At 34.6% G+C, this 137,556-nt stretch overlaps 7 protein-coding genes and 1 pseudogene across 13 annotated transcripts; 4 read left to right on the plus strand and 4 right to left on the minus strand.

The window, feature by feature from the left end:
• Window positions 1-350: 350 nt before the first annotated feature.
• Window positions 351-3,321, minus strand: LOC132615571 (uncharacterized). Of its 2 annotated transcripts, XM_060330179.1 has the most exons (3): window positions 2,523-3,321; window positions 1,356-1,484; window positions 351-853 (listed from the first exon to the last, which is right to left on the minus strand). In XM_060330179.1, the coding sequence occupies exons 1-2, from the start codon at window positions 2,961-2,963 to the stop codon at window positions 1,398-1,400; spliced, it is 528 nt and encodes a 175-aa protein (XP_060186162.1). In that variant the 5' UTR covers window positions 2,964-3,321; the 3' UTR covers window positions 351-853; window positions 1,356-1,397. The 2 variants fall into 2 exon arrangements, with proteins under 2 accessions (XP_060186162.1, XP_060186161.1); XM_060330178.1 differs by lacking the exon at window positions 351-853 and having other exon boundaries at window positions 1,199-1,484; window positions 2,523-3,320.
• Window positions 3,322-7,575: 4,254 nt separating this feature from the next.
• LOC132613171 (heat shock protein 21, chloroplastic-like) lies at window positions 7,576-17,931 on the minus strand (annotated as a pseudogene).
• Window positions 17,932-23,828: 5,897 nt separating this feature from the next.
• On the plus strand, window positions 23,829-32,087 carry LOC132613579 (isopentenyl phosphate kinase). Of its 3 annotated transcripts, none has more exons than XM_060327646.1 (12): window positions 23,829-24,049; window positions 25,192-25,422; window positions 26,220-26,317; window positions 26,732-26,774; window positions 27,656-27,717; window positions 27,846-27,902; window positions 30,355-30,423; window positions 30,534-30,611; window positions 30,877-30,943; window positions 31,057-31,110; window positions 31,503-31,606; window positions 31,724-32,087. In XM_060327646.1, exons 1-12 carry the CDS (start codon window positions 23,995-23,997, stop codon window positions 31,817-31,819), a joined length of 1,014 nt encoding a protein of 337 aa, XP_060183629.1. In that variant the 5' UTR covers window positions 23,829-23,994; the 3' UTR covers window positions 31,820-32,087. The 3 variants fall into 3 exon arrangements, with proteins under 3 accessions (XP_060183629.1, XP_060183630.1, XP_060183631.1); XM_060327647.1 differs by having other exon boundaries at window positions 23,830-24,049; window positions 30,388-30,423; XM_060327648.1 differs by having other exon boundaries at window positions 23,859-24,049; window positions 25,187-25,422.
• Window positions 32,088-32,732: 645 nt separating this feature from the next.
• On the minus strand, window positions 32,733-36,137 carry LOC132613580 (eukaryotic translation initiation factor 5A-2). Its single transcript, XM_060327649.1, has 5 exons — window positions 35,675-36,137; window positions 34,122-34,244; window positions 33,975-34,031; window positions 33,810-33,884; window positions 32,733-33,116 (listed from the first exon to the last, which is right to left on the minus strand). The coding sequence occupies exons 1-5, from the start codon at window positions 35,795-35,797 to the stop codon at window positions 33,015-33,017; spliced, it is 480 nt and encodes a 159-aa protein (XP_060183632.1). The 5' UTR covers window positions 35,798-36,137; the 3' UTR covers window positions 32,733-33,014.
• A 7,282-nt stretch (window positions 36,138-43,419) lies between these two features.
• LOC132613172 (uncharacterized) lies at window positions 43,420-43,860 on the plus strand. The gene has a single exon (XM_060327220.1). It carries the CDS (start codon window positions 43,420-43,422, stop codon window positions 43,858-43,860), a length of 441 nt encoding a protein of 146 aa, XP_060183203.1.
• A 24,888-nt stretch (window positions 43,861-68,748) lies between these two features.
• Window positions 68,749-74,627, plus strand: LOC132614023 (uncharacterized). The gene is made up of 4 exons (XM_060328360.1): window positions 68,749-69,031; window positions 70,761-70,993; window positions 71,175-71,910; window positions 72,343-74,627. The coding sequence occupies exons 2-4, from the start codon at window positions 70,763-70,765 to the stop codon at window positions 74,340-74,342; spliced, it is 2,967 nt and encodes a 988-aa protein (XP_060184343.1). The 5' UTR covers window positions 68,749-69,031; window positions 70,761-70,762; the 3' UTR covers window positions 74,343-74,627.
• On the plus strand, window positions 74,430-85,058 carry LOC132613173 (pentatricopeptide repeat-containing protein At2g03380, mitochondrial-like). The gene is given in 3 exon segments (XM_060327221.1): window positions 74,430-74,574; window positions 81,624-82,121; window positions 82,124-85,058. Coding segments are annotated over 3 exon segments (2,112 nt in total). The 3' UTR covers window positions 83,593-85,058.
• LOC132615475 (uncharacterized) lies at window positions 84,785-106,635 on the minus strand. Of its 4 annotated transcripts, none has more exons than XM_060330081.1 (15): window positions 106,403-106,635; window positions 104,414-104,838; window positions 103,167-103,244; window positions 102,890-102,945; window positions 101,951-102,070; window positions 101,762-101,832; window positions 101,460-101,553; window positions 101,122-101,328; window positions 87,405-87,656; window positions 87,049-87,157; window positions 86,837-86,904; window positions 86,132-86,201; window positions 85,940-86,014; window positions 85,760-85,851; window positions 84,785-85,245 (listed from the first exon to the last, which is right to left on the minus strand). In XM_060330081.1, exons 2-15 carry the CDS (start codon window positions 104,714-104,716, stop codon window positions 85,170-85,172), a joined length of 1,671 nt encoding a protein of 556 aa, XP_060186064.1. In that variant the 5' UTR covers window positions 104,717-104,838; window positions 106,403-106,635; the 3' UTR covers window positions 84,785-85,169. The 4 variants fall into 4 exon arrangements, with proteins under 4 accessions (XP_060186064.1, XP_060186065.1, XP_060186066.1 ...); XM_060330082.1 differs by having other exon boundaries at window positions 106,296-106,635; XM_060330083.1 differs by lacking the exon at window positions 106,403-106,635 and adding an exon at window positions 106,010-106,111.
• Window positions 106,636-137,556: the final 30,921 nt, after the last annotated feature.

Here is a 137,556-nt window from a genome sequence, read left to right on the forward strand (position 1 = left end):
ATCAAATAGAGTTGTAAATACTCTGCAAGTTTCTGAATCTTACATGAGCAACCCTCCATGTACAAAATGGAAATCACAGGATATTGACCGGTCGAACAGAAGAGGAACTAACACAAATTCAACTAAACTCATTGCTTTCAGTTTGATGCGCAAGCATATATGCAAAATGAGTTATATTGTTTTGTATGTGTCTATAGATTAGTCTTTTTCTAAGCCCACATACCATAAATATAGATTCGCAAGTCAACAAGAGTAACTTGACAAACAGGTTCTTAATTATCAGAAATAAAAACCTTGTAAATGGTTCAAAAACCTCTAAATCTTGTAAGAGTGATTCACACATAAAAAACCTTAAAATTTTAGTTGAGAAATTGCTCATTAGTCACTCTTGGATTCCAACCATATATAATTTACTAAGTTCAGAATGCATCAGGATTCAGGAAAGGAACCTTATAACAGAAAGAATCTGAAAACAGACACTGCGTGCAACACTTGAGAGGTGGAGCAAATAAAGGGCAAATATAGGCATTACAAGAATGATCTAACATTCAAGCTACTATTCCTGAAGATCTTACAAACAAACTGTCGACATCCTTCCCCATATTTGAAATGGTCTCTCCAATGTAGCTAGTAAACTGTCAACTCGCGCACAACTATACATTTCTGTGGACAATCGTGCACGACTCAAGTAATGTTTCTGCCAACTGCTCACAATTGTGCGCTTCTGCAGGTAATTGTGCACAACTCAGGTAATATTTCTGCCAACTGCTGCTGCGGGCAATTGTGCACAACTCAGGTAATATTTCTGCCAACTGAGCATAATTGTGTGCCTTTGTGCACAATTCTCAGCATACTGCAGTGCAGAATATGAAACTTGTTTAAGTGATTCAATTGGACGATGACAAAATGTTTAGATTCATATAGCAGTCAGTGTTATACAATCGTATACTTGCACTCCAAGTTCAATCCTTATTTAGCTCATAAAGCAACACATCATCTACTGGCAAAAAACCTACTGAATCAAGAAATTAAAGTCTAGTAGAGTCACTCTTGTTCAACCAATTCCAGTATTTGGTGGACTGGGAAAAGGGTTTCGGAAATGCATCATATATCGTTATATGTCTGGCAAGTGAACCACAAATATGCTCATATTACTTCTTTTAAACACCAGCAAATAGAAAGTAAAAGAAGGCAAGGATTGCAATGAAAAACACTCAATAAAGTACATATTCCATACCAAATACTGATAAAAACCTCATGTTTCTCCGTACAGTATGTATCCTGGTTTCTACTTTATACTTTTGATTTGTAGATTTCAAATTTAACACACAAAGAAGAGAAAGCTCCGTGTATACCCTCGGAGGTTGTCCAGCAAACAATTAATGGCTAGTGATCTATTAGCCTACTCGAAGAACTGGAACATTTCGTTGTGCTACTAGGGAGTCATTCATCTGGCTAATTTGGAGTGATAACTGGTCAATTTTCTGCAAGAAAGAATCGTTCGTTAGACTGATGAATCAAAATATAGCATGCACATGACCAAAAAAAAATACCGAATTAATGTTCTCAACTTTATGTAGAGCATGCCTTAAAGTTTTCAAGAAATTGTTGTACAATAGATCTTTGCAGGTTCATAAATAAGATATGTGTTTCTTATAAGAAATCGTATTCCCTGTTAGGCATATCAAGGTTTTACAAATGGGCCAAAGGATGATTATTGCTTTAGTTCATGCTATAAACTTCATTTGTCAAGGCACTATGTTACAGAGCAAACAGAGGTTACACTCTAGAATTATTCCTTAAAGTTTCATAATTTCTGAAGCACTTATAGGATAGATAGTGTAACCAATCTTGATGAAATATTATCATTTTGACTGTTAAGGTAGAACATCAAACGTGCAGCATCAAGAATTGAATGAGCGAGTTTAACTTCTGTACTAACAGTGTAAGAGAATTTTCTACATTATCAAGTCACTTAAAAGACAATTGCAAGTAACCATCCACAAAAGAGGAATTAGTAACAAATAAGACATACTACCAACACTAATTCTTTTGAAATTGTCAGTTTATATAAGTGTTAAAAGTAGGGCAAAAGATGATTGTTACTTTGGTGCTTGTACAACTCAATTCATACTATAAACTTCATATGTCAGGGCACTTCATTACAGAGCAAACAGAGATTACACTATAATTATTCCTTCAAATTTCATCTTTTCTGAAGCACTTATAGGATAGATAATAATGTAACCTATCCAGAGGAAATCTTATGACTAGGAAATGGTAAGAACCTGAGACCTGCGTCATCAAGAATTGAGTGTGGGAGTTTAACTGCCTATTTACCAACGGTGTAAACAAATTACTATTCACAATCATGTCACTTGAAAAGTAACTAAAAGTAACAGTCCAAAAGAGAGGAATTAGTAACTTGGAAGATAAGGTATATTATCCATCACAACACGTTAAAATACACTGATAGTATAAATTGAACTTTTTTACTTTATCAGTGCATATAAGTTGAATACCTGATCTTTTTCTTGGATAAGAAGCATAAGTTTCTTAGAAGTATCAATCTGTCTTTGCCTCCTCCATTTTTCCTGTATCATCCAATAAAACAAGGAAACCAAAAGCACTGCCAATATTCTACTTCTATTAGCAGTGAAACGAGCAGCATAATTTCTGATCTTGGAAGCAAACTTAACAATCCAAGAACTTAATTCTCTTAAATTCTTCTTGATGAACCACTTATTTCCTTCACTTTTCTCATGAATCCCATCATTATTATTATCAGTACCCTCAGTCAATGGCAAAGTAGTAATTTCTGTAGCAGCTATTTGAGTATCATTAATTGGTAAGTCTTCTTTGGAAAATTGAGTATCATTATTATTGACTGTAGGTGAAGATGGAGATGGAGATGGGATTTGCTGCCATTCACTGAAGCTTTCTGAAATATCCTCATCTGCCATACTTTTTTATTTTGTGGGGAATTGAGTGACTAATAAAAATTGTGGAAGTTTAAGCTAGCTGTAGTATAGTTGTGGGCGTTTTGTTTCATAAAAAAAAATCTAGTCTTGGATATTGGTTGAACTTTCTATTTGTGATGAAAATTGAATGACTAACGAAATTGTGGAAGTTTAGCTATAGTATAGGAGTGGGTATTTCTGTCTTCATTTGTTTCATAAAAAAAATCTAGTTTTGGATATTGGTTGAATTGGGTTAGGGATATTTTGCTATAGAAACATCCAACAGAGGTTGGCAACTTGCTTACATGTCTGGACCAATAACTTTAATTTTACATTTGGCATTCGATATTTGAGATTTGTTGTCCTGACTGACTTGAATTTGCGTCAATTGGCCCAATTAGAGTAAGATAAAGTATTCCCTACGCAAACAAACCTTTTACTGTTAGGACTTGAATCCGAGATTTCTAACAAAATATAGATGAATCTCCACCACACACCTAGGTGATCCCCATGACAAATAACTTGCTGGTGGCTGTATGTGTTACTTTCACTTGGGGGACCAACAAAAATAGATAAAACAGCTGCCCTACACTTCAAGCCTAGAAATACTGATTGATATGCAGTCAAGTTAAGTTTTTCCAGTGTTTCTTAAAGGTGAGAGTTACAATACTGTTATACTTTTTAGAGGGAATTTTCTCATAATGGTTACTTAACTTGTTGAACTTTATTTATTAAAAACATTTTTAAAAAAAAATTCGTATCAATAAAAACTACTCCTTAAGGCACACACGCTACAAAGCCTCTGGAATACAAAGTTTAAGTATTAAATGCTTCTTTTAATGTATAACTAGTGAAATAGGCCGCGCTTCACGCGGTTATAAACTCCATTAGTAAACTTATATTAATTGACGCTGTTGTAAATATATTCAAGATAGAATAGATTAAAATTTTCAGTCATATGATAATTAATTTTATATGTTTAATTAAATTATACTTACAAATATTTATGTTAGAAGTATAACTTAGTTGAACTTTATTTCTTATTAGAATATCTATAATATGATAAAACAGAAAAAGAATGTGCACATATGCCAGCATAATTTTAATACAAAAATATAGATCTCTTAGTGTACTTATTACTTCCTTTGCCCCCAATTTATGTGGTACAATTGAAATTTCGAGATTTAAACTTCTAAACTATGACTGGAAATTCTATCATACAAGCTTTAAGTTTTTTTAAATAAAACTTATATATTTAAAAACTACATAAAAAGTAATATAAATCACAATAATTAACAACTTAAACAATCTAAAAGACATATAAATAATGAAGTTTAAGTGGCGGAAGCCGTTAATTAATTGTGAGCTTGCTTACAACTTCGTGGATATTACTATGGTAAGAAACCGGGAGAATGACCAATCGTTATAGAGTAAGATGAAAAGATATAATTAAGAGGTGTAATTAACAGAATTAAGAGAGTGATTTTTAGATTTTTGAATATATACCAAATTAATTTAAAATGAGGAGAAAATATTTTTAAAAGGAGAAAAAAATGGCCTTCTAGACCATGGAGATGTATCACATCACCTTGTATATGTCATAGTTATTTCAAATATGCACCATTTTCTTGGACACTTTTTTATTTGTATAAATCTCTTCAGTGTTTCGCTTTAGTGGAAGAATCACTTATTTTCTCAAATTTCTCTTTCTTAATTCTTCAAACAAAAATACACAAGCTAATAAAGTTGCTTACGTACTTTCAAAAGTTTGAATCCTTTGGATCTTTCACCCTCAAACACCTAATATTAGATTTTGCTACTTTTATAGCAAATTAATTTAAAATGAGAGGAAAATCCTAAAAAGGAGAAAAAAAAAATGAATGGTCTTCTAGCCCTTGGAGAAGAATCACTTATTTACTCAAATTTCTCTTTCTTAGTTCTTCAAACAAAAATACACATGCTAATTAAGTTACTCACGTAGTTTTAAAAGTTTGAATCCTTTGGATATTCCCTCAAACACCTAATATCAGATTTTGCTACTTTTATAGCAAATTAATTTAAAATGAGGGGAAAATCCTTAAAAGGAGAAAAAAAAATGGAATGATCTTCTAGCCTTTGGAGAAGTGTCACATCACCTTGTAAATGTCATAGTTATTTCAAATATGCACCATCTTCTTGGACACTTTTTTATTTATCTAAATCTCTTCAGAGTTTCGTTTTATTGGAAGAATCACTTATTTGCTCAAATTTCTCTTCCTCACTTCTTCAAACAGAAATACACATGCTAAGTTAATTACGTACTTTCAAAAGTTTGAATCATTTGGATCTTTCACCCTCAAACACCTAATATTATATTTTGCTACTTTTATGTGACCCAAATATTAAAGGGAAAAGAAAACATAAAAATATGTTGCAATAGTGTAAGAAACCATACCTTGATTGATATTGTGGTTTGTTGGCTTGATATTGAGAGCGATTTCTTTAGCATCAAGCCTCCTAATGATAAAACGTCATGAACGATATTCATTTGTTTTGAATCTATTTAAATAGAAAAACATCACGTCTATTAGATAATGATGCTGCTCCAATATAAATAAAAATAACAATAAAAGAAGAATACTAAAAGAAATCGAAAGATTAATAAGAATACCGAATTCATCATAAATAGAGCAATATGTTGTTATAGAAAAACTACCAAATTAATTACTTGAATGAAGTTTGTAACCAGAAGAAAAGAATTGATAGGAAAAGATCATTATTATTGCAATAGAATTAACTTGCCTCTAAAAAGTACTCCATTCCTTTGGGTGACCAGTTTCATAGTTGAGATATCAATGAAAGAGGAGATATACATTTTCTCGTTATGGCAACGCTGGATGAGAACCAATCTTTACTTTTGAGTATGAAATTGTGGGAAAACACAAATGATATATGGATATATTATCTGACGTTAAAACTTCAGAGGATTGTTGTAAAATTATATACATTTACTAGGGACATTAAATGGAAAAGGGGAAAAGCTGGATTCGTATTAGACTACTTGGTACGGTTATAGAGGAAGATGAAAACGTATAAGTATGTAAGAGGTGTAATTAAGAGAATTAAATGGCTTTTAGATTTAAAATATATAGCAAATACATTTTAAAATGAGGGGAACTCCAAAAAAAGGAGAAAAAAGATAAATGTTTTTCTAAGTCATAGAAAGGTGCCACATCACCTTGTCTATACTTAGCTTTATATTATATATAGATATAAATTGTGGAACAAATACATATTCAACTATATAAGACACCCATTTTATGATGCACCTATCTTTGGTAAATTTGACATCATGAGCAGCGAAAGCGTTAAAATTAAATAAGACAGATCTAAAATCACATTGCAGGAAGTTATATAAAAAGACGTATGATCCCTTGAAATTCATGCATACTTATCTAAAAATAGGGGCATAATCAAAGAAAAAGATCTACATGATCGATATAATCAGTTCAAATTATGCTTTTTCATGTTAGTATGTTTTTTTAATCCTATAATTAATCATATCAGAAATTTGTACATTTTCTATGAATCTTTTTAATCATATCAGAGATTTTTATGTCAATAAAAATCGAACTTTTAGTACTTTTATTTTATTTATTACATTATTTTAGCGTACTGTTTATTTGGGATGAGCTTATATGAATGACATTATTGGTGAAAAATTAGTATATTTGATACGAACTTGAAGTGAGTTGTTACTTTCGTCCTAATAACTAAAGTCCAGCCTAACTTAAAGTGACATTTGATGATTACATGCTAATTATTTGGTTTCGGAAAAGCTTTCCAGAAACTTTTCTAAACCAAAAACCATATACTACCAAATTGATGTTATAAGTGTAACCCTACCATATACTGCAGGAATAACCAAAAACCATATACTACTAAGTCCCCGTTTGGACATGATTTAAAATCATGATTTGAAATCATAATTTAAAATTTAATTTTAAACTATGATTTCAAACCATATTTAAACATACAATTTAAATATTTTAAGTTATATTTTCTCATATAGATATAAAAACTTCATAAATTGTGAAAACTATCAAAACATTCTCAATTCTTATACAATCTTACCAAATTATAATTTATAACAAAATTAATACACTACTAGAAGACTTTTCTAAAAAATGCAACATTAATTAATCAAATTTTACTTCAATAAAATCGAAAATTTAACATGAATAATAATGTAATTACTATTTAATATAATCTTTCCACATAAATTAAACGTTGGTAAATAATAAAAATTGGTGAAAGTTAATAAATTGATAAATGATTAATGGAGATAATTGTTAAAAATATTTACCAACTTATAAATTTTTTTACAAAATATTAACTTATGAGTTAAATTTTATATTTTTAAAAAAATTAAACCATAATTTCAAACTCAAACTATGCTTTTGTAAATGATTTGGGTTCAAACCATAATTTCAAACTAAGTTTTAAACCACGATTGAAGATTGATGGTCAAACACTTCAAATCATGATTTTAAAATTGATGGCCAAACGCCTACTAAGTATAATAATAGTTTTATAAAATCCTAACATCAGTTCCATAACAAGCAATAAAACAGGATTGTAAAAGACAGAAACAGCAAAAATATTACTATTAAATGACAACCATTAATCTCTTGATCATTACAACTGCAAGTATAACACTCACAACCACAAACCATTACACAGACACACAAAATTCAACTAAAAAGACATCAGAAAACAAACATTATTAACCAGAAATGTCAATAGCCTTCACATCAGGCTTCTTCTCTTCTTCTTTCGGAACAGTCACAGTGAGCACACCATTCTCCATTGCAGCCTTAATTTCCCCCATTTTAACATTCTCAGGCAACCTAAATCTCCTTAAAAACTTACCACTACTCCTCTCCATACGGTGCCATTGATCGTTCTTCTCCTCTTTCTCTCTGCTCCTCTCACCGCTTATCTGTAAAACTCGTCCTTCTTCAACTTCAACTTTCACTTCCTCTTTCTTGATCCCTGGAACGTCCACTTTGAAGATGTGGGCTTGTGAGGTCTCTTTCCAATCGATTCTTGCATTTGCAAAAGCAGAGGTTTCACGAGCAGACGACGGGACATTGGCGATTGGGAAGCCCTCGAATGGATCCCATACGTCTAGTGAAAATGGGTCGAAAATGTTGCTCCTGCGACCACCAAAAAAGCTAGGAATCAGAGACATTTTTGGTTGAAGAAAACTGAGGATGTATGAAGTTTGAAATTTTTGCTTTAGATTGTAGTGTTGGATTTTTGCTTGATGACTTGCTGGTGATGAACGAGAGAATGTAGCGGTGATTATTTATAGGGTAAGAACCAAGAAAGTTGTTGCAATTCTAGTGTAATCTAGGATGTTCTTTCTAGTGTAATCTAGGATGTTCTTCAGCTAATTTTTGTTAGTAACTGAGGAGTGAGGAGGTCTCTACAATATTCTACAAAATTCTTTAACATAATCTTAACGCTTTTTTTTTTCTTCCTAAAAACAATAATAATAATCCTAACACTTTTGAAATTATCTCGAACACACTCAAAAGGTACTCCACGGTTTTTTCCTTTTTAGTCTGTTTCAAAAGGATTAATATTTTTTTATATTTAAAAATAATTTAATTTTATGAGATGATTTATAATCACATAAATATTTAAAATTTATTTTGAACAATATATTTTAATTTTTTTTATTTATTTCTTAAACTTTATATCAAGTCAAATTAAAATAATCTTTTTAAAAAAGAGCGAGCAATAGGAACATGAAATACATAAATTCAGGAGGCATTTCGACTATATGGAATTTTCGAAAAAGAAAATATATGTAACTTTTAGATTATACGCTGTAAAATTTTCAAATAAAATATGTCCAAATAACAATTATAACCTCAAAAAAAATTAAAATAATTTGTTTTCGAGTTTCGATCAAATCTATATGCAAATACCTAGTTAATTCTCATGTAAACCTTTTTGCAATAATACAATGGATAACCTCCTCAACTTCGGCATCAATTTACACTTGGACATTTCAATTCACATTTGTACTGATCAAATCAATTTTAATTTTTAGGGGTGTTTGGTATGTAGGAAATTTTTGTTGAAAAATAATTTTTAAGTTTTGTATGTTTGATTGGTCAAAATTTTTAAAATTATTTTGTCTAAGAAAATAAATTCTTCAAAATGAGAAAATGATTTCCCTAGTGGAAGTAGAAAAAGCAAATTTCACAAGTTGATTGTGTCCTCTTCGCCCTCCCCGTGACCTCCATCCCCATCACCCCACTCCCTACCTCTCCACACTCATCTATCATTGTATTTGTCTAGATTTTGAGTGTGTTCAGTATGTAAGTAAAAAATATTATCTTAAAAGTATTTAGATATAATCTAGAAAATAATATGAGATGTGAGGATCGGGGATAGAAGTGTGAGGTGGTGGGAATGGGGCTACGGGGGTGGATTAAAGATCAGGTGTGTTGAAGGATTGGAAGATACAGTTAATGTGGAATATCACTTGTGAAACTTATTATGTCTACTTACACTAGTAAAACTATTTCTGTTATTTTTAAGAATCTTATTTTCTTAAAGGATTTTTTTTTTAAATTTTGATCAATTGAACATGAAAAATTAGAAAATGTTTTCAGAAAAAAAAGAATGCATTGAATAATTATCTTCGTCAAAACACCAATTATTGGAAAGTGGAGTTGTTATCTTCGTTTTGAAGAGGAGTAATAAGACCAATTTTCCAATCCACCGTTGGGGAAATATTGAACATAAATTAAGATTGCCACTTGTCTCTCTCTTCACTCTTGTCTCCCTAACATAACAACAACACACAATCCTGCAAAAGCCAAGCCATCTTCCAAATTTTCCAATATAGAAACCCATCCATAAAACAAACACACCAATCTCTCTCATCCTGTTTCCTTTCCGATCCATCATCATCATCATCAATCCTTTAATCATATATCCAATGTCCAGTTATCCACATACCCTTAACCTGTGGGGAATACTTTCCCAATCAAAACGCATAATCAATGCTCACTCTCGTCATTTCTTAGCCCTTTCTGTTTCCTTCCTTTTACCTCTCTCTTTCTCCTTAATCATCTTCCCCACCCTTCAACAATCCACTCTCTTCCACCCCTCCAATCCCAACCTCTCCTTATCCTTCCTCTCATTTCACCCCACCCACTCCAACCTTAATTTCCACCCACACCCAACTCGCCTCTCCTCCTCTTATGACCCGACCCGACCCGACACCGAATCATCCAATCATTTCCACCCAACTCACCTCTCCTCCTCATATGACCCGATCAGGAATCTGCCCCGACCCGACGCCCAGTTCCTTCTTGTTCTCTTTCTATACACCCTTTTTGCTGTTGTTTTATCCATTTTGGGTTTCTCTACGATCGCCTACAGCACATTCCATGGGTTTTACGGTAGACCCGTGAAGCTTATTTCGTCCGTAAAGTCTGTTCTTTACTCTTTCTTGCCCTTAGTAGCCACCCTTATGGTTTCCGGACTCATCCGTGCTTTAGTCGTTTTACTATTCGGCTCATTCCCAGCGATTTTGGTGCACTGTCTTGAGTTTCTTGGGTTTGAAGTGGACTACGATTCCAACTGGTTTATGGGTTTGCTTGTTTTGTTAGGCGTAGCGGTTTTATTGGTTTTTATATGGTTACAGGTTAATTGGTCGTTAGCGTATGTGATTGTGATCGTGGAATCGAAATGGGGTTACGAACCGTTGCGCAGAAGCGCGTATTTGGTGAATGGGATGAGATGGGTAGCGCTATCGGTGTTGTTGTTTTTCGGGGTTTTGATAGGGTTGTTAGTGGGTGGTTGTTCGAGTTTTTTGGTGACTGTAGGAGCTGCTAGTTCGGGTTTGTGGTGGGCGAGTTTTGGTGTGATTTTGCAAATGGTGGTGAGTTCCGGTTTTGCGACTCTATTGATGCTTCAGAGTATTGCGTCGAGCGTTGTGTTGTATATGTATTGCAAGGCGTTGCACGGGGAGCTAGCGTTGGAGATTGCGGAGGAGTTTGCTCGTGAGTATGTTTACTTGCCTTATGACAATGAGAAGGTTCCTCATGTTGTGTGTGTTGTTCAAGGTTGAAAATTAACAGGATAAGGTTAGTGGGTTTTTTCAAGATGCAGCCTTTACTTTGTATTTTGTAGAAGTTTGGTTTTAATGTTATGGTGGTTAGGAAATCATGTGAAGATGTGTTATAAATATGGATTGTGCATCTCTATATGTAATAAGTTTGTTGAAGCTGGTACTGATTTTGAGGCTTAGATCTTTCTTCTAGCTATTGTGTATGTACTGTAAAAATAACTTCCACCTTTTCTTCAATAAAAACTTAGTTGACCGATCTTCAGTTAATGCTCCATGATGTACTCTTAAAATTGTGTTGGTATCTTTATTACTTTGAAGAAGCTTAGCATATTTTTTCCATGCTTGAAGATCAATGATGTATTTGTCTATTTGTAGTAGTTCAATAGCAGAAGCAAAATTTTAAGTGCATTACATTGACTTTAAATGCTTCTTATGCTTATATATATCTCAGATAAGTGCATGCATTTTAATGGTTTGCTCTTACTCCAAGTTAACTATTCGGAAAATGCAAGCCAATGGATGATTTATACTCCCCCCCAACCCTCTTCCCCCGGAAAGTTAGAATTGCACGAGTTTAGAGATATAGTGCATCTATAATAACGTGTCTTAATGAGCTTCAAGGGTTTGAATCTCTTTATTGTATTTTTCTTTATAAGAACGAGCTTCAAACCCTATGTGGTGAGGAGGAGTACCAGAAAGTTGAATTGTTCTTTTAGTACATCCGGGGAAAAGAAATAATCACAGATGAGGAGGATGGACTAGGTGTGAGAAAATTAAAATGTGTAAAGTTTCCTAATAATGCTCTGGAGGTTAGTCATGAGAATGTAGTTCTCTGGAGAAATGTTATGAAAGAAAAGTATGGTATAGATGAAGAAGTTTGGTGTACAAAAGATTTAACATGTTGTGGTGTGGGAGTACGGAAAACATTAGGGAAGTGAGGATTGAGTTGTATCCTAATATTGGAGATGGAAGAACAACAAGATTCCAGACCATCTCAAAAAAAAAAAAAAAAAAAAAGAACAGCAAGATTTCAGAGTGTTGTTTGGCTGGCCATATTCCTCCAAAAGAGCAATTTGAGGATATGTAAACTTTTGCTGATTGCCATGAAACAATTGTGGCACATGGTTATGCAGGAAATAGTGGTGCAGTTGGGAATATGATCTGTTCATTTTTGGAGTTTCTACTAAATCAATGAAAGAGACTCTAGCAAGTTGGAGAGTTGTCCAAATCATATTGGCTGCAATCCCAGCTTGCATCATATGGCTGGGTCAGAAAAAAAGATACTCGAGATGTTTCGAGCAAGGTTGGAATCTATGTTTCTCCTAAAACGTGTGTATGAAAACTTTAGCTATAGGTGCAAACACGAAAATGATACTGAACTAGATGTGATGATAAGAGTTTCTCAGCACCCACCTGGCTAAATGTAAATCTGAATACTACGTGCATAATGTTGATTTTTGTCAACAGTATATCCATCAACAAAAGAGTTGGTAAATAGTAGAAGACCATTAATGAAATTTGCGGCTAAGTTGCTCAGACTCGGGTGCGGGTATCCGATACGGGTACGGATCTGGGTGTCGGGTTCGGCTAACTCTAAATCTTAAGATTCGGGGGTGCGGATCCTGGTATGGATATGGCTGCGGGGATTCAGCTAAGAAAATTCAAAATTATAAAAACAGAGCAATAAGTTCGAACTCAGAACACGACCCCTTGAATTCTTGGTTTCTTGCCCACCACCAAATTAAGTTATATTGAGCCTGCTATTTAGAATTCATTTGAGAAGGAACTTGCTGGATTAGTAATAAGAAGTAAAGCACCCCTTGCATTTCCTCCAATGGGAATGATGAAGACTTGAAGACACCTTGATTCACATAGACTTTCTGTTCTTTTGTACATACAAAGGAAATAAACGGATTTCCTTTAATACTGTCATTTGTGTTAATTAGTTACCATGAAAGGACTACGTCAGAATCCCTGATAAGTATATTTCATACTTTGAATTTGGGGCGAACATATTATTCATCCTTATTTTTAACTTGCTTCTTCAAAATTTATTTATAGTGATTCATTTTTCTTTCCAATCAACACTCAATGGCATGGCTTAAACAGTAAGAAATCCTCTAATTTGGGTAATTATTAATATTACTTATCCGAAGAAAAAAAAAATGGTACGACTTAAAAAGTGATCCAATAGTAATATTTGTTATTTTTGAACATTGAATGTTGGGCTAAGTTCTCTTTAACTGTACTACTGATATGACCTAAAGAAGATTGTTTAAGAGAACTGCATTTTCACATGGTTAGCCAGTTGTTTTTTCCCCTTTACCATCATATACTAGATATCATTTATCACTTACTAATTGGTTAATGAACAAACTTAAGTTGGGAATTGGTATTTGCACTTTTAGTTGCTTCTCTGAGATATTGGCATACTTCAGATTATGAATTTGTCTACAGATCAGTGGGGTGCAAATTGAAATTACTCTTCAGGGTTAAGGAATTGTGAGCTCTCATGGAATAAAATATGACCTTGTTTGAATGAACAAGCTGAAAACAGACTGCTAGATGTCCTGTCCTTTCTGCGGCATTTTTTGCTTGGGCACATATTGGTCATTGTTTGCATTACCCTTAATCATGAATTATATCTAACATTACAAGATGTTTAGTCATTTACAATTCATGAAGAGCAAAAATAGATGAGCCTGGTAGCAAGTTATTTGTTCTCAGTTGAAATATGAGATGCATCATAAATGCAAGTTGAGAAACTATCAAGGCTCATTCACCACGTTCTTATCATTCGCTCGCAATTTTTTGATTGGAGAATTTGTTTGTTGCATTGTACAGTTTTCCTACCTGTTTGTTGATTGGAATTATTTTATTAGTTTCAAACGATTATTAGTGTATCTTACAAGGGGCTTAATGGATGGCTATGTGGCTTTATTCCCTCATAGTTATGGCCAAGTGTTTAGGACACTGTAAAGAAATGGACCTAACTTAACTCCAGCTAGTTGATGAGAAGAGTTGTCCAAATCCATATAATGAGACCATCGATTTGGGCAATCCTCCCCTCATGAGCTAGCTTCTTGAGTTAAACTCAAGATCCATATAAGGAGACCACCATTTCATTACTCACCCATGTGAGACTCTTCAACAAGTTCTTTACAAGTGGATGAACACTTGTCTTTCTTCTGGACTATCTTCACATGTATAAACAGCCAAAAATTTAGCCATTTGGATCATCAAATTCCAAGTTTCCAATTGAAGCATTACTTCTCTTTCTTAGCAATCATTAAACTACCTTTTCTTTGCAATCATTAGTTATTATTCCTTCAGTAGCTAGCCACTTAAAATATAGAATAATCTTTGTTCTACTTCAATAAATTCCTTCTCTTATTATTAAGACTTGCTGCTGTATAATTAATTTAGTTGACTCGTGCATCTTTTTTCATAGAGGTAAAGCTTGTTTGATTTTGTGGAAATATTTCACATTGTTGAATAGTTTATTCGATGTCCTAAAAGTTAGCATTGGCGAACTTCTTAACTAAAACTTACCAAAAAGCCTTTGCTTCCTTGCTACTACCATACATCAAACAATTCGTTAGAAATAGCCTGTAGTATAGTATGACGACATACCTTGTTGGCGTATTGCCACAATTCCTGTATTTTGTCATCCACGTCTGCACCAGATTGTGGATGCAACAATGCGCGTGCTACACCATGAGAATTTGTTATTATTAATAGTATTACTTATCCAAAGAAAAAAAAAAAAAAGGCATTACCCAGAAAGTGATCCAATAGTAATATTTGTTATGTTTGACCTTTGAAAGTTCTCTCCTTGTAAGAAATCTTCTGTATTTGGTTAAGATTTTTTTAACGTATTATTGATATAACTTTAAAAAGTCTGCCTAAGAGAACTGCATTTTCGCCAGGTTGGCCAGTTCTTTTCTCTGTCACAATCCAATAGTATTCAGATACTAGGTATGATTTTTCACTTCTAGTTGGTTAATAAACAAACTTAAGTTGGGAATTGGTATTGACACCGCTACTAATTGAGTTGCTTCTTAGAGATATTGACATACTTCAGATTTTGAATTTGTCTAGTGAACGTTTTGGGGTGAAAATATTCTTAAAGGGTAAGGAATTGTGAGCTCTCATGGAAATAATTATGGCTTTGTTTGAATGAACAAGCTGAAAACAGACTGCATTTTTAGCTCGGGCACAAATTGGTCACTGTTGGCATTACTCTTAATCATGAATTGTATCTAGAATTACAAAATATTTATTCATTTACAATCCATGAAGAGCCAAAATAGATGTGCATGGTAGCAAATTATTTGTTCTCGGTTGAACTATGAGGTGCATCATAAATGCAAGTTGAGAAACTATCAGGGCTCGTTCACCACGCTCTTATCATTCGCTCCCAATATTTTTTTTTTAAAAAAAAAAACTGTTTGTTGCATTGTACAGTTTTCCTATCTGTTTGTTGTTTGGAATTATTTATATAAGTAGCTTCAAAAGATTATTAGTGTATTTTACAAGTGACTTGACGGATGGCTGTAGGAGACCGTCCATCTCATTAATCACTGATGTGGGACTCTTCAACAACTCATCTCACGTCCAGGGCTGATACTAGAGCGTGGGCAATTTAATATGGGGCTCAACATCGAGTGAGATGGTCCTAATCTGATACCATGTAAAGAATAGATCTTGAGCCTAACTCAACTCCAAAAGCTAGCTCACGAAGGAAGGATTTTTCAAGGCCGTATAAGAGACCATCCATTCCTTTTTCATTTCATGTGAGACTCCTCAATGCCCCCATCTCACACCCAGAGTTGGACATCTGGACCATTGACAATTTAATATGGGAACAGATGATTGGTCTCCTTATTTGGACTTGGACAATCATTCGTTCATGAGCTAGCTTTTAGGATTGAGTTAGACCTATGATCCATCTAAGGAGACCACCAATCTCATTAATACTAATATGGGACTCTTTAACAAGTTCTTTACAAGTGAACGAACACTTGGGTTTTCTTCTAGACCATCTTCACACGTATAAATAGCCAAATATTTTACCATTCTGATAATCAAATTTCAAGTTTCCAACCGAAGCATTACTTCTCTTTCTTGGCAATCATTAAGCTACCTTTTGTTAGCAATCATTAGTAATTATTAACTTTAGTTGCTGGCTACTTGAAATATAGAATAAATCTTTGTTCTACTTCAATAATTTCCTCTTTTATTATTATGACTTGCTGTTGTATTATTAATTTTGTTGATTCCCACATCTTCTTTCATAAAGGTAAGCTTGTTTAATTTTGGGAAAATATTTCACATTATTGAAATAGTTTATTTGATTGTGCTAAAATTATAACAATTATGAACTTCTTAATTAAACTTGCCAAATAACTTTTGCTTACTCGAATCTATAAAAATCTGAAAAATTATTAGAAATAGTCTATGATATAATATGACGACGTACTTGGTTGACGTATTTTCACAATTCCTGTATTTTATGTATGTGCACCTGTTGGGAATAAAATAGAACCGCAAAAATAATATTCACGGCATTAGTGATAAACGCGGAACACTAAGTTATGGTTAAATCAGCAAGAATAAAAATGCAGCAATAATGACACCAAGATTTTTTCGTGGAAACCCTTCTGAATAAGGGAAAAATCGCAGCCAAGAGGAGCAGCTGATATCACTATAGTAAGGAATTTTTCACTGTGTAGTCACGAGTATAAATACTCCAAAGACCACTACACGCTCAAAAAGAAAAACACTCTTTTGATTTTTCCCACCTCACTATAATATCGTTCACACTCTATTTTTCTTCACAAACTATTTTCTTATACAGTCTATGATATACCTCACTCTGCTCTCACTCAGATGTATTGTCTGAGATTTTTCGGTGTATTTGGAATGAACCATAAGCTGCCTATTTATAGGATTGAATTGCTCCTCCTTATGTCATCAATGACATCACTTTTATGCAAAAGTCTTCACTTGCAGTCTGAATATATCTTTGGACAATCAACCAAATCTGCACATCATTGAAAAACTCATACCAAAGGAAGAAAAACAACTTCCTGTAAATCGGGCTGGACCCCACAAATCTCCCCCTCCAGACCCATTCACCTGAAGGAGGCTACACCGGGCTTCTAGTTTAAGTGCATCCCGACAAGTTCCTTGCATAGCTCGAACTTGTCTTTTGGTACCACCTTGGTCAGCATATCCGAAGGATTCTCAAATGTAGGAATCTTTTTGACCTGCACAGATCCGTCCTCTATCTTTTCCCGATTCCAGTGATATCACACATGTATATGCTTTGTTCTTGCATGGTACATGGAGTTCTTGCTCAAGTCTATCACTCTGACTGTTACAATAGACAACATACTCCATCTGTTGCAATCCAAGTTCTTGAAGAAATCTCTTGAGCCATATCATCTCTTTGCCAGCTTCAGTAGCCACAATATACTCCGCTTCAGTTGTAGACATTGAGACACACTTCTGCAACTTCGACTGCCATGATATAGCTCCCCCTGAAAAAGTAAACAAATATCCAGTAGTGAATTTTCTGTTATCGAGGTCACCTGCCATATCAGAATCAGTATAGCCCTTCAAGATTGGATTTGATCCTCCAAAACATAAGCATTCAGCTGAGCTTCCTTTTAGATACCTGAGTATCCACTTCACAGCTTCCCAATGCTCTTTTCCTGGATTTTCAAGGAATCTGCTAACAACACCGACTGCATGAGCAATATCCTGTCTAGTGCATACTATTACATACATCAAACTTCCGACGACAGAGGAATAAGGAATCTTAGCCATTCTCTTTTTTCCTCCATTGTTGTAGGACACATCTTTTTGCTTAATTTCAGATGACCAGGAAAAGGTGTGCTAACCCACTTAGCACTCTTCATATTGAAGCGCTCTAGTACACGTTCTATGTACTTTTTCTGTGACAAATAAATCTTCCTTTCATCTTTTGAACGAGTAATTCTCATGCCCAAAATCTGCTTAGCTTGACCCAATTCTTTCATTGCAAAAGACTTACTCAATTGTTTCTTCAACTAGTCAATCTTGGAAGCATTCTTGCCTACAATCAACATATCATCCACATATAGCAGGAGGATGATAAAGTCATAATCAGACAATCTTTGTACAAACACACAGTGATTTGAAGAAGTCTTCTTGTAGCCTTGCTCCCCCATAACAGACTCAAACTTCTTGTACCACAGTCTGGGAGCTTGCTTCAATCCATATAGACTCTTCTTAAGTTTGCATACAAGATTTTTTTTTACCTTTTGCCTTGAAGCCCTCAGGTTGTTCCATATAAATCTCCTCTTCTAAGTCACCGTGAAGAAAAGCAGTCTTCATATCCATTTGCTCAATTTCCAAATCAAGACTAGCAGTCAAACCAAGAACTGTCCGAATGGAGGACATTTTCACGACAGGAGAAAATATTTCGTCAAAGTCAATACCTTTCCTTTGACCAATCCCTTAACAACCAACCTAGCTTTGTATCTGGGCTTCAAGCTGTGTTCTTCGGCTTTAACTTTGAACACCCACTTGTTCTTCAAAGCTCTCATGCCCTTAGGCAATTTCACCAACTCATAAGTATGATTCTCATGCAGAGATTTTATCTCATATTGCATGGCTTCAATCCATTGATTCTTGTGCTCATCTTCCATGGCCTTCTCATAACATTCAAGTTCTCCCCCATCAGTGAGTAATACATACTCATTAGGTGAATAACGGGAAGGAGGAACATATTGTCTAGTAGACCTTCTAAGTGGAATATCTGACTCATCCACGACTTCATGAGTAGGCGCATCTACCTCATCAATAGCAGCATCATTATCATCATCAACATGCTGATCTGGAACATGATTCTGGGCATCACCATCGTTATCGAGCCCACCAACGTCATCAACATTTGTATGGGGGCCTTGATCAAGATTAACTAAACCTTTAGAACTTGAAGATTTTATCTTCTCCGCTTTGTTAATATCTTCAATGGTTTGATCCTCCACGAAGATAACATCACGGCTTCTCACGACCTTATTCTCAATTGGATCATATAGCCTGTAACAAAACTCATCAAGGCCATAACCAATGAAGATGCACTGCCTTGTCTTGGCAGTTAATTTTGACCTCTCATCTTTAGGCACATGTACAAAAGCTTTGCAACCAAACACTTTGAAGTGGTCATAGGAAACATCCTTGCCATACCAAACTCTGTTTGGAACATCACTTTGTAAAGCACCGCAGGGGATAGATTAATAACATGTGCAGCGGTCAACAAAGCCTCACCCCAAAAGGAATTCGGCAACTTTGCTTCAGAAAGCAAACATTTGACTCTTTCCATCAAGGTCATGTTCATCCTCTCTGCCAAACCATTAAGTTGAGGAGTCTTAGGAGGAGTCTTCTGGTGTCTAATATCCTATTGCTTGCAGTATTCGTCAAACGGTCCACAGTATTCACCACCGTTATCAGTACGAATACACTTCAGCTTCTTTCATGTTTCTCTTTCAACTGAAGCCTGAAACTGCTTAAAGACACCCAACACTTGGTCTTTAGTCTTTAGGACGTAGACCCAAAGTTTCCTTGAGCAATCATCAATAAAAGTAGCAAAATAAAGTGCACCGCCTAAGGTCCTTGTTTTCATTGGACCACATAAATCTGAATGCACCAATTCAAGCAACTCTGTCTTTCTTGAAGGAGGATAAGATTTGAAAGAAACTCTATTTTGTTTTCCAGCCAAGCAGTGCTCACACTTTTCTAATTTAGCACTTTTGAAATTTGACAATAATTTCTTTTTGGCCAGAACATTTAGTCCTTTCTCGCTAATGTGGCTAAGCCTCTTATGCCATAATGTTGTAGAGCTATTGCTCTCAACTGCATTCACCATATCAACACATGTAGAGGCCGTAGTCCAGTATAGACCACGAGCCACAATCATGGAACCTTTAGTAAGCTTCCACTTTCCAGCACCATTGGTACTGACATATCCCTCATCATCCAAAACACCAACAGAGATCAAGTGCAAACGAACATCGGGTGCATGCTTTACATTGTTTAAAACTAGTTTAGTTCCAATACTAGTTTCCAGACAAATCGTTCTAACACCAGCCACCCTAGATACAGTCGCATTACCCATACTCAAAGTTCCAAAGTCACCCGGAGTATAGGATGAGAAAAATTCCTTCCTTGATATCACATGAGATGCGGCACCACTGTCCACAACCCAGCTTGACTCATCACAGGCAATATTTATCAGATCCGCATCAAGGACAGTAACAAGATCTTCTATAGTGACGGTGGCCACACGATTACCATCTTCTTTCTTTTCCTCCTTATCTCTATTCTCCTTTTTCAAAATTCGGCAGAACTTCTTTGTGTGCCCTTTTTTCCCGCAATGATAGCACTCAATATCTTTAAGTCTGCTTCTGGATTTGCTTCTATGATGTTCTCTATTTTGAGAACCACGATTCTTGCTTCTCCCCCTAGTGTCAATCACCAAGACATCTGATGAGGAGGAACCTTGAGATTTTCTTCTCATCTCTTCATTTAAAAGACTGCTATTGGCAAGATCCATAGAGATCACACCATCCGGAGCAGAATTTGATAATGAAGTTCTAATAATTTCCCAAGAATCTGGTAGGGAACCAAGTAGAAACAAGCCTTGAATTTCTTCATCAAAATTAATGCCCATAACAGATAACTGGTTCATGATCCCCTGAAAAATATTCAGATGATCTGTCATTGCGAAACCATTGTGGTATTTTAAACCCAACATCTGCTTTATCAAAAACATCTTGTTGTTTCCAGTTTTTCGAGCATACAAACTTTCAAGATGCTCCCATAGGGTCCGAGCATGTGTCTCCCCAGAAATATGGTTCAGCACATTATAGTCAACCCACTATCTAATAAAGTTGCAAACCTGCCTGTGTAACAAATTCCACTCTTCATCTGATTTATTATCAAGCTTTTTAATGGAAAAGACAGGTTGATGAAACTTGACATAGAGCAAATCTTCCATTTTGCCCTTCCAAATGGCATAATTTACTCCACTCACAGTAACCATTCTACTAGTGTTGACTTCCATCGTTTATCACAAATACAAATACTATTTATTAGGAGACCAAAGTAATTCTTTTCTGATGTGGAAGTTCAGACTATGCTGCAACCACAGAGCATACTCAGACAGAACCTTGACTCTGATACCACTTGTTGGGAATAAAATAGAACCGCAAAAATAATATTCACGGTATTAGTGATAAACGCAGAACACTAAGTTATGGTTAAATCAACAAGAATAAAAATGCAGCAATAATGACACCAAGATTTTACGTGGAAACCCTTCTGAATAAGGGAAAAACCACGGCTAAGAGAAGCAACTGATATCACTATAGTAAGGAGTTTTTCACTGTGTAGTCACGAGTATAAATACTCCAAAGACCACTACACATTCAAAAAGAAAAACACAACATTCTACTAGTGTTGGCTTCCATCGTTTATCACAAATACAAATACTATTTATTAGGAGACCAAAATAATTCTTTTCTGATGTGGAAGTTCAGACTATGCTGCAACCACAACATACTCAGATAGAACCTTGGCTCTGATACCACTTGTTGAATGAATTGCTCCTCCTTATGTCATCAATGACATCACTTTTATGCAAAAGTCTTCACTTGCAGTCTGGAGGGGGATATTTGTGGGGTCCAGCCCCATTTACAGGAAGTTGTTTTTCTTCCTTTGGTATGAGTTTTTCAATGGTGTGCAGATTTGGTTGATTGGCCAAAGATATATTCAGACTGCAAGTGAAGACTTCTGCATAAAAGTGATGTCATTGTTGACATAAGGAGGAACAATTCATTCCTATAAATAGGCAGCTTATGGTTCATTCCAAATACACCGAAAAATCTCAGACAATACATCTGAGTGAAAGCAGAGTGAGGTATACCATAGATTGTATAAGAAAATAGTCTGTGAAGAAATTTAGAGTGTGAGCGATATTGTAGTGAGGTGGGAAAAATCAAAAGAGTGTTTTTCTTTTTGAGTGTGTCATTATTGCTGCATTTTTATTCTTGGTGATTTAACCATAACTTAGTGTTCCGCGTTTATCACTAATACCGTGAATTTTATTTTTGCGGTTCTATTTTATTCCCAACAGCACCACCATGAACATCAAGCAGTGAGAAAACACATTCTTGTCACCGTTTGAAATTTTCAATAGCAAAAATTTTAATATTTGACATGTCAGAAAATGACTTGGCATATGGTAGGACAATTGGAACAGAAATGGCGTGGGCAACACCAACATTAACAGTATCAGGAATGAAAACCTCGTTGAACAGCAGAATTATGGGAGTCGAAATATGATTGATGAAGTCTCTAACTTACATTAAAAATTATTGGTTCATAGAAATTTATATTCCACCAGTAATTTCATGGGATAAATTTTATCGATCTAAGTTTGGTTCATAATCCAAAAAATACCAAAGCTTTGGGCAATTTGCACGATTGCCTTCAAAGGCTCTGGTCTTTAATTTTTGTCATTCACTTAAAAAGGTAGCCGAAAATATTCTGAGGTTCTGGGTCTGGAACCCCGCTCAGTAAAAAAAATAAAATCGCAAGGCCTAAGTTCATATGAAACTAGGCCTATTCAATATATAGTTATATAGAAATTATGTCGGACACAACAAAGGTTTCTATGAAACTACATAAAACCTATGCCTATAGGCATAGTTGCGAAATTAAGGCAGAATTTTATTTCCACGAATCTTTGTCGGATAAGGCATAGGTTCTATGTAACTTCGTCCGAACATGAACCTATGCCTTGCAAAATTATAATTATTTTCGACTCTGCTGGGGATCGAAGCCAGAATCTTTGGTACAAAATGAATACTTTAGCCCATAAATTTTCATTAAATGAGAAGTAGGACAAAAATTAAATACCAGCAAATTGACGGTCAAAAATTGAAGACCGTATGAAGGAAATCCACGCAATTTTTTGCATTTGGACCATGCAAATCCAGTATGGTTAGCTTTGGAACTCGGTTTTAAAAAAGGACAAAGTTGTGAATTTTTTGTTCCTTTTTAGTTTTGGGCGTTCCGCCCAAATTTAACAATTTTTTTTGTGAAGGCTATAGATATTGCATAGATTTTCAATGAAAAATTATGTGCTTTCACATATAGGATAGCTATGAAAATTCCACTTGGTGAAAATGCAATCTTGTACTCCTCCATTCCTTTTAAGTGATTTTCTACCCGTTTAAATGAGCTCTAAAATAAGTATTTTTTAAAAAAAATTGGTAAAGTATTAAAAAAATTTAAATTACCTTTATTTAAAAAACACAATTTTTTTTTTAAAAAGAGTCTATGGAGCAGGGCAACAGGAGGGTTCTTTTTATAACACTTAATAAATGTTTGAAATTTGTGAGGTAATATAAATGGTAAATATTTATGTGACTATAAATAATTTTATTAAGTGTTAGAACAAAAATTTAAAATTAAATTAATTTTCTAAATAAAAAGGTAATTCCCTCTATCTCAATTTAATGACATATCGGAGAGTCAAGCTTCTTTATTGCGCATTCCATACATATAAGGTTTTTAAAAATAATTTATATATTTAGAAATTACATAAAAAATACTCTTATAAGTCACAAATTGATAATTTTTTCTTGTAAATCATGTATAAATTGGGACGAGGAGTATACATTTTTTTTAAAGGATCAAAAAGATTAAAACAAGAGAACATCACCCTCGGAAGAAAAAGGAAATTGGCATTTAATTTGGGTTTCCTTATTTTCAGCTACCTCGTACTCAAACTCAACAAAACACTGTTTGGGTAGAACTAAAAGGAGAGATTATTAACCAAAAATGGAGCAGAACAAAAATTCTCCAACCAAACGTGTCCGCTGCATAGTCAAACTCGGTTAGCTAATCCTTTTTTTACTGTTCAATCTCGTGATTCACTCAAAATATCTTTTTTGTTTATTTTTCAGTTTGTTCCAGTTTCTTTTTTTTTTTTTACTGTTTGTCTATATTTGATCTGATATCTGTTGATTTGATTGAAAAATCTTAAATTTAGAATTCCCAGATTTTTTTTTTTTGTTTTGAACAATACTAGAGATAGTGATCTGGTATCTTGAGCATTTGCTAATTACTTGAATGTGGGTCTAATGGGATGATATGTAAGCCTAAATTGCCCCATGAGAAATCTTGTCAAAATATGTGCAAAAATACATTCTTCTTTGTTTGATATGTTATGTATAAAGAAAAAAAAAAGTTACCGAGATATTAAACTTAGTAAGAATTGGCGGGTTGGGTTATAACCCGCTTTTTAGCCATTTTAACAACCCATTCTGCCAAGTAACTTTTGACCTGTCCATTTATTACCCATTTTAACCCATCCAAATTCAGTCCGACTAGCCCATTTGACACCCCTATTTCTATTTGGCACTAATTTTGTGATATATTTAACTATAAAAAAGAAGGAAAAAAGGAACTCCATTTAATTGCAAAACATGGTCAATCCCAAGCATGGATTAAGAGGATTATATCAGGTTGACAGCCAGTGTAAAATAGTCAAGCTAGATGAATCCTTTGACTTAACAAAGGATACTCCTAGACGAGTTCAACTAGTTTATGATCGATGAGAGTTGATTTCTCAGATCGTAACTCAACTAATAGTTATTATTTCAGAAAGTCACTTTCTTTGTTGAAGGAAAATTGGAATCAAGAAGAAAGGTGATTTTCTGAGATAATAACTATTAATTGAGTGACCATCTGAGAGATCAACCTGATCGATGCATAGTTGATTGATTGACTTTACCAATAGAAAAAAAATAAAAATAAGAATATGCTGGTCAGTGTAATAGAACTTAATAATTAGAATGGAGCAGGTGCTTTCTTCTGAGTTTGTATTTAACTATGTAGGTTACTCTTATCAATGTATAAAGTGTATGGGTAGTGACATCAAGTTGGTGTAAATAAGGGGATAGAAAATTTCCCTACTTATTAGCATGTCTTCTTTTTGAGATTTTGGATGCATTATTTGTTTACTGTTTAGTTCAGGAGGTGCAGCCATCACGTGTAAAAATAAATTGGAGACTATAGATGAGGAGAATCTTAAGGAAGTTTCAACCCATCTTCGTCAAGCATTTCTTCCGGATTCTACTTCTGCAAATGTTCTTGGAATGGATTGGAGCAAAAGGCCGGGACAGTCTGAAGCTCCAAGTTTCATTGATGATTTCGGTGATCAACCAGTTGCGGATTCAGAAAGTTTTATTGCTGTTCATGGAGCAGGTTGAGTTCATGGAGCAGGTTAAGTTTGAAGGGGAGCCTTGGCGTAACTGGTAAAGTTGCTGTCATGTGACCAGGAGGTCACGGGTTCGAGCCGTGGAAACAGCCTCTTGCAGAAATGTAAGGTAAGGCTGCGTACAATAGACCCTTGTGGTCCGGCCCTTCCCCGGACCCTGCGCATAGCGGGAGCTTAGTGCACCGGGCTGCCCTTTTTTTTTTTTTTTTTCATGGAGCAGGTTGATACTAATTGTGTGTTTAGTCATTAGCAGGATTTGCAAGGTTCATTAGCCATAGCAAAACTCTTTGAATTATGAAATTAATAGACATAAATCGATCCATTATTGCTGCTCTAGAAGGACAATTTAGTTTTTAGATTGTGTTTGGTATGAAGGAAAATGTTTTTACTGGAAAATAAGTGATTTTCTGGCGTTTGGTATAAGTAGAAAATATTATCCCCAAAACATTTCATATATAATATACACAAGGGGGGGGGGGGGGGTAAAAGTTTGGGGGTGGTGGAGTTAGGGTGGGGGTAGGGGTAAGATGTATTGGAGGGTGATGGAAGAGACAATCAATACAGAATGACACCTATGGAACTTGTTTTCCCTACTTCCATTAGCGAAGTCATTTTCCTCATTTTTAAGGAACTTGTTTTCCTAGAGAAAATGTTTTCTAAACATTTTGACCAACCAAAGGTGAAAAAATTAGAAAACATTTTCTAGAAGATATTTTCCTCCATACCAAACACACCCTTAGTTTCAAATAACTTGTCCCTTTGACATTGTCGTCATTGTCTTCAGGTTCCTTTGGACACTTTCAAGCTAGCAAGTCAGGGGTTCATAAGGGTGGACTAAGCCGACCTCTTGTCAAGGCTGGCTTTGTTGCTACAAGAATTTCAGTAAGATCCATCCCTCACCTTTCTGTTTTCAAGCAATATCTTCGTTCCACCTGACACATATTTTCAACTCTATTATGTAGCTGATATTTTGTCTTTATTCCTTTTCTACCTTCTGCTTGTAACTTAGTACTAGCAGTGTCGTTGTTGAAACCAGGGAAATATTTGCTTCCCCCTGATTTCTTTCGCATTTCTACTTTCCATGGTTTTTTTCATTTGGTCACAACATGACAGGAAATATTCATGCATGCATCGTAGTTCTCCTCTTGTTTTGGGTGTATTTCCAGGATCTTATGCAGGCTAAACTTTGATGTTTGATTTCTTGACTTCTTTGTTTCTATGCGATGGTCTCCTTTTATGTTTTTGCTTTGACTTTCAGGTGATATGTGACAGAATACTCATTTTTCTTTATTGCAGGTCACATCCCTCAATCTTGAAATCGTGAGAGCCCTAGCAAGAGGTACTCATAACAATTTCATTTCCATACCACTAGCCTCTAAGCTTGTCTGAAATAGATCTTATTGTGATTTAGGGTTTGTTCGGTTCAATCTTCCATATTTGGATGATCAAAATAATTTGGAAAACACTTTCTCTAGGAAAACAAGTTCCTTAAAATGAAGAAAATGACCTTCCAAGTTCATTGTCTCCTCCCCGTCCCCAACGCCCCCCAACCCCCACACCTTGACCATCTCACCTCCAAACTCCTACTTCCCATCCCATCTCACCCCCATAGTGTTTTCCTAGATTACATATAAATGCTGGACAATATTTGTTTGCTTACATACCAAACACTAGAAAATAAGTAAGAAACTCGCTTGTTTCCCAAGAAAACATTTTCTAGGAAAACATTTTTCGTTCATAACAAACACATCCTTATGTAACTGGTAGCATAATATGTAACATTTTCACATCTGCACTCCGTTTACCTTCATTGGGTCTCACTTTGGGCAGGGTTGGGATTTGAAATGAATTTGGATATTTAGGTGCCGAGAATCTCTCTCGTAGCCCAACTGCTTTACTGCATGATAAGAAATAGGACTTGAAAAGACACTGTGAAGGCCATAGGCAATTATCATATCAGATTGGAGGGGCTATGATGCTCTGTGGAAGATGTTACGCGGGCCTAAATTGGTTTGGTATTTGCTTTTAAGTTGTCACATAAAGCTAACATCCTAATTAATCAGTCATGATATTGATCTCAATAGTACTTGACAGCTGTCCATCCAATCAAGGGCATTACTTGATTTCGCACTTCACAGATTACTAAGCTATTCTCTAGATCACAATTTTATATCCGTCTCTTACCCGTGGATCCCTAACAAATGGTTTTTGTTGTTGCAGAGGGTATTCCTTCCATCGGAATGTCTCCATTCTCATGTGGTTGGTCAACATGTCAAAGAAATGTTAGAAGGCGAATTGAAGATCATTTTTATTAAATGGATATATTGCTCTATTTTTAAGCTCTTTTGAGAAAACAAAATTGTTCCTTGCTGTGAAATTGTTTGAAATTTGACAACTTGTGCTTTTGCAGATGACGGAGGCTGACATTTCAATGGTCACTAAAGCTATAGATACTGGTTTTGTACCTGTAAGTTAAACTCTTTCTTAGCCTGAAACTCTCATAATTTTTCGCACATAAATACCTCCTTAGGACCTAGGCACTGCAATTATTTTTCAGGTTTGTTTTTATGTGAAACAGAGACTTCCAGACCATATTCTTACTTCTGCCCTTATATCTTCCCTGTCCATTTTCTTAGCCAAGCATATCATTAGGAATGTGCATTGTGTAGGTAGGTTTCTCATGATGTTTAGACTTTTCATGTCATGGAGGTGCTTTCTATCAGCTCTATTTGATGGGCATTTATAAGCTTGATGTTCAACGTGAATGTCCAGAAGAATGTTATAACTAGTGCAAAATTTCATGATCATATGGTTTTTGACAGACACCTAACGCTCAAAATATCCTGTACAAGAACTAGGAGAAAAGGAAAAAGTTCTACTACTCAAAGACTCTTTCTAGTTTTAATTTCTACTAATTGACAAATGAGTACTGGGCGACGGCGAAGGAATTAAACGTGAAGATTCAAAACTGGGATTGACAAAAATTCTCGCAGCCCCTTCTACTTCAAAAGGGCATCAGACACTCCTTTTCATTGGATTGCTCTGGGCTTAAAATTTTGTGACTCGCAATCCCTCCTTATCTAAACCGAAGGTTTGCCATGTAACAAATGTGATAAAATCTGTGCATCCAATCCAAATCTTCAATATAATGGATGGAGTAGCCTGGGACAATGATAAAGCTTTTCTGGAACTCCTATCAAGGAATTCTCTGGGCATAAAACTTTGTGACTCGTAATCCCTTTTCGCACGTTTAATCCAATTGTAGGGTTTATATATATACATATATGTGTGTGTGTGTGTGTATATACATATGTGTATATGCGTATATGTGTGTTTGTGTGTGTGTGTGTATACATACATGTGGATATATATATATACACACACACACACACACACACACACACACATACATATATGTGTGTATATATATATGTATGTATATTATACTTCTAGAAACTTGAGTTTTAAGGTGGCTTGTAGGTTGAAGAGTGAGTATAGGGCAAAGAGATTAGGCTCAACAACTTGATAAATGGATCTGGAAGATCGAAGCAAGAACCCACGAGTTGAGGAAAGATCCTAGAGTAGAGCTTGTGGCTCGTTAAGTCTGAGTAGACTGAGCAAAGTTCAAAGTGACAGATTAAGGTAGAGACAATATACAATTAGACTAGAAGTAGAGAGAAAACTGTTGCAAAAACAGATTTACATAGAGACTTTTACCTAAGATTAGCTCTGTTATGTTATAAAAGAACCAGAACATTGAACCAAAACCTTTAGGATAACGTGTGACGCAGCCTAGGGTCATAACCTGTTTGGAAACTTTAACAGATGCATGGCATTGCATTTCTAACAAACTATAACACAATCCGCAGAAAAAGAAAATTACCAAAATTGGGGTTGGGGCTACAATCTTTTGGAGGGAAGTCGCGTCATGCAAAACATTATTTTTCATTTTGGGGGGAAGTTTATTGATGTCACAGAATGTACCCACTGTTACTTTTGCTTCAAGCTTGTTTTCACTTGCTGGAGCAAAGTGTTTTCCATCTATGAATATAATTTGAGCAAAGTGTTAACTATCTGCTATAGGTAGGAAGGATCAGATTTGATTATGACGTAGGAGCAGATTTCTGTTGAGAGCTGAAGATCTGAAGGCACGTAAAGTGTTTTCTTTTTCTTTTGAAACAAAAAGATTTGATTCATGATATTTAACCACTACCAAGAAATTTTTAGGGAGGTGAACAACTTGCTCCTCACTCCCAGTAATTCAAATTTCTTATGAGGAAAAATTCCACAGATGATTGTCTCTCTTGCAACTGTATATACGCATGAAACCTGCTGATACGTAGCCTTAATGGGTTATATCAAGAGTTAAAAGCCAAAAAGCTTATCAATGCATGGTATAAAACTATCTGTGTGTAATTTCAAGCTAGCTTTATATCTATACTAAAAAATCAGATTCCTTTATATTCAAACATAACCTAAGTAGGTCTTAGTACAATCGCGAACTAAAGATTATCTAATGCTAATGCTCGTTCGTCACTGAATTATATATGAAAGGAACTGACAGTTAAGTTCATCTATGCAGTCTGGGAGATTCTCAAGATTTTATCTTACTTGAATCAATGTCATATTCATTATAAACAATGTTAATCTTGTGCGAAATAACCATGTTTTGTTAGCAAATATGGAAAGATGCTGTTCTGTAAATGTACTTTAGCTTAGTTTTCCACTCTGCCTTGAGCGAACACTTTTTAATCTTTCTTCATTGCAAGGAACCACTTCTACTAAATTGTTCTTTGTAAAGCTTTTCTTCACTATTCTTTCATAAGATATCAGATCAGTGAAATAAAATATCACTCTCTAATTTGGTCACGTTGTTATTGTAATTGCTTCAATTTTCTAATTTTGTGACATAACTTCAGGAATGTTGTAACACAAGTTCATTTGAATTCCAGGTTCTGCATGGAGATGCAGTCCTGGATACATTACAGGTCTGTTTATTATTATTATTTTTCAATCGTATATACATTACAGGTCTGTGTTTCAAGCATAATTGAACATTAACTTGGTGATCATGTACTTAACTCATTCACTTGTTCAGGAGTGCACTATTCTGAGTGGAGACGTGATAATACGTTATTTAGCAGCTGAACTAAAGCCAGAGTTTGTTGTTTTTCTTGTATCCAACACATCATTATGTAGAGAGTGCATTTTGATACTATTCATGCTGGAGATTTGCAAATAAGAATTTTTTTAATAAATACAACTCAAATTAGTTACTCCATAAGACTTGTAGATTCCCCATTTTTACACAAATGTACTAATTATCTCCGAGACTTTCTAGACTCCGTATACATTTTCGTCTCATATTCATGATACTTTATCTTTAATCAATAGTAGATTGTGTTATATAAATGTTACTATCCTATATATCTTGAGTAAAGACGGATGTTCTTGGCGTATATGATCGTCCACCAGTAGAACCTGGCGCTGTACTTATCCGGGAAATTGGTAAATGCTCCATTTTAGCCCTAGTGTTAGGTTTATTGTTTTGAATATATTATTTTTCCGTAAAGCACCTACAGTAAGCTGCATCATATTGACATGATGTTTACTTGTTGCAGCTGTACTTGAAGATGGAAGCTGGTCGGTAGTGAAACCTAAATTAGAAGATACAAGTAAGCCCGCTCTGTATAGGACAATCATATTGTCACACCAAGATTAATTGGCTTACTCTGAGAACCGAATATGTATTGTAATACCAATGTAGCTTTCATTAAGCTAGACTAATTCCACGGGGTACCTGCTACCTCTCACTAGCACAAGTACCGGGTAACTCTACCCACCAAAGCTTTGACAGATGGATGAAATCACCTAGTGTTTTTGCCTCCACTGGAAACTGAACCTGAGACGTTATGGTTCTCAACCCACTTAATTGACCACTTGGCCAAACCCTTGGGTGCAATTTCTTTATAAAGGCACTAACTGCATAACAACTAACTTGCATTCAACTATCTCGGAGACAATTTATTTACTTGGTATTCATCATTCCTCAATCTTTCATCAACAGTTGAATTCACTGTAGCTGCCCATGATACAACTGGTGGGATGGTGACAAAAATAACAGAAGCCGCCATGATTGCCAAGCTTGGAATTGATGTCTACATAACGAAGGTAATGTGTTTTCCTGGAAAACCACTACGGAGGGGAAAAATGTAGCCTATATCGACTATTTTGGAATTGAGGATTGGAATTTGTTTTCCTTGTGTGCTAAGATTTGAGTTAGTGCAGGCAGGAACAGACCACTCAGTGAAAGCCCTTAGTGGAATCTTGAAAGGTGGAATACCGGATGACTGGCTCGGAACAGCCATCCGGTATGTGAGCTAAATCATCGATTGCTGAAGCTTGCCAACGAAACCTGGCAAGGATATTCGTGCAGTGAGAATATTGAAGCTGATGATGAACACAGGAAGAAATGTACCAACTGGACCCCTGAGTGCGAGGGTTCAAATCATTTGAAGACATTTCATAATAGCAAATTTTCGTTTTATAATGCCCAATCCCCGTCCATGCCTCGCTGAACTCTACTTCATTCATTCACTAAAGCAACAAATTATAACGACTAACCATTTTTATTAGAGCAGGGATTGTGACTTCTCCTTCTCCTCTTGATTTTTGTTTTGGTCTTTCTACTCTCCTTCCCTTGTCATTTCTCAGATTTGCGCTCAATTGTCATTTGTTGCCTTCTTTCTCAGTTGCTGCTTCTGAAGTTCTGCTTCTTTTCTACCCATGGAGCATAATGCGAAGTGTAACTCTAGAAATCGTTTCTGCAGTTCGAATTAATAAAAATTCCAACTCATGAAATTTTCCTGAAACTCAACCTCATATTTCAAACTCCACAGAACATCAGATGCAAATTGAACCGACGAATGTTCAAACTCTTGCAATTTTTTCTAGGGATTTTCTGTGTTTAGCTAGGAATGTTCTGTCCATAATTTACTTTCCCCTTAAAAAGTGGACGCTACATTTTAAACGTTGGTTGAATATTAATAGGCTGTCTATAAACTGGCTATCCCACCTTAGACCAAGTCCCCAAATGGCAGCCCAATCAAGCAAGTTGAACCAGAAACCAACTCATGGATGCTGGTTAACTACAAAGACAATTTTTTTCTTGACCTATGAAGTGTCTTTTTGTTAAGCAATTGACCGAGGAGTTCTGACATTATCATCGACTTCAGAAAAAAGAAGTCAACCCGATGCAAATGCAGGAAAATATACTTAGAACGGTCTCAAGCCTACAAAGACAATTATGTAGCTTCATAAAAACTGAAGGTGCAAAATTTGTGTATAATGCAAGATTAACTTTTCCCCACACCAAATTTGAAGACCTTTAAGATAAATAAATCAAATTCCAAGGCATATTAAAACAACAATCTAACTCAAGAAGTCCTAATATGGACATATATCAAGAATACTAAGTAGATGTAGATGTTCTTGAACAAGCTGGTCCATATCCTGTTTCTGCTACTGTCATGTCCATCTCCCTTGAATAAATATTTTGCCTCAATCGCTCTTAATCGATTTACTTTGGACCAATATCCTTCAGTGCACAAATCTGCTCCTCACCCATAGCAGACATGACAGACACAACAAGGTCTTTGCCCTCAGCAAATCCATCCTTGATCTGCACATTTAGCAAATTAGAACCAGTCGAAAAACCTGCAATGTTTTCTAGAGATAGAAGAATTAACAACCTAACAACAACAACTAGGACCCCGTCCCAAACAAATTTGGTCGGCTATATGAATCCTCATTTCATCATTTAAGCTCATATCATATCATCGTCATCATAATAAATAAGATAAATAATACTACTACCACTAATAATAAAAGTTTCATACGAGTCTAAAACCTATCCTCAACTAGTAGTTGTCACTTATTGGATCTTCTTCTTCCATTGTGCCTTGTCTTTAGCTAAGTATTGATATCAAGCATTTCCAAGTCTTCTGAGACCACTTCCTTCCATGTGATTTTAGGTCTACCCCGTCCCCTTTTAATACCTTCGCTCACCTATAGACCGGTGCATCTATAGGTAGACGCAGAAGGTCCAAACCATCTCAAGCGAGACCTTCTCAGATTTTATCCTCAATATGTGAATGTGGTCATTTCTAACAAAACTCCAGAAAAATGTCATAATATGCACACAAAAAAACCCTACTACTAAATGGGAATTACACCCACTTAAGCTTCTAAGGGAGTTGGAGCATGCATACCACAATGACTTAATATTTACCATGGCCTCAAAATATTTACTTTGACTTCAAAGTACAACTTGGAAATAGTGTTAAAAGGCTAGATGAGCCAGGTGCTTACTAACCTGTGTGAGAAGGCTCTCATCTGTTGGAAGCCTGAGGTCATCCTTAGTATTACCATTGTCAGTGAGGAGACTCACCTAATAATATAACATTAAAAACACACAGAAGATCAGCAACAATAATCAAAAATAACAAAAAGAATCTAACAATAGGGAATAGAGACATACAAATCCATCCTCAGAGATGTCAATAAGCTGGTAATCTGTACGGTTAACATGGGGAACCTGCAACAGACACAGTTATCATACATGAGGTCAATTTTGCACAGAAAAGAATATTGTGAGATGGACATGAAGACCTCGAGGAGTACATACATCACAATTGTGTGAAGAGGGAACAATATCCTCAAGTTTCTTGCCAGTGAAGATGTCAATTGCAACAAAGTGACATTTGGCATGTCCGTGCTTGCCAGTTTTGGAAGTGGAGACTTCCACAACCTGTAAACAGAAATGTCTAAATTAGCAAACACGGGAAGAAGATGAAGGAAAAATTCATAGCAGGAACATCTTGTTTGATCTAAGAATGAAGAACAAGGCCAAACTAAAATCTGCATTGAAAGCTAGCCAATGAAGATCTCCACAAAGCAAGAATGTGAGATCTTTTGAATCAAACAAATAAGGTCACGAATTTTTTTTTTATTTTTTATGAAGTAGCTTCATTCTAAGGCATCAAGAAGATGCAAGCGTCGCAAGGATAGATCAATTAAGCTCACAAAAATGAAGGAGCCATTTTTTTCATTTGAGCTAATATATTCCCTCTTTGGGTAAATCTCCTCTTAGATTAAGTCGGATAGTCCCGTTATCAAAATTATTGTTGATGTTAACATTATTCTGACAACATAAAAGACACATACTTTTGAGATGTTAATATATTTTACCATAAAGTTTAGTAATTTTACTATTTTAAACCAGCAACAGAATTTCTCGTATCTACATGTTTACTTTTAGCGTATATAGCGAGCAATTGGAATTTGTCATTGTAAACATGATAACTTCAGAAACTACTGATGATTAAAAACTTAGCATTTTGCATATAAACTGCACAAAAACCAGATCCAAGAATAATGAAATTAATTTAGGACTTCATAAGTAACCAACAGGAAAAAGCACTCATCATCTCTGGTTTTGTTTCCTAGAAGCTGAGGATATCACACTAAAGGGGTCGCCTAGGAATCATAGAGCTGGGAGTAACAACATTGGAAACGAAGATTGGAGGGGCAGAGAGAGACCTAACAAGGTAGGTGGAGAATGTTACAGGTTCACGTGAAACAGTAGCTTTTGTCAATACCATGTATATATAATAAGAAATCTACTAAATAGTGAACCCAGTTATTATTGTATGTTAATATGAGGTTGTTCCCATAAACTTCAAATATTGAAACCGCCTCTCAACTAGGTTAAGATTTACATCTGCCTACTGGTCGGCGGACAAATTACTAGGTAATTGCTAAATTTATCGACACAACTATCATAAGAAAAATTCTTTTTGCACGTAATAGCTAATATCACAATAAAAGTCGAAGCAGGACAAATTAACTGGTTAATTACCAGCACCAATATTGACACAGCACAAAGTTACACACTTGAAACAAATTACTAAAAAAAAGAAGTAAAACTAACCCCAAAAGGCATCACTAGATCTAAAATTCATAAAGTATATATATATATATATATATATATATATATATATATATATATATATATATATACATGAGATATTTACAAAAAAAAAAAAAAAAGTACGTCCCCTAGCACAACCATCCCGCAGTAGCATGCCCGAAGTGTGTTAATGCAAGCATTAGTGGCTGCTTCAACCAGATATTTATAATTAAAAAAAAAAAGAATAATTAAGAGAGAAAGTAGAAGACCTTGCAAGGACGGGCTTTGATGACAATGTAACCGTTTTTACGGATAGTACCAGCTTGTTGTGGGTATGTCTTTGATGCTCCTGCATCTGCCTTTGATTCAAACTGATGCTCTTCGTCCGACATCTTCACAAAAATAAGGAGCCTGCCTTCCAACAGATATTATTATTAGACCAAAATGAATTTGTGAGGCGAGAGCGGCTGGGAGCGCCCTTTTCATATACCGGCTCCAACGTTTGGGCTTTACACATTCTTTAGGGTTGCTTCTCTGCCTTCAAACCACGCTCTATTATTTTATTTTATTTTATTTACTCTAATAATCTTTTTAGTATTCCTTTCTAAGTTCGCATTGCATAATCCTACTTAGAGCCTGTTTGGACTGATGGTATTTATTGAATTCCCAGCTGCATAGTCGCGCACCTGACGTATGGGCGCGCAAACGGTGCATTGTTTACGACATAATTTTTTGTAAAGAGTTGGGATTGATGAACGGTTTGCGGGCGGGCGGGCGGGCTTTCTTTGTTGGTAGTTCATTGAATAACTAGTTATATCTCGGGTGTTGTAATCGTTTGGAATTGGGTCTTGTGCAAGTTCATTTGAAACTTTTGTCCGTTGCGCAGTGTCCAACTTGGCTTGGTTCTAGCGTTCTCCTTACACCCTATATCACTTCTAATACACCTCCTACACTTATTATCATGATTAGGGGTTCCAAATGGGTGGATTTGATTAGATTTGGTTTGGTTGAAAATAGTTTGAACAAAAATGGATTGGGTTTCAAACCGATCATATTTTATATGGGTAAATATGAGTTGGGTGATAAATGACTAGGTTGGTTATGAGTTAACTCATATTATACAAGTGTAATATTATTTCAAGTGTATGTTTATAACATTTTTCTTTTGTCAAGTTAAATTAATTTTTTCATATAAATTTCAGGGGTGAGGGGTGGGGGTCGTGGAGGGGGTAAGAATTTTTTTTTCCATTTTTTATAAAACTTGTATAAAAGTAAAATATTTGAAATTATTTTTTTAGGGGGGGGGGGGGGGTTCGGAGAGGGGTGGGGCAGGGGTAAGAATTTTTTTTTTCCATTTTTTATAAAACTTTTATAAAAGTAAAATATTTGAAACTGATTTTTTTTGGGGGGTGGGATGGGGGTAAGAATTTTTTTTTCCATTTTTTATAAAACTTTTATAAAAGTAAAATATTTGAACCTGATTTTTTTTTTTGGGGGGGGGGGGGGGGAGGGGGTTCAGAGAGGGGTGGGGTGGGGTAAGAATTTTTTTTCATTTTTTATAAATTTTATAAAGGTAAAATATATGAAATTGAATTTATTTATTTATTGGGGTATGGTGGGAGTGGGGGCAGGGATCGGAGTGGGAGGTAAGAAAAAAATTTCTCCTTTTTTATAAGCTTTTTATAAAAGAAAAATAAAGTATATGAAATAAAAAAAAAAAGTGTGTGGGGTGGGGGGCATGGCGGGGTGGGTGGTGGGGTAAGGGTTGGGGTGTGAGATAAGACAGAAATTTCTCATTTTCAAAATGAGTTGTTATTGGGTCTAGTGTGTTCTTATATGGATACTCGTATTTTATTCATATTTGCCCATATTTTTATGGGTTAAAGAGAGACTTGAAACTCATATTTACCCACCTGAAATATGAGTGACTCAACTCACTAACATGTGGGTAAAATGGGCTAATTTTCTAAATATGGGTTCAAATTGCCACCTCTAAATTCATGAACGTGTGATATATTACCGGTCCCTAGAAAATGTTATTCAAACTTCGTTGGCGCACCTTAGAGTCTTACAACTTTACATGAAAAATTCAAGATTCAAGGTCGCTACACATTATTTGTCGTGATAAGAGGTTTTATAGTGATATCCAAAATGATGATATGAATTAGAGTTGAGTTAGGCGGGTGATCAAATTCCGCTAGAATTTTCAAATGAAGTAGAATTTCTTAGGCCCTTTGGAAAAAGTACGTAGAGCGTGTAGTGATCCTTTGCCAAAAGTTGCTCATCAACTACCTAATCAGGAAGAACAAGAACCTGGTGGAAGTCACTCTTTGGAGTATAATTGCTTGTTTTCTTCTTGTTATGATTTTCTTCTTCTACCATAGCTCTTCATTGTTTGATCTGCGCCGATGTGAAGCAAGACAATTTAAGATTCCTACAAGAAGGTGTAGAAGGAGTTTAAATACATTACAAACGCTGGTTAACTTTTAAACAACAGTCCTAATATATAGTGATTAGGGATATTAGCATGCATGTATATACAAGTCATAGAAGTTGTGGGTATTAAATTAGCCAACGATTAGGTGCAGCAATAATTGGCATTTGTTAGTCAATTCTTCCAAAGCAGACAACAAAAAAGTTAAAGTGAAACTTCTCACCCAAATTTCACTGAATAACCCATAAAATACACTAGCTAATCTTTTGAAACCGGAAAAAATGTCAAGTCGCCGGAAAGCCTCATTTCCAACGTAGTTTTATCCAAGATTGATTCTACTTTCTCATCTAAAAATATTTTTTCTATTTTTGAGTGGATGTGGTTGAAAGTGGTTTGAAACACCTGGACGAGACTTTATACAGAATTTGAGAAGACTGGAAGTGATTTAAACTAGTTTGGAGTTAAAATTTCAGACCTGAAAAACATTGCTATGACATGTGTATATCACATTGAACATTTTGTATAATGATGTATATCACAAACAAGTTTTCATAGATATACATGACAATGATATACAAGTAGATACGCATAGATATACATGAGGAATACACAAATATTGTAATTTCAACCTTGAATTTTCAATCTTAAATAATTCAAATTCTCCTCAAATCTTCTCCGAACACCTTCAAAATTTGTATTCAAGCTCCTTAAGATGTTTCAAACAAAACCTGATATTACCCACTCATAAAAGAATCACAATTATGCAGATCAAAAATTCAAACAAAGCTTCAATGTCTTTAGTGGTTTATGAATGAAAATGAGAGTTTCGGCAAAATAATGTTCTATATAGATTTCTCCTCATCAAGAGGAGTACCGGATTTTAGTCTCTTGACTTTTTTGAAAAATGAAATGTTATAGCTTGAGAATCATGGCAGCACCTTTCATCAAACCAAATACTAAAAGCTTTGATACACAAACAATCTCCTTCCCACAACGTATAAAAACAAGATGAAGGAGTTTTTCAATCATGGTATTAAATGTCAAGACTTTTTCAGAGAACGAATAACCTGACAACTCACACATAAAAAATTTGATGCAGATATTGTTAGGTTTTGTCGTGAGCACAGACAAGATTGAGGATTTGGATTTAGAATGGTGTCTTTTTTTGTTTTTGTATTTGACTATATGTTGCTAATTTTTTGTCAAATTAGGTTGGAACTTGCTAATAACACTAAAATATGTTATTTTTTGCCACAAGTCGGTCATCTAGTCTATAAAACATGTACATAGTGTGTACGTAGTGTATACTTTATACTAAATATATATATAGTTAACATATTTATACATAACATATACATACCTATACATATAACTAGAGGTGATTAGCCCGTGATGTGCATGGGCCCAATATTTACATAGTATTAAGATGATATTTTTTGTCCTTTGTTTCTAAATTGGAAAGCAATGTCAAAGATTGTATATTCAATTTTCATCACTTAAAAATTAGTAAAAATACTATAAAAAATGTTATTAATTATTATAACGTTGGGTTGTTTTCCTCATAAATAATAGTATAAGTTATACGGAAATTTATGTATTATCATATAGATCATACATTACTACATTACTAATCGTTGCATTACAATTCCTACAATAATACCTACAATATTAATCCCTACATAATTTGTCTCTGAACAAACGATCCCTCAAGAATAGTTTAGTTTGAGGTCTTGGTGAAATATACATGTTAATTTAAGTCTTTGTAATTGTATGAGTACAATAATATTGTTTAAGTATACCATGCATAAACTATGCTTAGAAATTAGAATAACCTAAAATCTGACTGCAGGGAAATATTCATTATACGAATCTTCTAATTTTTTGTTGTTCCTACAAAATGAAAATTTGATGAACATTTGTTTATTAAATTTGTATTCTATGATTAAGAGTTTTGCCTATAATTAGTACTAACATAACCTCAAAATTCAAACTTATTTATCATACACTTATAAATTTATAATATGCTATTTTATTCGGTTGACGAATTGATTAGAATGAACTATCAGAAACAAAAGTAGGGCCTGGTAAAATTCTATAAGAAATGACATTCCTAGATGAATATTTTACGAAGAGTAGCATTCGGATGAGTTATTTTTTCTCCAATAGAGTACATCCACTGGATATATGCAGAAAGAAAAAAATGATCAGATGAAGGCCAAGTGACTTGGATACTTTTCTTTACTCTAATCTAATAACACAATGAATTGAATAGTTAAATACCAAAAATGTTTTTTGCCATAAAGAGTTGTTAGGCACAGAAGGGTAAGGAGAAATGAAATTGACAGGCAAAACAAAGATTGGGCCCACAAGTGTTTGACAAAATCCAACAAATACAGGGAAAAGTAAATGGGTCCACAGCCACAGAAAAGCTGATCCAACAGAGTATAATGAAGAGCATTTTACATAAATATGACTATAGGGGTTTAAAATTAGACATAGTCATATTTTTAATATTTACATTATTTTTTTTGCTATATTCATTTTTTTTTGTTGTATTTATGAAATTACTATCTATATTTATAAACGGGTTCGCTGTAAATACAACAAGTAAAACTGAATACATTAAACATACATACACCAAAAATTAACAAAATACACTCTAAAAAAATAAATACAATCTAAAAATTTAAGAAAAAAAGCTCAAAAAAATAAATACAATCACTGTATTCATGATTACAACAACACCAACTATTAGTTCCAGCTAGATCCGCCGGAAAATTTCACAACAACAACTAGGAAGAAGTGCATTAGTTGATTGTCCTAGTAGAGGTAAAAGTGTAAAGCAAATAGGGCTGATCCAACGGACTCTAATCCAATAAATTTCCACAAATTATGGATCTGATTATGGGGAGGAAGAAGTGTGAGAAAAGGCGTCTAAGCTTAGTTACGGTTTGCCAATTGTTTTACAAATTAGGGCTGATATTTGTTCCTATATGTCTGTATTGTCAATCCGTCGTTGTGGCGGCATGGTTCGCCGGAGCTCGTTGTGGAGGCGTGGTTTGCCGGAGCTCCGGTAGCTGTCCATCGGCTTAGCAGCAAAGAAGAAAAAATTATAAATAATAAAAATAAATTATTCTACGTTAAATATATATGTAGCTATTAATTGTATTTAACATATTACTCTTACGGTCCTACCTATAACTAGTAAATATAAATATGTACTAGTAGTTAGTTATGCCATGTAATTTTCCCTGTAGTGAATGTCAATATTGGCTGGTCTTTGTCCAAAAGTGCAAAAAGTATCTCAATAGAGCAATCTGGTACAATATCTTTAAAGCTTGAGAGCGAGGGCTTTTTGGTCAATTCAGATTGACCCCAAGCTCCTCTATTCTCTCTTATTAGTAGTAGTACAAGTAAATATAATATCTATAATATATGCCGAAGTGTATAGGTAGCGCATATTTCGGGCATATTTGATAAATTAGATGGCTAAAAGGGATACATTTAAGTAAGTTTCCCTTATATCTCTTGTTGGTATATTGTACAGGGCAATTCTCAGTAATGCCCTTATTTTGGGGTGGTCTTAATTTTTTCCCATCAAAATGAAAGTATTTAACTTTTACCTTTCGCCTAAAATCTCAAGGTTCTGGGTTCGAGCTCCTGCTCAGGCGAAAATTAAAAAAAAATCGCTAGGCAGAGGTTGCCTAGAAACTCTGCCCCATCGGGCGTAGTTTGCCTGCAAAACTCTACCTTAAGGCAGAGTTTTATTTCAAAATTCTGTCTTGTGAATTTAAATTCTATCTAGAGAAAAAATTTAAATTTTTTGACTGAGCGAAGATTCAAATCCGGAATCTAGAAGTTTTAAGTGAATGACAAAAATTAAAGACCAGCAATTTGAGGGACAAAAATTAAAGACAGTGCATTTGAAGGACACTCCGCACAAAAAAATGTATTGTGCACTTGCCCCAATGCCTCCTAAAAAGAAGTCCGTTGCCCTTCTAAACCAAATCGATTATTAGCAAAACTAGGTGTTTGCGCTTTTCAGTTTTGGAACAACAATTTTAACGTAGCTAACAATAATTTTGTGACTTTATTGTAATAGTGAGCTAAGTTTCTTTTCTTTAATCTGACAAAAAGTAATCAATTGATTATTTATTATAGAGGGTAAAGTTTAATAATCTTGCGCGAAATTAACTTAATTGATGCTTTCTCAAAGTGCTAACATTTCTCTATTATTTTGAAATACCTTTGATGTCATGTTTTAGCTTTTAAATGACAGTAAAAGATTGAGCTTGAAATAGTTTTATAATATAAAATTTGACTTAAACAGAAAAAAGCAAAAAGAAATTAAGAGATAATGAGACGAATGCAAATCCAAGATAAAATTATGACATAAATTGTATTTTTTTAACATGTTAGTAACATGATGGTAATTACAAAAAGGCTGAGTGTAGTAATGGATGAACTTATAGATGGGAACCAATCTGCCTTCATACCTGGCAGGATAATATCAGAAAACATAATATTGAGCCATGAACTGGTCAAAGGTTATGCCAGGAAAGCTACCTCACCCAGGTGCATGATGAAAGTGGACTTACAGTTAGCTTACACTTCCCTGAAGTTTTTATAAATTGGATCATGGGATGCATTACCACAGTGTCCTATTCCATCAATGTCAATGGAGTGCCATCCCCCCCAATTTGATGCAAAAAAGGGGCTCAGACAAGGTGACCCTATGTCACCTTATTTGTTTGTGATAGCTATGGAGTACCTTAAAAGATTGCTTAAACCACTGAGATATGGTAGCAGATTTCAGTTCCACCCCAAATGTGCTATGCTGAAGATCATTCAGCTGAGCTTTGCTGATGATCTACTCTGATGCAACAAAAAGGATGCTACTTCTGTCAGTCTGCTCATGCAATGTTTTAAACAATTCTCACAAGCCTCGGGTCTCAATGCTAATCTAAATAAATGTTCAATTTACTTTGGAGGAGTGAAGCAGGTGGTACAGGATCAGATTGTGGATTGCACAGGTATGCCTAAAGGAGAACTACCAATCAGGTATTTATGGGTCCCCCTAAGTACAAAAAGATTATCTGTGGTACAGTGCCAGTCATTGATTGATAAGATGTTGGGTGGAGTGACATCTTGGACAAGCAAATTCCTCTCCTATGCAGGAAGATTGCAACTCTTGAAGGCAGTGTTGTTCTCAATGCAAACTTACTGGTCATAGTTGTTCTTGTTGCCCAAAAAAATTATGGAAACCATTGAAAGAATCTGTACAACCTTCTTATGGACTGGTGGTATTGAACTATCAAAAAAGGCACTCATTATATGGGAAAAACTGTGCCTACCTCACTCAGTTGGGGGGCTGAACCTGATCAATCTATAAAGATGGAACAAGGCAGCCCTATGCAAATTACTGTGGAATATATGTAGGAAGAAGGATGTCCTCTGGATTCAATGGGTGCATATATATTATGGGAAACGAGAATCAATATGGGAAAAGCAACCTAAAACAAGCAAGTTGCATTGTACAGAAGATTTTCAAAGCACAAAAAGTATATTGAACACGCAGGCATGACAAAGAATGATCTTATAACTATGCAGAGATTCTCAATAAATAAGGTGTATCTCAAGCTAATTGGAGACTATCCCAAGGTGACCTGGAGGAAAATTACTCGCAACAACCCTGGATTTCCCAAATGGATCTTTATACTCTACTTGGCTATCAATAGGAGACTATATACCAAAGATAGACTGATTAGCTGGGGAATGCCTATGAGCCCATTGTGTGCACTGTGTGGGATAGAAAATGAAACCATAGACCAGTTGTTCTTCAAGTGCTCTGTATCTGCATCTGTATGGGAAAAACTATTGAGGTGGCAAGGGATTAATAGGGCAACATTGACGTGGGAGGAAGAACTATTATGCTGTGAAACTGGATTTACTGGAAAGAACTGCACTACTACAATGTATAGAATCACACTTGCAACAGCCATTTATGAGCTGTGGATATAAAGAAACCACAGAGCTTTCCAAAGCCAAAGGAGAACTGGAGAAATCATTGTCAAGAAGGTAGTCCAAGAAGTGATTGTGAGAGCTAGTTTGCATATCAGACTGAAACATGTAGTGGAAAGGCTCAACAAGTATCCTAACTAGATGAGTAGGAACAGGTGAATAGAGGGAGAAGTAGACAATCACCAGCTGGGATCTGTCCTAGTGGTGGATGATAGATTGTTTTTTTTTTTATTTGCTGGTTTTTCATTTTTTGAGCTGTACAAATGCCCCTTTTGGTAATTGTAGACAATAAAATTCGCGTCGAGAAAACAATAATCAAGACAGGAAAATATCGCAACAATCATTGTATTTGATTTCAGAATATGAGTGTTACAATCTCTATGATTCCTCTGATTCGTCTTTTCAACAATAAATTCAAGGGCTTTTGAGCTTGATCTTGAACTTGATAGATTTGATTTTGACTTGGACTTGAATTCAAGGGCTTTTGAGCTTGGTCTTAAATCTTCATCTAGATCTCTAGGACTTCTAGAGAAATACTTGAGTGCTTGAATGCTTTCAGCTTTTAGAGAAATCTGCGGCGTTTGATCCACGAGCTCTCCCTGGCTTCTTGTTAGAATTTCTGTCCCTTTTCTGAATTATGAGGCCCCTATTTATAGTTGTAGGATGGAGGAGTTGTGATAAGGATGAATTCCTTTCGGCCAATCAGATTTCAGTTGATATAACGATATTTAATATATCGGAACATGTCACTTGTACACGTGGCACATCTTTATTAGCCTTTGATTTAACTAGGCATGTTGCATCATTTTGACACGTGTCATGACCCTATAGGCTTCTTTGTTTGACTTGGCGTGTCACGTCATTTGACACGTGGCACTAAAGTGGGCCTCTAGGAAGATGGCATTTTGGGCTTAGCAAAGTGGGTTCATTATTTATAGCCCAAATTAATGGACTAGCCCAATAGAAATCGGATCTTTAATTAAATCCGTATTATTGGACTTAAATAATTAACTCAATTATATTAATTCATAATATTTATTTGGACTAATATATCTTGAATTTACTATAATTCGAATTTCTTACGGATATAAATTCAATAAAATTTCATTATCTACAATAATAAAATGAGAATATTTACCAAAAAAATAATAATTGTGTAATGATGATTTAAAAAGGAAGGAGGTATATATTATCATTGTTTTAAAAGGCAGTGTCAGGACTCGCCCCGGGGCTCGCCTCGGGGCAGGACAGTGGCAAAACGCCGTGGGGCTAACGTGCGGGGCTTAGTTCCTATGAGGCTTACGCCCTAAGTGCCCAACCGTACGCCTTAAACACGCCTAACGCCCAACGCCTAGGGCTCGCCTAACAGTTCTTACACAAATTATATTTTAAATTCCTTAATTAAAATCATTCACCCTCATAATTGTTTAACAAAATAATGATACTTAATAGTTTTTCATCTATAGAAATAGAAGATTGGGTATAACTCATATAACAAGTCGTAGTATTGGATATTTACTATTTGAGAACGTCGTGAGGGTGAATATCACTTATTTTTAAAAAAAAAAAAACACATAGCGAAATTGTACATTTTCACTTGTCATTGGTCATAAGTCCTATGTATCAAAATTATCATATAATTTTATTTTTTGTTCTTGAAGAAGTTATGTTTTAATTGTAATATTGATAAATTTTATTGATTATTTGCTTATAGGGAGATAAAATGAATAGTATGATAGTAATAGTGTTTTAAGAAACTGTGTTTTTTTCCGTGTTTGAAAGTTAAAATGTTAGAATTGTTTTGCATTTCATAATAGCTTTTATTTCATTGTATTGTTTATACTTGTAAAATTATGTTATATATAATTATAAGTTATAAGCGGTGTATAATGGGCTTTGATCATTTTTTTTTGTGAGGACGCGCGCTCACACACACACACACACATATATATATATATATATATATATATTATATTTATTTACAGTTTTCTTTTATTTTTTTTATGTAATTTTACCTATTTAAAAATATTTATTATAATTATATTATTTTAAGAAATACTAAAAATTAAATACTCATGGGGCTTACGCCCCGTGCCTCGAGGCTTACGCCTCGTCGAGACGTATGTAAAACGCCCCGTCTTACGCCCCCGCCTTTTAAAACACTGTATATTATTTTAAAAAAAGGGAGGTTGCCTTTTTTTTTTTTTTTTTTTTTTTTTTTTAGGTGTGAGCTTAATAATTTGGTCAAAAACTAATGTCAAAAGGTGTTTTTTTGGGTGACATCTTGAAAGAAACTTTCTTGTTTAATTGATCTTTCTCTCTCTCATTGTCATTTCATAAGTGTCTTTTGAATATTGCAAAAAGAGTATATTCTTCGGAGGCGAAAATGAGAGAAGTTAAAGAAGAAGGTATTGCTTTTCCTAATTTGGTTAAAGAAATTAGATAAGAATTTTTAGGTAAAACAAAAGAATATTATGTCTTTTCTTGATTCATAATTTGCGTAAATTACACTAAATCCGCTGTAATATGACTCATTTGCAGATACGTTCATGCTTTTTAAAATTAGAGCCTGTTTGGATGGGCTTATGCCTATAAGCTGCAAACAGCTTATAAGCTAAAAAAAAAAGTTTGGTAGTCTAACTTATTTTTTTTGGCTTATAAACTGTTTTCAGCTTATAAGCTACTTTAGATAAGCTAAGTCATATGGGCTCAATTATTTTTTTGAGCTTATTTTAAGCACAAAATGACTTTAAGCTGGCCAGCCAAACACTCAAAAAAGCTGAAAACAGCTTATAAGCAACTTATAAGCCAATCCAAACGGGCTCTTAAACACTTTCACCCTTATTATTTGAAAATTTTACAAACAAAAATGGAAGTTTGTATTGAGTATAATCAAAAGGAGATTTCTTTGTTTTAACTCGATATAAAAGTAACATCGCTACTACAGTTGTTTATTGATTGAACAGATACAATACTCTTAAGTCATAAGACCCAATAGTTGAGAAAGAGAATTACAGATAGAGCTTTGATTCCTTGATTTACTTTTTTTTCTTGTATGGTTAATAGAGAATAGATAAAGCCAATTGACTTGCATTGACTATAAGACTTAAAATTTTAATTCATGTCCTCAGATTCGAATTGTGACCTCTTAATATTTATTTTTCCCATTAACAATTCGCATTTCGTTAGTTCTTAGTGATAGAAATAACTTGAATCAATCCTCCCTGTCAGGGCGGAGGCAGAGGGGTGCAAGGGGGTCTAATTGAATACTTTTTGTTGAAAATTATACTATGTAGATAGGGTAAAAATAATTGTTTTTATATTTATATAAGTTGTTGAATCTCCTAACTTTTTTTTTTTCGAATTCCCTCGTTTGAATTATGTCTTTGCTATATATCAAATTATATGACTCATTTCACATGATATTCTTATATGAAAATGTAAGATATTTCAATAATATAAAAATTTATGATCATTTTCTTTTGTTCAAGTGATCATTGATTATTTTCTCCAGTTTTAAATCCTGGATCTAAAATTCTGAGGAAAAAAAAATCAATTTAAAGTTTGAGGGACTAGATGAACTCAACAACAATATCAACAACAACATACCCAGTATAATTTCACAAGATATGGTCTGGGGAGGATAGAGTGTGCGCAGACCTTACTCCTACCTCCAAGGTAGGGAGGCTGCTTTCAAAAGACCATCGGCTCAAGAGAAAGTGCCAAGACAACAATAATAATAGGCAGTAATAACAATATATAATTAGATAAATGAAGTTAAAGAAAGAAAGACAGAAACAAGCAATTTATATTAGAGATCTAAAAAATAAGCGAGTGAACAAAGATAATAATACTCCTAGTACGGAAAAGAAATCCTCGGGGCCCCTACTAGCCCTCTACCCTGATACTCGACGTCCACATCCTCCAATCACGGGTCATGTCCTCGGTAAGCTGAAGTAGCGTCATATCCTGCCGAATCACCTCTCCCCAAGACTTCTTTGGCCTACCTCTCCTTCTCTTCAGGCCACCACTGTCAACCTCTCACACCTCCTCACTGGAGTCTCAACGCATCTCCGTTGCACATGACGGAACCATCTCAGCCTTCCTTCCCGTATTTTGTCCACCACTAGGGCCACACCCACTTTGTCCCGAATCGCTTCATTCCGAATCATATCTCTCCTGATATGCCCGCACATCCATCTCAGCATCCGCATCTCTGCTACCTTCATCTTCTGAATATGAGCTTTTTGGATCACAAGCTAAGGGACACATAATTTCAAGCTAAGCAAAATCTTCGGCTGGTTGGTAAAGTGTCGCACATCCTCCCCCTTTGAAAGTGACCATGGCATGTCTTGTGGGCATTCTTTTATTGGTCTAAGATCACAACAATATTATAATTAGAGTAAATTTCACCTAACCCTCTTAATCATTAATGGTTGCCAAATAATCTCCCCCTTACATTTAGAATGTTAATAATAACCCCCCAAAATAACATTTTTCGGTGAATTTTAGACGTAATTAGTTGCCTTTCTTTCCGATCTCCGTTGCTCATATGCTTATTTCTCGTCTATCCAAAAGTGAAGAGGAAATTCTAATGTTTTTTTTGGACGCGGAGCAGATTTAAAAAATACATTTTTTTTATTTGTGTTCCTTTCTTTTCCTCGTTATATAAGAAGTAGTTTTTCTTTTAATTTCACCAAACAACATCTTTAGCAAATTAGAAAACAGAAATGATAATTTTTCTAATTAAATTAGAACGTTCTAAAATTTTGGCATGTTGAAGCATACATAGTTACAACCCTTTTTCCTCTTCTTTTTCTCATTGTAGTAAAGAAAAAAGTATTTTAGAGCACAAGATGGGACTATTGATACAATCTCTTCGTTTAAGTTCAATCAACAGCAATTACAAAGAGCTAAGCCTCCATTCCCACCGCATACTGTATTTCAAACTGAACCGTTTGCTCTTTTGACAGGACTTAGGGTGTGTGCGGTACGGAGGAAAATGTTTTCCTGTAAAATGTATTCTTAGAAAATAAGTGAATTTCTACTTATTTTCTCATGTTCGATTGGATAGTGAAAAATAAATGAATTTTTACTTATTTCCCATGTTCGGTTCGTTGGTAGAAAATATTTTTAAGAAAATACAACCCATGCCCCTCCAACCCCACCACCCCATACCAACCCCCACCCCCACCACCCACCACCCACCCCAAGCACCCAGCCAACCATCACCCTCCAACCACTTCATCTTCACCCACCCCTAGTGTTATACCCCATTTTAACCGGGTTGAAGCGGAGTACAACATATTGGAGATTCCTATATTGCTTTGTTTTAAGGAGTCGTCACCTAATTAATTTAATGGTGAATTAGGACACCTAGATGTTAACTAAGGCAAAGTTAAAACTAAACCTCTGTTAGTAGTCTGCTTAACCAATGTGATTCTAGGTAAGGGTTCTATATTATCCTAAAGGGAAGGGGTTAGGCATCCTTTAGAATCCGTTAACTACGGTTATCCGGCCAAACTTAGGTTAATGAATTAATGCTAAATAAGGTGCTTGAAATTTTAAGAAAAAAAAGGGGGCCTAAGAAATGTTGCTAAAGTTTTTAAGAAAAATATAAGAATGTTGCTAAAGATAGTATGTAGAGAAAAATATAATAATTTGCATAAAAGAAGATTTAAATGTCGTTTAAAAACTTATAAAAGTTGCTCAAGCTTTAAATAAAAATACTATTTAGAGTAAGATTTCTAGAAAATATAATAACTTTGCATAAAAGGAAACTTTCTAATAAAATTTATAAATGTTGCAAAGACTTTAAATAATAATGCTATTCAAAATAAGATTTGCATAAATATATAAATATAAGAAAACGCAGGTTTGTGCAATGTTTTCATAAATACTTGAACAAACTAAACGATGAGATACTGATCGATTTTTTGCATTTTTTAGAAGTATAAACAAAATTATGTTTTATTAATTCGGCTAGAAGTATGCATAATTTAGATAACCCTTAAAGTGTTTTTCGAAATATTCTTTGATTCTTTTCCTTAAACTAACTACCCATTCCTAAAACTAAACCTACTAATTCATCTGAATTAAAAAAAATTAGTCGCATAATACAAATTAATGTGCAGAAAATAAAATGAAAGGGTAAATAATATCAAATGGGCCAGCCTATTTTGAGACTGCTGGACCCATTTGCTGTTGGGCTTTGGCCCAGCAAATTCCTTTATATATTGCTGCGGATTGGGCTACTGCTGCTACTGTCCATTGGGCCTCGGCCCAGAACTCATATTTTGCTACGTTTTGTCGTGGTCAGGGGCTGGAACAGGAGAAAAAGGGTCCTGTTGGGCTTTTAGCCCAACACCGAATGTAGAAGGAAACGAGTCCCTCAGACTCGTATGCGATAGTCATGCAAGGAAACGAAAGAAAAGGATTAGGATATAATCAAATGAATAAGATCAAAGCACGTAAATTATACACTCAAAGCAGATTAGGTGTATGTTGTGTATGACTAATGTATATTTCATACGTACATATGCATAACCAATCAAACATGCTTGCAATATAGGAATCATAACGAAAAGATTAAGCAAAACAGCCAACTCGAACATGCTCCACAGACCTGATTTTTTACACTTTCACTAAATATAGCGATCTATAAGTAACTTAATGACTTTTAATTAACACAGTGGACTGCCTCTGACTAATATATCAACAATCTCCAAACAAGCAAACATGAGTTGATGTATGTAAGCTGGACAAAACTAAATAACATTCTTGTCATGCCACTTGATGTTTCAATATCAATCGATCAATGACACACCCTTAAGACACTCATTGAATTCCCTAAGTTGTGCTTCCCATTATAAGACACAATGTTTTAATAGTTGTCTTAGGCCAGTAAGCCAACAGGGAGGACCAGTTCGAACGACATAGATATAAAAAATAAAATCAACAATCAAACAGGGATTTAATCAGATAGATTAGATGTAGGCAGGGCATCTCAGATACCATAATGGCTCAGTAGGCTAATGAAGTTGAGGTATCACATGGAGGGTATAAAACAGATAGGAAAGCATCTGACACATATTCAGTAGAGCAAGAAAAGAAGACATATCTATATTAACCATGCTACACCCAAATCATGATACAAATGAAGTTATGCCATATGCAGATGAGTAGATGTTCATTGAGAGTGAATTCAGATGAAGCAAGGTGCAGGCAAAGATGTAAACATGAAAAACATTTGAAGCTCAGATCTTTTAAACCAGAGACACTACATGTTTATGAACTAATTGAAGTTAAATTCAGATCCTTGTTGATCCTATTTAGACCTGCTGTCATCATTTAAATCCTATTTTATCATGCTGAAGAACATATGAATCTAAATAAACTCAGACTAATATCAAAAACCTATCAGAATTCAAACTTATAATCTAGCATGGAAACATCAACAATGTCATATACAGGTTAATCATCAGAAAAACAGGTGGACATGACTACATTTGGATAACAATGACATACAAGGCCAATCCTGACACAGATCATCACCTATGAGGGATAGAACATATGAGGACAGATCAAATAATTACACAGACCCCTTGTGGGTGACCTAGACTAGCACTAATGCATTCGTGAATCATATAGAGACATCAAACTGAAACAATATCCAATGTTATATTAGACTACTGAGATATCTAAATTAGCATAAATGAATAATGCACTTGAAACTAGGAAACCAACCCCAAACAAAAATTAGTTTACAGAATGGCAAAATATGTATTTCAAGATAGTCCTTTCTTTAACTAGACATTAGTTGATCAAATGACTGTCTTAAACTAATCAAATCAACAATTTAGAAGCAGTTAACATTATCAGCACAAAGATAATTCCCAGAGGAGAACATGCTAATCCATTATTAAAATCCTTTAATAGAATGGTGATATAAGAAAGAGGACCGCTACTGATATGCCGAAGATAGACTACTTCCACTTAAAACTCTTAATTACTGGATAAACACTTCTACCATACTTTAATAGATTTGAAACACCTTAAAATCTAACAGGACAGGACCTGTATCTAAGACTAAATCCTTTTCACGTATGCCCTTACAGAAAACCTTTTAAAAATTCAATAAAACTGAAACCAGACAACACTCAGGCTGATCTACTCCCATAAAATTCTATACGTCAACTCCTAGCTTAATGGACACAAACAGAAACAAACAAGCATACATCGAATGGGAGCAAGCATACAGAATCACATACAGGGTCCTACGGCATGTTGATTTTAACTCATTAAATTAACCAAACGTGTGACTCGATTCAGGTGATTTTTTAGCCAAACATGTACTTAGTAAAAATTCAAGGCTGATAATCTTTGATCCATATCACATGACAAACTAAATTTAAAACAGCAACCTCAAAACCTACTTAATCATAAACACGCCAATATAGCACAGAACTCGCTGCAAATAGCTAACGAAACCAAAATGTAAACGATAAAAGGGAGGGGAATTACCTTCTTCGGGTGCAGCGAAATGAGGCTTCGAGTCTCCGACCTACCTCGAAACACTACCAAATCCGAGCTTGCGATGCTCGGATTCACAACAACAAACAAGGCAACCGAATACAAATTGGATCTAGTATTTTGACCCGATATTAAATAAGATTATGACTGCTAAAGGGACTGATTTTTAAGGAAATTTTCATGCGGATGAAGAACTCTTTCTTTTATGGGATTTTCCGCCAATCAAAAAAAAGAAGCCCCATTTTCATTCTAGGAACGATTATTTATAGCTCGATTTTCAGGATTTGGGGCTAGGGTTTTCGTTTTGAGGAAGAGAGAGAGGAGCGGGGGGACAGGAGAAGTGGGGTGGCAGAAGCGTGGGGGGACAGGGGAAGGTGGAGCGTCAGAGGTATGGGCGAAGATGGAGGGAGAAAAGAGGGAAGGAGAGGAGAGAGAACAGGAGGGGGGGCGGCATGAAGGAAAATGAAAGGGGAAACCCTAAGGGTTTCCCTTATTTCAAAATGGAATGGGCCGGATCCGATCCTTTGTGGGCTGGGTCAATTTCTTTTGGACTGGGTATTAAATGAATGGGCTAGTGAAATAAAACATGGACTGGTCTAAAAAATTGGGATCAAAATATGGGCTGGTCCAAAAAATATTTATGAGTTGATTGGGCTTTGATTTGGGTCAGATAAATCAAAAATACGGACTGAGTGCAAGAAATAATTTGGCTTCTAAATTTAAATAAAAGACCCATTTTAATTAACCATATACTGAGTGTGACAAAATATTACCTGATACAAAATATGTAATTATTAGGGCTCAGATAATAAAATTATATGATGCTTTAATAGCCGTGCAATAATATTTTAACAATAGATTTAATTGTGTAAAAATAAATGCGATGCGTATGCAGAAGTTGGTAAAAATGCTGAAACACAAGTTTCAATAATACTAAATAACCGTAACGAATAACTAGCGGTAATAATACTGCTAATAATAATGATAATAATTAATAATAAAATAATAATGATAATAGTGATAATTGCAATAGAATAATAAAACGTGGGTATTGATAAGAGACTAATAATTATAGTAAAAAATCTAAATATATATTTTAAAATTCTCCAAAAATATCACACGCGCAAATAGGTATTTCGGATGGGAGGCGGGATAAAATTGGGTGTCAACACCTAGCCCACACCACTACCCTTCAATTCTTTTCATGTTTAGTTGGTCAAAAATTTTGAATTTTTTTTTTTAAGGAAAATAAGTTCCTTATAATGAGGAAAATGACTTCCCTAATAAAAGTAGGAAAATCAAGTTCCACAAATGGCTTTCACATTTATTATGTCCTCCCCACCTTCCAATACACCTAATTTTCACATACCACCGTAGCTCCCATCCCCACCAACCACCACCCCCACACCAACCTCCACCTCTCATTAGTACTTGTTTAGGCTATATACAAATGATTTTAGCATAATGTTTTTTTGTTTACGTACATAAGACAAAAAAATAAGTAAGAAACACACGCAATCCTCTTTTTCTTCATATCGAACACACCCAAAGAGAAGAATATGGGGTACTAATTAGTAAAGCCTAATAAATGCTTCGATTGGAAATGAAACTGTGGCTCAAAGTTGCATGAATCTTATCAAATTAAACTATATAATACTCCCCTGGTTCAAAATAAGTGTTCACTCAGTCTTCCCTTAAGAAAACACTAACTCCTAAATGAAAACACGGACTCCTAGAAAAAAAAAGTATTTTGACCACACTACCCTTAATTAACAATTCTTTCCTATTTATTGCCTTGAGTAAATAGTGACAAATCTGAAAAAATAAATTAATTCCTTCTTGATTATGTAAGTGGACACTTATTTTGAACCAAAAAAAAAAGACTAAGGCCTCATTTGTTTTCATTAAGATTAAGACGTCTGAATCTGAATGCACATCTGAATCATTAAGATGTTGTCTCTAGGTCTAAACATTGAATGATTAGGACTGTTTGTTTTTCAATATCTGAATGTGCATAAAGTATTTATTTAAACATAATAAATATACAATTCGATTTAAAAATTAACTAAATAGTAGAAAATAATTACAAATTTAATTAAAAAAGTATTATTTGATAAAAAAAATAAAACATTTATGTTCACTAGTAATGGTGGAGATGTTTTGTAGTCGTTGTGGGTGGTGAGTGGGGGTGGAGGGGTGAGTGGGTGGTGGGTGGTTGGGGTGAGGGTGGGAGGTAGTAGGGGTGGGGTGGGGGTGGGGGTGGGGTTGGTAGTGGGAAGTGGGCATAGTGGGGAGTGCGGGGGGTTGGTGTGTGGTAGAGGTTGGTGGTAGGGAGTAGAGGTAGGTGGTGTGGGGCGGGATTGGGGTTGGTGGTGGGGAGTGAGGGGTTGGAGTGGAGGGTGGGTGGGTGGTGGGGTGGGGTTGAGTTGGAGGTTCGGGGTTGGGGTTAGAGCTTGTGATAAAAAAGTTCCATACAAAAATATCTCTTAATGATATTAAGACTTGGCTCAATAATTAAGACCTATTCAAACCCAATAAGTGCTAAGATTTTAATGCAAACAAATGCACTTAATGGTTTAAGGTCTGAACCATTCAGATTCAGACATCCAATAAGTGCAAACAAATGAGGCCTAAGTAGACACTTATTTTGAACCAGAGGGAGTAACAAATAATGTACCCCGTACGTTTTATTTTAGTTCGCTCTTATTGACTTGGCACTCCCTTTAAGAAGCTATTTATTAGGGGTTTACTTTACTAATTTATCCTTATTAATTATGCTGTGAAAATATAAGTTTGACTACAATTACTTTATATAGTTACTAATGACAAGGGTGATATTGAAAGAAAATAATAAATCTCTCTTATTTTGTTAAAATGGACAAGTAAAAAGGAAAAATTATTTTTAAAATAAGGCCAAGAAAAATGAAACAGACGGCGTAAGGGTACTCCGTCGGTTCTATCACGACCCAACTAGAGGGCCATGATGGGTACCCGGAGCTAGCCTACCGAGCACCACCTTTCCTTTTATCATCTGTCTCATCCTGAATAAATAAATTCTCAAAGCAACACTTAATATGGGACAATCTTTAATTACTCCTCAAAACACATATATACAAATGTATAAGCCCACGAGGCTACAAAATGATATACAAGACATACACTAAAGAGGTCATAAGACATCTACTACCCACATATGTCTACGAGCCTCTAACTGGAATATTGAAAATCATAAAGACGGGACAGGACCCCACCATGCCTCTTTATGTACACAAAAAAATATACCAGTAAGCTGCAACTCCGGCGTAGTGGAGTGCTCCTGTAAATCTGCTGAATAAGCTCCTAGGAATCTGGACCGTCTCCCTGTCTACCTGCGGGCATGAATGCAGCGTCCACAAAAGAAAGGACGTCAGTATGAACAATGTACTGAGCATGTAAGGCATGAATAATAACATCATAAAGAAATAAAGAAGTATGAGATAAAGAGATGACCTGTAACGGATTGCCTCTGAAGGCGGATATCATGCATGTTAACTTCCTTTAATATCTTTCATACATATATTTACATATATATCATCATTAATGTTGCGAAACGTGCAGCCCGATCCATTTATCTGTATATTCATTATATATCTATATATTGTCGCGGAACGAACGGCCCGATCCATTTATCCATATATCCCATGTCGGGGCATCCCACGTCCGGGACGATATCCTAATATGCCAACTGATCAGGTGGCTATGCGTATATAACGCCTTACCTTTTCCCATATCCCATGCATACATACTCATGTATCCATATACATCATATACTATAAATAGCATGCATGAGAGCCCAAGTAAAAGCTATAAATATGTCGAAGTGATGTAAGGTCGGTAAACCTCCGATTATCATTATGGAACTATTATCATGAACATATCTCACCTTGAAAGAACAAAATCACAAGATGAGATCAACATCAATGAGTATAATCAATAATCATGAAACAAGCTAAATAATATCATGAGAACATCAAGAACTATAAGCTTTGGTATCTTTAGAAATGGACTCATCATCATCATCAGGAAAAGCACTTATCAACAATATCATAAGGACCTTGAGAATCATGAGCTTCTAGCATTTTTAGGAATAGGGATATTGAGGGTATCATGTATAGGTTCACAACAGAGGAATCATGCCTTTAGAAAGAAAGGGACAGCCTTAACATACCTTATCGTCTCCTTAACTACTCAACACTCATCCTTCCAAGCTTGTAAATCTACATTCAAGATGATTCGCACTAAAGGTAAGTCATTGAAAAGCTTATGTGGTCAAACTAAATTAATAAATGAGCTAATGAAAATTGAGCAGCATTTCCCCTTATATCTTCTATTTCCTCCAACTCAAAAACAACTCCCAAAATCACAATATCAACAATTCCATAATCAAAAGATTATATTCAAATTATACTCAATTCCATCCGAAAACTTCTCTCCATAAAAAATCCATAACAACAAATTCAATACAACCCCTTGTACTCTAGTATACAACACTTTCTCAACATCATTATTACCCCTCATAACAAGATTATACTCATAATATGCTAACAATTATAACTCAAGTTAAGTTATACTCAAAATATCATAAAATTCATATTTGAACTTTTCCCCATAACTCTTTCCACTTTTAAGACTTGCTAAACCTTCACATCAACTTAACACAAGGGATGAGATGAAGAACATAACTTGTATTTGAAGAATTTCAACTCACATAACTTGCTCCAATACCTAATCCCCACAACTCCAAGTGAAAGCAAGAACATCCAACTTCCATAAATTAAACTAGGTTTTCAAGGTTTGATCTTCTCTTGATTTGATTTGGAATGATTTGGAAGGTGTATGGATGTTAAGGGCAGCTTAGAGAGAAATTAGGGATTGATTTTGGGTGAAAAATGAGGCCCACGTCATGGAAATGAGTATTTAAAAGCTTGGGAAAAAATTCCACCGACTCAAATTTCTGGAAATTTCGGGCAAAGTACAGGTTACTGTTCATCACGTACTTCAAAGTACGTGATATTGTTCATCCCGTACTTTGGAGGCAAAAATTTTAACTTTTTGGAAATTTTGGCAAAATACGCCCAAAAAGTGCGGGACGTACTTTATTGTACGGGTCGTACTTTCCTCCGTACTTTACAGAAATGCAACATGTCAGTTGCATTGGAAAGAAGACTCGTTGAACTTCAATTTACATAGGGTATGGATTCCGTAACTCCTTGTATTCTAGGAGATATGGCCCTCTCAAATTGGACCAAAATTTATGTCCAAAATTCTGCCAAGTTTTTTTCCAAATTTTCAACGAAACTATTTTCTTCGATTCGCTTGATCCCTAAACCTTTAAGTACTTATCTAACACTTATTAAAAGTCTTCCTTAACCTTATAGGGGTATCAAATCCTCTCTGAACTCACGCTAGTTTGCTTACGACAAAGCGAAAATTCACGAGGTGTAACAGGTTCATTTTTACTTGTCTTTTATTTACTTGGCACTTCTCTTAAAAAAATTATTTATTAAGAGTAAAACATACTAAATTACCCTTACTAATTATGCTTTGAGAATCTAAGTTTGACTATATAAGAAACAAATAAGAAGGAAAGGAAGGAGTAATCTAAACAAAAAATTACTATATGCAGTGCCAATATAGTCCAGTTACAAAGTCTCAAGTGGAAATCGTCATAAAAAAATAAATAAGGGCTAAAATGAAAATATTTAACAAAAAAGAGAGACAATCACATGTAGAGGCCTCATTGGTCAAAGAATGATGTGAGGACTACAAAACTTCATTATTCCCTATATAATTATAATATTGAAAGTTTTTTTTGACCGGGTGATGGCTATTTACACAATGAGATTTGCTCCAGCATCTCATTTTCCATGTATCTCTTGGATCGTGTCGCTCAGACGCCTAACGTTGTTTGACATAGTAATGATTCTTTAATAGCATATTGGCTTAAGTAATAGACAAACCCTCAAACTTGTTCATAAATTTCACTTAGACCCCTCAATTAAGGGTCATACCATATGAACCCTTCAAGACATCTTTTAATGTGTCACTTAAACACAATTGTTGAACTGACACAGTGTGTACGTTACACTGCTCCAAAAGGGCGTGAGATGTAGTTTTTTTCTTTTTTAATTTTTTTTAGTTATTCTGGTAATACTTCACCGCCACACGTATTTTGGTAAGATAGCGTAAAACTCCTCCACAGTCATTAGCCGCGTTGCCTGTAGATTTCGCTGGAGCAATGCCGGAAAAGCATCAACACTACTACATCGACATTGCTCAAATCAGAGACCCAGATTAAAATAAAAACGGAATAAGAAAATTGATACCAAATGGGTATTAATTTTACCTTGCCTTAGATAGAAATCCATCTTTTCCTGCAGTATGCCAACATCATAATGATTAATTAGGATCTAGGTAACCTAACTTAAGTTATCAAGGAATTAAACTGGAAAGCTCTTATTGAAAGAATTTTTATTTTTTTAATTTGAAGCAAAGATTAAAGTTTTTTTGTAATTTTTTTTATTTGTTTAAGTTAAATCCACGTGTCTCCGTGTTATTGGTTATTCTGGCGTGTGAATGACCCACACTTTTTGTGTTTGGATGCATATTAATTTTGTGTTTAAGTGGCACATTAAAAGATGTTGTGAAGGATTCATATGGTACGACCCTCAGTTGAACGATCTAAGTGGAATTTATGGATAAGTTCGAGGGTCTGTCAATGACTTCAGCCTAGCATATTTCATATCTATAGCATATTTCATAACTATTACAATCATTATAGCGCCTTCATAACTTCAATTGGCCTTTGGGAAAGAAAAACACTTGAACTTGATTAACTTGAATAAATATTTTTAAACTACATTTAATTAAATAATTTTTTGGATATATATTTTAAAATAATCATTATAGAACATGATTTTTTCATATCATTCTCACCGAACTAGCTCACTGGAGAAATGCATGGTGGAAACATGTTCCCACTGAACCGCTAGGAAATTTTCTACTTTTTCCGTTTGAAAACACTACTCCACTATTTAAGTTTTTTCCACCAACATTCAGTGAGAAATAACCACTGAATATAAAAAATCAGTAGGAAAATAGAAATTTTTTAATAGTAAATTAGTTCAGAATATTCAGATACTAGTCGGTCAATAAGGGCAAATATAAGTCAATTTTGTAACAACGGTAATTTTGACTACAATTATTAACAAAGGACACATCTAAACATTCAGCAGAGTTCATAGACAGATTCGAACATTTCCCGTTGAATCTAATTCACGTTTGGGAGGAGAAAAAAAGATATCCAGTTAGGTTACTCAATTTGAATTGCATGTCAGATACGACATGTGAAAAAAGTAGCATCGTATTAACTGCATACTATTCTGTTTTTTCTATTACATAAATGCCAATCACTTTATCTCACACTACTTGCATCTAGTTCTAATTAGACAAAAATAATTCAACTAGCTAATACTTATTTCCATTTTAGTTTAAATCAGACCTTGTATTTCAAGTAGAATAATCTAGCAATTCAAATTTATCTCTTGCCTGTTGTCTTTTGCCAAGGTGAAATTCAAGATCATCAAATAAGGAGACTATGAAAATTAAAGGCAGACTGCATAGACAACCGTATGAACTTGTCAAAGTTTTTATTTAGATGCATAAATTAAAGGCTCAATCAATTGAACATTTTATGTTATCCAGAATATGCCTACTGAACACATATTTTATAATTTTAAGGGCAAAGGTGAAAATATACCCCTCAACTTTGCGATTTAGAGCAGATATACCCCGTTAAAAAAATAAGATATATATATATACACAGTCTTGCCGTTATAAAATGATACCCCTACCCTTACACTAATAATGTAAATATACCCTTTTTGCTAACGGGATTTTTTTAAAAAAACATTTAGCTTATTTTTTTAGGGAAAAGGGTCAAATATACCTCTATACTTCATTTTATTAGTCAACCTTATCCTCTGTTAGTGAAAGTGAACAAATATACCTCTGTCGTCAACAAAGTTTACACCTGTACCCTTATTTGGATGAAAAATCCCAAATCAAATTAAATTATCCGATTTTAAAAAAATTATTCAATTCCTTCCACGACCCGACCCGTCCCGACCCAAGCCCGATTTCATCATCTTCTCCAAAAAGAATGCTCAAAAAATTTGAGCAAATCTCCTTCAATTCCCAATCAAATGAGCTCAAATTTGAGATGCAACTTCCTCAAAATTCAGTGAACAAATCCATTGGGAGAAAAAAAGATCTTGCTGCTGGTAAAAAATGGAGGGGAAAAGAAATTGGGGAAACCTTCTCTGTAGAGCCAAGTCACTATTGAAGAAGAAGACCTGTTGGATGAATTATTGCTCCTTCTTTCTTTGGTAACAGTACTGTTCATTAGATATGATTTTTTTCTTTCAAGAATGATATAGAAAATTGCCAACTCCAATAATACAGTCTGCCTGTATATAAATTATCTGCATTGTTTTAGTTAGTTTCTTTTTCAATTGATCACCTTTTAGTGATATCGGTTTGATTTGCGCAAGATGGAGTTGATTGTGTGAGGTTGAATTCACTGAACTTTGAGGAAGTTGCATCTCAAATTTGAGCTCATTTGATTGAGAATTGAAAGAGATTTAATGCTCAATTTTTTTTAGCATTCTTCTTGGAGAAGAAGAGGAAATCGGGCTTGGGTGGGGGGCGGGTTGGGTCGTGCAAGAAATTGGGTATTTTTCTTAAAATCGGATAATTTAATTTAATTTAGGGTTTTCCATCTAAATAGGGGTACAGGTGTAAATTTTGTTACGGAGGATAAAGTAGGCTAATAAAATAAAGTAGAGGGGTATATGTGACCCTTTTCCCTATTTTTTAATTTAAAAAAAAAATGTCATGTGACTTTAAAAAAAAAAGTCTACCCATTTTTTTAGTAGACATATTTTTCTAACGCCACATGATAAAAAAAAATCCTAGTGGGTTGGGCCTGATTCTTTAAATAAATATCTCCGTAGTTTTAAAAAAATAAGTCTACCCATTTTTTCAAACGAACCAGACTCGACCCACAGAAAAAAATTATCAAGTGACTTTAGAGAAATATATCTAGTAAAAAAATGGGTACTTTTTTTTAAAGCCATGTGGTTTTTTTTAATTAAAAAACAAATTAAATGATTTTAAAAAAAAATCGCCAGCAAAAAAGGTATATTTACACCAGTTTATAATGGTAGGAGTATATTTACACCACTTTTATAACGGGAGTATATTTATTCTACATCGCAAAGTTGAGGAATATGTTTGCACCTTTGCCCTAATTTTAAACAGCCAAAAAATGGTGAATGCCTACTGATAAGCTTACGATGTCGTCTATGTAATCTGTCAAAATGAAACTTCGATTCACAATAAATTTAAATAACGGACAAGGGCCTAAAATACCCTCGAACTATTAGAATTGATGCAAAAATACCCTCTATGCACCTTTGAGCCCCTAAATACCCCTGTCATCCACCTATGGGGTCTAATATACCCTTATTTTCTAACAGCCCCATGTTGACGCCCAATTTTGTCCATCCTTTTGTCCAATTTACATCGTTAAGCTTCTATTTTATTAGATTATTAATTATATTTTTTTTATCACAACTTGTAGTCAAATTTCTTGATGATCTCTATTACTACTATTACTTTTATTATTACTATTATTATTATTAATAATAATAATCTTGAATTTGGACGGATTTTTCGAATAGATTCGGGTCCAAACTTCTGTCATTTTATTCTTTGCATATTAGATGAAAAAAGGAAAGTTTCAATTTCGCAATTAAGGAGGATATTAAGCTATGATTTTTATGATTACTAGTAAGAAATTAAGGTGAATGTATTAAGGAAAGAAAGTGGAATTGAAAAGAGAAGAGAAGAGAAAATTAAACTAGAATAAATGAAAGAATATAAAAGGCACAAAGAAAGGGATTTTGTAGCCGTGGAATTTCGACGAGAATCGGGGAATGTTTGATTTTAAGGAAATTTAGAGATGACGGGGTTTTGAGTAAATAACAATGAGTTATGGATATTTGGTTTTGGGGGTAACCTGATGCCTTTGGGGATTTTTAGTTGGAAATGGATTATGGGTTGGGTAGAAACTTTAGGAAATGGGTGAAAAAAAATTATTTGGTTTATTTGGGAAATATAGTAATTTCAAATAGATTTTCATAATGATAATAAAAGTAGAGGGACAAAATATTTTGGTAAATAGTTTTATCACTTGTAATAGTAAAGTAATCATAGAAATATAACAACAACTATAAGTGTGACGCTAATACAAAAAATATGTTTAATTAAATATTTATAGAGAAGACAAATAGGATTAACACTGCAATCAAGCCAGAAGGAGAATAAATTAATGAGTGATTTTTTTTTTTCTAGTAAAACAAAAAGGTAGCAGTAGTAGTAGCGGTAGCAATAATGATGATGATGATGATAATAATAATAATAATAATAATAATAATAATAATAATAATAATAATAATAATAATAATAATAATAATAATAATAATAATAGTAGTAGTACTAATAATAGTACTAATAATAATAGTAGTAGTACTAATAATAGTACTAATAATAATAGTACTAATAGTAATAATAATAATAATAATAATAATAATAGAGATCATCAAGAAATTTAACTATAGGTTGTGATAAAAAAAAAATATAATTAATATTAAAATAGAAGCTTAACGATGTAACTTGGACAAAAGGATGGACAAAATTGGGCATCAACATGGGACTGTTAGAAATAAGGGTATATTAGACCCCATAGGTGGATGTCAGGGGTATTTGGGAGCTAAAAGGTGAATGACAGGGGTATTTGGGGGCTCAAAGGTGGATGGAGGGTATTTTTGCACCAATTCTAATAGTTCGAGGGTATTTTAGACCCTTTTCCGTTTAAATAAAGCTAATTTTTATTTTTAGTTTATTGTTGGGTGTTAGGGTATCTTGCACATTCTCCTTTTCAATTTATATAACACTTCAAATTTCGAGATGTTCGAAAATTTTGGCACCATTCTATTTTATAGTTTCACAACCTTTAAATAATTGAGTTAATGGTTAAAATTAAAAGGTCAAACTCATCGATAGACACCTATGATCGTCTGATTCTTTCACTTGAATACCTCAACTAAACTTTGTTTCATTTAGACACCTTCCAACTGTGCCATTTAGACTTTTTTTGCTTAATCAACTAAATTTACAAAGTGCGTGCAATAAACTTGCTGCTAACGTGGCAAATGACGAATGAAATGAGAACATGTGTCTTTTCTAATTTAAAAAACACTATTTTAAAATATTTAATAACAAATTAAAAGTAATACTCTCAAAAAGAAAAGAAAAACTTAATTTACACCCAATTAGAAAAGTACACATTATTAACAAAAAGAAAAAGAAAAAAAGGACACATTGAAAATTCTGAAATTAATAATTATTCTTGGTGTTCTTCACTATCTTCATGTTGTTCTTGTTACAATCACAATTTTAATCCAAATTTTCAAGAGAAACCTCTCCAAATTTGTTATAACTTCAGCTAAAGATTCCCCACGAAGACCCAAAGACAATCCAACATTAATTTCTCAAAATTTTCATCAAATCAATTAACCCATTTTAAGCCTTCAAGCTTTCTAAAGACTCCATTAATGGTAAGTTTTTTTTTTTTTAAAAACTTTTTGGGAATTTTATTTTTCTTTTGTTCATTAAATAGATTTATCCAAAGAAAAATCATCTTTCGTGTCCCGTAAAACACTTAGGGATAGAGAGGGTGGTGGCGGTCTTGATTTTTTCTGGTGAACAAGATAGCAATGGTGGAAGGTTTGTTAAATAGAGAAGAAAGAGAAAAAGAATAAAGCAGAAGAAGGAAATAAAAAGAATTAAAAAAAAGCTGTTTTTTGGGCTCTTCACGCGCCATTTTGGTGTGGAAATCATGCAAGTTGTCAAGTCAGCGAAAAGTGTCTAAATTGCACAGTTGAACTCTACCTCAAGTGTCTAAATGAAACAAGGTTTAGGTGAGGTGTTCAGGTGAAAGAATCGGGCGACCACATGTGTTTATCTATGGATTTGGCCAAATTAAAATACACTTTTACTATCATTTTTTTGCTAGTATCACACCCTAACTATCACTTGTTTCCTTTTTCTACGTGAATTATCACCATATATGTATTATAATTCACATCGAAATTAATTAGGCCAGTTATCAGATGTTCTCTTTTCCTACATGAACTATCACCATCTACTCAGTATTATTTTAATACGTAGATGGTGATAGTTCAATTAGGAAAAGAGAACATTGGTGATAAATTCAGATAGGAAAAGAGAAAAGTGATAATAGTTCAGGTAGGAAAATGGAACAACCGTGGTGATAATTCAGGCAGGAAAAGAGAACAATAGTGATAATTCCGATAGAAAAAGGGAACACTAGTGATAGTTGAAGTAGAAAAAGAAAACAATTAATAGTTAAAATGTGAAATTCACGAAAAAGTAATAATTCAAGTGTGTTTTCTATCATTATCTCTTAAGACATCACATTCATGAAATCAGCACACTTTAATTTTGATGTCATGTTTCTTTCTTTTCAACCACTACCTTAATATTTTCATCCAACATTTATTAATGCATTATGCAAATTAAATACACTTTGTGTCCATTTGAACAACTCTAAATAAAATGAATAAAAAATAAAAAATAACGAGAATGTGTTTGTGCTGCTACAAGTACCACGTAGGTACATTACATATCTAATGGCATTTTCTTACATGACTTTATGACAGAACAGTTCAGTTTCTGAGTACCCCACGTAACTTATTCTACTTTCTCTGCCAATGGAACAGAACAACAGAGTATCAACCAATCAGAATTCAAAAGCATCAAATCTTACCTTCCCAAATTTCTGTTAATCAACCAAACTTGGAGGGTTTATAAGCAAATAATTGTAAGCCCTACCCCTAAAATAAGAAGAAACCCAAAATCTTATAAGAAACCCCACAGTGTCAGTGAGTCCTGCTTTTTGTCTATTGTCACATTATCCTCCACTAGGTCCTAACGGGTGGTTTGATATGCGAATTAAATTATTCGGGGATTAATTTACTTCATTTAAGAGGTGAGATAAAATAATTTTAACGTTAATAAAATAAGATGTGATATTTCACCATTAAATTTGAGCTTCATTTTATACCCTATTTGATAGAAGGTATAAATTTATCATGAGATATGATTTTTTTTGTCTAAAATATTTGAGTAGGTATGATTTTTTTTAAATAATTAAAATTGTGATCTAAACAGATCTGAGAAAATTTTGTGATTATAAATTATTTAATGAAGAGCAAAATAAGAAGTTTAAAATTAAATTATTATTAGATTAAAAAAAATTGAGATTAACTTAAAAGGAAAAAGTGTATTACATGAATTGTGATGGAAGGAATATGTCTTTAGTCAATTAGTGAAATATTAGTGATCCCTCACTTTCACTTCAAATTACACTCTTTTAATTTCACAATTTTCTAAATGTTTGATGTCATTTCATTTTATATAATTTTATATGTTTTTTTTTTGGTTAAATTATCAGTATTATAAAATTTTTAATGTGTTAAATTTTCTACCAAACTTACTTTTCACTTATTATTATATTCTCTTAGTTTCATGCTTTTATAAGAATGACATAACATGTTAAAGATTAGAAGATAATAAATATATTTTGATATATTTAATTTAAATGCCAAAAATATTTATTTCTTGTTGTAAATTTTAATATTATAGTGGAGGTTCATAACTCCCAACTTTTATATCCTCCTCCATATCTCAATGATTATTAATACCATGTGTAAGATCCAAAACAATAATTGTGAAATGGAACCCAATTAAACAAAGTAATAGTAATAATCCTCTGAAATGTGATTAACAAAGAATACCATATAAGATTGTTCCACTTTTTTTTGGACATCACAGAGAAATTGTCACGTAACGTGACTCACGTTGGTTGTTGTGTTTGTTGTTGAAGGTCTTACAAACTTGTACTTGGTGAATTTGATTTTCAACGCACAAAATGAAAGAGAATTACATGGAAAATATCTATTTGTTTTATGTGTTTATGGCAAACCAATTAGTTTAACATTTAGAAACACAAATTAAAGTAAAAATGAGTATATCTCTGAATACAAAGTGATATATAAATGTGGCACCCATAACCGAGGTCAAGTCTTTGAAGAATGAGTGTACATTACACTTTCGGCAAATCCCACAATGGAATGAAAGAAGAAAGTTAGGTACTTTACAAGCATTAGTTCAGAATTAGCTGTGAAGGTGCTTTTTAGGTAACAAATTAAGGGACAAATTCGTATGGTCCTGAGCTCAAAACAGACAACATCTTAATAATTGGACCAGGACCGTTATGATAAAAGTTTATAATAGGTCATTGATTTGGTACAAAATAACAAATCTGAATCAACCTTTTTCTTTTCAAATGACAACTTCCATTCTTTCGAATTTAGATGCATGCAATGCGTCGGAAACATTTTTTTAACTGCACGAGCTTTAGGACGCAGGAAAATGACTCATGAAATTACAGAATTGGACACTGTCATAAAATTGTGGTATTAATTTTCATTTTCATTATCTGTTGCAAAAGCAAGGAAGGTGTAGAGAACCTTTAGGTAATCCTCATCTGTTTTCATTTCCTTTCCCCTTTTTGGCTCGGTATTCGCAACTGCTTTGGACCCCACCAACTAAAATTACATACTTGAAAGTGATTGAATTCACGTAACATGGAGTATGATATGGGCTAAAAAAATTCACTTACAAAGTAAAGGTTTTCTACTAAAGCACATCATTTTCTGGATTTAAATTTGAAATATTTAATCAAGAAAGATAATGTCCTTACCACCACCCACTATTTTGGTGGTTCTTACATTTAGGGTGAACAGGTTAAAAATGGTTTAAACTATCACCGTTTTACAAGTTTCATATCTAAATATTAATAAAGTTTTCTGCACTATTATAAACTCGTACTGTATTAAAATACCCTTGAAAAAAATATAACATGCTACGTGAACATCACGCTCAAAACATTCCTCAAAACAGTTTCAAGTGACAATACGTGTGGAATTTTTTTGAGTGAACTCCCATATACTTTCATTATTGAAAGTTTCATATCTAAACCATAGGATGTTCACAAAATCCCCTAAAATATCATGAACTCATTGTGCCCGGTGGACTCATACATTTTGCCATATATTTAGGGGCAGAGCTAGCATGTCAATTACGGGTTTGGTAGTATCCAGTAACTTTGATGTAGATCTTGTATTTGTGATAAAAAAAAAATCACATAATATATATAAATAATTTATCCAGAGCTCAACAGTTTTTTTTTTTTTAAAACCCATAAACTCGAAATTCCCATAAACTCGAAATTCTAACTCTGCATCTGCATAAAATCGAACGTTTCAATCTAAAGAGAATTGTAGTCCAGAGGATAATAGGAACACACAATAATTTAGATATGAAACTCGTATAATCAGTGGCGGATCTAGAATTTTCACTGAGGAAGTTCAAAAATAAAAATGTAGTGCCAGAGGTTTGAACTAGGAACCTCAAGGTGAATTTTGAATTCCTTAAATCACTGAATTAACCCCTACTTTTTATGTTCAGGTATTCAAAATCTATATATGTGTATAAAATACAAAAATAACTTATATATACAGTGTAAATTTTTTGCTGAGGGTGTTCTGTAACTACCCTCCTTGGGCCCTAGATCCGCCCCGGCGTATAATACCAATAATTTAGATTTTTTTAATCTATTCACTCTTTCCAATGAGAACCTACAACTTATACTCCCTCCCTCCCATTTTAGCAAAAATCGCGTCCATTAAGAAATTAACAAATGTAATGTAGAGTTTACTAAACTATCTCTATTTATTAGATTTTTTTTAGAATTGAGCAATATTAAATATAACTACTTCTTTAATGCTAAATATATAGCTGTAAATATTTGTCAGTTTTTATCCTGAATTCTTAAGGTAACACTAATATTGGGACAAATTTTTTCGTGCTAAAGTGACATTCATTTTGGGACGAAGGGAGTATTAAATTAGAGAGAGAGAGAGAGAACTAAAAGGAAAAAGAAAAAAGAAAACACAGAATGAAAAGAGAACAGATGTTGACAAATTTCATGTCACTGTTCGTTTGTTTGTGTGATAGATTTCTTATCTGGGATATCTCTGTCTCTCTCTCTACATAATATAGGTGTATGCATTTTAGAAGCTCCCCTACGCCCCCCCCCCCCCCCCCCCCCCGGCCCGCACCCCAACACACAAAACACACAACACACAACACCTTCTCTTTCTTTGTCTTAAAGAACCTTACTTTCAGTGAGACTCTAATCTTTTGTTCAGTTTTATGAGGATCTCACCTTCTTCAATGGTCTTACCAAACTATCCACGTTGTGTTTCATTAATATTACTATAATACTATCACTCTTTTTATATTTTTTCCTTTTGGCCTATAATTCTCCATGATTCTTGATATGCTGTAATACTCCAAGAAAGGGGTATTGACAAGATGTGGGTCTGAGGTAAAATCTTACATTTTAGATTTATTCATATTTGACTTTAGGACCTAGCTAGGACCATATGAAAAATATATTTGCTTTATTTTTTAATTCAATAAACCATTTTGTGTTAATTTAATTAAGTTTGTTTGTATCTAGCAGTTGTGGGGTTCTAAATTTATGGTTTCTGTCATTCTGATTTTTATACATTTCCAATTCCATATTTGGTTAAGTTCATGAAATTTGAGAAGTGATCCTTTTTATTTGAGATCTTTTTCAGCTTCAGTGCTTCTAAGTGTTTTTTATTGTGGTGTGCAAGCCTTTAACTCATTAAGTAGTGCCAATTACCAAGTTTTGGCTGATACCTCTTAATACAAGTTGGTTTGTTAGTCTAAGTTCATGGGGCATTAATAATTAAATGCCTACTAATTCTTAGTTTTGGTTGAATGATTTAAATTGCATCAGTTAATGTTGATATTTTATTAGCAGAAGTGCCTACATTGGCCTCTTTTTGGTTTAGTTGATCCCTGCAAAACCTGGTTTTATTCACATGCACCAGTTTTTATAAGGTTTCCCTGTGTGACAATTGGACTGTTTTCTTTACCTTCAAAGACATTTACTGATGCAAGATTGCCATCTTCATTAGTAGATTATGAATCAACGATAATTGTAGAGTTTGGATTTAGATGTTGCTGGTAGGACAATGTCTAGATTAGCCTGCTATATTGGTGGTTTTCTGCTACTAGTAGACTTGCTTGTTTCCTCTGCTACCTGTGCTATATGGAGCGAGTGAGTCAAAAAGGGATCGTTAACTTACACCTATAGAAAGAGTGATCATAAACAGTATACTCAATTTAGGAAGTATAGCTTGTCGTTATGGAGAAAATGCTCCCGCTTCTGCCCATACGGTTGGTGACAGAACAGTGAAAAATGTCACTATACGGAATCTCTGGTGAAAGTTTACTTGGTAGACACAGTATTATCTTCCCATGTTTCAAGTTTCAACCAGGGGCGGATCTACTTGGGGGCCAGGGTGTTCACCCGAACACCCTCGGCAAAAAATTACAGTGTATATATAGGATAAATTTTCTGTGTTTTTGTGCATATATTAACTTTTGAACACCCTCGGCAAAAAATTACAGTATATATTTAGCTTCTTCTTTTTTCAATGAAAATCCTGGATCCGCCACTAGTTTCAACGTCTAAATGACGACAATCAAGCTAAGGATCAAGGAGTCATAGCAAAGTTTTCTACGATTGAAAGAGCATTTTAAAATCTCCATTGATATAATCTTGTGTGTTCTTACCTGGCATCATCAATTCATCATCTCCAAATCACTCATATGAGTCTTGACAAAGCTTGACGGGATAGACTAATGTAAAGTGAAAAGTTGCAGTTAATTATTGAAAGATACACTTGAAACATAAAACAGTCTGAATATTGGATGTGTTGCGCTCTTTCATTATTAGTAATTGTTATTTTGAATTGTATGCATTGGTGTTTGCTGTAATATATTGCAATCATATGTCAATGTAAAAGTAAGGATTTGAACGCGTCAAATAAGATTTCCTTTTGTGTTTGTCTTTTCATGAGTTCATTTCCACCATGAATGGATATCTTGCTAACTTAAACTGATATCTACTCGAGAAATTTGAAGTAATAAGAAAGGGAACTTCAAAGTTAAGCTTTAATTTTCATAGTGAGAGTAGACTTCTGGTTTTATTTATATGATTTGGTTCCTACCATCGGCAGGAATGGAAACACAAGTTCATTGTAAAGGCTACATACCAGCTTATTACTCCATGAGCTACCTTAGTGAGGATTCAAACAATAGATGGCCCCTACATTATGGAGAGAAAATCTATACAAAGGCCCAATACTGTAACGGTTTCATGTCAAGCACTACGATAGATGCAGATCCTGGATATGATAAGGATGTTCTAAAGCAGAAAATACTTGAACACGAGGAAACATTCAAGAATCAGGTAATTTTTCTATCTCTATTTGTCATCGTCATTTTTCTGATAACTTAGAGGAAATTATAAGTTTTTTATTTAGTTTAATACTGGTCCTGTGGCATATGTCTACAGAAGTAGTTTGTCCCTTTTTACACATTTTATCCACCATTACTGCAAAATGTTCACTTGTCTAAATCTTTGCTCGTAGGTATTTGAACTTCATCGCCTTTACAGAACTCAGAGGAATATGATGTATGAAATTAAAAGGACTGGATTGCCATCATCTTCATCAAGCATTCTTGGATCCCATCTACTACCTAAAGACGCTTGGAAATGCCATATCACCAGCTTCCCCTTGGCAAATTCAAGTTATGCAAGACCATCTATATCTGGTACTGAAATTGTAAATTCTCCCTTGAGTTCTGCAAAAGTGAACGCTGTACAGTCTGGTCAAGTTCAAAAGCAAAATGGTCTCTCTTCAATGATCTTTGAAGCTTTGGAGGCTAGGCCCTCAAAAGTACGGAAAAAGATGTTTGATCTTCAACTTCCAGCGGATGAGTACCTAGATACAGATGAAGTTGAGCAGTTGCAAGATAATGAAGGATCGTTCTATCCAAGTTCCCGTGCTAATGGAAATGATAAAGTTTCCCTAGACAGTTGTAAAAAGAGTGATAAAAAAGACGCTTCAGCATCCAATTCATGTTTGAAAAGCTCAGTCCAGTTGACTGACCTCAATGAACCAGCTCAGCTTGAAGAAGTAACCGCATCACCTGTTGATCTTCTTGGATATGGTAATAGTCATAAGGAGGCTAGAAGCCTAAATGCTTCGGCTAAATCAAATCCAGCATTTATGGGTTTTCCTAGAGAAACCACATGGAACTCCCATCAGACAAGCCCTAGTAAAGGCAAAGAGAGGGACTGGTTCTCTTCTACAAATGAGACAGGTAAACAATACCGGAAAAACATTGTATATGAAACAAACTGCCAGAGTTTTAGTTGTCTGCACCTGTCTTGACTTGGTTGCTTCCACATTAAAATTTGGATACTTAATTTTTGGACCGCTCTAAAAATAACAGCTGGCATTTATAAATACACATAATGTATACATATAATATACATAAACATACATATAATATACACAATCAGCATATGTGTTGTAAATTTTGGCTAGCACCTGTAGTTAATTTTGGCCGATGGCCAACAACAACAACAAATACCCAGTGTAATCCCACAGGTGGGGTCTGGGGAGGGTAGAGTGTACGCAGACCTTACCCCTACCTTTTGGCCGATGGGCCAAAAATGAAAAAACCCCCTTAAAATTTCCTTCTTTTTGGATTTTCTTGTGATGGTATATCAGGTGTTTCCTTCTTTTGCAGGTAACATTAAAGGTAGCTTGAATCCAGTACCTCATAGTTTTTCACACGACAAGTTCCCTACACCTTGCCACCTGGCACAGGTAATGCTTGACAAAGCCTCTCAACCTCCCGGGGTTCAATCACCTCACAGTATTAAGGATGACATATGGAAAGAGAGAGCAGGGAATGGTTTAGACAGCTTTCACAGAAATCATGAGAAGTTCGACTATACCTATGGTACACCATTTATCACTTCCCAGACAGCTAGTCCTATTCCATTCGGTAATACCTGGGAGTTTAATAATTCATTGTCACACACACTTTCTTCTTGGGGTAAACCAAGTGGCTTTTCTGCAAGGCTATCATCAGGGCATACAAACCAGTCATTGAACTCATGTGCCATGGTGAGTAAGAGTCCAACGTCACCCCAGTGCCTTGACATTTCTGGAGACAAGTGGCATATTGGTGGAAGTTCTAGGTCGAATCTTGGTGTGGCTACTGATCGCTCCGTCAGGAATGGATTTTACCATGGGTCCTCATCAGTGCCCAAAATATCACCACCTTGCTTCTCTGTTGCTTTCGACTCTCGAAAGCAAAACAAGAGTGACAATTTGACATCTGACCGCTCCTTTAATAATGGATGCGAGAAGTTTCTTATTACCTCCAATAGTATTGACTTGACGTCCGAAAGAGATTTCGATTTGAATGTACTATCAAAGAGTGAAGTAAATGAGGAACTTTCCAGGAGAGACCTTGAGTTGGTTGATGCAAAGAAAGAGCCTCAAGACTGTAAACCGGAGTTGCCGTGGCTTAAAGCTAAACCAAGTTCAACAGCTGTGGAAGATCGCAACATGAAGGCCACAAAGGAGTTGGGGGAAACCCGAAGTGTCAGGAAAATTATGGGAGTTTCAATTCCTGAAATTCCATGTGCTTCCAAAAATGAGTCATCTTCGTTTGTTTCCACTTCTGCTACTCTTCGATCCTCACCTGAGGAAGAAAACAGCAAACATGAAGGGAGGAGAATAGTGATTGACATTAACATAGCTTGTGGCCTTTCTATGGTTGATCCCGAGAAACAGGCTGCTACGGAAGCGGTGGTTGCTGAGACAGCAATGGAGACAAAAGCTACCATTATCAGAAATTCCTTCGATTTGAACTCATGTGTTACCGAAGATGAAGATGCATTCTTTGTCGAAAGCAATAATGTCAATGTGAGGACCATCGTCGAGATAGATCTGGAAGCTCCTTCTGTTCCGGAAACTGAGCTAGACAATTTGTCTGAAGAAAAAGACCAACAAAATGAGCTAACACAGGATGAAGTTGTCAGGGTCGCAGCGGAAGCAATGGTTTCCATTTCATCATCCAGTCAAATATATCAAATGTCAAGCGATCCATCTAATGATCCTCTGGGATCCCTAGGTTGGTTTGTTGATGTAGTCATTTCTTTGGAGAATGAACCTGAAAGCAAGTCTAAAGAAATAATATCCGAGGATGCTGTGATTGTTGCGGGGGCTATTACTACTGTGGAAATGGATTACTTCGAGGCAATGACATTGCAACTAGAAGAGACCAAGGAGCAAGACTACCTGCCCAAGCCTTTTGTTCCCGAAGTCCAACATATGGAAGATGTAGGACCCAGGTCACTAACAAATCGACCCCGAAGAGGAAATGGAAGGTGGGGAAGACATCGGAGGGACTTTCAAAGGGATATCCTTCCCGGACTGGCTTCCTTATCAAGGCATGAAGTGACTGAAGATATTCAGACTTTTGGAGAGTTGATGAAAGCTACAGGGCATTCTTGGAACTCACGACCAAAGAGAAGGAATGGCACCAGAAATGGAGGTACGAGGGGAAGGCGGACCCCAGTAAGCCCTCCTTTAAAGCAGAAATTGAGTAACATTGTGTCCAGTTTGGAGGACAAAAGCCTAACAGGATGGGGCAAGACGACTAGACGTCCAAGGAGGCAAAGATGCCCGGCAGGTCATCCTCCTCCCGTCCCATTAACTAAACTATGTGAATGAGGCAGTAATTTATCAACTCATGATTTATAGAGATGAGGTAACATATTAGGGAGTTTGTTTATGTATTTCGGTGTGAAGTTGTTAGCTATGGGTTTCCTTGTAAATGTCTTTGTAGCCCATAATTTGGGACACCATCATTATGTGATGTCCATTGGGTTATTGATTCTGTATTCAGGACTAATGATGCCTAATGTTACTGGATCAAAAGCATTCCCAGATGCATCTTTTGGATGTATTTAGAAAAAAATCGCAATATCAGGTCAAAATATTTCTTCAACTGAATAACGTGATGGTGAGGTGGCATTACGGTCTGAATGTCGTTGGCTTACTTCAACTGGTCATCACGTTGCCTCGAACAGAGTCAACGTTGTCCAACTGCTACACTAGTGGAAGGATCTGTGTAAGGCAGAAAACAACAATACAGGTGAGCCAAAGCACATCAAGAATACTGACCCGCCCCCTTTCATATATTGTGGAGCAAGTCTCGGAGACCCAATGCATTATGTGTTCAAGCTATAGCATATACGTCTTATAATAACGCATGTATAAGTGAACAAGAATAAGTATAGATGGTACAACAGAGTTTCCAAATATTGTGTTGCATATTCATTTCAAGCATTCGAGAAGTTAAAAGTCTCACTTGCCTTGAAACAATAAGCTTTCACTTTAACTGAGATGTCCAACTTTACCAAGGTGACATCCAATGGCCTCAATCTATGGAAACTATCGAATAACGCATCCAAATTAGGCGGTAAACCATTTCCATAATTTCAGGACAGCTCAAAGTCAATGAGAAGTCAACTTAACTCCCGATCAAACTAGTCAATACTTGAAATTAAATTATATATTCGGATTACCCATAAGCTCTTGATTTCATGTCTATAATCATTTCACGTAATCATTTATCAATTATTTTAGATCTGAAAACCTATCTGAGGAAATAGATTGGTGACGATTGAAATTGGTTCGAACTGATTCAAACAACTGAGAAATTGATGAAGATTACTTGGTTCACCTTTAATTTTATGTAGATCAGTGTAAACCCGTCACCGGTCCAGTTTAACCGGTTCCGGTTAACCGTCTATTTCTTACCGGTCCGGTTTCAATATTTTTGAAACCGGAACCGGTTAAACCGGTGATTTTTTTTTTTTTTTTTAATATAGCCGTTGGAGCTGGGCTGTCCGTTATTGGACCGTTGGCAACGGTCCATTTGCAAAAATGGCCGTTGCCAAACGGCCATAAACTCATTTTTTGCCCCCCCGCCCCCCAACCCCCCAAACTTTTTTTTTAACACTTTAACCCATCCCACACCCCTATATAAATCCTTCTTCATTTTCATTTTAATCCACACCAATTCACTCTTCTCTTTCTCTCAAATCTCAATCTCTCAATTATAGTTACTTTGCAATAATTAGCCACTTTAAATTTCTCTCAAATAAATATTATAAAGTCTTATTATAGTTTCAATTATTAATTTTGCAATTATAATATTGTTGGTGGAGTTAGTGATTTTGCAACAATCCGAAGTAGCTTTGGTGGATTTGCAATTCTAGCCGCCTTCACTTTGTTGGAAATTAATCCGGCAATTTGGTACCTTCGTTCCAACTCTATCTTTATTTTTCGCAATTTAATTTATGCAATTTAATTATAGCAATTTAATTTGTTGCAATTTATTTCTTGTGATTTATTTGATTGTGATTTAAATTAATTCTATTTAATAATGGCAAAGAGATTTAGACGTGGTGCCGGTAGTAGTAGTGGTATTGTTAGGGGTGGGCTTAATGAGGAAACATTTGTGGAAGAAACACCTAATTTAGGTATTGATGTTGGTGGAAATAATCCACTTTTTGGTCATGAGGCAATGCAACAACATTTTACCGACACTTTTAATGAAATTGATGATGATGATGAAATACAACCCCCCGAAAATCCCATAGGAGATACATGTCCTGCACAATCACATACACAAGACAAATCGCCTAGAACTCGTAAGCCAACCGCTAAAATTTGAAGATTTATGACTAAGGATAGGGAAAACCAATCAGTTACATGTACCCTATGTGGACAAGTATTTGCTTTTAGGCAAGGAACATTAAGGATGGTGGAATGGGTACACCAAATTGTCATATGAGAAAGAAACATATGGATGTTTGGGGAGAGCAAACGGGTTCAAATGTGGGGGGTATTCAAATGTCGATAGATCCACGAACCGGTAGAAATTTTAAGTATGACAAGAAAAAAGAGCGTGTAGAAATAGCTAAAATGGTAGCTTATGATTGTTTACCATTTTCCTTTCCTTCGGGTTTGGGGTTTGTTATTTACATTCAACGTTGTTATAATCCGTTATTTGAGGGTATTCCTAGAAGTACTTGTAGAGCGGATGTTATAGATTTGTATAAAAATTATAGATTTTATTTGCGCCATGTATTTAATTGTTTAAATTGTAATGTTTCTCTTACCGCTGATTTGGGTCTTAGTCTTAACAAGTTAGATTTTTTTGCTATTACATGTCATTGGGTTGATGACAATTTGGTTATGCAAAAAAGAATTATAGCTTTTTTATATGATAAAGGAAAAAGTCGTCACGATGGAAAATTTTTAGCTGATTCAATGTCTACTATTATGAGATTTTTTAATATTTATAGAAAAACACTTTGTATTGCTTTAGATAATGCTTCTAATAATACAAAGGCGATTGGTCTTTTAAAAAGAGAAATAAACCCTCCGCTAAAAAATATTTTTCATGTGAGATGTAGTTGTCACATTTTAAATTTAATTGTTAAAGATGGTCTTGTGTGTTTTGACGATTCTATTCAAAAAGTTAGAGATGAGGTTGCGTTTCTTTTTTATAATGCTAATAGGGGAAGACTTAGAGATTTTAAGAATGCTTGTGTGGAAAATAACCTTAGACCTAGGAAAATTCAAATAGAAATTGAGACTAGGTGGAACTACACTTACATTATGCTACAACAAGCATATGAATAGGATTCCCATACAACAAGTTCACAATAAATATAATATTAATAGTGATGATTGGTTAAATTTTACGCATTGGGAAGATGTTAAAGAATGTGTTGAACTCTTAGAAAAAATTTATAATGCAACTCTTGTTTTTTCTAGACAATTCTATCCCACGGTAACCGGAATTTTAGCCTACTTAGCGGAAATAGCTAAAGTTTTACAAGAGTATAAATATAAACCCGGTTATCAAGCGGCTATTTTTGAAATGATAATCAAATTTAAAAAGTATTTTTTTTCCCATCCCAACTTTATTTATATTGGGTTCTCTTTTAAATCCTTGTTTAAAAGTGTCTTATACTAAAGCATTGGTTGGTCAAATTTATACATTTTTAGAAATTGAACAGGGAGTTCAACCATCTTTAGCTGAAGCCGAACTCGCTATTGATGACGAGTTTAGAAAAGTTTTTACTCATTATTCTAATTTGGAAGAACGTGCTACACCCGTTGCTCCACGCCCTACTACTTCTCAAAGAAGCAAAAAGGGCTTGTCGGGTTTGTCGCATTTAAAAGTTTTACATTCACAGTCAACTTCTTCTTGCAGTGCAAACTTTGATGAATATAACTTTTATTTGATGCAGCCAAATGTGAATATCAAGGAACTGAATGACTTGGACGTCTTAGCATGATGGAAGAAGTACAAGGCAAGTCATCCCATACTCTCAAGAATGGCTCGAGATATTCTTACGGATTAAGTATCAACCGTGGCTTCGGAGAGCGCATTTAGCCAAGGAAGACAGCAAATTAGAGACTATAGACATTCATTATCCGGCTTTAGCTTGCAAGTACTAGTGTGCATTTGCGATTGGATTAGATCGGAGCGACGCAACCAAAACTTAGAAGCGGAGGAAGGCGAAGAGGAAGAAATTGAAGATTTGATAGCAAGTGGACCGGACCAAATGGAAGACTTTGAAGATATCTCCATGGCCGAATATGATATGGGGAAATTAACGAAATGATTGAGAATTGGTGAATTTATTATTCTACTATTTCTTTACAACTCATGTATTATTTGCAAGTTAAAAAAAAACTACAACTTGCAAATAAATGTTATCCAAGAATGAATAAAATATATGGCTCATTGAGCTTTCTTCTATTTACTTGTGTTCATATTTTTACTTATATTAAGTTAGGAATATACCTAAAATATACTAAGAATATACTTATAATATATAGTGTACATATAACTTAAACATATATATATATATATATATATATATATATAAGTTATAGATAACTTAAACATATTTATATATATTAAGTTATATAACCTAAGTATATTGATATATATAAGTATATTCTTACTATATTTTAGGTATATGTAGTATAACACTATAACTTAAGCATATAACTTAATATATATATATATATATATATATACACGTATATTCTGTATTGTTGACTTGCTGTTAGCCTGTTAGTCAGTAAATATTTAAACTTTTCTTATAAACTTATATAACATATGTAAATATACCTACAATATACCAATAAATACTATAATATATATATAATACAAAAAACAAAAAAAAAAGGTTTTGGACTGTTTGAACCGGACCGGTTCCGGTTCCGGTTCCGGTTTGGGGTTTCAAACCGGTAAACCGGAACCGGTGGCCGGTTCCAATTTTTTAATCGGAAATCGGCCGGTTCCGTAACCGGTTACCGGTCCGGTCCGATTTGAACCGGTTGACGGGTTTAGATCAGTGTGATACATTATATATACATAGCTATACATTGTTATTCATGATTATACAAAACATATACTTAAGGGTGTATATGACATGTATAATAATATATACAAGTGTATATACACCATTTACATCATATTATACATAGTTATACATTGTTATTCATGATTATACAAAATATATACATAATTCATACACTACATATACAATGTATATATAATATATAGGGTGTATATGAAATGTATAAAAGTGTGTATACACTATTATGTATCATATTATACAGATTCTAAAAATGAAAAATAAAAAAATGAAGCGAGATCCATGGTAGCTCGTGGAAGAAGTTAAAAATATAACATTAAATAGATTTGGCGTCATTAAACTCAATACAAACATATATTAACTATTCTATAAAATTTTATTGGGTTATGGACATTGCAAACTGTTTGCTTGGACTGTACATATGAGTAAGTATACGAGTTTAATTTGGTAACCCAGCCTAAAGTCTAACACAAAAAAGAGGACAAAAAAGGATGCTTATTATAGGGAACAAAACTTCACTTTCTTATTAACCTTTTAAACATTTTTATCTAAATTTGTAAGTGCATCTAATGTAAGTGTTTTGTATTAATCGCTCGTTCCCTTGCTTATTGTTAAAATACATTTTTGTATGCAAAACTTCAATCACATCTTGCAAAATAGTAATATGATGAGTCTAACATGTTTACAAATTTCTTATCTCCAGATCCACTAAAAAAAATTCTCTTCGAGCCAAATTTTGACCAACCTCAAAGGTTATACATCATCAGCAACAAGGTCAGTTTCCTGATCAGTCTCTGTATCAACATCAAATTTTGATCAATCTTTGGTGCTGACACAGAGACTGATCTGGGAACTGAACTTGTTGCTGGTGGTGATATGAATTTTGAGGCTGGTCAAAATTTGGCTCGAAGAGAATCTTTTTTACTGCATATGGAAATAAGGAAATTACAGACATGTTGACTCATCATATTACGAATCAGGAGGCTCGTACGTTGGCACGTGTGTCCTCACCGATGATCGTCCCCTATTTGCCGGAAGGTGTGGCAGAGCAAAAAAATGGTAAGGCATAGGTCGGAGGGACGGTGGACGAAAGGCAGTGTTTGGGAGGTGGGAATTAGGGATGCATTCTGGTATTCGCAGATTAGAAAAAAGGCATTTGGGACTTGTCTTCTAACTCTTTGATTAGAAGAAAGGAACTACAAAAAATATTTTTAATTTCACGTAAAGCAGAAAATAGCAATAATAAGGAAGCTCAGAATGAAAAAAGAAAACTTAACGACGTGACCACCAAATTCATCATTACATAAAATAATAAGTACTCTCTCTCTGTACCAATTTATGTGATACACTTTTATTTTTAGTCTGTCTCAAAATGAATTATACATTTCTATATGTAGAAATAATTTAACTTTAAACTTCCATTTTATCCTTCATAAAATGATCTACGACCACTCAAATATTTATGGCTTGTTTTAGATCACAAGTTTCAAAAGTCCTCATTTCTTACATAATGATATGATATATTAAAGTTTAAGTAACAATCAAAATAAAATATCACAATATAGTTCTTTATCGCGATCGCGACACCAAGCCTCACAATCGGAAATTATATAAAACGAAAATTGCTCAAAATATATTAAAGGAGTAAATTAAACAAATGGACCATTTTTGTCATTTTCTCTAGAAGCCTATAACTGAAAATAAAGATATCAACCCATAGTGATTAGTGGCAAATGAAGCATAAATTATGAAAATTTTCATTCAACTTCAAAAACAACTCTCTCACTTCACTCAATATAGACCCTTTACTTCAACAACAATCACCCAAAATATTCTACAGAACACCAAAAGTGAATTAAACTTATTTTCAAACCCCTTTTTCTCTGAAAATATTCCATGCCCTTTTCGTAGTTAATGGTGAAGCCTGGGTGTCAAATTTGGCCCAAAAGGTGATGGCCCGCCCAACCCGTCCAAAATTTTATGGGCTGGGCTCAAGATAATTTTATATTGGGTTCATTTTAGCCCAACCCAACATAACTCATTTTAAAGTGATCTCCATCTTAGCTCAATACTAGCCCATTCTACTTAAATTTGGGTTTATTGTTTTTTTTTTTTTTTTTTTTTTTTTTTTTATGTATACACGTTTCTTGTATCATGTATCTTACAAGTTTGTGGTATGTTTAATATGAAGGGAAATATTTTCACGAAAATATGTTTAATATGATGGGAAATATTTTTCACGAAAAATGTTTTTCTCGAAAATATTTACCACGGAAAATGTTTTCCTCAAAAATATTTTTCACGAAAAATCAGCGAAAATAATTTTCAAGAAAAATATTTTTCTTGAAAATAGACCTTCAAAAAAACTGGGTCAAGTTGGGCGGGTCGTGACCCAGCCCCTTTTTGCGAAAAATATTTTTCTTGAAAATAGACCCTTCAAAAAAACTGGGTCAAGTTGGGCGGGTCGTGACCCAGCCCCTTTTTAGCCCAATTCAGCCCAACCCATTTCAGCCCAAGTAACTTTTGGGTCAATGTTAGCCCAACCCATTTATTACCTCAGCCCATTTTGATTGGGCCAATTTCAGCCCAACCCGCCCATTTGACACTCCTAGTGAAGCCCATAATGTTCACTTAAAAACAAAGTTGATAAGTTTATATGATAGTTTTGGGAATTTCAAGAATGCTCGTAATGTGTTCGATGAAATTCCTGAACCAGATCTTGATTCTTGTAAAACAATGATAAGATGGTATTTTATGAATGATATGTATGATGAGATTATTGGGTTTTATGATTGCATGAGAAAAAGAAAAGGGCTTACTTTGTTTGACAATGTTGTGTTTTCGATTGTTTTAAAGGCTTGTAGTGAGTTGTGTGATGTTAATGAAGGTAGGAAATTGCATTGTCATATTGTGAAAGGTGGAAATCCTGATAGTTTTGTATTAACTGGTCTTGTTGATATGTATGCTAAATGTGGAAAGATTGAATCTTCTCGTGTCGTGTTTGATGGTATTTCGGATAGAAATGTTGTTTGTTGGACTTCAATGATTGCGCGGAAGAAGGGTTGGTTTTATTTAGTCGAATGAGGGATGCTTTGGTTGAAAGTAATGAATATACTTTGGTGAGTGTAGTAACTGCATTTGCAAAGTTGAGAGCTTTGCATCAAGGGAAATGGGTTCATGGTTATATCATAAAAAAGGGGATTGAACTGAATTCCTACCTAGTTACTGCTCTGATAGATCTGTATGTGAAATGTGGAGTTATTTCTGAAGCTCGTGTGACTTTTGACGAGCTTTCTGCGAATGATTTTGTTACGTGGACAGCAATGATTGTTGGATATAGTGAAAGTGGCTATCCAGATGAGGCATTGAAACTCTTTACAGACAAGAAATGGAAAGGAACATTGCCTAATTCAATCACTCTTTCTAGTGTACTTTCGGCATGTACACAGTTGAACAATCTGAAGTTCGGAAAATCGCTCCATTCTCTCAGAATTAAGCTAGGATTGTATGATGATACTGTGACAAATGCTTTAGTAGACATGTATGCGAAGTGTGGTGCAATAACAAATGCTCGTTACTTATTTGAGAATTTTGCCCGCGATGATGTAATTGCGTGGAATTCACTTATCTCTGCACTTATCTCTGCCTGTTCATCGAATGGATCTGCTAATGAGGGTCTGATGTTGTTTCATAGATTGAGATCTGAACATCTTCAGCCAGATGAATTTACTATGGTGTCTGTCCTGTCAATATGTGCTTCACTTGGGAATCATAGAGTTGGTTCTTCTTTTCATGCTTTTACTATCAAAGAGGGTCTTTTATCGTCTAATTTATATGTAGGTACTGCACTTTTTAATGTATATGCTAGATCCGGTGATGCAAAATCTGCTCGTGTTGTTTTTGATGAGATGACATATAGGAATACGGTGACGTGGAATTCGATTATTAATGGCTATGCAATGCAAAGGGACTGCAAGAATTCCTTCGCACTTCTCAGTGATATGATTAGAGATAGTTTTGAACCTGATGATATTATTTTCACTTCTATACTATCTGCTTGTAGTCATAGAGGGATGATAGAGGAGGGATGGAGATTTTTCTATACAATGTGTGAGGCATATAAGTTTGTTCCTTCCATGAAGCACTATAAATGTATGGTTGATTTATTGGCTCGTGGTGGAAGGCTTAAGGAAGCTCTGGATTTCATTGATAAAATGCCAATTCGGCCTGATATTTCTGTGTTTGGTGCTTTTCTACATGGATGTGGTATTCACAATAGATTTGACCTCAGGGAGGTGGCAGTGAGAAAAATGATGGAGTTGCATCCTCATCATGATGCTTGTTACTATGTGCTTATGTCAAATTTATATGCCTCTGATGGGAAATGGAGTCAGGCTTATCAAATGAGGGAGTTGATGAAGAGCAAAGGTTTGAACAATTCACCTGGCTGTAGCCACGAGAACACGGTTTTTGAAAACGATTGCCTGAAGGTGTCATCTATTGGTTAGTTATGTTCCAAGGAAATTATAGCAGCCTCAAATGAATGGTTACCCTCTGAAGAAGTTATCGTCCCTAGTCGTGGGAGTCCATCAGGAGTAAATTACAGCTCTTGTTGATTGCAGATGGAACTTGTTTTGGCATTGGAGTTACCAAGTTTTGAAACTTAAGGAGCAATGAAGAAATGCTATGCTGGCTCTCAATCCTCTGTGGAGAGAACTTTTAGGGAAAGGTTGGACATACATGAATCTGAAGATCACCTTAGAGCTGGCCTTTCTAAATTTGGATTTGGATTGGAGCTGAAAATGTTGGCTTGTGAGAACCTGTAAAGCCTTTCACTTGAGGATGAGTCTCTCTGGAAGGTGCCATCACTGTATTCTTGTATGATGTTACTCGGTTTTGCTGATTGAGAAATTAGCTACGGAATTTCTGGACACAAGTATTGAGTAATTTGCTTGGCAGAATTTCTGGCAATTCAAATGTATATCGTTGATTCTCGATAGTTATACCCTCATGTGGATTGACACAAAGAATAAAGAATACAGAAAAATAACCTCATGTGGATTATCCCGCTACCATTGTAAGAATTTGTGAATATAATAGCAGATTTGTTTACCCAACTGAGATATTGCTCAGGCCTAAAAGGAACTTCTAACTAACTATTGCTCAGTGGAGCAAATTCATTGACACTCAGTAAGTTTCCTGAGTGTTACTTTTCATTTTCCTTTTTCACTCTGGTGTGGAGACAGGCGCATGATGCCGGTTCGTTCCTTTGAGTAATATAAATATATCTGGAGATAACTCTTGAGACATTATGAACACTGGAATGGAGCAATAATCAGATAGATCAAATTTCCGGTCTTTCTTGATTCAGTTTCAGATGGCATTGATGTTTAACACTATCATCAAGATCACTTCTTTAGCATAGAACTAGGCAACTGAAAGAAGTTGAGGTGCTCCAGTGCTTGCATTACTCTACGACTTCGCAATTGTCTATCACAAATAAATGTCTCAATCCCAAACAAGTTAGAATTAACTATATGAATCCTCACTGACCGCCAAAGGATTTTGATGTTGTAGACTTGCATATGAGATGCACACACGGCTCAATATTTCAATTTTGATAATATAAATTTCACTGGAATATACGTATTAAAGAAAAAACTTGAGGTTTTAATCCAACAAAAAGAGAGGAACAGCATGTTCAAATAAAAGAGAGGTCATTCTTGCACAAATATTCGGATGATCAAGTCTTCTTTTAGGACTCAAATGACATCTCATAGAAGGGGAAATGTCACATAAATAAAGAAATTTATTGCCATTTGCACGCAAAGGACTGAACATATGGTTGCATAAATAAATCAAATTACAGACAAAATTACCTAAATGACTGCTAATAATGCACAAAACAAATACAAGTCTAAACAAAAAAAAAAAAAAAAAAAAAAAAAAAAAAAGGATAAAAAAAGAGATAAAAGCAATAAAAAGAAAATAAAAATCCACAAGCTTGCTACAGCATCTATTTCTTCTTCTTTTTTTCTATCGGATGTCCCGATGAAGTTTGAGTCAAAGCTCACTTGACACGGCACTATGGTCTCTCATAAACATACTTTGTTCTAGGATCCACAATTAGGCCCTTCCCTCCATTTACTTCCAAATCATGCCTGCAACGCGAACATGATTATTAGTCCAAGTTGTCTACTCAATTCTTTTCCTCACATTACGGGAAACGACAGCTCTACACGTAAAGAACAGTCGAAGAGAACTGGACAAGATTCAGAGAGATGAATTCAGACTTTTTTGTTTGAGCTGCTCCAGTCTCCCACACCGAAGATCTCATTTGTATTGGACAAATACATAGAGATCTTTGCGGGACCATGGAGGGAGTGTCGATCTTTTCTAGGATTCCTATCACAAATTCCCTCGACTGGGTCAAGTTCCATAAATAAAATATTAAAGAAACAGGGGTGCTAAGTGCAGTGCTTCCCTTATAGGAGCCTGAACATCTATTTCCGAGCTTTAACGATACTATTTCATACAGTATTAGATATCAGTGATTTGCACCTTTCTCAATGGAGCAACACTACTGACAATGTGTAGAACTTCTTCCATTTTTGCACTTGAAATTCATAATTATGACCAGAAAAATGAATGATTAGTAGATTGATATGACTTAACTGGAATACAAAATCTGGAATAGTCAGCTGCTCACGAGGAACATAACGGAATAGTTGCAGAAGACGATCTACATAGACTACTTTCTTCCATACCTGAGAATTAGTGCAGAAGGTTAAACATTATAATGCAGGAGTGACATTAGAGAGAAGAAAGGGAGGAAGATAATAGGACTGTAAGTACCACATTATCCACAAAGAGTTGTAATGCAACAATTGCACTCTTCAGTCCAAAGGTAGGGTGAAGAACATATATCGCCTGCCCAGAGAAAAGGAGATCTAGATTACAGAAAGTCAAGCACTTGTATGATGGCATGTAAAACTCCAACATTGGGGAACCATGGAACAAGGGAAACAGAGGGGAAGCAATGCATACATGAAGGTTGCGCTGGTGTTTTCGACCAAGTATTTGTTGTATTCTCTTCATTAATCCTAGATCTGGTTGCCTGTTTTGGTACAACAAAATATAATATATAGAAACATCACAAAACAAAATAGAACTGACAACCTTAACCCCAAGAAAAAAAGGAAATTGAGATAAAACAAGAATTGTTGAATTCAAAAAAAAAAAAAAAAAGAAAAGAGATAAACAGGAATTATTAAAAAGATGTATGCTGTGTAACCGCAAAGGAAGAAACACAGTACTTGACTAAGCAAAAGGGAGCACAAGTTTGTAAATGAACTCTAGAAAAGATTACTGCAATAGATTAAGTGTCCCAAAAGCATGGAGCTCAGAAATAATCTATTGTATTAGAAGTTTTGACACTTAACAGCAAACCATATGGTGGAAGCCATTTCTCTAGAAAAAGGATCCCAAAAACTAGAATTAAAAAGTGGAGAAAAAATTGCAATGATGTACCACGTTGCTGTTTTTGTTAATAGAAGGTAGGAAAAGAGCAGATATTATATAATACTACCAATTAAAGGAAAGAACAAAATACAAATTCGATGTTTAACCTTTAACTTTAATTAATTGGACAAGTCAATGAAGAGAAGCAACTTCACCAAAAAAGTATACGAAGATGTCTATTCATCGTACTGAGTAAGGGGACAGGCCAATGTGAGAAAGGATGATACTCACATCTGTAAAGTTGCAGCAGAATGGAAGTACACAATAGAGTAAGGCTTCTGTATCAATGGTTCGAACTCCTGAAAAGTGACATATAGTGTAATCTTATACAGCAAAATCATGCAGTAACTACATCAAAGATCATACCTAACCAATTTTCGTGGGGAAAACCCATAGTCGTCAACAAAACAAGATCAAACTTTAAGCAAGAAAGTATCACGTACCTTTACAACGTGGATAATAAATCTCTCAAGATCAAGACATCTTAGCAGGAAATGTGCCCCCACAACAACCATTACTGGGCGACCTTCACTGTCAACCCCTCCTCGGTAGCTGAAATAAAGTAAATGGAAGTTGCACAATATTACACATGTTCAACTGAACTTGTTCCTAACTATGTCAACAAGACTTCGTTAGTTGCATCATAAGATGACAAATCAATTAAACCCAAACAAGTAAATATTTGGACAACTGGACACCGTTTTTTCCTGTATTTTGGAAACCATGGACTAATAAATAAAGTCTGTAGAGACATATGTGTGTGTATATATATATATATATATATAGCAAAGGTGCTTACACAATTTTCATTTCTGCAATTTCTGAAAGATTCAGAGCATTTGCTTTAGCAAGATATCTCGAATGAAGCGAATATTCTTCTGCAGGTGACAAAGGAGGTCCTGCGACGTTACCATATCCAAGCATTTTAAAGAAGTTCCAACTAGTTTGTGCTTGGGCAGTTTTTTCCCATTGTTCTCTCCGTCGCTGATCTGGGTCCTTGATCAGGGACATAAAAGCAGGATCCAGAAAAGCATCCAAATAAGATGAGCTCCTACTTAAGAAAATCATTTCAGTAAGGCTCGACAAAAAAATGGCATATCCTTAACAAATAAGACTAGAATGTAGAAAGACGAAGACAAAGTCCATCAAGAATGAAATGTTCATCCAAGTAATATTCCACTGTGAAAGTAACAAGAGTTTCCTGTCTTAATGGCTTTTGCTTTTGTAATTTACCACCAAACTTCACTTCGATTTTAGTTCTGTAAGATACTCAGATAAAGCACTAAATACTGGGCGCAAGACATGTTGAGCTCCAATTACAAGCATAGTTGCTTGAAAGTGCTTCACTTCTGATGGGATACGGATTATCCATCAGGGATACACTATCAACTAGATCCAAAGTGCTTAGAAGATCAAAACATGGAAGGACTACAACATACCAAAGTGGATATTTAAGCAACGGGTGGCTACATTTTAAATAGTTAATTGGCTAGGCAAAACAATTTCCTTGTTTTTAGCTCAAGGATATTATCGTAACAAGCTTAGGTTAGTTTATCCACTATTATAAATAATAGAAAGTAGGCTTTAGTTCATTAGTTAGTTTTTGGATGAAAATTTGATGTTTAGGCTCCTTTGGAGTTTTGGGAAGACCCTTTTATCTCTCCAATTGAACCATCTAGCATACTTGGGTAAACATTCCCTTGGATTACAATCATTTAATTAATTGCTTAAGTTTGCTTCTATTTAATTGATTAAATCCTTTCTAGCTCTATTTCTCTTAATTTCTGTCTCTACTCCCTACTTCCTATCTAGTGTTGGTTGTTGTGTGTTATCTTGAGTCTCATATCACATCAACTGCATTTCTTTTGTTGTCATTCTGACACAACGAGTATCAAGTGATGTGCTGAATAATGAAAAGGTAATATTATCTTGGTGACAAGTACTGCAAGATTGTTAGAGAAGAATATATGAAAATTGTTACTTACGGAACAGCCTCTACTAATAATCCAATAAACAAGAACTTGATCCGTCAATTTCATCCTCACGCCAGAAAAAAAGAAAAAGGAAGGTGCTTGTAATGGAGGCATATCCGGAACACTTCCTTACAACACCCACGTTCCGGATGTGTAATGACGATTATGACCCTCAGACCCGACAATATGTTAGAAGGCATACAATATCGGGCGACCTTCTAAACTTGACAATTTGATTCGGTGCCTACCCCAATTATTTTTGGTCCTACCTATAGCATATTTGACCAAACTTCTAAAATCTATTTATTTTGAAAAGTATTTTTTAAACCAGAAATGCTTTTTTTGAAGGGTAATGAAAAACTTTTATTACCAAGGTAGAAATATGTACAAGTGTCTCAGCTACAAAAGAATGGCTATTAGGACATAGTCCCCAATGCCACACTTATCATCTGACTAGCCAAGCAAACAGACAACTCATTAAGGATAAAAGTTTAATGCCCTAACTCTACTCGCTAGCTTAACCTTGTCACTTCCTCTACACAAGTGTTCTTGTATGAACAACTTGACAATTACATCCGGCCTCCTTTGCTTGCCTTGAAAAACTCTCAAGTTTCTTTCTTGCCATATCAGAGGTATACACAGCCAGCCAAGGCCATTCTGGACCACTCAGCTATGGCACACTTCCCATTCACATTAGCCACAGCCCATGTTACTTCCTCCTTCATGTCCATACTAGGTCTGCTAAAACCTTACCAGGTCAATATCTTGTCCCATACAGCCTTAGAGTAATCACATAGAAAGAACAAGTGATCAGCACTCTCTTCCTATACACCGCACAGAGGGCATAGGCTTGATTCAATCATACCCCATCTCTGGAGTCTATCTCTGGTATATAACCTTCCAAGAATAGCCAAATGTAGAATAAAGTTCCATCTAGCAGCACCATGGTTGTTACATGTTAACCTCCTCCAAGGAACCTTATGGTGCTCAACCCTCAGCTTCTTAAAAGAATTTCTCTGCAGTATAGACACATCCAAATCAGCTTCTTAAAAGAACTTCCTAACCTTGAAAACTTTCTACGGCATCCAAAATGCTTGAGGATGCTCAGATGGATGTGTGGACATACTATGAGAGATATGATTAGGAACGAAGCTATACGGGGCAAGGTGGCCGCGGCCTCCCCGGAGGACAAAATGAGGGAAGTGAGGTTGAGATGGTTCAGGCACGTGAAGAGGAGGTGTGCGGATGCACCAGCGAGGAGGTATGAGAGGTTGGCTATAGTGAGTGTTATGAGAGGTAAAGGTAGGCCGAAGAAGAGTTGGGGAGGGGGGAGGGGTTATCCGACAGGACATGGCACACCTCCAACTTACAGATGACAAGACCCTAGATATAGGAAGGTTTGGAGGTCGAGGATTAGGATAGAATGCTAGTAGGTAGCCAAGTGTTGTAGCACCTTTATGTGGGAGAGATAGGGGGCTAGTCTCCTCTTCTCCTTATTAGTACTATTATAATTATTTAGTACTTGCGTTGTATCTTTTACTTCGTTTTTGCTTCATTGGTCGTGTCTATCTTGCTACTTCGATGCCCTTATTTTTCTTTCTAGCCTGTTTTGGTAATGCGTCGTGGTACCGAGGATCTATCCGAAATAGCCTCTCTACCCCACAAAGGTAGAGGTAAGATCTACGTACATCCCGCTGCGTATATTGTTGTTGTAGTCCAGATATCTTGGCCTTTTCTACAGTAAAGATGTACCCATTGGGCCTAGAGCTTGTCCTCCTGCCTGCATAAATTTCATAATAGTTTCCCAATAGCAGCTCTATTCCATCAGAGGACATGGATCATATTCAATCCCACCTACTGCTTTTTGGCAGACAGCTTTGCTCCCATGTCACTATAGTTTTCCTTGACATCACATCCCCCACTCCAGAGAAAAGATTTGCAAATAGTGTCTATCTCTTTGATCACCTTTTTGGGGAGGATGAAGACTGGATACCAAATGTTTGTATACAGAACAGGACAGTTTTATGAGTGATTCTGCCCATCATATTATAAGCAAGGGTTGACACTGTATTTTAGACATCCTCTTTGCATTAAGGGAAACCCCAACGTATCTGAAGGGTAAGGACCCTTTAGAGAACTGCAGGTTTTTCAATACAGTTTGTTGAGCAGCATTGTCATTCCACCAAAGTAAATTCTCCACATTTGCAACCAGGCCAGAGGCAGCTGAGAAGTTGAGGAAGCAATCAAACAGTCTCGTTAAAGATCCCATATCACCCCTGCAGACAAGTAATACATCATCTAAAAATCCCAGGTGAATGATATTCATCTTAGCACACTTTGGTGATAGTTGAAATCTGGTTCACTTTCACTTTCCTTAGCAAAAAAACTCTGTGGAAACTCAAGTAATAAATGGGGTTGAGTGCTATTTTTACACAACAAGACGCATAGTGAGTGGCAATGGCGTTGTTGTCATCGTCGGCGACAGCAGGTGATGGAGAAAGAGAACCGGCGGGTGGTGAAGAATCCAATGGGACAATATGAGATCTCAAAGTAGATTTTTACGAGTATTTATTTGGTAAGTATTCTCATGACACTAATTGAAAAGCGATAGACTAAAATTGTGTCAAAGTCTTACTAGTTGTTATTGATTAATTAATGATATTCATTAGATTGGATGAGGTTGCCGTTCGTTGCACCGGCTGGACCGAAATTCCAAATTTTACACATAATTAGGTCTTTTTTGATAATCGTGACATCCGGGCCAGTTTGCGCACACCTCGACCAACGAGAGAAAATCACAGTGTTTTTGCCTCTGCTAGGTTTTGAACTTGAGACCTCATGACTCTCTACTCACTTCATTAATCAATGAATCCTTTATCGGTCATTCACTAACCTTTACTTTCTGTAAATCACACTCACTCTTAACAGCATACTTTTTGTATGATGGGTCAATGAGAAAATGGGATCAGATCACATATAACTAGTTTTTCTTTATGAAAAGTTAAAAGATACATATAACTAGGTTGATTCAACTTAATAGAATATCCTTCATATATCATTAAAATGACAACGATAACATAAATAGATGAACAATGAGCAACAAACTTATAACCAGGAAACGCTATTAAAAGACAAGATGACAAAATACTGAGAAACAAATAAAAGTATTACATGCTCAATCAACATCCTAAGGATGCCCATTCTCTCCTCCAGCATTGCTGTCTTTAGCACCAATTTCATTTGCAGCATTCTCATCTACATGTTCATTCAATTGTTTCTTTCTTTGGTCAAGTTTAGTCTGAGTAACAGCAAATAGTTTTAACAAATGTTTAATTTATCTAGCACCAAGTTCATTGATGCTTTTTTTTTTCCCTCAACAAGTTGATTGAAGAGGTTCTTAATTTCCTTCTCCTCAGCCATTTGATCTATTTTCCTAATATTTTTTCCTTGAGCATTCACTATTCCTTGAAGGTATGTTTCATAAAATAAGAGTGTTTGACTTATATATATATATAGATGTCTGATAGGACCACATAATTAAAAAATGAAAGTTGTTTTAGAAAATTTGACCAAGTTTAGGAATAAACTAATTGCACAATCTAGATTTTAAGGTATAAATTAATTACTTTCTTAGACAGATGTAGTTAAAATCCTAAAACTCAATCTTGAAATTGGACCATTGGAGAAATAATCATATTTCCATAATGAATATATTTGGAGTTGGAATTTGGCCAGGGGCGGACCTACCTTGTATCAAGCGGGTTCAATTGAACCTGCTTCGTCAGCAGAATTATTTATTTACATGTAAAAGTTATCCATTGAAGCTAACATGATAAAGAAGATGAATCCGCTTGACACGATAAAGAACTGTAGCATAATGGTCAAGCGAGGTCAATTCAGTAGGAAGAGTAGGGATCGAACCTAACAATGCGCAGTTCTTTTTGATGCAGTTTTAATTTTTTGAAGTCATTAAAGTGTTGCAGGTGTTGGTTCATAAGATAATTTCTAGGTCCTTCCGTCCTTGTACTACAAGACTTATCTCAGGTGTCTATGAATATACAATTTTTGTTTTATTAGCTTCTACTAATTGATGATTTGTGTTGAATTAATTCAATGTAGTTATATTCAAAATTATTAGCTCAGTGTTTAATTTAAGTTTGTCATTTGAAAATTATATTAAAATTATAATAGTTTAGCTTATTTTATTTATCGTTTAATAATGTGACTTTTAAAAACTACATGTATGTGTAGATTTCTTCATCTACGTCTCGCTTATTTTATTTAGTTTATACTTCGGTAATTTATAAAGTTTTGTGCCTTTTTCTCTTATTTTTTGGGAATACATGTAGGTTACCTTAGTTCTCTTTTTACTTATCTATTTATTTATTGTTCTGGTAAATTATTTGTTTCGTTTGATCTTATTTTATTGATGGTATTTCAAAATTAGAAAATTGTTATTGTTATTAACTTAATATAAGAGAATCTAAATTTTAAAATTGAATACTTCAAGTAAAATAAAAAGAAAAGAAGGATAATACCAACCCAATACCTTTGGGTGATCCAAAGTGAAGGTTCTCCCAACATATGAGAGTTCTGCCAACCCAGTGTCAATCATGAGGTTCCTGAGGTCTCTCACTTCCAGTTCTTGTACATTGCTTCGATTAATTCTATCCTGGGGATCACTTATAGCATTAAGATCAACCATGATAAGCCATGACTCTTGCATTAAACTTGAAAGCCTTCTTATCTCATCCTAGAGGTCTCTTCTATCAGCCACAATATGTAATCCATAGACAGCAGTAAATTGGAACCTTTTATTCTTCACAGAGAGTACCATGTATGATCTGATCATGGATCCGGTCAACATCAAATCTTACTTGAGTAGTGTCCCACAGAATCCATATTCTACCCCTTCCATTTGCATTATAATTGGAACACCATCCCAATCTGTGCCCAAACTTCTTGACTTTAGAGTGCACATACCTTAGTTTGACTCTATGCTCAATCACTACTAGTAACCCACATTATTCTCCCTTAGAAACTTCATTCCCTTTGCTTATACTTCTTATTCAACCCCCTTATATTCCAACTAATTAGATTCATTGACAAAGTAGCATCTTGTGTTTGGCTTAATCAATTTGAAAAGTGCTTTTGCCAATTCATAGTAGTTGCATATAGAGCATGGTCCGCCCCATTCAGATTTGGGGTGTGATAAAGTGGTATCAGAGCCACAATTTATGTTTTGCCAAGGTTCCAAAAGTGCTTTCGGAAAATCTACTTTCGGTAAAAGCTACTTTTTTCTAAACTTTGAAAAACAACTCCGGCTACTACTTAAAGCCTAAAAGCGTGGTCAAAGTAACACCTCAACTCTCCAAATAAACACCTTTTAAGAAAAACACTTTTGACTCTCAAAGACTTGGCAAAATAGGGTATTACCCCCTCAATTTAGTAATTTGATAACCTTGACCTCCTAAGTGCTTACATGGCAAAGAACGTGAATACATTCTGATTTACATACGTGAGATTGAAAGAAAATCAACTTTTAAATGAAGTATCTTTTATTCGTTAATGTGGTGACATATGATTATTTGTTCCTAATTTATATTTCTTTGGATGCGATGACTATATATTTTAACAGTTACTATATAATATTACTGGTATAACACATGCTTTTAGGGAAACAGAGCTTCATGTTGAACACATTTAAGTATAGTCGATTAGGCACAATAAGAGTGACAGATGTTAATATCACTCAACGACCAAGGGATTGAGGAAACCCTTTACTTCTATATATCATAAGCTTAATTTGTTATTCTTCTACAATAAAATACGTTCAAATTCAGTAGGTCTTGCTAGAAGCTCAATCAACCCCAAATATAAGTGATGACATGGACCTATTCTATGCATGGAAATTAAACATGTCAAACGTAACATACAAACTCGTGTCATATTCACTCAGAACATTTAATACCAACAAGCAATATAATGCTAATATTAGTTAAAGAAATAAACAGGTACAGATAAAGATATTTGGTTTGTCTGGATTTGAATCAATAAGCAAAAATGAAGGTTGGTCTTTATTTTATTTCCCTCGGTCGTTGAGTGATATTAACACCTATATCACTCTTATTGCTCCTATACTTAAACGTGTTCAACACAAAGCTTCATTTTCTTAATTGAAATAAGTGTAATACTATTCTACTATATGATAGAGGAGTTAATTAATAGACTTAGGTTATTTTTCATTTTTTAGATGTTTTAAGATGATATACATATCTAGTAAAATTTTCTGACAGGCTCAAAGGTTTGTACTATCATGGTCTCTAAAGATCAACCTCTGACCCAAATTTCATATGAGTCAGGCAACCTACCCACCTTAAATAGCAAGCCACGAAGTTGTAGATCCTTATTATACTTGAGGTGTATTTATACCCTATCGTTATATAGAGCTACAATGTAAAGTGAGTGGACTAGTGGTCAAAAGTTCCCCCAGCATTTTAATATTTCCCAATTGAGAAAGGCAATAAGTGAAATTTTGTAGATAGCAATTCACATTACTCGTATTACTCACGGAGAGTATGTTCTTGCAAGAATATAATCGTCATTCACTACTACATAATCGCACTACAATTCAACTATCATAGGGTTATAATCGTCATTGCACAAAAACTCGGTAGAAATTCAAGTAAAAAAATGGGGCTTGTGCCATTTTTATAGAACAACCATAATGCAATCTTCAAAATCTCCCCTTTAAGCTACACTAGCAGTGGTAGAAGCATGAGTGGCAATAGGTAGCGTTTGTGGAGGAGTAGAAGAAGGTTGTTGCTGTCGGAATGGTACTGTCCGGCTGCGGCGGCAGCAGTGGAGGTGACGGAGAAAGGGAACCAGCGGGTGGTGAAGAATCGAATGAGACCATATGAGATCCCAAAGTAGATTTTTACGAGTATTTATTTGCTAAGTATCCTCATCCTAATTAGAGAAACATAATTGAAAAGTGATCCACTAAAATTGTGTCAAAGTCATGCTAGTTGTTATTGATTAATTAATAATACTCTTTAGGTTGGATGAGATTACCGTTTTAGGTTCACTGGACCGAAATTCAAAATTTTACACATAACTAGGTTTTTTTTATTATCGTGGCATCCGATCTAGTTTGCCCGCACCTCGACTAATTCCATAGGGAACCTACTGCTCCCTAATATCAAAGGTATCGGGTAACTCTATCCACTAAGACTTCGACAAATGAGAGGAAATCATAGTGTTTTTGCCTCTTTTTTTTTTAATCAGGTAAATGTTTTCATTGATAATAACAAGGCCAACTTGGCCATATACAAGGTGTATACCCAAAAAAAAAAAAAAAAAGGAGAAACCTACAAGATATGGTTCTCTCCAAAGGTCACCCAATCCTCTATACAAACGGGAACTACATGGGTGCACCAAAAGAAAATAAGGGATCGGAGACTACTCCTTAGTTGAGCAAAGCTCATCTCCACCCATTCAAAAGCTTTCCTATTCCTCTCTTACCAAATGACCCACATTAAAGCAAAAAGGAGTAACATTCCACGTCTTGTGCCTTCTTCTTCTAGCTCCGCTCCTCCAGCTGAACATCATCTCCTTCACGGATCTTGGCATTGTCCAAGAAACACCAAACCATCTAAAGATATCCCACCATAACCGTGTGGCTACCATGCAATGAAGTAGAATGTGATCCACATCCTCGCCGCCTCCTTACAAAGGAAACAACTTCTTATGCAGAAAACCTTTCGTTTTCTAATATTCTCAGCCGTCAAAATCGCCCATCTAGTAGCTAACCAGGTGAAAAAACACACCTTCCCCGGCACCTTAGGAATCCAGACAGAAATGTGTGGAAAACTAACCTTCGCTCTCACCAAAAGCTTCTTGTAGAAGGAGCTAGAGAACACTTTGTTATTCCCCAACTCCCAACTCAGTCAACTTGCTAGCACTGCTTGTGAAGTAATGCTAGTGAACTCTAAAGTTCGGTCACCTCCCAGTCCTGGAAATCTCTCCTGAACCTCAAGTCCCAAAAAGTCCCACCCCCTTGTGTCCCCCTAACTTGCTGAATCGATGAATCCCTTTGGCAAGACATCCTATACAAAACCGGAAACTCATCCTTCGGCACCAAACCTCCACACCACTTTTGCCCCCCAAAACCTCACTCTACTCCCTACTCCAACCTTGAAAGCGGTATTATCATAAAAAGCTTCTCATCCCTTCATTATATTCCTCTACACTCCACACCCGAACGGCATAGTAATCACGTTTGTTCTCCATCCTCCTTCCGTAACACCCCACTCCAAAAGCTTCTCCCTCCACCCCGAATCTCCATAACCATTTGCCCAGAAGTGCCTTGTAAAGACCTTCAAGTCTTTAACCCCAAGTCCTTCCCACCGTTTAGGAGATGTCACAATCTCCCACCACACTAAGAGAAACTTCTTAGCCCCATGCGCCACATCCTAAAGGAAGTTCCGTTGTAATCTTTCCATCTTTTCTATAACACCGGTAGGAGCATTGAAAAGGGACACACAATAAGTAGGGATACTCAACAAAGTACTCTTGATCAACACTTCTTTCCCTCCTTTGGACAAGTATCTTTTCTGCCAACCTGCTAGCCTCTTCTCTACCCTCTGAATGACCGGGTTCCAAACACCGTGATCCTTGTTCGCTGCGCCTAAAGGAAGACTAAGGTAGGTAGTAGGAAGGGTCCCTACCCTGCAAGGCAACACTTGAGCCAACGAATCAATGTTAACCACTTCACCCACGAGAATGATCTCGCACTTCCTGAGAATGATTTTGAGCCCTGACACCACCTGGAACCAAGTCAACAGTTGTCCAAGGTAATCCAACTTGATCCATCTGCATCACAAAATACTAAAGTATCATCTGCAAATAAAAGACGAATGACCGACAAGGTACGAGCACCACCAACTGCAGCATTGATACCTTTATGTCCGCCTAAAACAACTCTTTCCATCATCCTACTCAAAGTTTCCATCACCAAAATAAAAAGCACAGGTGATAAAGGATCTCCCGGCCTCAACCCCCTCCCGGCCTCAACCTCCTTGAACTACCGAAGAAACCACAAGGATTTCCATTCACTAGAACTGAGTATCTCACAGAAGAGATGCAAAAACTGATCCATTTTCTCCATTTCTCCCCATGACCAATGAAATCCAGGAACTTCCAGTTTACATGATCATAAGCCTTCTCAAGATCTAATTTGCACAAAACACTCTGAACACCCTGTTTTCTCCTCGAATCTACCACTTCATTCGCCACCAATGTTGCATCAAAATTTGTCTTCCTTTGACAAAAGCATTTTGTGAAGAAGAAACGGTCTCGTCCAGAACTCTCTTAAGTCTATTAGAAAGCACCTGTAACTCACCTCATTGACTAATGGATCCTTTATCCGTCATTCACTGACCTTTACTTCATGTAAATAGCACTTACTCTGACAGTGTACCTTTTACACGATGGTCAGCGAAAAATTGGGAAATGACCACATATAACTAGCTTTTTTTTATGAAAAGTTAAAGGATACATATAACTAAGTTATTGACTTAAATAAAATATCCTTCATAATCATTAAATGACAATGATAACATAAATAAATGAACAATGAGCAACAAACTTATAATTAGGAAATGCTATTAAAAGACAAGATGACAAAACAGTGATAGAAGAAAATAAAAGTATTACATGCTCAATCAACATCCTAATGATGCCCACCATTCTCTTCCCCAGCATTGTTGTCATTAGCATCAATTTCAATATTCTTATCTACATGTTGATTGAGTTGTTTCTTCCATCCAACAAGTTTAGTCTGCGTTTTTTCCTTTCTTCCTTTCGTCATCTACTTTTTTTTCATAGGAAAAAAATGCAGACTAAACTTGACGAGAGAAAGAAACAACTCCATGAACATGTAGATAAGAATGTTGCAAATGAAACGGGTGCTAATGACAACAATGCTTAACAACAAATAACTTTAATAAACCTTTAATTTCTCTAGCCTTAAGTTCATCAAAGCATTTTCCTTCAACAAGTTGAGGAGGTTCTCCAGTTCCTTCTCCGCAGTCGCTTGCTCTATTTTCCCAATATATTTTCCCTGAAGGTATGCTTCATAAATTAAGAGTTTTTAACTTATATATATAGATGTCTGATACCACATAATCAAGTGATTGAAAGTTGATTGAGATAATTTGATCAAATTCAGAAATAAACTAATTGCACAACCTAGATTTTAAGGTATAAATTAATTACTTTCTTAGACAGATGTAGTTAAAATCCTAAAACTCAATCGTGAGGACTGTTGGAGAAATAATCATATTTCTATAATGAATATATTCAGAGTTGGAAACAAGGGCGGACCTACCTTGTGTCAAGTCGGTTCGAACCTAGCAATGCGCAGTTCCTGTTGATGCACTTTTAATTTTTTTAAGTCATTAAAGTGTTGCAGACGTTGGTTCCGATAATTTCTAGGTCTTTCCATCCAGGGGCGGATCTAGGTAATTGGCCCGGGAACCTAGTAACTTTTACGTTGATCGTGTATTTATATTGAGAAATCTATTAAATATATAAGATACATTTGTTGGGAAATCAATAACAAAGTAGGCTCTTCCTCCAATGCTAGAAATGGAATTTGCTTAAGCATTGTGGCCTTTTGGATTAGAGCTCAATTCCCCATTGGGCACATATAATAGCTTTTTAATTTGAGATTTAAAGGAACCCATAAACTTCAAATCCTAGATCCGCCTTTGCTTTCGTCCTTGTACTACCAGACTTCTCTTATGTGTCTGTGAATGTATTATTTTTGTTTTATTAGCTTCTACTAATTTATGAATATTATACTAAAATTGTAATAGTCTAGGTTATTTTATTTATCGTTTAATAATGTAACTTTTAAAAATTACGTGTATGTGTAGATTTCTTCATCTATATCTGTTTAGTTTATACTTTTGTAATTTATGAAGTTTTGTGCCCTTTTCTCTTCTTCTTTTTTTGGGGATACATGTAGGTTACGTTATTTATTTATTTATTGTTTTGGATAATTATTTGTTTAGTTTGATCTTATTTATTGATGGTATTTCAAAATTTCAAGATTGTTATTGTCATTAACTTAATTCTAAGAGAGCTTGAAATTTTAAAATTAGAATTGTAGTTTTGTCTAACTGTTTATTTTTTATAAAAATAGTACCAACTCAAAATGAAAATTTCAAGGGTATTATAGGTATAAAAACTAAGCTAATCTTATCATCGATTACCGTCACAGTTTTAATTTCTATTTGACCCTGCCTGAATAAAATCCTGGGTCCTCCACCAGTTGGAAAATGCACACGATCAACATCTCGGGTGTATGATGTATCTTTTTTTTTTTTTTTTTTTTTTTTTTTGGAAACTAATGTGTATGATATATGTATGTATCAGTAATGGAAACAATCACTATTCATGAGAAACGTAGCCCTTTACTTCTTAAGATTACTTCTAAATATCATAAGTTTTTATTTTTTATTTTTTTATTCTTCTACTAAAATATGTCAAATTTAGTTGGTCTTGCTAGAAGCTCCATCAACCTCAAAGATAAGTGATGATCGATCAATGCCATGTATGGAAATTAGACATACGGAACTTACCTTACAACTTGTGTTGCATTCATACAGAACAACACTAAACATCAATAAGCAATATTGTGCTAATAATTAAGAAAAGAAATAAACGAGTACAAATAAAGAAATTTGGTTTGTCTGGATTCAAATTAATAAGCCAAAACGAAGGTATGGAAATTCCTTATTTTATTCAATTGGTCGTTGAGTGATATTTAACTTCTATGTCACTCTTATTGCCCGAGTACTTAAACGTGTTCAGTGAAGATCCATTTCCTTGATTTAAACAAATTGTAATACCAGTTACACAATATGACAGAATAGTTAATAGACTTTGGATTTTCCCTCTTTTTAGATGTATTACAACTATGTGCTTATCCAGAAATAATTTTGGCCGGCTCAAAGTTTTGTACTCACAGAGTCTCTAAAGCTCAACCTTAAACCTAAATTTCATATATGAGTTTGGGAAGCCTACCCTCCTCACATAAGCAGGTCATGAAGTTGTAGGTTATAAATTTAATGATAGGATGATTTTTTTTATTTATTTTTTTTTGGTTGGAAAAGGTATAAATTTGCATTGTACTATCGAGAATTGCTCAATTTTACCCTTCGTTATACTTTGGGTCTATTTAAACCCTTGTCGTTAGACAAACCTCCAACATGAAATGAGTGGACTCTACGTATCAAAATATCTTGTGAAAAGAAAATCCAAATTTACTTATTTTTGACTATGACTTAAAATTATTGTCATACTTCAGGTTGGAGCTCCATTAAAGATTACGGTAAGAAATAAGACTTTTTCCTAATGACATGTGCAGGATTAGAAAAATATAACGGAGGACAAATTTATTCAATTTCACATAATATATGAGCAACTTGGCTCCCTGTATGTTAACATAGTGTGGATGCAGAATTTGCCACTAACCTGGTCAAACCAACATTACTGATAGACAAATCAACAGAGGCCTGGGGAATCCTTGGATTGGACTTTTTTGCATTTGGTAGCAGTTTTATTCTAATTTTACGTTCATCTATAGTTGTCTCCCCATTCTCATCCCCAACATCTGCTGGAAGTTTTAAAAGGGCAACTTCCTCCTCATGCTTATCCCGAGGAAAATAGAGTGGAAGCAATCTGCAGCATAAAGATATGTATGAATTAATACCACTCGAGAGATCGATGGATGGAATTCCCAAAGAATAGGAACTGACGGAATTCCTTCCCTCTGCTATCTATCCACTGGAAGATTGATGCCCCAAGAATACCTTTTATAAATCTCTGTATCTTGTGATGTAGTAGTACAAAAAACAACTGCTTCTACTTTATCTTTCTGTTTCTCGATGAACCGCCGTACAGTTCCTAATCAAAGTGAAATAAGATGTCATTATGAAGCAGTGGAGCAAAAGATCATTGGAATAGATGTTTAAAACATAAAAACATCTTTATAATGGAGATACAATAGCATTAGTGCTACAGCAAAAACAGAGTTATGTATATCTGCAACTTGAATATCACTTAAGAAACATTGAGGCAGAAATTATGAAAATAGACAACAGAGATATCTTACTTATTGCCACATGAGCAGCTGGTTCACGTGGGTAATTTTTCGCTTCTGTATATATACATCCCATAGCAATGCTGCACCCACATGGTACAAGATCAGTCTTTTAAATTTTCGCTTCTTTTTTATTTTCCTTTAATAATCAACATCAGGGGAACTGCAACGTAAGAGATGAAATTATGACAATCAGTCAACCTCCTGAGCCCATTTTCTATTAGAAGCTCAAGGCAAGAGCGATAGCAATGGCTTAGAGCATTCTCTGCAGCAGTATGGTATTTTACAGCATACTTGGGACCCACAGTATGTATGACCCTCCTGCACAATGCAAGAATAAAATGAATATGAGGTCAATAGTTAGAAGATGCTAATGTATGTAAAACAAAGTTCAAAGGAAGTAGAACACTTAATATTTCTTGCTTTTAACTTTGACAGACCATAATCTACTAGCAGTTTAAGGTGATACAAGAATATAGCTACTCCACCTGAACAACCATGATACAGATCTTGGAAATTAAAATGGCAATTAAGACATTAAGTGAACTCTCACTTCCTTTATCTTTAGGTTGAAATCACCATGTTCTTATCAGCAAAGTTAAGGTGCCAAGATTGCTTCAATTAATAGCGGCCTAATGATTTCAATGAATAGATAAGAACTTAAAAAGTACAATTAAAAATAAGACTGTGTTTCATAAAACTACTGCTATACCGGATTCTTATTTCAGAAAATCCAAACGAAGTGTCAAACTGTTTGTGCATACTGAAATTTCTTATAAATATGTCAAATATCATTGCAAGTTAGCTGGCAGACACAAATTTCTAACCAAACCACTTACTATGGTTCTGTAGAACATAAGATTATGGATCTCTTTACATGTTCAACGAGTGCAGTAACGATCCAAAGGAAAAACTCCAAGCTCCATGTGAGAGGTATATTTCTCAGAGTACATGCTCCTTTATGAACAGCCAGCTTAGTTGGGTTCACAGATTTAACAAGAAAAGAATGCATAGGACAGGTATTTCTACAAGTGAGAACATTGTAATACATTTCTTTACTTCTAGTACATGCAGAAATATGAAGATGATGAAAAAGCTTATATAGCACAAGTCCTGAGAAAAATAATCCTGTATACCCACCTAGCAGGAAGCTCATAAGCATTTGTAACTTTTGCCATTCCGGTTCGGCAGCCTTCCTATGAAGGAAAAGTAAACCATATATTAGTCTTTCAAATATCACTGTCATCAGTTGAAATTGAACAGCATAAATTTTAAAAAGTGGGAGATAACTTCCTTAAGTTTGAAGAAGGAATGTACAATTGGAACTTCAACAGTTTGCCACAAGTCATACTCCAACTTCTATTTGCAAACCTGCCCAGAAAATAAGCAATCCAAATTAATGCAGTAAAGAACTTACCAATGAGGTACATTCTTCTGAAAGACCAGGTCCAGCTGAAGCATGCAATCCTGGGCTGCTGTGAGCTTCATCTAAGTTCTTGTGACCACCAAAATAGAGGAGTAAATCTCATGTTGAAGCATATATATCAATAGACGATACAAAGAATGTCTACATAAAAGTATAAAACAGGTGAAACCATATCTTAAATAGACAATAGATTTGGACAATTCTAATACATTGTTTGTCCACATAGTGTTTAGGGAAGTGACAAGTAAGACGTGTATGGGACAAAACAAAAAAACTATATGTTTCAATTTCTAGACAAGTTCCAAACTTGCAAACCCGAAAAGACTTATCAACTTTTATGCTAACCCACTCCTACCTACCCCATTCCTTCAGAGAAATAAAATTAAAACTTAAGATATATGTTTTGGACCGTGAGTCTCAGTTCAAGAACACGCATACAATTACAGTCATCCCCTTGCTTAATAAAGTTAGACAAAGTTCACTTAAATCAGAGATACACAGATGAACTACTAGGAACTGTTGGCTACAAGTTCACCTTTTTGTTGCCGTCTCACATGAAAAAATGCATTTCATCTCATGAGATGAAATCAGCGTTTGGACATGCGATCTCATGAAATCCCAAATCATCCAAAGAGGCATGATTTGGGATTCCAAATATTTTAAATGTAAAAGTTGACCCACAATTTTATATTTTGTAAAAATAGATCCATAAGTTGGTATATATATTTACCAATCATGTTTACCAACCATTTATATCAAATATTAAAAGATCTACAAGCTGGTAGTATATCTATAACAAATTTACTCTTACCAACCATGTGAGAGGATTCTATTAAAGAGTAGTTACACTACAACTCATGTTCAATTTTCCATTTTATTGAACTAAAGTTTGATCAATTGATGTTGTATTTTTTAGAAAGGCCTTCTAGTAGCGTATTAATTTTGTTATGAACTATGACTTGCGATTTTGGTAAGATTGTATAAGAATTGGGAAAGTTTTGATGGTTTTCACAACTTGTGGGGTTTTTATGTCTCTAAGGAAATATACAACTTAAGAAATCCAAATTGCATGTCCAAACAAAACTTCAACTTCAACTTCAAATCATCATGATTTCAAATCATGTCCAAACGGCTCCTTAATAGACAAAACCTATGCATTGGTTGGCTATTATTCTTTTGAGCGGTCCCAAAAAGTAATTATCTGAAACAAATACTGGTATGCAAGTGTCACCTCTTACCTCGTTAGTAGAGTTAACAACAGCATCTACCTCGAGATTCCAAGGGTCCCCTCTCCACAAGTATATCTTGGAGTTAATCTCGTGATCCACGGGAAACTTAGAAACCATGCCACTAGAGTTGCCCTCAGACCCAGAAACAGATGCCAAAGGATCCGGAAAGTACGAATTAGTAGGATCTTCATCCTCATATACATACCTAAATTCAGCATTACTCCAACATGGAACCTGGTCCAATGTCACCACAGGATCTCCACTATCTGTAGGTACCCCACCACGGGTACTAGTAGGCACAGGCCGATACATATTGTGCTACACTTTATCAAATTTCTCTTCTAATATTCCCCTTTATTTGATTATTGCTAATGTTAAACTCATACTGATATCTTAATAACCCAACAAGGATTATACCAAAAGAACTCAAATTCCTGAGAAAAAACAAAAGACTTGGTATTAGAATATAAGGATGCCAAACCATGACTAATTATCCCAAAGAGCAGTAGCGTTTCAAAGAAAAATAGAATCTTTACATCGAAATAGCTCCTCATATTTAACTCAGTATTTTTAGAAGCGAAAAGCGCAAAGAAGCAACAATATCTATGGAGCTTGAAATGAAAAGTGAAAAGTGAAGCGCACTTTTCTTTGAAGTGAAGCCCGCAACTTAAGGAAAATTTAAAAATACTAACATATATAAATACAGTACTATAATAATCAAATTTCAATTAAAGTTCACAATTTCAGCATCCAATACAATAATGCTGATATTAATCCAACTGATTCAAAGAATCGACCACTTCTTGTTGAGATCACTTTGGACGCCATTATTTGAAGCACACAATTCTCTGAATGAATGGCTTGAGTTAGTTACACTGATTTAACTGATGCTCAATAACGAAATACTCGATATGTCGCATTGTACAGCTGTTCGTTCTGTTTTATATGACGTCATTTGACCGGACAGAGCTTAAGATGTTAAATTGACTTAAATATCACAATAGAAGAAAATATTAAAGTAACTGTCGAAATGATAGTTTAATGTAGAAACCATCGTAAAGTTTAAAATTTGAATACTTTTAATGAATCTGAAATTCTTGAAAGTTGTCAAAATTGCACACAAAATAGATGGTGTCGAACATTTTGGGATGTCCCAAAAGTAGCACTGCCTCCGCCACAATTTATGTGAAGGTGTTTGACTGGCTCGGAGTTTAAGTAAAAAAGGAAGACTTTTGAAACTTGTGGTATAAAATAAGTCGTAGAAACTTTTGTGACTATAAATCATCTCATTAGAGGTAAAATGAAAGTTCAAAGTTAAATTGTCAATAAATATAGAAAGAAGTTGTTTTTTTGGACGGACTAAAAAAGAAAGAATGTCACATAAATTGGGACAAAGGGGGTATATAAATTGGAAGAGAGGGAGTAAAATCACTATGTGTCAAACTCAACAACCCCAATTCAAAATTTCTCCCGATTCAAAATCACAGGTTAAATCCCAGAAGAAAAAGAAGAAAAAAAAAAGGAAAGACCCACAGATACATACACAACAGGGTTTCACAGAGACACATAAATATGCAAATTACATTGAAAAGTCTAAGCAACTACCTGGCGGAAATCAATTTGCAGTTTCGTGAATACAGCAAGAAGCAAAGCAAATACAGAAAACATAAGGATAAAATGGAAGTTTAAAGTTAAATTGTTACTAAAAATAGAAAATTTTCATTTTTTTGGGATCGACTAAAAAGGAAAAAATGTCACATAAATTGGATAGAAGGAGTAAATAACTATATACCAAACTCAACAACACCATGATTGTAATCTAAAATCAACCCCATATAAGTTAGTTTCTATAAACAGGTCTAAAATTGATCAATTTAACAAAATTTAGTACCGATAGAGCAATACTGAAGCATGTAGTTAAAGAAACCCAATTCAAAAGTTGTCCCAATTGTTGAACATCACAGGTTAATTCCCATAAATACATACACAAGCAACTACCTGAAGAAATCAATGTGGGGTTTCGTGAATATAGCAAGAAACAACGACTCCCTTCTCCGAATTGTATTGCGAATTTGTGGAATTATTTTCCTTTCACTTATCATTTTGATGGGGTCATGCTTTCCAATTTTACCGTTTGGTCAAAATTTTTAGAAAAATTACAGTATTATTTTTGCTAGGAAATAGTTCTCAAATGACAAAAATGTTTTCCTTAGCGGATGTAGGGAATAACCGTTGATTGTGTCATAACTATACCTACCTTCCAACACGTCATCTTCACTCATACCCTTATAGTCCTTATCTCCAATGGCGGAGTCAGAAATTTTACGAAGGGTGTGCAAAATTTAAAGAAGCAACTAACAAGAATTTTTAGTGAGTGGCTTCACATCCATCTTGCTCAACCTACGACTTAAACATGTCCGTCGTCAATAATTTGTTTTACGCAACTACAAACCATCTAAAAAAAAAAATCCAGCTTGGGTTGGCTTTAGTTATAAAAAACACGACAAATTGTATAAACAAATAATAATTTTATAATGGATGGGTCGAGATTTTTTTTTTCCGGTCAATGAAAAGATTTTTTTTTAACCAATAAGCAATTCTATACAACTAGCTTTGGATTCAGCTAGATTTCTCAAAACGAACCAACAAAAGAAACATCAGGAAACTCTATAATGATCAGCCTGTTATAAACTCAGTTTGGTCTTACACTCTTGGAAATCTATCTAAACTATGCAATTAGGTTGCCCATTTAACATGTTTCTGCCCTACAATGTGAGCTGCAAGGCAATATCTCTCATGAGAGCCTTGTATGTCTTCTTCTTCATGTTAAATCTGTGGTTGTTTCTCTCTATCCAAATTTGGTAGACAACTGCTGAGAAAAGGAATCCCACTATCTGTTGTTTTTCACCTTCTTTGCCAACCATCCTACTTTAATGTGTCAATTACCAATGTTTCTATCTAGTCCCATCCATTATAGTAGAGCTGAGTTCTGAAGTATGGAGGCAGATTGTGTGTTCCGGATGTTGTAGGGTTACGTCAGCAGATTATGGCAGAAGCTCATTATTTCCTCTATTCTATTCATCCAGGGCCGACGAAGATGTACCTGGACATCAGAGAGGTTTACTGGTGGAAATTTACAGCTAACTTCTGGAGATCCTTCGAGAAGGGACTGGGGACACAGGTGAACCTTAGTACAACATTTCATCCCCAGACAGACGGGCAAGCTAAACATACTACTCAGACACTCGAGGATATACTATGAGCATGTGTGATAAACTTCAGAGGTAGCTGGGATGATCACTTGCCGCTTATTGAGTTCGCGTATAATAATAGCTACCACTCCAGTATCCAGATGGCCCCGTATGAGGCCCTATATGGGCGGAAGTGTAGATCTCTTATCGGATGGTTCGAAGTCGCAGAATCAAGGTTGATAGGGCCTGATTTGATCCAGCAGGCGGTAGAGAAAGTTAAGCTCATTCAGGAGAGATTGTTAGCTGCTCAGAGTCGACTGAAGTCCTATGCAGCTAATCGACGACGAGACTTAGAGTTCCAAGTAGATGACTGGTGTTTCTGAACGTGTCGCCTATGAAAGGTGTCATGAGATTAGGTAATAAGGGCAAGCTTAGTCCTAGGTACATCGGGCCTAGCCCTAGGTATATCAGGCCTTACAGGATCATGCGTAGAGTAGGACAAGTAGCCTATGAGTTAGATTTACCTTCAGACTTTGGATCTGTACAGCCGGTCTTCCATGTATCCATGCTCTGTAAGTGCATCGGGGATCCTTCCAGAGTTGTACCCGTGGATGATTTTCAAGTTACAGAGTAGTTATCATATGAGGAAGTCCCTGTTGCTATTCTAGATCGCCAGGTTCGTAGGTTGGGAAGCCGAGGAAGATATGAAGTCTAGATATGCTCAATTGTTTCCGATCCCAGAGCAGGTGCAGACCACGATACCATTATCTTCTGGTATGCACTATGCTGTTAGTTACTTTTGTTGGTCGTGTGGGGCCATTATTGTTATTAATTGTTGTAGCCTTGTATGGCATTATACTGTATTGTTAGGTTGTGTGGCAGGTTGGTAGTGGTGTGATTATAGAGGAGACTCTGCCGAAATTTCTGTAGACCCCTGAGAATTTAACATTCGAGAACGAATGTTTCTAAGAGGGGAAGGATGTTAGACCTCGTATTTTTGTACGTTGAGTCTCTTCGTGAGTTAGTTGTTATAGATTTAGAGAGCAGAATTATCTTTAAGGTTTTATAAGGTTAGACGTGTTCATCTTGAGTATACGAGGGGTTAAGTTCATTCTTAGTATGTGTTGGAAGGATTAGAGGTTAAATGAATCGACAAGAATGCGTTTCGACGAAAATTGGGATTTACGGTAAGATTTTACGGACCGTATATTTGTTTTGACCCCTATCGTATTTTGATAACAATGGGGGTGATGCCACTGTTGGCAATTTACAGTCCAATTATACGGACCGTATTTTATTTACGGTCCGTATATATGGACCGTAAATTGAAGTCGGTGGCATCCCTTTTTAGTATATAATTCGTACTCTACTCATTATATCTCATTATCTTCATTTCTCGAGACCCCTAACACTCCTAGAAACCCTCTCCAACGTATGTAATCAACCCCCAAGTGAAGTTAAGGAATTAAAGTGAGAATCGAGTGACAAAAGTTTTTGAAGTGTTGTTGAAGCTTGTTTCTCCTTCTTGTAGTAGCTTTGGAGGAGACTTCAAGGTGAAGTAATCTTGGAATTTCTGTGTTCTTGAGTCCTTGAGGTAAGAATTCATCTTATTTCCATGTTTATGAGTTTATTTGATGTTTATACTAGGTTTGGAGGGAAAGAAGTTGGAGGGAATGTTCAAATATGAACTTGAGTTTATGTAGAGTTGTAATCTGTTTTGAGCCATGTTATTAATGTGTTTTTAAGATAAATTCTTGTTATATGGATAGTAGTTGGTGTTGAGATTGTGTTGAGGTTGTTATACTTGGTGTACTTGGAAGAAGAAGGTCTGTAGTTGTCCTATATGAAGCATATGTCGAACTGTTTTGGTGTATACTCATGTATCTTGATGGATTGAGTTTAAAAAGGAGTTAATTCAAGTACTTGTTGTTGTTGTTGTTGGTTACTGATTGTGTGGTAGTTAAGAGGAAGTAAAGGAGGTGTTGCCCGTTTCATTTTAGAATCAAATTATCATTTGATATACGTGATATACTAACGCTATCTGAGTTCATATGTGCATTCTTTATTTTAGGATTGGCACACTAGTTGTGATAAGTTCGTTATTGGATTGCAGTGACGACTTGAGGTATGTTAAGGCTAACCTCTTCTTTCTCTTAGCATGTTCATTATGAAACGAAACATATCTGAAGCTCCATATCATGATGAATCCGCTCTTAGTAGCTAGAGATGTTTATGTTGGTTGATGTTCTAGTAATATTGTTCTTAGCAAGCCTTTCTCCAGATTTAGTATGCCTCATAGAGCCACATGTTGATGGAAATGCTATCTCATAACGATGTTCGGAGGTGTAACAACCTTACGTCAATCCGACAGATTCAGGATGTATTATATCATACTTATGCATTATATACACATATGATATGATGATGATGATTGCCCACAGAGGCTTGATAGGCGTTATATATATATATATATATATATATATATATATATATATATATATATGACAGGCGTTATATACGCACCACTGATCAATGTTTAGGATGATGATGCCCACAGAGGCTTGACATGCATTATATACGCATATATATATATATATATATATATATATGAGCAGGATGCATTATATACGCACACATATATATATATATGAGCAGGCGTTATATACGCATATATACAATACTTATGCATATCGTGGCCCTCCAGATATACAGGTTGTACCCTTTCCTGATGTTGCTCTCATGTCTTCTTTATGTTGCTTTCATGCCTTACATACTCAGTACTGTATTCGTACTGGCGCCCTTTTTGCCTGGGGGACGCTGCGTTTCATGCCAGTAGGTTCAGGTAGATAGGGTGACGGTCCACATCAGTAGGTTGTCGTTCAGCTGATATTGGAGCACTCCACTTGTCCCGGAGTTGCTGTCGTGTCTTGGTACGGTATTTTTGTTGTACATATGGGTATGGTGGGGCCCAATCCTGACCTTATTATGTCATGTACTCCAGTAGAGGCTTGTAGACAGTTATGATACAGTTAGACTGTGTATGGCCTTGTCGGCCAGTATTTTGTTGTATAGATGTCTGTGGCGGCCTTGTCGGCTCGTACTATCATGTTCAGCATGTTTATGTACATATGTCCTTTTGGGTCTTGTCCCTTACTAGTTTATTTCCCGTATGAGTTAGCAGGTTATCGTATGATGACTCTCCTGGTCCACCTTTATTATGGTTATGTTATGAAAGGGTGTCTAGTGGTGCTCGGAAAGTAAGGCTTAAGTGCCCGTCATGGCCCTCCGGTTTGGGTCGTGACAAAGAAATTAACCCTTTATTAACTTTTTTGTTCCAAACATCCTATAACCTACTTAGGAGGGAATGAAAAATACAATGGTATATGTGTAATTGCATATAACCTTTTTTTCTAATTCTTTTGATAGAAACTTATTTGAAATATTATTTTATGTTTAATAGAAATAAATTCCCAAATTAAAGTTTCAATTAAATTAAATAATTAACAAGTAGTACTATCTAATGACTCCTGAAGAAGAAAGTCAAATAAAACTTGGTTTGAGGGAGGGGCTATGGGAAACATGTAAAAAAAGAGTTTGAAGAATAAGAAAGGAATTAATGAAGTAAAAATTTAACAGAGATTCAAACGTCTAACCTCACAAGCATTTTTAAGGCTTTTTTTCGCCGCGCCAAAGACTCTAACAATGTCAAGGGTGTGCAAAGTTAAGTATATGTTATATTTAATAAATTTTGCCCTTACACGGTATAATTTTCCGATGAAGTGTGTCACTTTAAGTTAAAATCGATAAATTAGTTTATTTTCTTGAACGTGTGATATGTGTTTAGTAAAAATCTCGACCCATTCATTATAAAACTATTATATGTTTATACAATTTGCCATGTTGTTTATAACTAAAAGCAACCCAAACTGGAAAAAAATCAGATGGTTTGTAACTGGTGGAAAACAAATTATTGACGTCGTACATGGTATAGTCGCCAGGTTGAGCAAGATGGATGTGAACTCACTCATTAATTTTTTTGGTTAGTTGCTTCTTTAAATTTTGCCGAGGGTCTTTCGGAAATAGCTCTCTATCTTCCGAGATGGAGGTAAGGTCTGCGTACACTTTACCCTCCCCAGACCCCATCCTGTGGGATTTCACTGGGTATGTTGTTGTTGTTATTGCTTCTTTAAATTTTGCAAACTTCATAAAATTTCTGGCTCCGTCACTAACCGTAGAGTAAATAACGAGGCTTCCAATTGTGGCATTAATTTGAAATATGAATGAATTAATCCTACCACGATAAATTACAGATTATTCCACTAAAAAATGTAATTTCACTCCTCAGTTTAAATTCGAATATTTCATTAAATTTTATTTGACTCTGCAACATGCTCTGATACCAATTGATAGAACAAGCGCAGCGGAAGCCAGCAAGAATCATTTACTTACATGTAAACTAGACAACAATAATAATAAACGAGATTGGAATCACTAACCTCTTGAAATTCTTACACAACTCAACCACCGCACAACAACTCAAGTATGTAGTCTTCTGCTATGTAACCTTATTATTCTTTGAACAGAGAATACTCGTTTAAGCGAGTATTATGACTTAGGAAAAAATGTGCGTCTTAGAGAAAAAAACTTGTGCGTCTTAGAGAAAAAAACATTCTATTTATAACTATGTTTTGAGGGTGTAAAACCTTATCCAAAACGTGTAGGCATAGCAGTAAATTTCCTCCAAAAAACTTATTTTCCAAGTCCAAGAATAATTAGACATAGCAGGGACCACAGAGTAAATAACGAGGCTCCCAATGCGGCATTAATTCGAAATATGAATGAATTAATCCTACCACAATATATTATAGATTATTCCACTAAAAAGGTATAATTGCACTCCTCGGTTTAATTTCAAAATCGTTCATTAAATTTTGTTTAACTCTCCAAGGTGCTCTGATATCAATTGATAGAACAACAGTAGTGGAAGCAAGCAGAATCAGTTACTTACATGTAAACTATACAATGATAATAGTTAACGAGATAAGAATCACTAACCTCTTAAAGCTCTTACACAACTCATACATCGCACATCAATCCAGGTCTGTAGTCTTCTGATATATAACCTTATTATTCTTTGAACAATAATACTCGTGTGGGGGAGTATTACGCATCATGAAAAAGTGTGCGTCTTCGGGCTGAAAAACATTATATTTATAACAACGTTTGAGGGTATAAACCCTAATCCAAAATGTGTAGGCTTAATTTTTCTCTAAAAAATTATTTTCAAGTCTAAGAATAATTAGGCATAGCAGGTACCGCAGAATAAATAATGAGGCTTCAAATTGTGGCATTAATTCGAAATATGAATGAATTAATCCTACAACAATAAATTACAAATTATTCCTTTCTATTCTTTTTTTTTTCCTTTTGCATTTAGTTCTTATTTTCGTACTTTAAACGCTATACAACATTAATACTTAAAATCATCTTAGGAGTGTCAAATTTGCTACTACTACATACAAAAATCCAACAAGTTAATACATGGACGGGTAGAGTTATTAATATCTCACATAATAAACAGAAAGAGTTCACCTTTCATTATTCATAGTCTTTAATGGGAAACTTCTTATCAAGTTGGTATTTCAAGTCATAAAATTGTACCTTTTTTCAGTATTGGAGTGAGAAATTAAAAAGTGAAACAAAGAAGAAGGCCTAAATGAGCAGTCCATGAAAAAGGAGAAAACTCAACAAAATTAATCGGTGACTTATTAAAGAGTAAAGTACTAAAGAATGAAATTACTTTATCTTTTGTCTTCGCCATTGCTAGCCATCTGCCAATGCAACTTTGTATCGCCTTCCTTTTTGTCATCAATATCGTATTCTACCTTTTTCCACCATTTGTGAGAAATTAAAGAGATGATAAAAAAAGTAAAGTAAAAAAGGGAAGGAATGAAAGAATTTCGTGGCATGAGAAAAATCCTATGAATTACAACAATAAATTACAGATTATTCCATTAAAAACTATAATTGCATTTCTCAGTTAATTCAAAATCTTCCATTAAATCTTATTTAACTCACTAAGATGCTCTGATACCAATAGATAGAATAAATGCAGTGGAAGCAAGCAAAATCAATAATTTATATTTATATATACTAGACAACAATAATAGTAAACGAGATTAGAATCACTAACCTCTTGAAACTCTCACACAACTCGTCCACCGCACAGCAATCCAGATCTTCTGCTATGTAACCTTATTATTCTTTAACAAGAATACTCGTGTAGGCGAGTATTACGCATCATGAAAAAGTGTGTGTCTTAAGGCTGAAAAACATTCTATTTATAATGACGTTTTAGGATGTAAACCCTAATCCAAAATGTGTAGGCTTACTTTTCTTCCAAGAAAATTATTTTTCAAGTCCTAGAATAATTTGGCATAGCAGGGACCACATCGTAAATAACGAGGCTTCCAATTGCAGAATTAATTCGAAATATGAATGAATTAATCCTACCACAATAAATTACATATTATTTCACTAAAAAAATTTAACTGCACTACTCAGTTTAATTTCGAAATCTTTCATTAAATCTGATTTAACTTCCCAAGATGCTTTGATACCAATTGATAGAACAAGTGCAGCGGAAGCAAGTAAGAATCAATTACTTACATTTAAACTAGACAACAATAACAATGAACGAGATTAGAATCATTAACCTCTTGAAGCTCTTACATAACTCGTCCACCACACAACAATTTAGGTCTTATGCTATGTAACCTTATTATTCTTTGAACAGAGAATACTCGTGTAGGCGAGTATCACGGCTCAGAAAAAAGTGTATGTTTTAGGGATGAAAAACATTATGTTTATAACCACATTTTAGGGTGTAAACCCTAGTTCAAAACGTGTAGGCTTACTTTTCTTCCAAGAAAATTATTTTCCAAGTCCAAGAATAATTTGGCATAGTAGCTACCACAGAGAAAATAACTAGGCTTACAATTGCGACATTAATTCAAGATATGAATGAATTAATGCTACCACAATAAATTATAGATTATTCCACTAACAAATTTTAATTGCTCTGATCAGTTTAATTTGAAATCTTTCATTAACTCTTATATATTTAACTCCCGATGTTAAGATTACAGATACAAATCAATTAAATTAAATTACTGATAATTTAGTTCATTGACTAATTATTCAATCCTTTATACTTCCGCTTAACTTATTTCTTGTGATGGATACAAAATTCACATGCAGGATTTTCACATGAAAACTTGTAAGCATCCATAGAGGGGTATCATCAATCTCAAAGTCGAGACATAAATTCTATCAACTAATTATTATTTCACAAATGTTATTGGCTACTATCCAACATATCAGGTATACATTCACTACAATTGAGTCGTACCTTTTGATAAATCAAAACAATGAACAAATCACATTGATCATAATAATTATATCAAGATTAGGACTATAAGTATATTTAATGAGTTAAAGAGGCTGTTCTATAGATTCATTACAAAAAAACACTTATCTCTACTTGGTCCGTTCAATACATCAAAAGTACTAGCACAAAATCACTCCCCTAATCAAGAAAAAATATATTTTATCTTGTGATAGAATTATCAATATATTTTTTTCAGTTTCATCTTCGATTGTGAATTTCAACTTTATAACTTATAAGAATTGACAATTTAATCTTCTGTGCATGAGCTAAAGATCCATACACTAAATCGTCTACTATATAAGTAAAGAACGCACATGCAAACAAATGATCTATTTAAATAAAATTTTATTTAATTGAATAAATAAATAAACAATGGTTCCATAAAAAAAAATAACACTATAGCTAAACCGCATAATTAATAGTATATCCTAACAGCTGCTGCTACGACTATATTATAATGACAATGTAGTCTAAACAGTTAGGATTGATCTTTAGGTACGGCGAATTTTTTTTAGGAATTTTGCGGTTATGGGTTATGCTACATGTGCTTCTTCATGCTCATAGAAGTTTACTGTCACACCCCAACCTCGGTGAGGTGTGATTGGCACCTGGCACCTTACCGGGGCCGAGCGAACGAAGCTGTAACTTGCATGCATCTTCTATGTCTCGAATGGAAAAGTAAGGCCAAGGAGGCTAACTATGAATATATTATCATGCATATGTAAATGTACAATGGGCCCACGATGTCGACGATAACCACTGACAGGACATAACTAAGCTATATACAAGAAACTGTCTACAAAGCCTCTATGAACATGACTGAAGTATACAAGTCAGGACAGGGCCCCCCGACATACCCGTAACACACACAAAATACATATACGAACCCAGACTCGGCAATGCTCCAGGAAGAAATGGAGCCCACCAATCAAGAGTAGTACCTGGAGGCAGCCTACTGTGGAAGGTCCTAGTCTCGTCTGTCTATACCTGTGGGAATGAACGCAGTGTCCACAAGCAAAAGGACGTCAGTACGAATAGTGTACCGAGTATGTAAGGCAGAAATGTAACATAATAAACATATACTTCAAGAAGAAGGATAAGAATCAACCTGGCACTTCTGACTTACCAATGAGAATCTAGTGTGCATATCTCTCTATTCTCTCATAACATTTAACTACATCTATGTACAATACTGTGTCTCTAACTTACTTATCGTCCTGGTGCTAACTGCCCAACTGATCAGTGGTAACTGCCCAACCGGCCGTAGGATGGTGGTAACTGCCTAACCAGCCGTAGCATGGTGGTAAATACATATCTGCCCAACCGGCCATAGCACGGTGGTAACTGCCCAACCAGCCGTAGCATGGTGGTAAATACATATCTGCCCAACTGGCCGTAGCACGGTGGTAACTGCCCAACCAGCCATAGCATGGTGGTAAATACATATCTGCCCAACGTGTCGTAGCTTAGTGGTAATAACTGCCTAATTGGTTGCAGACCAGTGGTAAATATGAATGCATGTGCTGCGGAACGTGCATCCTGATCCAAATATCCCCAATAGGTACCCTTTATATACTTCTAGTATTCATTATTTACCTATTAGCTTCTAAGCGCTTCTCATGGTCATCACTTATCCGTTAATGCCTACATGATCACATAAGACTTATAAGCATATTTCTGAGCCATTAGGACTTCTTTCCGATTAACTAAACCTCAAACAAATCCTGAAATACATCATAAACCTTTCTTCTAGCATTAAATACCTCATTAGGGATCTTCTACTAGCTCACTACTCATGTCTTACAAAGCATTCCTTAAGAAGACATTTCTAAATTCATCGGAGTGACGTAAGGTCGGTAAACCTCCGATTTCCATTATGGAGCTAACATCATTGGCATATCTCACCTTGAAGGAACAATAATCATAAGGTGAGACCAACATCAATAACATCTTAAGAACATCAAGAATGTAAGCTTCTAGCATGTCTATGAGAGGAATCATTATGGATATCATTTGTAAAAGTTCGTAGCAATAGGATCATGCCTTAAGAAAGAAAGGGCTAGCCTTAACATACCTTTTCGGTCGCCTTAACTTTAACTACTTAACTCTTGTCCTCCCAAGCTCGTAAATCTACATTTAAGAGAATTCATACTATTGTTAGGCTTATCATCATATGCTTGTCTTAAGCCTTCAAATTAAATTCTCTTAGAATCTGCCAGAATTCGGGCAGCATCTCCCCTGTTTATATCCCTAGCCCGAAATCACAATACCAACAAAACAACAACAATAGCAACACCACTATCAACAACATCATCATCAACATCAACATGCTTAATAAAACATCCCACACGATGTCTCCCCAATTTCTCAACCAATCACTAGACTTTACGAAGCTTTAACAACTAAATTTCCATGATACAATTCATAATATCCATAGTAAAGAATATCCTTACCTCAATCAAGGTTGGTAGAGCTTGAAATCTTATTTATCTTCGGCGGCCTCCTTTTATTCGTCGAGATTCATTGTTTAGAACAAGAACTACAAGACCTTATACGCTTCCCGAGCCTAAATCTCGGGGTTTCACTTGATTTGGGGCTAAAAATTTATGGAGGAAGTTGGGAGAATGTTCTAAGGGTTAGGGGAGGTTTGGGGAGGTGGTTGAATGAAAATAAAGGGTAAATCCCCTTTATATATTATTCTAAGGTCGGTTTGCACCGACCTAGAACTTTTCGCTCACTGTAGCGCTCGTGTCGCGCACTGTAGCTGCGCGTTTCTGCTCTGCCAGCTTGACTTGTAACGTCCATAATTATCTACTCTGACGTCGTATCGACGAGCGGTTTGTTGAGTTGGAAACTAGACTTCATGAACTTCAATTTAGGCTTTTGCTTTACTTCAAAACTCCTCATATACTAAAAGATATTCTTTCCCCAAGTTGGCTTATACTTTGTTGTTCAAAATAACGCTCATCTTTTTCCAAAGTCATACTAACTCAACTCCTTCCACTCAATTCCTAGGACCTTCCGGAATTCCTCATATGCATCCTTTACTCATAAAATATACCTAATAATGCTTCGTCCCTTATACTCCAAAGTTGTTTTACTTCGCCATAGTTCAACATACTTACGCTCAAATTTGATAAGTGCTTCTCTGCAAGTACGGGGTGTAACATTTATATTTTGTTTGGATGGTTGTACATATTATTTCATAATATATCGTATTATATATTGTATTGTGTTGTATGAAATAAGATTATTAGATAATAAGTAAAGATAAAATGAGAAAAGAAATATGGTAATCACGCAATTCACACCAAATTAGTGTTACGCAAGATGAGACTTTTCGTTGTTATATAACGATGAATTTTAACAATTAAAATATAATTGAAGTAACAATCAAAACAAACATTGTGTTTAAACTAATAGCACGATACAATACAACAGCTAACAACCATCCAAACAAGCTGTTAGGTTGCTGGGAAGAAGAAAATTTTTCTCTTTTGAAACTCAAAGATACCTTAAACTACCCAAGGGTCGGGTCTTTTGTCTTGGGGTGGCTCAGAAATAGATTCTTGTAAGTGGGAAAAAGTTGGTTGTAGTAAATCCACAAAGCGGGTGACTAAAACTTTCACTCAATGATACAGGACCAAAGGAGCCAAGGAGAAGTGTTGATTTATCCATGGAAAGCTCATAATTTCTTCCCTTTGCGGAGCTGCAGGAGTTAAGATTGGCTTCTAACTTCCTTAAGGGTGTGTTCGGTATGAAGGAAAATGTGTTCTTGAAAAATAAGTGAATTTCTACTTATTTTCTCATGTTCGTTTGGGTAGCGGAAAATAAGTGAATTTCTTACTTATTTTCTCATGTTTGTTTGGTTGGTAAAAAATCATTTTCAGGAAAATACCCACCCAATTAAGCTCCACAACTCCAGCCCAACCTCCCCCCCCCACCCCAATACGACACCAACCCCCACAACCACCCACCCCCAACCCCAATTTTTTTTTTGAAGTTTTTAATTTTTTCTGGATTTTCTAAACCATCACATCCATCCAACCCCCACCCCGCTCCCCGCGTGGACCCATACCACACCAACCCCTACATCCATCCATCCCCCCTCCCAATTTTGTTTTTGAAGTTTTAAATTTTCTTTTCTTGGTTTTCTACTACACCAGAACCCCCCCCCCCCCCCCCCCGGGTGTGGACACTACTTTTTTTGAATTTTTATACCATCCACCCCCTCCAATAACCACGCAAACTTTCAATTTTTATAATTTTTTAATAAAGGTAAAATTAAATACAAAGTAGAAAATTCGGGAGGGGGTAGGGGGTGCGTGCAGAAAGTGGGTGTAGAGAATAAAAAAAGAAAACTTTTCAAATCTTTTTAAAAAAAATTAATTTTTTTGGAGGGAGTAGTGGTCGTGGGGGTGGGTGGGGTGAAAACAAATAAAAAAAGAATCTTTTATAACTTTTTTTAAGAAAAAAGAAAAAAAATTGGGGGTGGGGGGTGGGTGGCGGTAGGGTGCGGGGAGTGGTTGGGGGTGGGTTGAGTGGGGGGGGGGGGGGTGGTGGGGGGAGGGGGAGGGATGTGGTGGTGTTTTTTTTTAAAAAAAATTGCGGGAGGGGGGGAGGGGGAGTTAGGGGCAAGGCGGGGGGGGGGGGGGATTTGGGGGCAGGGCCGTGGGTGGGGGTGGGGGTAGGGTGCGGCGTGGGGGGAGTGGTGCATGGGTTGCGGGAGGGGTTGGGGTTTGGTAGTTGGGGGATGGGGGTGGGTGGTGCAAAAAACCAAAAAAAATAAAATATTGAAAACTTTTTTTTTCAAAGCAAAATTAATTTTTTTGGGGGAGTGGGGGTGGGGGCAGGGGGTGGGGTAGAGGTGGTGGGAGTGGTTGGGGTTTGGTGGTTGGGGGTGGGTTGGGTGGTGGCACTCGTGGACTTGTTTTCCCTACTTTTATTAGGAAAGTCATTTTTCCCATTTTTGAGGAACTTATTTTTCTAAAGAAAATATTTTCCAAATTTTTGGAAAATGTTTTCCTCCATACCGAACACATCCTAAAGGTCAATTCTTATCCCTTCTTCTGATTAGGGGTAATCATGGTTCAGTTTGGGTCAGTTTTCGTCTAAAAGAAAACCAAACCTATTAAGTCGGTTTTTCAAATGTTGAAACCAAACCAATTAAGTATGTTTTTCATTGGTTCGGTTTGTCGGTGTTTTGGTTAATTCAGTTTTAAAAAAAAATATATGACAATATATGTCCAAGCACATATTTAAATTGATTATATTCCAACATAACACTACCAAATTATTTACTCCTTAAAAAAAGAAGGAGCTATACATGTAATCAAGTTATATATGTAGCTTTTCCATGAAAATTGTATGCATTGTCTTATAATTTAGCTATTTCCAAGAAACTTAATAAAACTTCTTACAATGAATATCTTTTGGTGGAATATCTGAGAGACCCCTGTACTTGTCCAGTTTTGTCATGCCGGTGTTCGTACTTACGAGTTTGCCAACTAAACCCCTCTACTCTTTAAAACAGAGCATTTTAAACACTTTTTAAGCCCACTCACATTGCGTGTAATACAACTGATTACACGTTGGATTCCATGTCATTTTTTAATGCCACGTAGGAAAGGAAATGTGGAAAATTAAATTAAACCTCCACAACTTCATTTCACGAAACATTCTTCATCTTCTTCTCCCCCCCCGCCGTCCTCCTTTCTTCTTCACGATTTTTTGTAGTTTTCACTGCCATTGAAAAATTTCCAATCAATGATAAGTTCTTCACCTCTTTTTAGTTTATTTATGTTATCTCCTTCATTTCCTTTTTGTTTGTCATCATCTTCTTTATTGGATTTTAGGGTTTAGAAATTTTTTCAATCAAAATGCAATCACAATATTAGCTTAAGAATCAAATAATACTTCAGATCTCGAACTCAAATGCTCCAGCGAAATCCAAATTTTCAGATTCAAGCTTTAACTTCAAATGGGTTTTGATATGTTCTTCCACTTTTGCTTAACCCAATCTTTTACTTTTGTGTGAAAAATCTTGATGTGCTTTGACAATGATTTACGGAGGGATGAAATTCAGGTGGTGATAGAAACTAAGGATGAGGACGAGAAAGATGGTGAAAGAGGAGGCAGCAATTAATGGGTTAATTTGAGGCTAAATTTTCTCAAAAAAACTCAAATCTTTTGAAAGTATTAATGGGTACATGATGCATAATTTCTACTTGAAAATCCTTTATGGGTTAATTTTGAGGTGTGGTGATTTTTGAGGATCTTTTGATTGACCCATTTTCGATTTGTTGGAATTTTTGATAATTTTGATGGGGTTTCCTTCTACAAAGGTCATATAATTGAATTAATAAAGAAAATTTGGATTATTGGCCAGAGGATTCTATATTCATGATAAAGAACCAGATTTGAGAGAAGAAACAAACAAAGAAGATAGGGGAAGGGAGAAAGAATTGGACAGAAAAAATTGGAGAGAGAGAGAGAAAAGCCAAGAAAAAGCTCATTTTTGTTCAACAATGGAGGATGAACATTGGGGAAGAAGATGACACCAAAAAAATGGTTGTTGGTGCCTTTTTAGCAAGCCTCACGCTCTTTAAACGAGTGTATCACACGCACTTCTTTAAAAAATGCCACATAGGATGAGGGGTTTTTAAAATGCTTAATTTTGAAGGGTAGAGGGTTTTGGTTGATAAATTCGTAAGTACGAACACCGGCATGACAATTCTGAACAAGTACGGGGGTCTACCAGACTATTCCGCCATATCTTTTTGTGCAAAAATTTAAAGAGTTGTGATATGCAAGATATCTTGACAATAATTGAATTAAACAATGGTGAATAATTAAAGGACTCAAAGACAAGTTACTTTGAACATGAAATATATAGATTCTTGGAATTATCAAAATAAAGATTACAAATCAAACTACTAGAAATTATTAAAGGAAAGAATTTGATTACTATAAAGGCGAACACCTAGATTACAAATATGTATCATAAAATATTAAGATTTTTATGTAAATATATGTGCAATTATAATTTTATATAGTCGGTTTTGTTTGGTTATTTTTTGCTTAAATTCAAAATAAAACCAAATTTTGATGGTTCTTAAAATAAAAAGCCAAACCAACAAAGTGTCAGTTTTCGGTTTGGCTTCATTTTTTGGTTTCCCGTGAACACCCCTACTTCTGATTAGTATGCAAGTGGATTCGTTGTAGCTTATGTTTCAATTAATATAATCTTGACATAATTGTAAAAAAACACACCTCAAGTTCTAAACAATCACTTTTCCACGAGTTTTACACCCCAACTATCAGATGTTCCCATATTCTACCTGAATTGTCACCATCGATTTATGTATTAAAACAAACCTCGAAGCTAGTTCAGGTAGGAAAAGGGAACAACTGATAGTTAGGGGGTAAAATTCGCGAAAAAGTGATAGTTCAGGTGTGTTTTTGTCCATTAACTCTTAATATAATCTTCAATTTTATGTGGCGGAATATGGGTCAAATTAGTTAAATTTGTTTCTGAATTCGGACATAGATTCTTTTCCTGAAATGAATTTATATATTTGGAAATGATATAGTAAGTGGTACATAAGTCACAGTTGTTGATAATTCAAAAGATATTTGAAACAAAATAGTGATAAAAAGCATTCTTCCGGAAGAGTAACAATGCCATAAAATTTTCTGAAAAGAAGAAGTACCATGCGGTGCCTATGCTATTTGGGGTGATTAGTGGAGAAGTTTAAGATGTGTATGATTTTGTTACATGAAAATCTGATTCTAGTATCATGCTACTGGATCTTTAATAGATCTCTTGTTATTACTCAACTGTAGTTAAGTTGGATTGAGGAAATGAATGTAAAGAGAGTAGAGGCTTGTCTCTTTTCTCACATGTTAGAATTTTCATTTTAATCCATTGGGGTTTCGGCCTAGCTCCGCACCATGGCTTGTACAGTTGTTTATTTCAGTAAGTCAACTACCATTATGTGGTTTTTATTTGTAAAAGAGAGAGAGAGAGAGAGAGAGAGAGAGAGAGAGAGATACTGGCTAGGAGGACAAATTGAAATTAGTTTCTTGTTACTCAATGGTTCGCTTGACTTGGTACAGGTTATAAGATGTTTAATGAATATTGAATACGGGAAACAACACATACCTTACCTCTTGCTACTAGAAATATTGATGGTACTAGCAATATAATGCAGAAAGACACTGAATGAAAAGAAGTAAACTTGCTTTTGGAGAATGAATATTGCTTTGAGATCCTTCAGGACGTACAAATATTGTAAACCAATTTGTTATAGCTAGATTCCTCTCATCAGATGCGGCAGAAGAAATAGAATTTTTGTCAAAGAGTAGGTCTGAATCATACACAGAAAACATCTTGAATTATATGTCTGGGATCGATCTTTCTGTGAATAAATTGATAGGTCCAGTACCTCCCGAACTTGGGTTCCTAAGTGATATTCATACTGTAAATTTATCACATGGTCAACTGAATGGATCCATTCAAGGACATTTTCCAACGGGAAGCAAGTACAAAGCCATGTTCATATTTCGCCAGCAAATACTTTTATACTATAAACCATGCGTTTGGTCATAGTATTTTTTAAGTATTTTTTAATAAAATACTTCCTCCCCCAATATATGTGATATAGTTTGACTAGACAGTGAGTTTAAGAAAGAAAGGAGGCTTTTAAAACTTGTAATTTAAAACAAGTGATAGATATTTGTGTGGTTGTAAGTCATTTCATTAGGGGCAAACTGGGAAGTTGTAAGTTAAATTATTTCTAAATATGAAAATTGGACAAGTCATCGGTATCATTATCGCACAAGATTAAATATAATTTATTTGGATTATGAGAATGACATAATTTCGACTTCTTGTGCTTGTATATTTTGTATGAATTGGACGGATCATGTAGAGATAAGTATTTTATATTGACGCACTAAATAAATTCTCTAGTCTATTAAATGAACTTATACTCTAAATCTTGAGATAATTATTAGTATTAATTGTGTGTATTTTTTTATTATTATAATTTATTAAAAGGCGGATATATTTGTGGTACAATATGCCTGATAAATTGGATAATAATTATATACATCGATGAAGTAATAATTAGTTAATGAAAGCCATGTCAGGGTCTAGAGATTGATGAAACACATTTATAAAAGCGTATAATTTTCATGTGTAAATAGTGTATGTGGATTTTATATCTGTCATATGAAATAAGTTAAGCGAAAGTCTAAAGAAAATAATCAACAAATTAAACTGTGATTAGTATCTGAATCTAAACATGGACAGTTAAATAAGGTATAATAGAAGAATTTGAAATTGAACTGAGAAGTGTAGTTACGAATTTTTAATGAAATAATTTGTAATTTATTACGATATTTCAGCAAGAAATGAATTAATTCCATAATAGCATGCCTCGATAATTAATATTGCAATCATTGTTATGCCTGAATAATTAGGATTTACAAAATTAAGTTTCGTGGCAGAGGAAGACCTAACAGTTACCTAGCACGACTAGGAGATACGTTTGTACCCAAAAACGTGTGTGAGTTGTTCCCTATCACGTCCGCGAAGGGTTTTAATCTGTTTGCATGTGGTTATAAATAAGGTCTTATTCCACCATTTTATACATACGATTTCTGGAGAGAAATATTTGTCAATAAAAGTATTACATAGTCCGAAAATTATTAGGGTAGCACAACAGAAGAGCGCGGAACTGAAAAGCTATCTCATTGATGATATTTGTTGACACTTGAATAGATACTTCATTTTATGGTTTTGTATCTCGAAATTGCTCGTTGTCTAGATTACATGTAAGCTGTTTTTCAAACTGTTTCCGCGTTTATAACATGCTATGTTTGAACAATATAAACTAAGACCAAAAGAAATAAACATTTCTTTTCTGCCAGATGGCTGCTCTGTAACCATTCTTTTGTCTTAAATAAAATGAAAATTTGACTTAAAAAAAAAGAACATTAATTCTTCCATCTAAAACACTAGATAACACATTTTTAATTAATTAATTTGATCATTTTTTTACTTAAGAATACTGAATAAATCCTGCTCTAATTTAGAAAGTAGTAGTATATGGTTTGAATGTAGATTTCAAATAGTGGTACCTTTTGCTCCGTCACCAAACAGTATTTACTAAAACTAAAAGAAATTGTTAACAATCTTTTTGTACCTCAAAATTACGTAATTCAGAACACTACATCTAAGAATTTTAATATGTTTGAGTGCTAGCAAGTTGCAGTAATAGTTACAAGACAAGAAATACCTGCTGTACGTAAGATATTTTAGATCTTAAGCTGTATTTGAAGGGAGATTTTTGTTCGAAAATTTAGTATTCAACAATTAACCACAAAAGGACAATTTTGAAATAACTAGATATGAAAAGGCCCGTTTACGGACCCAATGTTTCAATCTTAAATTGTGTTTATAGATGTTCAGTTATTTTTTTCAAAAAATAAATAAATTACTAATATTTTCAGCTAAGCACGATAGTGAATGATAATGGAGATCTCACTTTTAAATAATTTGCTTTTTTCTATTTCTAAGTTGCCATAATTAATAGTAAATGATTATATACTTTAATACTCATTTCAACATTATACCAAGCACATACATCAAATTAAACTACCATTCTCAAAAAAATAAAAAAAAATAAACAACTAATTTAATAGTATTCTTTTCAAACTTTATTTAAAAATTCTACAAGAAAGTAGATTAAAACTGTAAGTGTCAGTTATATTAACAATATTTTATACAATTAGAAGAAGCAAAAAATATATCAATCTATCCGTAAATTAGTCTTGAATAAACACAAATTTGTCTTACAAGTGTTTAACCAATAAAAATAATCATCTACTTGATGAAAATTAAAACGAACTGTATTATTCTTTATAACATGATAAAAGATGAAATTGAAAATAAGAAACTATGGATTTACTTCGTATTATACACACAACAAAACCAAAAGAATGATTATAAGCAAAGAGAGATCCCAAAAGAATTTGCATATACGATGAGACAATGTACTACCTCAAACAAAAGAACTGAAAAGGCCCCAACAAAAATTAATTAACTTGATATGACTTGTAGAATTCAATGAGGTAGTTAAAATTATGTTTCAAATATAATTCGTTTAAAATGAAAAGTGATAAAATAATAAACATTTAAATATAATTCTACACAAAGTATACATATTCTAGAGCTTTTTCTATTAAAAAAAGTATAATCTATTTACCTAATATAGCATATAAGTAAAAGTAAATTAAATAATGTATTTTAAGGAGATAAGATAACGACTTTTTTATGTAAATATATCATATATTAATTTTCATAATGAAACAATATAGAATTACAAAGATAAAATTTGAGATTTATTAATAGTTGAAAACTACTCGCGGAAGAGGAGAACAAACAATATATATTAAATGAGTTTATGTCATTTAGACATTAATAATATTAAAAAAAATTGCACTATCAAGTTCCATTTATTTACTGTAGCATATAACTTAGAGAAAATACACTGTATATTAATTAGGGCAATAATGCTATCAAAATTGACCCCTTTTTTAATTCTTACAAAAAATGATCCAAACTTTGTTCTCACTCTCTCTCTCTCTTTGCCTTCTTATATGTTGGTATAAATGTATGTATATGTGTGTATATGTGTGTATATATTTGTATATTTTGGGCTATTTTTTTTAATGTAAGTTTTGGGCTATTTTTTTTTTATAATGTAAGTGACCAACTTGTATATTTCTGGAATTTTCCCTATAACGTACCTTATTATTAAGATTACAAATCTCATTTATAGAAAAACTTACTCATAGATATCTTTATGTGACCTGATAGTAAAAGTTATTTACTTCACATTGTATAATTAAACTCTCGCATTAATAAAGCGTATATATTACAATATCATAATACAGTATGAATAAAACTCATCACTTAAATTAACTTTATAGGTTTAACAAATCATACTTTTAAAATTACTTTTTGACATAAGAAAATTTTCAATTCGAAATTGCTCTCAAATAATGTGGATGGATGAATAACTTTAAATCTCTATAAATATAATACGATTTTTATATAGTAATATTTGTACAATAATCAAATGTGTGAATAAAAACTAATTCTAACTTTTCTGGGGACACCTTTGCTGCTCATTAGAATAAAAACAAATTTGAAAATTTTACCCGTAAAAGAGGAATATAAATGGGGAATTTTACATAAATGATTACACTTTGGGAGTTTAAAATTTGTCATAGCTACAGTTTCAATATTTACATTGCGTAACTACAGTTTCCCAGCTGTATTCAAAAAATGGCTCGCTGTATTCATAAAACGGTCTATCTGTATTCATGAATACAGCGAATAAAAAAATTTCAAAAATTCTTTTCACTATATTCAAGTCATATGTATCCAACTCAGCTGTATTCATGTCAAATGTATTTATCTATAACTACTTTTACATTGTCAAATGTATTTATCTATAACTACTTTTACATTGTATTCATTTTATTGTATTTAAAAATCAGTGGTATTCAAACAAAATAAATACAAAAAATATTGTATTCAACTTGTTGCATACATTTTTTTTTTTTTAGTGAAGGCAGCGAGTAATACACTAAAAATTGAATACATGAAAACATAGATACACTAAAAATTGAATACATGAAAACATAGATACACTAAAAATTAACAAAAACACTCAAAAAAAAATTGAATACAAAACAATAAAATGAATACAATCTAAAAAGTTAGTTACAGAGCCTATTATCAACTCTTTACAAAAATCAAGACTTCCTTTTCCAGTCAAAATACACTCTCTCTCGTCGCCGTTATATTTTCCGTTATCATACGATCTGTTCAACTTCTTCATACTGCTTCTAATTTTCAAATGAACATTTCTGTGGAAATTTAAATTGAGTGCTCTTAAATTATGGCCGAATCAGGTAAATAACTTTACTTGGATCACTTTATTTACTGTTATTGTGAGCTAGCTATGCCTTTTTTTTGCGTCCAGAAATGATTTTGTTTAGATGAATTGACTTTTGTGTAGAAGATGACGGCTGAGAGAGAGGTGCGATGGAGGAGAGAATAATGAAGGAAAATGGGAGCAAATTGTGAGAGAATAGAGAGAAAATAATTTTTATTTTAAATACAATATAATTTTACTATATTAGTTACCTTGTGTAATTGATATACAAGATTTAATTATGAGATGTAATTTTGATAAAATATAGCTACTAAATATAAATAAGGTCTAATGTTTTCTACATAGATTTCCCATATAAATGAATATTTTGCAGGGAGTGCAACACTCCCACAAAAATATCTACCGACACAAAACATGACAGTACTTGTGGACTTGTGGTGAGAAAATATGGGGTCCACATCATTTGGGACCCTCTTAGCTTTTAGAAAAAGGGCTTGGTTTTTTTGTCATTAGAAACTTATGATGACCAAGCTTTGAGGCATAATAAGCAAGCAATGCAAGACTGTTTGTGAAATTGCAATGATGCCCTTTCTATATAAGAGAAAAATATATAAAATTTATCGTTTAAACCAATCCTTTACAAAAAAAAAAAAAAAAATAGAGGTAAATATAATATTTCAACCCACAGGATAGAGGTTAATATTATAGAGCTAAACTTGAGGAGGTTTTTCTGAAATATCAGTTATACTTTTATCAATAAAAAAAACTGGGACCTTCGATATAACGAGGGCCCAAAGGCTAAAAGCAACAACCTTAGTAACCTCACCCACAAGCTGCATCTGGTAGCTATTGTGAAACTCCTTTTTGCCGAGTTAGTAAATAATGGCAAACGTACAACAATCGAGGACCTTGTTAAATCAAACTATGATGCTAGGATCTATTAACTCAGTTGATTGGCTATCTGAACTTTTATCTTATTGGTGAGGGTTCGAATTTCCACGTTGTAATCTCCTTCCATTCTCCTACCCCTATGTAATAAAATATATATATGTGATTATGGCATTATGACTGACTAATTCCGCAAAATAAAAATTTTATTTGATTTTTTTGCGTAAACAAAATTGTCAACTCAACATAACTAATACTTCCTCCTTTTCAATTTTTTTTAACCCATTTGACTAGGCACAAAGTTTAAGAGAAAAAAAGACTTTAAACCTGTGGTGTTAAATGAATCACATATTCTTTATGTAGCTATAAATCATTGAATAAAGGTAAATTGTTTTTAAATATAGAAAAAAATCATTCTTTTTGGTACAGAGTAATAAAGAAATAAGTTCATGTAAATTGAAACGGAAGGAATACTAAAAACCCGTTAACCGGTTCGGTTAAACTGGTTAAAACCTGTAACCGGACCGGTAAAACCAGAACCGGTAGAACCGGTTAACCGGTTCCGGGTAACCGTTTAATTATTACCGGTCCGATTTCGATTTTTTTGAAACCGGAACCGGATCGGTTAAACCGGTGAAATAACAAAAAATTATAGTCGTTGGCGTTGGGCCTTTGTCCGTTAATGGACCGTTGGCAACGGTCCATTTGCAAAAATGGTCGTTGCCAAACGGTCATAAAATTAATTTTTGGCCCCCCAACCCCCCAAACTTTTTTTTAACACTTTAACCCATCTCCCACCCCTATATAAACCCTTCTTCATTTTCATTTTAATTCACACCAATTCACTCTTCTTCTCTTTCTCTCAAATCTCAATCTCTCAATTATAGTTACTTTGCAATAATTAGCCACAAAGTCTTATTATAGTTTCAACTTTCAATTATTAATTATGCAATTATAATATTGTTGGTGGAGTTGGTGATTTTGCAACAATCCGAAGTAGCTTTGGTGGATTTGCAATTCTAGCCGCCTTCACTTTGTTGGAAATTAATCCGGCAATTTGGTACCTTCGTTCCAACTCTATCTTTATTTTTTGCAATTTAATTCTAGCAATATATTTTTCGCAATTTAATTTACGCAATTTAATTTGTTGTAATTTATTTTCTTGTGATTTATTTGATTGTGATTTAAATTAATTCTATTTAATAATGTCAAAGAGATTAAGACGTGGTGCCGGTAGTAGTAGTAGTGGTATTGTTAGGGGTGGGCTTAATGAGGAAACATTTGTGGAAGAAACACCTAATTTAGGTATTGATGTTGGTGGAAATAATCCACTTTTAGGTAGGGCTGGGCATAAATACCGAAACCCGAAAAATCGGACCAAACCGAATTAATTCGGTTTTTCGGTGTTCGGGTTTGGTTTCAATTTTCAAAAATTTTGGGATTCGGTTCGGTGTTCGGGGTTTAGTATTCGGGTTTTCGGTTTAAACCGAAATATTATGTATCAGCCCAAAAATATTAAATAGTCCAAGCCCATGCCTATTAAATTTAAGCCCAAAAGAAAATAACCCAAGCCCACTTTCATTCTTTTGTATCAATATTCAATCATCAGACATCTGATCTAATAACGTATCTTTTGTATCAATATTCGTTTGGTTGTTGTGTTGCTGCTGCCGCTGAACTGTGTTGCTGCCACAGTTTCAGCTGGCTGCTGCCGCTGAACTGTGCTGCTGTCGCTGAACTGTGCTGCTGCTGCCACAGGTTCAGCTGGCTGCTACTGCTGAACTGTGTTGCTGCTGCCACAGTTTCAGTTGTGCTGCTGCTGCTGAAACTGTGGTGCTGAAAGCCTGAATTGAAAAAATCGAACCCGATCCGAACCAAACTTCAAAAAATCGAAACCGAAAGAACCGAATCGAACTAGTTTGGTTCGGTGTTTGGTGTCCACGTTCAAAACACCGAACCCGAAATAGCCGAACCGATGTATGAGAAAACTGAACCGAAGAACCGAACGCCCACCCCTACTTTTAGGTCATGAGACAATGCAACAACATTTTACCGACACTTTTAATGAAGAAGATGATGATGATGATGATGATGATGATGAAACACAACCCCCCGAAAATCTCATAGGAGATACATGTCCTGCACAATCACATACCCAAGACAAACCGCCTAGAACTCATAAGCCAACAGTTAAAGTTTGAAAATTTATGACTAAGAATAGGGAAAACCAATCAGCTACATGTACCCTATGTGGACAAGTATTTAGTTTTACGCAAGGAACTGGTAAGGATGGTGGAACGGGTACACTAAATGGTCATATGAGAACCAAACATATAGATGTTTGGGGAGATCAAACGGGTTCAAATGTGGGGGGTATTTCAAATGACGATAGACCCACGAACCGGTAGAAATTTTAAGTATGACAAGAAAAAAGAGCGTGTAAAAATAGCTAAAATGGTAGCTTATGATTGTTTACCATTTTCCTTTCCCTCAGGTTTGGGGTTTGTTACTTACATTCAACGTTGTTATAATCCGTTATTTGAGGGTATTCCTAAAAGTACTTGTAGAGCCGATGTTATAGATTTGTTTAAAAAATATAGATTTTATTTGCGCCATGTATTTAATTCTTTAAATTGTAATGTTTCTTTTATCGCTGATTTGGGTCTTAGTCTTAACAAGTTAGATTTTTTTGCTATTACATGTCATTGGGTTGATGACAACTGGGTTATGCAAAAAAGAATTATAGCTTTTTTATATGATGAAGGAAAATGTCGTCACGATGAAAAAATTTTAGCGAATTCAATGTCTACTATTATGAGATTTTTTAACATTTATAGAAAAACATTTTGTATTGCTTTAGATAATGCTTCTAATAATACAAAGAAGATAGGTCTTATAAAAAGAGAACTAAACCCTCCGCTAAGAAATATTTTTCATGTAAGATGTAGTTGTCACATTTTAAACTTAATTGTTAAAGATGGTCTTGTGCATTTTGAAGATTCTGTTAAAAAAGTTAGAGATGCGGTTGCGTTTCTTTTTTGTAATGCTAATAGGGGAAGAATTAGAGATTTTAAGAATGCTTGTGTGAAAAATAACCTTAGACCTAAGAAAATTCAAGTAGAAATTGAGACTAGGTGGAACTACACTTACATTATGCTACAACAAGCATATGAGTATAGGATTCCCATACAACAAGTTCACAACAAATATAATACTGATAGTGATGATTGGTAAAATTATTCGCATTGGGAAGATGTTAAAGAATGTGTTGACCTCTTAGAAATTTTTTATAATGCAACTCTTGCTTTTTCTAGACAATTTTATCCCACAGTAACCGGAATTTTAGCCTACTTAGCGGAAATAGCTAGAGTTTTACAAGAGTATAAATATAAATCCGGTTATCAAGTGGCTATTTTTGAAATGATAATCAAATTTAAGAAGTATTTTTTTCCCATCCCAACTTTATTTATATTGAGTTCTCTTTTAAATCTTTGTTTAAAAGTGTCTTATACTAAAAATTTGGTTAGTCAAATTTATACATTTTTAGAAATTGAAGAGGGAGTTCAACCATCTTTAGCTGAAGCCGAACTCGCTATTGACGATGAGTTTAGAAAAGTTTTTACTCATTATTCTAGTTTGGAAGAACGTGCTACACCCGTTGCTCCACGCCCTACTACTTCTCAGAGTAGCAAAAAGGGCTTGTCGGGTTTAAAAGTTTTACATTCACAACCAACTTCTTCTTGTACTGCAAACTTTGATGAATATAAATTTTATTTGATGCAACCAAATGTGGATATCAAGGAATTGGATGACTTGGACGTCTTAGCATGGTGGAAGAAGTACAAGGCAAGTTATCCGGTACTTTCAAGAATGGCTCTAGATATCCTTCGGTTCAAGTATCAACCGTGGCTTCGGAGAGCGCATTTAGCCAAGAAAGACAACAAATTGGAGACCATAGACATTCATTATCCGGCTTTAGCTTGCAAGTACTAGTGTGCATTCGCGATTGGATTAGATCGGAGCGACGCAACCAAAACTTAGAAGCGGAGGAAGGCGAAGAGGAAGAAATTAAAAATTTGATAGCTAGTGGACCGGACCAAACCAAATGGAAGACTTTGAAGATATTTCCATGACCGAATATGATGTGGGGGAAATTAACGAAATGGTTCAAAATTGGTGATTTTATTATTCTACTATTTCTGTACAACTCATGTATTATTTGCAAGTTAAAAAAAACTACAACTTGCAAATAAATGTTATCCAAGAATGAATAAAATATATGGCTCATTGAGCTTTCTTCTATTTACTTGTGTTCATATTTTTACTTTTATTAAGTTAGGAATATACCTAAAATATACTAAGAATATACTTAAATTAAAAACTAAAAAGTTATATATTTGAAATATATATATATATATATATATATATATATATATATATATATATATATATATATATATATATATATATGTTTAAGTTATACTTATAGTATACTATACATTATAAGTATATTCTTAGTATATTTTAGTTATTTTAGTTATATATATATATATATATATATATATATATATATTAAGTTATACATATATATAAGCTATATATAACTTAAACATATTTATATATATTAAGTTATATAACCTAAGTATATTGATACATATATTGATATATATATAAGTATATTCTTACTATATTTTAGGTATATATATATATGTGTGTATATGTATATACGAATTTATAAACTTAGAAAAAAATTAAGCTATAAATAACATAAGTTATAATATATAAGTTATAAGTATATATAATATACTTAAACATATATATATAAGTATATATAGTATATAACTTAAACATATATATATATATATATATATATATATATATATATATATATATATAAGTTATATAACCTAAGTATATTGATATATATACGTATATTCTTACTATATTTTAGGTATATGTAGTATAACACTATAACTTAAGCATATATGATATAACTTAATATATATATATATATGTATACACGTATATTCTGTATTGCTGACTTGTTGTTAGCCTGTTAGTCAGTAAATATTTAAACTTTACTTATAAACTTGTATAACATATGTAAATATACCTACAATATACTAATAAATACTATAATATATATATATATATAATACGAAAAAAAAAAAAGGTTTTGAAGACTTTGAACCGGACTGGTTCCGGTTTGAGGTTTCAAACCAGTAAACCGGAACCGGTTAAATGGTTCCGATTTTTTAACCGGAAACCGGCCGGTTCCCTAATCGGTTACTGGTCCGGTTCCGATTAAACCGGCTGACAGGTTTAATTCTATTGACATAACGAGTAGAAAATGTTGTCATGTCTCCCACATCATAACTTTCCGCCGGTGAAGGCAGAGCTGATATTTTTAATTTATATGTTCTAAAAGCTAAAAAGAAATGAACTTACAGGCTTATAGATTATTTATACAAATTAAGTGGACTTTTTTATACAAAACAAGATCTGCGATGAAATATTGAATTTTCCCGAGCTCATAATCGACATGCTAGTTCTGCCCCAATCTACAAGTACTTGTGAAACTTAGCTTATTAGTTTACCAAGCAAATGTTACATACTCCCTCCGTCCCAAAAAGATTGTCCTCTTTTGACTTGACACAAAGTTTAAGAAATAAATGAAGACTTTTGAAATGTATGGTCCAAAATAAGTCTTAGATATTTGTGTGGCTGTAAATCATTTCATAAAGTTAAATTGTTTCTACATATAGAAATAAGACAATCATTTTGAGATAAACTAAAAAAAAAAAAAAAAAAATTGGGACATAAAGAGTATTTTTTTTCCAAAAAAGAAAAATATTGCATTCATTTATTAGTATTATCTATTTTTTCCAAATGTACTCACCCTAGGAAAGAGGTGTCATGCACATGGAGATGGAGTAATGCAAAGAAAATCAAGTGAAATCTGTCCAAAAATGTCAGAGACGTACGTGGAGAGCAGTTATCCACAAATCAAGTGAACCTCAACTTTTCATCAGTCAATTTGTCATTTTGTTGCACAACTTTATACTCTTAAGAAGGTCATTATTACTTTACTATTACTATTACTATTCTTAATTAAACCCGTTAACCGATTTGAATCTGACCGGATCGATAACCGATTAATAAACCGGCCGGTTTTCGGTTCAAAAACCGGAACCGGCCACCGGTTCAGTTTACCGGTTAAATAACCGAAACTGGACCGGTCCGGTTCAAAAGTGCCAAAACCTTTTTTTTTTTTGTATATTATATATATATTATAGTATTTATTAGTATATTGTAGGTATATTTACATATGTTATATTTATTTATAAGCAAGGTTTATCTATTAACTGACTAACAGCAATACAGGCAACATATATATATATATATATTAAGTTATATGCTTAAGTTATACTACATATACCTAAAATATACTAAGAATATACTTATATATATCAATATACTTAGATTATATAACTTATACATATATATATATATATTCAGTTATATGCTTAAGTTATACTACATATATCTAAAATATACTAAGAATATACTTATATATATCAATATACTTAGGTTATATAACTTTTATATATATATATATATATATATGTTTTAGGTTATATGTATACTATATATACTTATATATTATAACTTAAGTTATTTATAGCTTAATTTCTTTCTAAGTTTATAAATTAAGTATATTTATATTATAAGTATATTCTTAGTATATTTTAGTTATTTTTCAAGTATATAACTTTCTAGTTTTTAATTTAAGTAGATGTATATTATAAGTATATTCTTAGTATTTTAGGTATATTCCTAACTTAATATAAGTAAAAATATGAACACAAGTAAATAGAAGAAAACTCAATGAGCCATATATTTTATTCATTCTTGGATAACATTTATTTGCAAGATGTAGTTTTTTTTAACTTGCAAATAATACATGAGTTGCAAAGAAATAGTAGAATAAAATCACCAATTCTCAATCATTTGGTTAATTTCCCCCATATCATATTCGGCCATGGAGATATCTTCAAAGTCTTCCATTTGGTTCGGTCCACTTGCTATCAAATCTTCAATCTCTTCCTCTTCGCCTTCCTCCGCTTCTAAGTTTTGGTTGCGTCGCTCCGATCTAATTCAATCGCGAATGCACACTAGTACTTGCAAGCTAAAGCCGGATAATGAGTGCCTATGATCTCCAATTTGTTGTCTTGCTTGGCTAAATGCACTCTCCGAAGCCACGGTTGATACTTAAACCGTAAGGATATCTCGAGCCATTCTTGAGTGTATCGGATGACTTGCCTTGTATTTCTTTCACCATGCTAAGACATATAGCCCATCTAGTTCCTTGATATCCACATTTGGCTGCATCAAATAAAAGTGATATTCATCAAAGTTTGCATTACAAGAAGGAGTTGGATGTGAATGTAAAAATTTTAAACCCGACAAGCCCTTTTTGCTACTTTGAGAAGTAGTAGGGCGTGGAGCAACGGGTGTAGCATGTTCTTCCAAATTAGAATAATGAGTAAAAACTTTTCTAAACTCGTCATCAATAGCGGTTTCGGCTTCAGCTAAAGATGGTTGAACTCCCTTTTCAATTTCTAAAAATGTATAAATTTGACCAACCAATGCTTTAGTATAAGACACTTTTAAACAAGAATTTAAAAGAGAACCCAATATAAATAAAGTTGGGATGAAAAAAAAATACTTCTTAAATTTTGTTGTCATATCAAAAATAGCCGCTTGATAACCGGGTTTATATTTATACTCTTGTAAAACTCTAGCTATTTCCCCTAAGTAGGCTAAAATTTCGGTTACCGTGGGATAAAATTGTTTAGAAAAAGCAAGAGTTGCATTATAAAAAATTTCTAAGAGTTCAACACATTCCTTAACATCTTCCCAATCCGTAAAATTTAACCAATCATCACTATTAATATTATATTTGTTGTGAACTTGTTGTATGAGAATTCTATACTCATATGCTTGTTGTAGCATAATGTAAGTGTAGTTCCACCTAGTCTCAATTTCTACTTGAATTTTCCTAGGTCTAAGGTTATTTTCCACACAAGCATTCTTAAAATCTCTAATTCTTCCCCTATTAGCATTACAAAAAAGAAACGCAACAGCATCTCTAACTTTTTGAATAGAATCGTCAAAACGCACAAGACCATCTTTAACAATTAAGTTTAAAATTTGACAACTACATCTTACATGAAAAATATTTCTTAGCGGAGGGTTTAGTTCTCTTTTTAAAAGACCAATCGCCTTTGTATTATTAGAAGCATTATCTAAAGCAATACAAAGTGTTTTTTTTTATAAATGTTAAAAAATCTCATAATAGTAGACATTGAATCCGCTAAAAATTTTCCATCGTGACGATCTTTTCCTTCATCATATAAAAAAGCTATAATTCTTTTTTGCATAACCCAATTGTCATCAACCCAATGACATGTAATAACAAAAAAATCTAACTTGTTAAGACTAAAACCCAAATCAGCGGTAAAAGAAACATTACAATTTAAAGAATTAAATACATGACGCAAATAAAATCTATATTTTTTATACAAATCTATAACATCCGCTCTACAAGTACTTCTAGGAATACCCTTAAATAACGGATTATAACAA

The sequence above is a fragment of the Lycium barbarum genome, chromosome 10, assembly GCF_019175385.1.
Source record: "Lycium barbarum isolate Lr01 chromosome 10, ASM1917538v2, whole genome shotgun sequence".
In the NCBI taxonomy this organism is placed as follows: Eukaryota; Viridiplantae; Streptophyta; class Magnoliopsida; order Solanales; family Solanaceae; genus Lycium; species Lycium barbarum.

What these genes read in the sequence shown, in the direction of transcription:
- LOC132615571 (XM_060330179.1), bottom strand. Translation starts at nt 2,963, where the DNA reads ATGGCAGATGAGGATATTTCAGAAAGCTTCAGTGAATGGCAGCAAATC. An exon ending in TTATCCAAGAAAAAGATCAG is followed by an intron (nt 1,485 to 2,522) that starts GTATTCAACTTA and finishes TCTTTCTTGCAG; the next exon opens with AAAATTGACCAGTTATCACT.
- LOC132613579 (XM_060327646.1), top strand. Translation starts at nt 23,995, where the DNA reads ATGGAGCAGAACAAAAATTCTCCAACCAAACGTGTCCGCTGCATAGTC. An exon ending in TGTACTTATCCGGGAAATTG is followed by an intron (nt 30,944 to 31,056) that starts GTAAATGCTCCA and finishes TACTTGTTGCAG; the next exon opens with CTGTACTTGAAGATGGAAGC. An exon ending in TTGATGTCTACATAACGAAG is followed by an intron (nt 31,607 to 31,723) that starts GTAATGTGTTTT and finishes GAGTTAGTGCAG; the next exon opens with GCAGGAACAGACCACTCAGT.
- LOC132613580 (XM_060327649.1), bottom strand. Translation starts at nt 35,797, where the DNA reads ATGTCGGACGAAGAGCATCAGTTTGAATCAAAGGCAGATGCAGGAGCA. An exon ending in CCTCTTCACACAATTGTGAT is followed by an intron (nt 34,032 to 34,121) that starts GTATGTACTCCT and finishes TGTCTGTTGCAG; the next exon opens with GTTCCCCATGTTAACCGTAC. An exon ending in ACATCTCTGAGGATGGATTT is followed by an intron (nt 33,885 to 33,974) that starts GTATGTCTCTAT and finishes TTATATTATTAG; the next exon opens with GTGAGTCTCCTCACTGACAA.
- LOC132613172 (XM_060327220.1), top strand. Translation starts at nt 43,420, where the DNA reads ATGACAAAGAATGATCTTATAACTATGCAGAGATTCTCAATAAATAAG.
- LOC132614023 (XM_060328360.1), top strand. Translation starts at nt 70,763, where the DNA reads ATGGAAACACAAGTTCATTGTAAAGGCTACATACCAGCTTATTACTCC. An exon ending in AGGAAACATTCAAGAATCAG is followed by an intron (nt 70,994 to 71,174) that starts GTAATTTTTCTA and finishes CTTTGCTCGTAG; the next exon opens with GTATTTGAACTTCATCGCCT. An exon ending in CTCTTCTACAAATGAGACAG is followed by an intron (nt 71,911 to 72,342) that starts GTAAACAATACC and finishes CTTCTTTTGCAG; the next exon opens with GTAACATTAAAGGTAGCTTG.
- LOC132615475 (XM_060330081.1), bottom strand. Translation starts at nt 104,716, where the DNA reads ATGTATCGGCCTGTGCCTACTAGTACCCGTGGTGGGGTACCTACAGAT. An exon ending in ATAGAAAATGGGCTCAGGAG is followed by an intron (nt 101,833 to 101,950) that starts GTTGACTGATTG and finishes ATGTGGGTGCAG; the next exon opens with CATTGCTATGGGATGTATAT. An exon ending in GATACAGAGATTTATAAAAG is followed by an intron (nt 101,329 to 101,459) that starts GTATTCTTGGGG and finishes TTTATGCTGCAG; the next exon opens with ATTGCTTCCACTCTATTTTC.